General features: G+C 39.5%; 2 protein-coding genes across 2 annotated transcripts; both read left to right on the forward strand.

Moving 5' to 3' along the window:
• The first annotated feature begins 55,032 nt into the window (after positions 1–55,032).
• On the forward strand, positions 55,033–112,228 carry LOC131202067 (uncharacterized). Its single transcript, XM_058190618.1, has 3 exons — positions 55,033–55,345; positions 108,838–108,943; positions 111,626–112,228. The coding sequence occupies exons 1-3, from the start codon at positions 55,188–55,190 to the stop codon at positions 112,016–112,018; spliced, it is 657 nt and encodes a 218-aa protein (XP_058046601.1). The 5' UTR covers positions 55,033–55,187; the 3' UTR covers positions 112,019–112,228.
• Positions 112,229–143,550: 31,322 nt separating this feature from the next.
• Positions 143,551–144,002, forward strand: LOC131202121 (small ribosomal subunit protein eS12-like). The gene is given in 2 exon segments (XM_058190746.1): positions 143,551–143,583; positions 143,585–144,002. Coding segments are annotated over 2 exon segments (399 nt in total). The 5' UTR covers positions 143,551–143,565; the 3' UTR covers positions 143,966–144,002.
• Positions 144,003–144,179: the final 177 nt, after the last annotated feature.

Genomic DNA, 144,179 nt, shown 5'->3' on the forward strand with positions numbered 1-144,179 from the left:
AGAAAGACTGGGCCATCCTATCTACAAGACAAAAGGCTGGGCCAGCTTATCTACAATACAAAAGACCTTCATCATCAGGACATAATAGGATTAGCCCTCTACCCATCTCACCACATGGCACCTGGGAAGATTACATCACTCAGCAAGATTCAAGCTTGGGACTCAAGACACCCTACAAAGTTACCCCTGCATGGCCACATGAGAATCTGATAACCAATCAGAATACATTTCTTTCACAGGAACAGGAAGCAAGTTCAAAGCCTAAAAGAGGGTATAAATATATCTCACTCTCCACTCAATGTGGTCAGCTACCCAGGACTTCAAACCATGTGGTCCTGCCCACCATTAAACCATCTTTCCAAACAGTCTCCATGTTTCCAGTGTCTTTCTCCCCACTTGGAACTGAACCCAGATGGACATTTCTTCCAACACCTTTAAACGTGTTGAGTAGCTCTAAAGCTTTCAGGTAAGGCTGAAATTGTTATTGTATTATTATTTTCTAAATAATTCTTGTTAAAGATTTTCAACAGAATCAAAACCTATAAGTTTTGAGTTGGGGAAGAGTAATGAAAAATAATAATAAAGTTTAAAAAACAGAAAAGATGGGAAGGGAGAAGAAAGGAGGTAAAGGAAGAGAAGGTCAGGGGAGGAGAGGAGAGGACAGAGCAGAAGAGAACAGAGGATTGGGGAGGGAAAGGAGAAGGGGAAGGGGAAGGGAGGAGAGGACAGAGCAGAAGAGAACAGAGGATTGGGGAGGGAAAGGAGAAGGGGAAGGGGAAGGGAGGAGAGGAGAGGCTCTGAAGAAGTGGCTTCTGATCTTCTTGAGAGCAGTTAAGGTACATTTATATCAGGGGTGTCCAAACTTGGTCCCTTAAAGAGTGGTGGACTCCAACTCCCAGAATTACCCAGCCAGCATGACCTATAAATATGACCAAGTTGCTGGCTGGGGAATTCTGGAAGTTGAAGTCCACCACTCCAACTAGGCCTCCATATCATATGCTTCAGACTTTCTATATAAGGAGATAGGGGGGAAAAAGGATTTAATTTTATTAAACATTTCCAGTGACTAAGACACTGAGCTTGTAGATCAGAAAGGTTGGCAGTTCGGCAGTTCAAATACCTAGTACAGGTCTGCTATGTGACTAGATGACCTCCAAGGTCCCTTCCAACTCTGTTACTATTACAACCAAATCTATTGTTGGAGAGCAATGCAAATTACAGCACTATTTCTTCTGGTAAAATCTACAGTGGCATCTTCAGTGGGCAATGGGAATGATATTCTTATTTTCAATAAGAATTCCATTTATTTTGGTCCATATTAGACTACTATCCTTTGCTATGAAGTGAAACTTTTAAAAAAAGTGTTATCGAAAATGTTCTACTACATAAGTAACACGGACATACAGTACATTAATCTGAGATACTATTTCAGACAATAATGAGAGAGAGAGATTATCAGATTATAATTGAGAGTTTCAAATAATAAAAGCACATTGTGCATAAGGGTCTGCTCTTTTGTAAGTATATTGTGATACTGAACACAGGCACGAAGGGGGAAGAACTGGAATTATAACAAGCTCCTCAAATTACTGGGGAGGGAAATGATGAAAGAGAACTGATAGGCTTATTAACAAGCAACAAAATAGCATCAGGGTAGAAAAGTAGCTCAGGAAAAAAAAGAATAGCAAAATAAACACATTCTGCTAGTTTTCACAGCGAGGATATTCTGCATGTAAAGGAGCTGTTATAACCATGATGCTTATAAGCAAGACCCACTGTCATACAGCCTGCAGTAGACGGCAAAGTCAAAGCAAAATAAAGTGCCGTGAGAAGCTGAGCCTGTCACTGCAAAGAAAGCAATCGCAGTAAGGGCGGGTTCATAGGAGAGTAAAACACAGCAGCCGTATGAGACAGCTGCAGTTGAGTCAACAGAATCTGGCAAACAACATGTTGAAAATGGAAAAATGGAAATACACCTAGTAGTCACATTTATATTGGGCAATGAGTAAGTCCAAGTGATTCCTGACCTCCAAAAATGGTTGGTGGCCTGTACTAGCACAATGGGGGTGCACAATGGGGATACCCTTATGACTTCCTCATCATTCGCATGTCATCATTTTGGAATCATCATAGTTTGCAGCAACACTGTGGGGTTCATTGAACAAGACATCGAATGGTGTAGCTGTGTGTTAGAGGTCTGACCACATCCAAACCAAAGAAGACGCTGGATTGAATTTATCTGTAGCTTGATGCCCTACAGCCATTCATTATGAAAAGAATCAAGGAGCCTTAAAAGCTGCAAAGATACTCCTATTTGGGCTGCCATGGCAACAAGTCTTTGTATTAAAGCATAGAGTCGTGTGGTTTGGTTTCCTAAGGCTAATTAATTTTACTAATTATTGTGTGATACCACGCACTGTATGCTTTGGTGACCTAGTGAAGTCAGCAGTGGAGAATTCCTTGTTATTCTCCTATAGTTTTCTGATCCTACTGTGTAGTAATATTAAAATCATAATTAGCAATTCATAAGGCATGTAAAAAGCAAATATTATTGAATAAGATGCAGGAGGTGGAGTCCAAAATATCTTAATCCACACATTTAAATCTTTATTGCATTTTCTACTGGTTATCATTATAATAAAAAGGTTCTAAAAAGATCAGCAGTGAACCTTTAAAAAGTGTAGCTTTTAATTGGCCAGATGTACGAAAGATTTTTGAAAAACCAGGAGCAACATCCATGCAGTTACAAACATAAATGGACATGAAATCCTAGCACAGAAAAAATAATCCATAATTCTGCCATCCCTAAAATAATATCTGAATTAACACTGAAAATTAGAAATATTGTATTATGTTGCATCTCAAGGTAGTAAATATAGAGAGAGATATGGATACAGATTACATTACTTACACTGCAGAAATTATTCTGAATGTGTTGTGGGCTTAATTAACAAGAACAACCACTGGTAGTGATAAATAAATAAAGAACAATTCATTATGTATCAAAACCACATCTTGGTGGCAAAACTAACTGCAGTAAATAAATAAGATGTTTTCCATCATCTAAGACAAAGACGCAGGGGAAGGAGGAAAGGGGATTTGGGGAAGAAAAAAAACTGTTGTGACAAATTATCAGCCAAAGCACAGATGGCCTTTGCTATGGTGACTGCAGAGAATGAAAAATTAATGATATCTCAGTGGTCTGTTAGAAGAAATTGCTTACTCAACAGGGTAGAATTCGAGTAAGTGTGTGCTCATAATGCTAAATACAATGAAATTCACATAAGTAGCAATTGACTATAAATACACAGAGGCCATTTTCACACGTGTAGAAGGAATTTAACTTTATCCAGCATTCAGGAGTAAAGCTGAATTCTACGATAACGTGTGTGGTTGCAATTAAGCAAAATTGCCATACATGAAACTGTTTGGTTCGGTTATGTAACCAATATTTTACACAAGAATGTTATTCTGGAACCTGGAGGTCCACATCTCTAAGTTCTTCTTTACTCATTTCTTGCTGTGGCTAAATACAGAAGAATGCAGGAGAGAGAGAGACACAGTAGTTGCTATTGCTTATTTGCTGAATGACTATCAGGCTGCTGAAGATACACACTACCTCTCCTACCTTCAGGTATCTGAGCAAAAAAAGGCAATGTCTGAAGAAGGTTCTTACTTTCTATGGAAAATAACTTTTTATTTTTTTAAAAAAGGCAACCATATGATAAATCTGGTCGTGCCCTGGAAAAATGTTGTCACATTTATTAAGTTATTTTTATGCCATGCAACCAAGTATCTATGTTTATTTAAAGTTTAATTTAGCTAATAGATAATGGCTCACTAACATGCCATGAAGATAAGTCATCATTCGTTTGTATAAAACAGTATTAATAGAAGCCGTGTCTTCCAGATTTTTGGAATAAGCAAAGTTCATGTCCTGATAAGACATTTTTCCATTACAACTTAAGTGAAAACTCTTGAAGACAATGTTTTTCATATCTTTTTTATTTCTCTTTATGTCATCAAAATGCTATCAAAGCCAGTTTAACATTGCAATTAAGCCCTAGGAAGGAGACAATGGCAAAGCACTTCCAAAATTTTGCCAAGAAAAATACAGAACCTTGTCCAGATTATTGCCTGGAGTCAACACTGAGTTAAGCAACCCTCATCCCTCCCCTCTCGAAAACAAAAAGGGGGGGAAGCTACGCATTCCACCGATGCAACATAGATTCACAATACTAATATGATATGTAATAGAATTGCTTGGGTTCAAATGACGGGCACAATTAGAGTGACATGTTACTACAACTTGAGGACTCCTTGGCTAGTAATAGCTCCCACACCACAAACAAATGAAATTTCGGTTTAGTGCCACATTGAAAGAAAAACAAAGGACTTTCCCTCTAGTCAATTATTAAATATATTGAGGTTATGTTGGTACAAGTGATGTCTGTTTTTAATTTGTCTACCTAATTAATTCATTTGCACTGAGGACAAAGAAAACTGGTTATTTTTAAAGGTTTATAACTAAAGACCTACCCAAAATGATTATGCTCACCAGTGGCAAATGTAGCAGTTGTACCAATAAATGCTGAAGAACCAGCTCTACCAGGTCCATTACTACTGACACACTGTGCAGTAGCAGATGATCAGCACAATGGGTGTTGAAGCTGAACTGTTCTCAACTGACTCACAAACATTTAACAACGGACTCTCACAAACCAGTACAAACTGGCTCCAATGTATTATTGAGCTATAGAAGAGCAGTGCAATATAAAGATTACTGCCTGTACCACCGAATAAAATGGACCGTCTTTCTTATTTCTTGTAGAGAAGCTTGGTGGAATTATTGAAAAATAATTCAGCTTCTAGCATTAATTAGATTTGGCATTTGCTTTTTACAAAAGTTGAAGGAACAGCTTTTATGGCAGTTGCCTTCCTAAAGAATGAAGGGTTGAAAAGATATTAACATTGCTCTTAAGCATTCATTTGCCCCACTCTGTTGAAAAGTACAGTTAATCGTGTTCAGTCCTATGCAGTATTTTCTATAAATCATAATTTCAACCTCTTCGCTAAAAAAGGACAGAGTCTGGAATTCAAACCTTTCATTAGAGTTAAAAAGAGATATTGCTATTTTTGGAACTGGCTATTACCATTTGTGCTTTCCATTCAGAACTTTATTGATAATAAAGTGTTACTGTGTTCTAAATACATTTACATGTCGTATAAACAGCAATCCAATACTTATTTGCTTCTGAAGAATTCCCATCAGTCCAATGGAATTTACTTCTGAGTAAATGAATGCACTGTTGAACTGCAAAGATATCTCATAAGCAACAATCTTTCACTCTATCACTAAGCTGCCCATTCCATTAATAGAATTTATTAGTATGGTTTTACTCTTTAGGCTAAAGTTCTAAAATGACTTGTATTTTCTATGTTCTGGTGGAATTAATCATGCCTGGACTGATCTTTTAACTGATTTGAAGTCGTGTTTCTTTTTAAATTCTTTTTGTTTTATTTTGCTAGTATATTTTTGTTAGGAAACCATTTAGCAACTACTATCACTCAATAATTTCAGTTCAGGTTTCCATGGAGGGAAGGGCACAGTTTAGTTTTAAAATTCTTGAAAACAATCTGCTTATAGTAGGTACTTAGGTGCCACCTGCTGTTCAGGTCAAACTTTTGGAAGGTGGGACAGATAACTGAGTCGAAAGACACATTAGCCATTTATCAGAACATACGTTTAGCAGTTAAGATTGTATTAGTGCTACTGCTGACAAATTAATTCCCACAGTGTTCTAGCTTTGCTGCTAACCACAGTTAGATCCCTGCCATCTCTGTTTTATCAGATTATAGATTGCTGTAATTGTATTGCTTTAAAAAGTGTTAGTAACAGAAAATCTTTACTCATGTAGTAGTTTCCAGTTTCAAACTATACAAGTGCATCTACTTTTCATTCTGAAAGTTGTTAAAAAGTTTTTTTTAAAAAAACAAATTTCCTCTAAAATCTCTGTACAGAATGTAGCAGAATGTCTCAAAGTTATAATTTCAACATCTTCACTCTTTGTTACTGATTCCCATTTATTTAAAAAGGCATATGTATAGTTTGAAATTCATTATATGAATGAATCAGGTTGGTTCTTCTGACCATACAAAAAATCTCAAGCTTAGCAATTTGGCAAATAAGATAAAATAAGAAAGGCAAAACAAACAAACAAACAAACAAACAGTCCCAAAGAATTAAAGAATAGTAGATGAATGATGTTAAAAAGTTGAAGCTGAAAATCAGTATTCATCAGTTGTAGTAAAATAGAAATGACTCTTGGTTTCCAATCCACAGTTTTCTTTTTATAAAATGTGAAACTGTTCTAGGATTTTAACCTCAGAATTAAAGAATCTGTGAAGACTTTAGATCTTTCAAAATTTCTTGAAAGTAATGAGGGGTCTTTGGATGGGGAGATGGGTTCAGAGCCAGCTGCAGGGAAGGGTCAAAAACTTAAGAAGTGTGTGTGTTGTGTGTGTGTTGTGTCCCACATAAGAATGAATGTGGCTGTAATTGCCAAGTTGTAGACATTTTGACTCACCCCGCAAATGTATGTGTGTATCGTTTCTGGATAAATATATCAAATAGTTTACTGTCCATTTGTATGAAAAATTGGAGTTAACTGTCTACAGCCACCCCACTGTGGCTCTGCATCCCGTATTATGGATTGGAACATAAAAGCTATATTTTTACTGTAATTGTTTTTATTTCTTTACGTTGTGATATAGCAGAAATGTTTCCAAAGTTACTCTAATATATTCAGATGCCAAATTTTCTCTTTCAGCAATACAATTTCAAGTATGATGCAGGATCTTAAACATTCAGAATTTACAATGCAGAGAGGCTGAGATTGAAACTTAACATGGTGCAGAGGCAAGAGACTCACATCCAGAACGATTGAAAGACAAAATGGGAGGTTTGAAACTTAATCTGGACATACCCTGATCAGGTTAACCAAAATTACTCCACAGCATTGATTTCATAATAGTAATAGTAAGGCAGTGATGAAATCCATTTTTTTTTACTACCGGTTCTGTGGGCATGGCTTGGTGGGCGTGGTGTGGCTTGGTGGGTGTGGCATGGTGGGTGTGGCAGGAGAAGGATATTGCAAAATCTCCATTCCCACCGTACTCTGGGGCCAACCAGAGGTGGTATTTGCCGGTTCTCCCAACTGCTCAAAATATCTGCTACCGGCTCTCCAGAATCTGTCAGAACCTGCTGAATAGCACCCCTGCAGTAAGGTAAAGGTAAAGGTTCCCCTTGGACATATGTGCTAGTCGTTCCCGACTCTAGGGGGCAGTACTCATCTCCGTTTCAAAGCCGAAGAGCCAGCGCTGTCCAAAGACGTCTCCGTGGTCATGTGGCTGGCATGACTAAATGCCAAAGGCGCACGGAACGCTGTTACCTTCCCATCAAAGGTGGTCCCTACTTTTCTACTTGCATTTTTTTACGTGCTTTCAAACTGCTAGTTTGGCAGAAGCTGGGACAAGTAATGGGAGCATAACCTGTTATGTGGTACTAGGGATTCAAACCATTGAACTGCAGACCTTTCAATCGACAAGCTCAGCATCTTAGCCACTGAGCCACCACATCCCATTGATAATAACAGTAGAAATATCCAAAATAGTTCGGTTGAGATTGGCATACGTGGAGTGATTGGGGTAGATTGTAGGGGTAATACTAAAATATAATTTTATCATATTTCATTTGTATATTAAATTATTGTATTTCATTCCAATTTCATTTTAAACTGTATTTTATTCCAATGTCATTTTAAATTGTTTTATCAGACTTGGTAATAATTTGTGTCTGGAAGTCTGCACTTTGATAATCAATAAAGTAAAGTGAAGAAATATCCAACCAAAATATGCTTGATTTTATTGCAGGAAACACTCAAAACATTGCCTAGATGATTCTTAGCTAGATCATCTGCAGAATGTATGGGTATCGCTCTGTCAATAACAGTTGAGATGGCAGCTGCAATGCATGTAAAAATGGGGCTTGTATTGGATGGATGCCTTCTTGACTTTTTCACCCTTACCTGTGGATGCCCCTGTTCTGAGTCCTCTCTGAAATGAAACACTTCAGTAGTCCTCACTTACCGACTGTTACTGATTGTTCAAAGTTACAACCGGTTCTTGAACTTGCAATCATCACAGCATTCCACGATCATGTGATTGCCAGTTGTGACCTTCACGGACAGCTGCTGATAAGCAAAGGCAGTGGGGAAGCCAGTGCAGTCCAGCCGTGATCATGTGACAGCATGTTTAACAACTGCAGATAATTCACTTAACTGCAGATTTCCCAGTCCAAATTGCAGTCAATAAGTGATGATTACCCCTGCCATAGAGAGGAATTGGTCAAGTTATTTTCCAAGGCACCTGAAGGCCAGACAAGGAATAATGGATGGAAACTGATCAAGGAGAGATTCAACCTGGAAACAAGGAGAAATTTTCTGACAGTGAGAACAATCAACCAATGGAACAGAAGTTGCCTTCAGAAGTTGTGGGAGCTTTCAAGAAGAGACTGGACTGCCATCTGTCAAAAATGGTGTAGTGTCTCCTGCTTGGGTAGGGGAGGATGTTGGACTAGATCAGGGGTCTCCAACCTTGGCAACTTGAAGACTTGTGGACTCCAACTCCCAGAATTCCTTAGCCAGCTTTTCTGGCTGAGGAATTCTGGGAGTTGAAGTCCACAAGTCTTCAAGTTGCCAAGGTTGGAGACCCCTGGATTAGATGACCTACAAGGTCCCTTCCAACTCTGTTAATCTGTTAAATCTGATAAAACTATATTTTAATACAATTACAGGTAGTCCTCAACTTACGACCACAATTGAACCCAAAATATATGTTGCTAAGTGAGAAATTTGTTAAGTGAGCTTTGCCCCATTTTACGATTTTTCTTGCCATATTTGTTAAGGGAGTCACTGCAGTTCTTAAGCCAGTAACATGGTTGTTAAGTGAAACTGGCTTCCCAATTGACTTTGCCTGTCAGAAAGCTGCAAAAGGGGATCAAATGACCTCGGGACACTGCAGCCGTCATAAGTATGAGTCGGTGGCCAAAGGTTTGAGTCAGCTGCCAAGCATCTGAATTTTGATCATGTGACCATGGAGATGCTGCAATGGCCATAAGTGTGAAAAACGGTCATAAGTCACTTTTTTCAGTGTTGTCGTAACTTTGAATAGTCACTAAATGAACTGTTGTAAGTCGAGGACTGCCTGAACTGTGTTTAATATATGCAGAGTTGGAAAAAGAACAGTAATTCTTACCAGGAATAATTTGCAGATATAATTGTATCAAATAAATTTCAATAATAAATATTAATGGGCATTATATGACAAATTAAATATATTTGTATTCACTTATTTAAATCATCAAAGTTAATCCTGTTAGATTTATAGAGTAGGAAGCCATTAAATCAACTGTAGATATTTTGCCACCTACAGTATTCCTTTAAAGCTCTTTTTATTCATTTTATTTACGGTATTTATTTAAGATTTATTAGCTGCCTTCTAGCTAACTGTTATCAGGACAATGCTTAACAAAAGCAGCTTAAGTAGTGTATCTATCAATTAAAATGTAAGTAGAAATTAATAGAAATTAAAAACAGCAGACAATTAAGCTGCAGAGATTAAAATATGCATCATATGTCACCCCACAGCACAGAAAATTAAAATTCCTGATACAGATATCTGACGGATGTCTTAGAATCTATTTCTTTCATATAACAGTTTACACTGATTTGTAAAATAGCCACTTTCCATTTCTGTTACTTCCCTGTTGTCCCCAAGCTCTTAAAAGCCACACAAGATTTCCTTAGGTCTTTCCCTCTTATTTCCTATCTAATTAGAGATGCAATACTTTCTACAGGGATCAAAATACAGCACTTTAGCTAGAAATATTGCTGTTAAAGCAGAGATTTAAAAAAGAAAAACTTTCATTGACCAATTCATTTATGGTAAAGACCACCTGGTCCTGCATCAGGGGTGAAATCTCCCGATTCTGACCGGATCTCACAATCCGGTAGCGATTGTGGCTGGTGGTTCGGCGATCCGGCAGCAATCACTGAACCACCAGTGACACCTGCCACCTGGGTGTCATTACTTCCTGGTTTTAACACATGTGCAGAAGGTTTAGCGCATGCGCAGAAGGTCCGTGTGTGCATGTGATGTGCACGCACAAGCAAAGCAAGCATACGCGCGGGGCGTATGGACTTGCGAGCTGGTAAGGAAGGTAAGTCGATTTAACCCTCTCCTGCATGTTCCTAATAGGGTCAATGGTCTTTCAAAAGCAACAATGATTGTTTACATTTTTCTGGGCTTGAAAAATAAAATTAAAATTAAAAAGCCTGGTGCATTCTGCTAAGCAACAGAAAGAAAGCTGATTCACAGTGACTAAGAATATGAAAATGTTAGGGCCAGGAGAAAGGGCCAGGAGAACTAACACAGAGAGAAACAAACACACGCATACACAATGTGTCTTATTTGGATAGAGAAAAATCTGTTCCAGTGTGTTGAACTTCTCAGAAATGAAAATGAATCATATTTTCCCCAGCAGCTTCAAATCACACTTTCACATTCTTTCTCTCTCCTCGGGTGGGAGAAATTTTGTGGCCGAGCTAAATTCTCACCACTGGGCTGGTCAGAAAGAATATGCAGATGATCGTATGTGAAGATTAGGAGATACGTCCTTCCATGACTAACCCTGTTGTACCATTCAAGAGATGAAGTGAAAACTTGTGAATGAATACAACTGCGGGAATTGTCTGTCTGGGGACTGCTCTTCCTCTTTTTAATATCTTTAGAGGGTGAGGAGCTTAGAAGAGGTAAAAGAAGATTGCCCTTCCCTCCCCACTGGTGGTCACCAAGAAAATTTTGGTAGTCTGCAGAAAAGTTATTTTGGGCAAAGGCTGGAGGGAAGCCCTGCTGGTGGCAAAGATTGGTCTTGTTCCAGTGGGGACTGTATCATGGCCTAGAAATGGCTGTCCATCTCAGCCCACTGAGCCTCCAGGCGCCGGTACCTGGCCTTGTGCTCCCACAGGTCTTCCTTCTGTTTGGAAAGCCTATGCTCATAGTCCTCAGTGAGGTGCTTCTGCTGAGCCTCCTTCTCGGTCAGATCCAATTTGAACCAATTTTGCCAACTCAGCTATTTTTTGCCAACTCTTTTTCATGGTGGCTGCTTAGCTCCAACAACTGCTTCCTATTGGGGCCCTAAGGAGCCTGGGCAGGCAGTGAGGAGTGGTTCAGAGCAGAGGGGCGAGTAGAGACTACCAAGGCACCCCTTGAGATAAGTGACATCAAGTTGGCCACGCCCACCCAGTCACATGACCACCTAGCCACACCCACCCAGCCAGTCATTAGACAGATCATATTAGTAGTCCGCGGGATTTAAAATTATGAATTTAATGGTTCCTGAGGTCCAAAAGTTTGGGGACCTCTTCTCTAAAGGTTGAATTCAGAGATGAAGATGGGAGTTTTGAGTGGCCATGCTGAGCTGTGCAATTTCTCTGCTAGAGTGAATTCCTAATGATGGCTTGTGTCATGTTTTTAACTACATTTTCATTAAACCACGTGAAATAATAAAAGGGAAGAATCTGTTGTTTCCTACTGGAATGCCTATTTTAACCACCAGCTATGTTTCCTACAGAATTAAAATGTGCAAGGTTGTGAAGAGGCTGCAACTGTAAAGTAAGGAGTGTTAAACACAAACAACCAAGAGACAGGAGAAACGTCCTTAAATGGTAACTTGGCCTAGCTAGCAAGAAAGCAGGAGAAACTGTTCTAAATGTTCTGAGAGGGTCTGCCTTAATATTAACCCACTAATATTGAAGGTTAGAAATTCCTCTTCCAATTTCCAAGGTTATTTATTTACTTATTTGATTTCTATCCCTTTTGTATAGGAGCACCAGGTGGCTGACATAGTGCTCTCTCCTCCCAATTTTTTGCCAATACAAAATCCCCGTAGATTGGTCTGGAAGCAAATAACAGCCCCAAATAATCCTGTGTGGTTTGCCTAATGGCCAAACATGATGGCTGGGGAATTTAAAGTTGCCACAATTGAAATAACCATGTTTACTTATTCAAGAAGTGGCCCAATTCATTTCAGACTGATTTGGATCCTTCCCTATATTTAACTTGACAAAAACTGAAATTTCAGTTTAGAAATGTGAATGCACCATAGACTTTAGTGAAAATTTATAAGCTTTAGTTATTATTTTGGTTTGATATAATCAGGTATGTTACTATAATTATTAAGGGATGAAAACTAACAATTTTGGAAAAACATCTGAGGATAAAGTGACCAGATTTCAGCGATGGCAAAGCGGGACACCATTGACGGGGGGTGGGGGTGTGCGCATGCACGCTGAGTCTTGCCACCTGCCTGAAGAAGGAGGAGCGGCTGCTGCTTCTCCACTCTTCCAGGCAGGCTCGGCTCTCCTCGGCTCTCCTCTCCGCTCTCCTCTTCCTCTCGGGTGAAGTCAAGCGGCGTCTCTCCTCCCTCTCGCTCCCCCTTCTCCGCCATTCCCCCTTCTCTGCCTCCTCCTCTTGCATTGCCGCCTCCTATTTTCAGAATGGGAGTGAAACAAAAAAAAATCGGGACTTTTGGGAATTGCCGCGGGACGCAGGACAAATTATTAAAAAGCGGGACTGTCTCGCCAAAAGCGGGACGTCTGGTCACTATATCTGAGGAACATCTGGAATGAAGGCCTAATTAGTCTTAGGAGGCCTCTGGCCCATAATAACCTCCTTCCCCAAAAAACTTGCAGTATTTCAAAATTTGTGCGGTGCACTGTCCCTTGTAAAACTTCCCTTTTTCAGGATATGTTGAAGAAAACAATCATGAATGTTAAATGTTAATTTATTTCCAGCACAGTTCTGACCTAGGCTTCCCAAGAAAATGAGGCAGACTCCTTGTCCCGAAAAAAATCCCTTTTTATTAATTATTGTGAATTCCTCTCATTCACATCCAGCAAAGTCTTTCGAGGGAGAATTTACAGTCACAGACCTTATCTGGCTTGGAGAGCTGCCAGGCTGATATCTTCAAAACTTGGCAAGAAGTCTCTAAGAATCATGAACCAATTAAGCAAACTAATTGTCTTCTGCAAACTCCCCTCCACTTTCACTCCTCTTTATTCCCTATGGGAGGGGCCATTCACCGTCCACCTGTGGCTTTACTCCTGAGTCCTGTTCCTTAACTGTTCCTTTCTCCTGGCAGCTCTGCGCATGCACACACTGGGAACAGGCTACAGCTGTTCTTCTGCTCCAACTCCAAAGGCAGCTGACAACTGTCAGGTGGCCCTGGCCCCATCTCTGCCTCTGACACAGAGCACTCATCTGAGCCTTCCCCAGACTCCAGGACTGGCCCATGTTCCTTCCCAACCTCCTCACTCTCTGAGTCTGCCACCAGCTCCGCTGACCACTGGAGGACCACAACAAGTACACCCTTCTTTGAACCCATATCTATTGTCGAAAAATGCTTATAATTCCTACTAAAGAACCAAAATAAACAACATGTTGCTTTCTGATGCAACATATCCAAATTATGCAGTGGAAACAGTGGTGTGTTGCTACTGGTTCGCATCAGTTCGAGAGAACCAGTAGTGATAATTTGTCATTGTTTGCCAAACTTGTAGCGATGGCTGGCTGGCCATGCCCCTGAACAAGTCCCTTGGTAGCTGCTCACTCGCCCTGGCCGCCATGTTTGTCGCTGCCATGTTCTTTGTACATGTGCATCCCATTGCCTTGCAAGTCCAATGGAATGTGCATGCATGAAGAACACGGCAGCGACAGCAGCAGTTTTTCCAGCGGTACTTTTCAGCTGCCTGCAGCTTCTTTGCCAGCCGCTTTCCAGCAATGGTGGCTGGTTGGGGGCTGCTGAAAACTCAGGTCAGCTTGCCTTCTGGACTCTGGACCAGCCACCATGGAAGGTAAGCAGCCCGAACAAAGAGGCGGTGGTGGGGGAGGAAGTGGGGCTATGGCCAGGGCAGCTAAAGGAGGGGAAATGGGGGTGACTGGTGAAGGGAGAGTGGAGGTAGATAGGTGTAAATTCCAAAATTTTCCCTACCATTTCCTATGTGCGTGGCTAGGTGGGGTGTGTGTGACTGAGTGGGTGTGGGAATGAGTGATGTCAAGTTGCCTATGCCCACTCAGTCCCATGGCCTCCATCCAGCCACGCCAACCAAACTGGTAGCGAAAATTTTTGAAACCTACCACTGAGTGGAAATATATCAAAGGTACAGATATTTGATACTTCAGACATTATATTTAAGAAAATATTTTGGTAGGTATCAATATCGTCACCAGAAAAAAAACAAACGAATGAACAATACAAATGCCTTTCAACCTTGCTTGAAAACTATTCTTTCCTTGCAAAAAAAGCCCTTTTTGCACAAGCCAACATTTTATAAATCTGTTGTGTGTGTTTTATATATACAAAGTAATGTCATTTTTATATCATTTTGCCAAGAATTGAGAGATGAGCTACCTTTGGCAGGCTGTCAAGCAATCTCAGATCACTAACTGAAGCTTAATTGCTCCCTAGCAGAAATTATTACAAAGAGTAGGGTCAGCACTGAAGGTCAGGGTTTCATGTATTCATATTAAATATATCTGCAAAAATAATGAAATTTGCTTTCTAGCTTTTCAGCAGAGACCAACTTCTATGGGGGTGTCCTCAGTTTGGATGATGGATGATTGGACCATGTGATGAACATGAGGTTGATGGACAGGGACTTGAATTTTCACTTGGGTGGGGAAAACCTGGAAACTTTCAGATTTGTGCCAATGTCAGGGATCCAAGTAACACCCTCAATGAAAGAAAACTCCAAGGATTGGATTTCCTCAAAGTTACTCTTTATTAAAGATGTCATATTGGCACATCTGGGAAAACCTGAATCTGAAAGTTTCCAGGTTTTCCCCACCCAAGTGAAAGTTCAAGTCCAAATTCAGGTGCCAGAGCAATGCGTCCCTGACCTTCTGAGAAAAGAATGTTATTTTGACTACAATTATCTACACTCCATGCAATCCCCCCTCCCATTTTCCACAGAAGAATATGTGGCAGGCCTGAAGGCCTAAATGTAAAAGATGGCTTCCAGGTCTGACACCTACCTTCCTTCCTTCCTTCCTTCCTTCCTTCCTTCCTTCCTTCCTTCCTTCCTTCCTTCCTTCTCATATTTGTGTCTGCCCCAGTTTTTTTATGGAACTGCATGAAATGTATATTTGTTCTACTGTTTCTGTGCACTTTACCCTTATGCATACTTTTTTTTTTTGCATACAAGTTTGTGTATATAGACCTCATTGAAATGCAGCTCTGCTCTCTGACACTTTTGGCCAATTTGCCCAAATATATCCTGATTTGTATGCAAATGTTCCAAATGCAGACTTATTTTTAGGAACTTTCTAGCTAAAAATAACAGATAACTGAGATTTTATTTGCTGTTGTTAAATCATACAATCACATTGCAATATAGATTGGAAATAATAAAGCACAGGACTGGAAGAAGATTGATTCACTGAAGAAGATTAATGTATAAGAGATAAAGACAATATAAATACATCATCTAATTTTTCCCACAACTACCTTGGGGGATATAGGTTGGTACAGAGATAAAGAAATCCTAGGAGAAGTTGGTTGTCAGTACTGAAGGTACTCTTAGAAGTGAATTTCCCTTGTTAATAACTGTTACTTACAATTTTAAGTTGTAGTGGCACATGCTTCTGAGCAAGCTCCTTCACGTTGCTGGTGACATTACGTAGTTAGAGATTCCTTTTAATCAAAAGGTTTTGGAGAAATCAATAAAATCTTCCAGTAATATTTGGCAATCCTTGTTAGTGGTGTATTATTCAGTTTTCCTAAAGCACACACATTGACATAAAAAATTTGGTTCTACTTCTATTATTAGCTGCTAAATTTCATCTCACAAAACTAAGGACATCTAAATGTCTACAAATATTGGAAATAAGCAGAAGTATAAAATGGCGGGGTCAGAAACCCAATTTATCTTTTTTATTTTTATTTTCCCTTTCTGCTTTTCTTTCTTTCTTTCTTTCTTTCTTTTTCTTCCTTTCTCCCTCTTTATTTGTTTATTTATTTATTTTAGTTCTTGCTAAATTTGCTCCATTTATCTATTTTTTCTTTTATTCACATGTAAAAATGTATATATCTAAATCTATCTATCTATCTATCTTTTTTTTAATTTGCATTTATATCCCGCCCTTCTCCGAAGACTCAGGGCGGCTTACACTATGTCAAGCAATAGTCTTCATCCATTTGTATATTATATAAAAAATCAACTTATTGCCCCCAACAATCTGGGTCCTCATTTTACCTACCTTATAAAGGATGGAAGGCTGAGTCAACCTTGGGCCTGGTGGGGCTTGAACCTGCAGTAATTGCAAGCAGCTGCTGTTAATAACAGACTGTCTTACCAGTCTGAGCCACAGAGGCCCCTATCTATCTATCTATCTATCTATCTATCTATCTATCTATCTATCTATCTATCTATCTATCTACACACAGATACATATATGCACACATACACACTCACAAATGTATATATATGAAGTAACAATAGAATGGAGTCTTTAATATTAAATAATTGGCATAAGATCAAAATGTCTCTAGCACAACAAAATTCTTTGTTATGAGATATAGTGATTCTTTTTTCAGTATTATTATTCTTTTTTCAGTATTCAGTATTTTCAGTATTATATATAACTGGATTAAAAAAAGCTGAAATAATTTTATGCTTGTGATATTGACATCCTAATTTGCAATTAATATTAATAAATGTTTCTTTTCACTTCTCTATTCTTAGTACACTAAACTATCTGAATAACCAAATATTAATAATATTTAATCGTAGGATATAAACCATGGTACTGGATTGAAACAATATATTTAATGAATAATTTATATAATAAATATAATGTATCTTTATAGAATAATAAAAAAGGTTTAAAAAATGTCTGTATTCTTGTTGTTAGCTGCTAAATTTGATTTCACAAAGCATTATATAACCAACCGAACAAAAATCAATGCTGCATTTTGGGGGAAGAAGGAGGCAGTGGTATTTAAAAGTATGGGGAATTTCTCTGACTGAAAAATTAAATGGTGTTTCTAGTTTGTCCTCATAGTCTCTGCGATCAGGATATCCAGGAAGGGTCGCGAGTTGTTGTTTTCTTTTTCCCTGGTGAGTTGAATTTCTTTGAAGATAGTGTTGACGGTTTGTGAGTGTTCACTAATTGCTCCTTTTTTTATTATGGTGAAAGTGTCATCTGCATATCTGATCCATATTTGGGGTTATATCTGCAAGAATGCTACTGCTTTCCGATTTTCCATTACAACCTCCACTATGGGTCCTGGAAGCGTTGATCCCATAAGTACACCTTTGATTTGTTGAAAGCTTTGTCGAATTAAAAGTATGTGGTTTGGCAGAGGCTGCTAAGATTCATGGAAACACAAGGGTACCAAAACAACAATCCACACCAATCAAATGCTCCACTACTAAACTACCATATTTTTTGGAGTATAAGATGCACCTTTCCCCCCCAAAAAAGAGGGTGAAAATCTGGGTGCATCTTATAATCCGAATGTAGTCCTGCCCAGCTTCTCAAACGGAGGTTTCAGAGGCTCTAAAGAAGGTTCAGAAAAAAAGCCCCCAAACGGAGCTTCAGAAAAAAAGCTCCCAAACAGAGCTTTAGAGGCTTTTTTTATGAAGTTCTGTTTTGGAGGCTTTCAGAGGCAGAAAAAAGTTTTTTCTGAAACAGAGTTTCAGAGGCAGAAAAAAAAAGCAAAAAAAAAGCAATGCACAGAGCTCACAACAAGGAACCTGTTGCTAAAATTTACCTCTGGGAACAGCTGATTGGGGATATTCTGGGAGGCTAATCCACCTGCCAATCAGCTTTTTTCTTATTTTCCTGCCCAAAAACTAAGGTGCGTCTTATACTCCGGTGCGTCTTATACTCTGAAAAATATGGTAATAACCAAACCTTCCATAAGAGAAGCTAGGTAAGAAAGCTATTTAGATGAGCACAAACACACTGCAGCAACTCTGAACATCAGAAAAAGGAAACAGGTTATCTATACGTATTCCAACAAAATAGATACACAACTTCATCAAAAAGCGCCTGATCACTCAACCCAATATAGCACCAATCAACAGGAGCCATAAAAAAAGACTGCCATGCATCAAAAACGTCTCAGAAACCATCAACAGGCTATTACAACCATACGCAATCAGTGTGGCACATAAATCAATTAAATACCTCAAAAACATTCTAAGTAAACCAAAAGATCCATCAGAAAAAAACAGGAATCATCTACAACCTACAGTGTAAAGACTGCAACAGCTACTACATAGGACAAAAGGCAGAAGATTAGCAAACTATATTCATGAACACCAACTAGGAGTCAGAAGACAACATGGATAGACTTAACCATAGTATAAACTGGAAAAATGTGGCAATCCTTGGCCAAGCCAAGTTCATAAACACTAGAGAATTCCTGGAAGCCTGACACGCTGACAAATTGTCCATCAATAGAGACATAGACATAAACAGCATCCACATATGGTACAAAAGAAACAACCAGCAAGCCAAAAAGGGAGCAAAAAGACCAAAACACCCCCACTATTAACCAATATGCAACTGAGCATAGATTAACACCAAGATTAGCATCAGATCAACAGATCAGTCAAGAAGTAAACAATACTCCATATTACTTACACTAAATAGCCCAGCCAAAGAACCTTCAAGACTATTCCCACCAACACTGCCAAAACAAGAATATAAATTGAGAGCATATAGCTGCCCATCTCATGAGTGTGATTCTGGGGAGTAAATAACAAACAGTTAAAACAAATATAAACAACTATTACAAACAACTAAACACAAACAAGACCAGAAGAACCACAGTTCAACCAACTCATAAGATCCCTCTTCCTGGTTACCAAGATTGATTTAAAAAAAACCTGTTTTAAGGTCTTTCTGGAAGGCTGGTAGGAATAGGACTAACCTTATCTGGGGGAATGATGTTCTAGGAAGTGAGAGCCAAGGAAGAAGATGTTGATCTCCTGGGTCCCATCAGATGGAACCCTTTAACAGACCAACCCATCCCCCCAAACTATAGTCCAGTAATAGCTAACCTTCTACATCATCGTGTGCCGGCCTGTATGACAGAAATGGCATGCAAAACCATTCCATGAGGTGTTGTGTCTTGCCCGCCCTCAGAGCAGCCGGGGCCTTCTTATCTGCTCCCGAACATGGAGGAATGTATGCCTCCCGGCTCCAGCCCTGACTCCATGCCCAGGCAAATGGAGCAGCTAGACCCCTCCCCCTCCTCCACAGCATGTGACCTGAGGAGGGTTTATTACCAACAGCTGATTGGAGTGACCCTCGCATCAGAAGATTGGATAGGCGGAGGCAACAGAAGGAAGGGAGGGGCAGGCCTTAATGAGTGCTGAGTCATGGAGCCACACCCCATGGCCTATATAAAGGATCTGCTTTCTGGCAGTCTCTGAGCCAGGCAAAGTCGAACTTATCTTGCTGAAGTCACTTTCTGGTCTCCTGCCTGCTCTGAGGACTTTGCTAGGACTTTGGGCAGAGCTGCAGAGGCAAGCCTGATTCGGATTTCCCTGACCCGGCCGTCAGCGGAGGAGTGGGACACGACATGAGGAATGTGCGGCCCCGCTGACCTGCGTGCATGCGGGAGCACCAAAACCTGGAAGAGCGGTGTTCTGTCACACATGCACGAGCCGGCACCTAAACTTCCGGTTTCCGACAGAGATGCGTGCCCGATGAACAGCTGGCCATTGCACATGCATGCGACATAAACCCGGAAGTTTGGGTGCCGGCCTGTGCATGCATGACAAAACACAGTTCTTCCAGGTTTCGGTGCTCCTGCATGCACGACGGCCAGCTGACCGGCGCACGTGTGTGCACAGGAACACGGAAGAGGAGTCAGTGAGGCCACACATTCTTTGCGGGATGGTTTCGCATGCCGCTTCTGGCATGCATTCCATAGGTTCGCCAACACTGCTATAGTCTATAAATGAAACAATAAAGAGCACATAACAGATTCTTTCTGAGTGTTTTTAGTTAACTGTAAAGATTTCTTAGCTACAGTCATGTAGTTTTTCACAGATTAATTTAATTTGAACAAATTAATGTTTTAAAAAGAAATATTAAAAGTGAGTGTTTTAAAAATTTGTAATTTTTCCTTTAGAAAAACACCTCATTATTTCCCTAGGCCCTTTTCCTGCACACTTTAGATTAGGCCATAGTTGTGCTTCAGCAATTAAACATCCTTCATTATTATTTAATTTGTTCCTGAATGTTGCTAAATAAACTGTACAGTAGCCTTGCTGTTCTGAATTCTTTCAGGGAAATTGATCTTGAAAAGAATGCCACGAAATTTCCATACTAATTTTTCATTATGACAGACCAACACCTGAGCATTGGTTTTTTCCGCCTCTTCATGTAAGTCTTGTAAACTAATAAAGTGAAGGAGGACTGCAAAATTCACAGCATATTGATACAAAATTAGCTTTCCAAAACATGGCATCAAGAACTGTTTTTGATTTTGATCATTGTGATTTGAGCTATAACTGTGCTTTTATTTAATAAAAGGCTAGCAAAGTGACTGAATCAGAATATAATGTATGGAAAGGAAGCAGCTATCAGAGTTTGAAGAACATCTTACATTTGAATGGTCAATGTAGTACAAGGTCACCCGATTTACTGCTAGGTGTGCAATGCCTACTTGCTTCCATTTGTAAATAAATCAAATCTTACACATTTTCAACTGCTTTTCATCTTTTCTTCACAGTCCAAGAAGGCTCAAGTGCTTACTAATTGCCACTCAGGAAAACAAAACAAACATAAGAGTTTAAAGTTTCCAGTTGGCAATTTTCCAACATTTGAAAAAATATATATCAAAAGAACATTCTTGTATTTCCTACATTTATTTTTCTCCTATTATCCATATCTAAATGATATTTGCTCATCTTCTTAGGGAATGGATTAACCTGCTCCATTTAGCTCTTTTGCTCAGTGGTAAATGTTCATTACTAAGATAAAGGCATTCATTTATTCATTGACATAATTAGGAACTAGTGAACATTGAAGCTGGACATAAATAATCACCATCTTTAGATCAGAAAGTTATTCCCTCAAGTGAGATTATCTTCATTTTTACTTCTTTGGCTGATGCTTTCATAATAAAGCTCCCCACATGTACACAATGTTATTCATTAAATGCAGTAACCTAAATGCATTCATTTCCCAGTCCATTTTACTGAATGGCCTTTCTCTCCAAATCTGCAGCCAAGTGCCTGAATATCCAGTTATTAACATCAACGTATACAGTTGTAGAGTTTTTACATAAGAAAACTTTTCTACATGGGTGGAAAAAGCAGTATATTGTGGGTTGTTAACCTGGGCTTAAAAGAAATACAACATCAATACCATTAAACCAACACCAGCAATCAGCATAGAATACAGGGAGACACACACACACACAAACATGCAGGAACTGTAAATAAAATATTCCAACATTATAGTGGTCTAAACTTTTTCTGGCATTCTATGCTGATGTTTCTTATCCTTGACAATTTTAAACTCTGGGAACCAAAACTCCCAGAATTCCCCAGCTAATATGTAGGCTGGGGAATTCTGGAAGTTGAAGTCCATACGCCTTAAAGTTGCCAAGACTGAGAAACACTGTTCTACTGTATGCAATGAAGATATAAAATCTAAAATCTCTGAGACAGTGGAATGCCTGCACATGATATGGGACAACTATTTAGTGCTAGAGATTTTCAGAATTAATGTTTATAAGAGCATTCAAACAATATAGCACCCTTATATAGCTTTTTAATGTAAACTTATCTATGATCAGTTAATTGGTATTAGAATCAATTTGTTCCCTCAGCATATATCAAGGATTGTTTTCCCCCTGTTCATACCATTGCTACCATTTATCTAAATATGATGTGTATGCTTTTCTTTCCCCCAGGGGACTTAACTTGCACGAGTATTGCTATTTTTATCCTTTCTGAATAGAATGCCCACAGATGGATGTTTATACAAAAGGGTAATAATAAATAGTTATATTCAGTTCTTCTGATTAGAGCCAGAGATCAAGAATAGTGCAATAGGCATGAATTAAATGCCATCTTTGGTCTCTTATAAATAAACCTTTCTTAGAGAACATCTAGTTGTTACTGAGCTGTACTGGGAACTGTAGCTCTTTATCTAGCTACACACTGGAAACTAAGTATGGTACAGCTGGAGAAGATTCCCATATCTCCCTTATTCCCCCCACTCCACAAATTCTCCTAATTTTGGAGAAACTCAGCTCCCTCTTCATGTTTTTAGACTCATGTTTTTAGTTTGTTAGTCAATTCAGATGGTATTTTTGCTCCAGTGAATCCTATTGAATATATAATGATTCTGGGTATTCATGGATGGCCCATGCCCTAGACATTTCACAACCTGTATTCCTTTAGGATATGATCAAGTTTCAAGACTCCTTAAGCATGCTATACCTCCATCCTGAACAAAATAGAGACATCTTTTTAATATTCTTAAAGTGTTGCTTTAAATACCATGTCTTAACATTTCAATGTAATTTTCAAGGCAACACTGATCTTCCTTTCCATTTTTCATCCATCTATGTATAATCTCATCCGATATTTCACATTTACAAGACTAGGTGATAGAAAAATCCTTTTGTTTCCCTAGTTGCTAAAAAGCTAGGAAATGGGTATCTTATTTTTTTCCCCCTCATTCCTCAACCAGCTTTAAAGGGCTCAGTGAACTGCGGTTGTCAGGAATCATTGGTGCCGGTAAGTACGTAACATCACATCAGTAAGTCCTGCAATGATTTCTGTGGTACACAGAAACAGACATTCAAAAATGCCTGCAAGAAAAGGTCAGAAGTTTGGAGACTAGGAAATAAATTATTAGCTGTCAAAATAGGGTAGTTTTTATTTATTTCGTTTATGTTAAAAGTAAGATTGTTGCCTGATCCTGGGGCTGTGCCAGGAATTTGACATATGGATAGCAGGTAAGGTTGGAAGTTAAGTCATGAGTGCCTGGATTTACATCTCAATTTGACTGACCCTGAACTGTTCGATTCTCATAAGAATGGTATGGTTGGGGGATATCACTAAACTCTTGAAACTGGGAAAATGTAATGCCAAGATACAAGACTTCCAAATTTGTATATTGTATATTGGTGCAGTCATTCCACTGAATTAACTGCCATTGTAAAATATCTCATCTGTTTTTCACATGGTCACCTTTGTTTTGTTTGCTAGTAACTTGGACAATATCACTACAGCATTAGGGCCAGACAAAATACTGTTTCTTTCTAACTTCCACACAATCCACAACAGGAAACAGTTTCATTCATTCCATATCTCATTTACGATTATTTTTGTATAGTGTACATATTTACTATGTACACCAGTACTCAAGTTCAGCATAGCATTCAAATTTCCACATCTGTATATATGATTTGCCCATATGTGTGATTTTCCCACGAAGGAAGGAAGGAAGGAAGGAAGGAAGGAAGGAAGGAAGGAAGGAAGGAAGGAAGGAAGGAAGGAAGGAAGGAAGGAAGGAAGGAAGGCACAGTGATGCAGTGGTTAGAGTGCAGTACTGCAGGCTATTTCTGCTGATCACTGGCTGCCAGCAGTTTACCCATCCTTCCAAGGATTGATTATTTTCATAAATAACTCAAGGTGGAAATGCACATAATACTCCTTCCTCCTCCTCCTCTTCTCCCCACAACAAGAATCTTGTGAGGTGAATTGGGCTGAGACAGATGGCTGGCCCAAAGTCAATGAGCCCGCTTTCATGCCTAAGGTGGCACTGGAATTCACAGTCTCCTTTTTTTTGTGCAATTTTTAATCTTGGAAGAGAAACACATAAAGAGAGCTAATGAGCTGTGGTGATGCAGTGATTAGAATGCAGTATTGCAGGCTAATCATGCTGACTGCTGTTCAATTCTCAACAGGCTCAAGGTTGACTCAGCCTTCCATCTTTCTGAGGTGAGTAAAATGAGGACCCAGATTGTTGGGGGCAATAGGCTGACTCTGTAAACTGCTTAGAGAAGGGTGTAAAAGCACTGTGAAGCAGTATATAAATCTAAGTGCTATTGCTATTGCTATTGCTATTGCTATTGCTATTGCTATTGCTATTGCGAAGGGAGGGAGGGAGGGAGAGGAAGGAAGGAAGGAAGGAAGGAAGGAGGAAGGAAGGAAGGAAGGAAGGAAGGAAGGAAGGAAGGAAGGAAGGAAGGAAGGAAGGAAGAAGGAAGGAAGGAAGGAAGGAAGGAAGGAAGGAAGGAAGGAAGGAAGGCACAGTGATGCAGTGGTTAGAGTGCAGTACTGCAGGCTATTTCTGCTGATCACTGGCTGCCAGCAGTTTACCCATCCTTCCAAGGATTGATTATTTTCATAAATAACTCAAGGTGGAAATGCACATAATACTCCTTCCTCCTCCTCCTCTTCTCCCCACAACAAGAATCTTGTGAGGTGAATTGGGCTGAGACAGATGGCTGGCCCAAAGTCAATGAGCCCGCTTTCATGCCTAAGGTGGCACTGGAATTCACAGTCTCCTTTTTTTTGTGCAATTTTTAATCTTGGAAGAGAAACACATAAAGAGAGCTAATGAGCTGTGGTGATGCAGTGATTAGAATGCAGTATTGCAGGCTAATCATGCTGACTGCTGTTCAATTCTCAACAGGCTCAAGGTTGACTCAGCCTTCCATCTTTCTGAGGTGAGTAAAATGAGGACCCAGATTGTTGGGGGCAATAGGCTGACTCTGTAAACTGCTTAGAGAAGGGTGTAAAAGCACTGTGAAGCAGTATATAAATCTAAGTGCTATTGCTATTGCTATTGCTATTGCTACTGCTATTGCTATTGCTATTGCTATTGCTATTGCGAAGGGAGGGAGGGAGGGAGAGAGGAAGGAAGGAAGGAAGGAAGGAAGGAGGGAAGGAAGGAAGGAAGGAAGGAAGGAAGGAAGGAAGGAAGGAAGGAAGGAAGGAAGGAAGTTGTATAAATCCAGTATACAGTTTTAATGGGTTTTTAATGTTTTTATAATTAATAATGATAAGTGCTTTTAAGCATTTATTCACTGTTCTTACCTTTTTTGTACACTAGCCTAAGCTCTTTTAGTGAGAGGGGTGACTATATAAACTAGATAAATAAATGTTCCTACTAAGTCCATGCAGGAAACATGTGTTTGCATTTCTACCATCTGAGGTGGGATATCTGAACCAGTTCTGCATTTATCAGAAGCAATTTCATTAATGTTTATGAGGATATGCATAGTTAATATGAATCAATGAGGCATCCTTACATTGAATGGGTATGATCTAACTCCGTCTAATTTCTCAGAGTGAAAGTGGCGTTACAAAGTTTACCAGTTATTTTCAATTTGTTAATCACTTTTTTTCATTGATACTGTCAGTATGATTACCACTTTGTTCAATTCGCAATCTCAGATTTCAGAAACATTACTATAAATGCATGACCCCATCGTTAAATCAGATGTAGCAACAATCTGTCATAAAAGAGCATTCCCAGTAATAAACTAACAGTGTCATTCTGGTGAAATCACAGTCTTCTTGTGGAATCACACTAGCCCATTATAAAATTAGAGGTTAATGTCTCTCTTTTTAAAGCTGTTAGTGACTAGATGAGCTTCCATTTGTTTCAGTTACAAAAAAAATGTAAAAATGAATCTAACCTTGAGAACCTCATTTCTGCCAAGTAGAATAATTGGGACTGGATATATTGATGACCAAACAAATATAGTTCTGTCATAAATAATACCTCTGACAACCCTGAAGTTGGCTGAACTGTGGCCATTTTCTCTAGGGAGGATTCTATTCTCACTGCTTCAGGGCTGACACAGCCTGGAGCAAAGGGGTCAGGGAGGGGGGTGTAGAGATAGCTGGGGTGTTGTAGCCGTGGTGAAATCTGAACCGGTTTACTACTGATTCTCTGGTTGCGCATGCGCGCTGCATGCGTGCATGAACAGTACGCAGCACACACCAAATGCGAGGTGCGTGCACAGTGCGTGCCAAAAGGAGGCATGGGGTAACTAGAACAGCACGTGGGAGGGGGGATGATCAGCTGTGGCACGCAATTTTTTTTTTTTTTACTTTTAAAAGCATTTTTTTACAACCTATTCGGCCAAATAGATTGTGAAAAAATGCTTTTAAAAGTTAAAAAAAAAAGAGGCTCTGACGATTGCGCGGGTCAGCTGTGATCATCAGAGCCTTTTTTTTAACCTTTTAAAAGCATTTTTTAAAAGAAGCGGCAAGCGGGCGACCAGGCAATTGGGTGCGCATGGGCGTGGGAGGGGGGTAGGAATTTTTGCTACCAGTTCTCCGAACCACCCGCCACCATCCCTATAGGATCAGCCAATTTGGTCCAAACTGGGAGAATTTCAACCCTGTGTTGTAGCCTAAATAAAATTTATTTCTCCTGGGAATCAAGGATGTTAGTGCAGGTGTTCAAAAGGTGGAGACTGAGGTCACCTAGCAACTGGACTGTATGATGATTGGAGCATATGACTGGAGACTCTGGTGGGAAGTGACAAAGTTTTACTTTTAATTGAGTGTAAAATCAGCGGGGACTTAGAGCCGTTTTTTCACCAGAAATGTGCCAATTTGATATGTCCCAATAAAATGTTGTTTGAGGAAATTGCCTGCCTCAGAGTTCCTATTGAATGGGATGTATTACTTGGAACCTTGACAACCGCAAGAAATATAATGAAGAACACTTATGTAACCAAGTTTGCCAAAAGAAATTATTCTAAGTGGTTGTAAGGATAGACCAGGGCTGTTAAACTCGCAGCCCGCGGATCAGATGCGTCATACACTGGCCACCCCCACACCCAGTTTAGCAAAGGGGAACAAAGTCCCAATACATCATGTGACGCTGCCATGACAGCACGAGTTTGACATCCCTGGGAGAGACAGACAGACAGACAACTATCATAAAGGATGTCAAATGAAGGTGTCAAATCAAAAGCATTGTAATTTATGACCAAAATAATCTATATACAGGCGAGAAAGTCCATTCACCTTTTGTCATCTCTGTCTCTCTCCCCCCACATTATACACTCCTCTAGAGAGTTAGGTGCCCAAAATAAGACATTCTGTGAGATTTTTGGATTGATTTGCTCTAAGATCCTTTTCCCCGCTTTCCATGGCTATTCATGATATTTTTCAGGAGCCTTCTCCAACATCAAGTATATGTATGGTAACCATACAGTAATTATCTATGTAATTGTTCACACTTTTGCATGGTGTTTTTAATTCTCTCATTCTCTTCTGTTCATAAATCAGTTCTAGAAATTTGAAACCCGGGATGTTCTTTTTGGAAGGCAAGGCAAAGTAAGAAGAACAAAACTGCTAAATTATTGCAGAATATTAATTTTTGGGAAAGCATTATCTATGTGATGAAATAAACTGATTTCAGTATGGCCTAGAAGACGGTTTAGTTTTTTTTTATTGTTAACTGCAGCAGTATTTAAAGAACGCCAACTTGCCCCCAAGCAACTGACTAAGGGAATAATGCAGTTTGTAGGTGGAAAGAAATAAGAGTGAATCATAAACATTTATAGGTGATGACTTGTTAGAATATTTGGAATATTTCACATTTCAGACATCAATACAATTGAACGTGTCGAGAAATATTTTACAAGAAGAGTTCTCCACTCCTCCGAATACAACAAAATACCTTATGCCACCAGACTTGAAATCCTGGGTTTAGAAAACTTAGAACTCTGCCGCCTCTGACAGGACCTGTGTTTAACTCATAGAATAATCTATTGCAATGTCCTTCCTGTTGAAGACTGCTTCAGCTTCAATCACAACAATACAAGAGTAAACAATAGATTTAAACTTAATGTTAACCACTCCAATCTTGATTGCAGAAAATATGACTTCAGTAACAGAGTTGTTAATGCTTGGAATACACTACCTGACTCTGTGGTCTCTTCTCAAAGTCCCCAAAGCTTCAACCAAAAACTGTCTACTATTGACCTCACCCCTTTCCTAAGAGGTCTATAAGGGGCGTGCATAAGAGCACAAACGTGCCTACCGTTCCTGTCCTACAGTTGCTTCATGCTTATGCTTATGTATGATATTGTGACAAATAAATAAAATAAAAATAAAATGAATTTAAAAAGGCAAAAAAAATAAATATAAATATGTTAGTGCAAAACGTACTATGGAGGATGAACTGGAAAAAAAAACAGAAAAAAAACTAAACAAACACTTTTATAGTGGAATTTATTTACCTTGATTGGAGTGGCTTATTTGTCTGATTTCTGTAACTCATTCTTTTTTTTTTTAAGACATTACTATACGGTGGTCTCTTAACTAAACTGTAATGGGGGAGAAGAGAATGGAAGGCAGAGGACTGATGTACAATAACAGAAAAAAAATATTGCTGCATTGCCACATTGCCTTCAAAAGATGTAAAATGATAACAGCTTGGGGACGGAGGGGGGAGAATATGGAATTAATCAGGCTTCCTGCTTTCAACATTTTGCAAAGATCTAAAGGGAAAAGTTGACATAACTCCCCTAATTCAAAAAAAGCAAGTTTTTTTCCCCCCAATTCAGATACACTGAAGAAATGTAAAGGTGAAAGTTCCAATTCAAATGTTACTGTATATGGAAGGTTACAAAACAACGAGTATGAGTGAGCCAAAGGGGTGAGTGATGTCTGCTTCCTCTTCCTCCTATAGTGTGTAGGTCATTGTAAATAAAGAAGCAGTAAATCTCTAGCAAAACAGGCAGTCTGCCTCTCCAAAGGTTTGGGCTTCTAAAGTAAGAATAACACTTGCTAACAATTAATTTGCTGCCATCTCGACTCTTGAAACTCAGCTAAAAAAATAGTACTGAAGGTTAAATAAAAAGAGATTGTGATATATTTAGAAGGGGAAGAGTTAACACTATAATTGTTAACTCTTCCTCTTCTAAATAAAGCTTTTTCCATTTGAACTTTGTCCCATTTTGTCTTGCCAGTAAGTGATTTGAAGCTACATAAATATACACCAGCAACTTCAAGGAACTATTTTTAAACCTTTGGAGACAGGAACAATTATTTGGTTTTGTTTTGCAGGGTTTTGTTTTGTTTTTCTCCTCCCTGAACCATTTTCATGTACAACAACAATGCAGTCAGTTTCCGGGATGACTTATTTCATGCTGAGGAAAACATCAGGCTCCAGCAGTCGTTCCTGTCAAACTGAAAAACAGGAAAGGGATTCACATTCCTGATATGCTAACAATTTATTTTAATTCACAGGCATGCCCCAGTGACCAGCTCATTTAGAAAAATCAGTTTCGGTCAGAGAACTGTACATTTAATAATCACATTAAGGTGCTGAAAGCAACTCTGCCGAGAGAGTCAGTCTGGCTCTGCCTTCCTCAACGTGGTGTCCTTCATAAGCATAAAACTACAATTCCCATTGTACCTAGACCAGAGTTGAACCGAGTTGCAAGAAATAAGCTTGTTAGTACGTTAGGGAAAATGTGTTTAGGCTTACACTGCATTTGTATAATCAATTAAAACTCTGACTTATAGAAGTCAGACTATTCCCTGCTTCCCAAGTCCCAGATGATTGGGAGGGAATGGGGATTTTGTAGTAATCTTCCCCTGGAGTGGGGTGGGAATGGAAATTTTACAGTATCCTTCCCCTGCCACGCCCACCAAGCCATGCCACATCCACCAAGCCAAGCTCACAGAACCAGTAGTAAAAAATTTTGAAACCCACCACTGAACCACAGGTTTCAACTCTTATGAAAACTGTGGTGTCATGCCTTCATCTCAAGCATCCAAAGGCAAGTAGATAAATAGGTATCACTTCAGTGAGAAGGTATCAGCGTTCCATGCACCTCAGCATATAGTCATTCTGGCCACATGACCATGGAAATGTCTTTGGATAATGCTGGCTTTCCCAGTTAAGAAACAGAGATGAGCACTGGCCCCTAAAGTCAGACACAACTGAACAAGGAAAATCTTTTCACCTATCTGTCGAAAAGTATCCTGATGGCAAAGCAACTCTCCATCATACTAGCAATTTTTTGCCAAGCACAAAGCAGGTATTGCAAAGGCAGGAAAGAGTTTGACCTAGTTCTAGTTCTGCACGGAGGACTGGGATATCATCTGCACCTCTATAACTGCCTGGTTTGGTTCTGCAACCCAATAAGAAAGACACAGACTTCAGAGGATAATTAGAACTGCAGAAAAAATAATTGCTACCAACCTGCCTTCCATTGAGGACCTGTATACTGCACGAATCAAGAAGAGGGTCGTGAAAATATTTACAGACCCCTCGCATCCTGGACATAAACTGTTTCAACCACTACCCTCAAAACGACGCTATAGAGCACTGCACAACAGAACAACTAGACACAAGAACAGTTTTTTCCCGAAGGCCATCACTCTGCTAAACAAATAATTCCCTCAACACTGTCAAACTATTTACTAAATCTGCACCACTATTAATCTTCTCATCGTTCCCATCAACCATCTCCTTCCACTTATGACAGTAGGACTGTAACTTTGTTGCTTGTATCCTTATGATTTATATTTATATTAATTGTTTCCTGATTGCTTATTTGTACCCTATGACTATCATTAAGTATTGTACCTTATGATTCTTGACGAATATATCTTTTCTTTTATTTACACTGAGAACATATGCACCAAGACAAATTCCTTGTGTGTCCAATCACACTTGGCCAATAAAAAATTCTATTCTATTCTATTCTATTCTATTCTATTCTATTCTATTCTATTCTATTCTATTCTATTTGTCTGTAGCTCAGATAACAGGGCTTTTTTTCTCGTTTTTTTTATTGGTCAATGGACAGAGTTCCGATTCTCTCTTAATGTTCCCAGCATGTGTACAGCATTCCAGCAAGGAAGAAGATTGCACATCTGGCCACAAACCACTTTAAAGGTATTAGGGCAAGACGATGGGAGGTACCCTTTCTCCCCAGTACATTATGTGTAAGATTACCTTGAAAAGCTGCTTTCTGTGGAAGTAAATCCCATTCAATTCAAGGAACTGCTTTATATTGAAATAGCCATTATACTGATATAATGTCATATTGTCTAGACTGACTGGCAATGGCCCTCTAGATTTTCAGACAGCAGTTTTTCCTAGCTCAAGCCGGAAATGCCATGGATGGGACCTAAGTACTTTTCTACTGAGATATAATCCTTTTCTGTGTGCAGAAAAAACCAAGCAAGAATTATTTCTGACTAAAAAGGCAGAGGATCAAGCTGTAATTCTATGTCATTTGTGGGAATGGGTTCTACTTTGCTCTACACACACACATGCATATAAATACACCCGTTTAATTCATTTTTACAAAATAGCATTGGAATTGAACATAAAGAAGTAAGCAACTTATCTCTAGCTTTGCAAAAGTTGAAAATGTTTTAGTTATATAGGGCCTTTAATAGTTACATTTCCTGGGCATCCCAATCCTATGATTGCTCTGATTCTATTTAGAGTGAGTTTTTTTGATAATTAGTCTGGTTGATACTTTTGTACTGAACTTTATTGGATGCCATGATTTTTATTGCGTGACAGTTTGATGCATCATCTGGTCCTAAGATAGAGGCAGTACTTCCCAATATTTGTAAAATGCCCTAATTACATACATTGGCATCAGTGGTGGGTTTCTACCAGTTCACCCCAATTCGGGCAAACCTGTAGCAGTGGCATCAGGAGGCTCCGCCCACCCGCCCGGATGTCATTACAGATGCTCTATGCCTGTGCAGAAGGTTCTGCACATGCACAGAAGAGCCGCACGCGAGCGAAGTGCACACTCACAGTTCCAAACCAGCAGCAAAGGTGAGTGAAACCCACTACTGATTGGCATGGTACACAGCAAGGAAATCTGCATCAAAGACAACAAATAAAAAGCAGTATTTATTACATTAAAGATGCACAGACAACAATAAGCTATAATATAGTAACTGATCATCACTAAAATGATAAAGGTTCCCCTCACACATACGTGCTAGTCGTTGCTGACTCTAGGCGGCGGTGCTCATCTTCATTTCAAAGCCGAAGAGCCAGCACTGTCCGAAGATGTCTCTGTGGTCACGTGGCCAGCATGACTCAATGCCAAAGGCGCACAGAACGCTGTTACTTTCCCACCAAGGTGGTCCCTATTTTTTCTACTTGCATTTTTACGTGCTTTCGAAACTGCTAGATTGGGGGAAACTGGGACAAGTAACGGGAGCTCACCCCGATACACGGCAGCACTAGGGATTCGAACCGCTGAGCTGCCAACTTTTCGATCGACAAGCTCAACGTCCTAGCCCCTGAGCCACCGCGTCCCTCTGATCATCACTAGAGGCACTAATTAGTCCATTTCAGGGGAATGGAGGCACTTAGTAGTCCATTTCGGGGGAATGAAAGCACTAATAAGTCCATTTCAGGGGAAGAGAGATCTTTAGGTTTTTGGTGATCCCTTCATCCATTGTGGCTGCCTGTACCTGGGACATTGTGGTTAGACCCTTAGCCTCAATTTGGTGGTGGTTAATGAGGTCTGTCTGCAATAAGTTCCCTTCCATCCAAAATCTGTGGTGGACGAATACAGAGACCTAATGTATATTACTGATCTCTCTGAGAGGCCTACCCAGTTGGAAATCAGGTTCTACCCCAACCTGGATGCTTGGAATTACTGGTATAGTTGGATTCAGGAGATAAGAGTGTTTTGTGGAGGAATTCTTTATTTTATCAAGCAACTTAAATAGGCATTTAAACATTACAGGATAGATAAAATAAGAAACAAGTTGACTATATGTAATAAAAATCGGAATATGAAAAAATATTCCGGTCTAGTCAGCATGAACATTTTTTGGTGCAAAGTGTGGAAAAAATAGATATGGCAGCAAAGTTGACCCAGAGAAAATAGAGAGAGAATATAAAACCAGTAAAAGCAATATTATTATTATTCTTTTATTCATTAAACATGAAACTCAGTCAACTGAACATTTAAAATGTATCATAAATACTATTGATTGGTGCTAATGGTTGATACGGGTTGCTGCCAGCGTCCTAGGTATCAACCAAGAATCTTCTTAAAATATATGATGTTTCAAGTAGCGCAGTTTTTTGCAGTTCTGCTGGTGTTATTGCAGGAAGCTGCAATTTCTTGGTGTGTTTTGTAAAATTCTTGGACATGGTACCAAGTGCCCCGATGACAATGGGTATCACTGTTACATGTGTCATCCATAGCCGTGTAGTTTCAATGGCCAGGTTGTGATATTTCATGATTTTTTCCAGTTCCTTTTCTTTGACTCTAGCACAGCAATATCAATTAACTGTATGTTTTGGCCCTCAGCAACCGTGATATCTGGTGTGCTATGTTCCAAATGTTGATATTTGGGAACAAATTTATATTAAATGATGCTGTACCCCTAGTAGCCATATCCCTAGTAACTTATGAAATGTGGAATTTCATATGGAATGTGGAATTATGAAATGTAATTGAGGAAGCTTCAGAATAAAGTCCCAAGGGTGCTTTTTCAGGAGTCAACTGGACTTTCTTGTTTTTCTTTGAAGACATTTCACTTCTTATCTAAGAAGCTTCTTCAGTTCTGACCAGTTCCATTCCCCACCATCCAGTCAGAGCTGAAGAAGTTTTTTGGATGAGAAGTGAAATGTCTTCAAAGAAAAAGAAGAAAGTCCAGTTGCCTCCTGAAAAAACATCTTTGGGACAACCATGACCTTGATGACTGAGATCTCCATAGACCTTTAGAATGAAGGGATTTAGCCTTTAAAGAATATGAAACAATGGATTTTTCTCATTGATACAGTGGCAATATAAATATACAATGACCTTGATTACTGGCATTCAGTTATAATATAAGAGCCATTCATTGAAATGGAATGTAATAATTAGTTATAATAAAACTAGTACAATAAAAGCAATTTCTTCTACAAACTATAGAAAGTCCCCAAACAGGATAGTTGGGTTATCAGAAGATGATCTGTCCTGGCATTAAGTTGGAACTGATCATCCCATAATTCGATTCAATGATTCACAATGAAAAGTGTCGATTTTTAACTTCCTTGAGCCAGAATTAATTTCAGTGAGCATATTTTCTTATCCATTGTGCCCAACACTATGTGAGGATTATGAACGGAGTGTTACATAGGACTACACCCTCATGAGACATAGAAAAAGATAATCTAGTCAAATATGAGTATTATAGCAATGCAAACTTGACCTTCTCATCAGGAAATTACATCCTAAATGTCATCAATGAGCCTGCTACAGCGATTTCTGTAAAAAGATGGTATTGTTATCCCAGTACTTGACATCTTGGAGTGTTTACAGCTGCCAAACATAGCCACAGAATTGGATCTGCTGCCTCCTTTCTCTCACCTGTCTTGTAAAAGAAATTGTTCACTGAAAAATGAAATGATTGGAAGTCTCTAAGATTTCACAGACACCAAATGATATAGATGTTGGCTTAGAGGCAGTATTGGGCCTAGTAAATAGTTGGCTTTTTCATTCTTTGTTAGCATGTGTATAATTTAAATACATTGTTCATTTGCGTTTATGCCTTTGTACTACTTTTTATTCCGTTGTTCTGACCTAGGCCTCCCAAGATCATGAAGCAGACTCCTCGTCCCGATAAAACCTCTTTTATTTAAGTTAAAGGGAATTCCTCTCCAGCAAAGTCCCGGAAAATAGTCTATGATGAGATTTCACAACTACAGACCTTTATTAGGCTTGGAGAGTGGCCAGGCAGATATCTTCCAAATGCAGCAATTATTTGACAAGAAGTCAGGAACAGATCTTCACCCTAACGAATTGAACTAATTGTCTCCTGCAAACTCCCTTCCCCTTCGCTCCTCTTTATTCCATATGGGAAGGGCCATTTACCGTCCACCTGGCCCTTGTTCCTTAGATGTTCCCTTCTCCTGGCAGCTCTGCGCATGCACACATTGGGAACAGGCTCCAGCTGTTTTTCTGCCCCACTGATATCTGACTCCAAAGGCAGTTGACAACTGTCGGACGGGCCTGGCCGCATCTCTGCCTCCGATGCAGAGCACTCATCAGAGCCTTCCCCAGACTCCAGGTCTGGCCCATGTTCCTCCCCAACCGCCTCACTGTCTGAGTCTGCCACCAGCACCGCTGGCCGCTGGCAGGCTACAACATCCATTCAGTCATGTTTGAGTCTCAGTGACTGCCTGGACAAGTCCCTGCAGTTTTCTTGACAAGGTTTTTCAGAAATGGTTTTGCCATTGCTTCCTCCATAGTGCTGGGAGAAAGTGAGTGGCTCAAGGTCTTTGTGCTTAAAAGAGTAAATTAAACATGCTACCATCACATTGTCAGTTTTGCTACTCTCTTCTGGTTATGGAATGGCTCCTTGTAGTACTGAGCATACTTGGAGCAGGTTGTTGTCGTATCATACATTGGACCGTCAGTGCTGAAAAAGAAAGAAAAAGAAGAGATGTCATACCTCTATTTATTTATTTATTTATTTTATTAAATTTCTATACCGCCCTTCTCCCGAAGGACTCAGGGCGGTTTACAGCCAAATATAAAACAATAAAACCATATTAATAATACAATTAAAACTACTATAAAAATCTAATTAAATTTTGGCTCCCATTAAAACTGTTAAAACGATAATAAAATCCCAATTAAAAACCATAATAAAATTAGGCCAACCCTGCGCGATGAAACAAGAGGGTCTTGAGCTCGCGTCGGAAGGCCCGGAGGTCGGGGAGTGATCGTAACCCCGGAGGAAGGTTGTTCCAGAGGGTAGGAGCCCCCACAGAGAAAGCTCTCTCCCTGGGGGTCGCCAGCTGACATTGTTTGGCTGACGGCACCCTAAGGGGACCCTCCCTGTGGGAGCGCACAGGTCGATGGGAGGCTATCGGTGGCAGCAGGCAGTCCCGTAAGTAACCCAGTCCTAAGCCATGGAGCGCTTTCAAGGTGGTCACCAGCACCTTGAATTGCACCCGGAAGACCACCGGCAACCAGTGCAGCCTGCGCAGGAGAGGTGTTATATGGGAGCCACGAGTTTCTGTAGCAACCCTATTTTTTATGCTTCATTTGGTTCCTGGGACATGATTAAATGCAACTTTCTCCCTAATGGAAGTCAGAACAGAATGACCTGTTGAACTACATGAACTGCCCATTGCCTACAGTCCATAACAATAACAATTATTTCTATGCCTCCTTGAAAGCTCACAACATCTTATACCAACATTCCAAAGGACAAGAAAATATCTACTGTGAAGAAAAAAACATGATGCATATTCATAAACAATGCCAGAAGCAGAGGTGGGTTTCAGCAGGTTCTGACCACTTCTGGAGAACTGGTAGCGGAAATTTTGAGTAGTTCGGAGAATCGGTAAATACCACCTCTGACTGGCCCCTCCCCCATCTATTCTCTGCCTGCCGAGTCCCAGCTGATCGGGACGAAATGGGGATTTTGCAGTAAGCTTCCCCTGGAGTGGGGAGGGAATGGAGATTTTACAGTATCCTTCCCCTGCCATGCCCACCAAGCCACGCCCACCAAACCATGTCATGCCCACCAAGCCACATCCACAGAACCGGCATGAAAAAAAATTTGAATCCCACCACTGGCCAGAAGCAACCATTAATATATCACTAGTAAGGAAATAAATGAGCAGGTAAATGTTTATAGCTAAGTTTGGTCTTTGGTAACTTCCAGAAGGCCATTGTTGAGGATGCTAGCTAATTTGTAAAAGCAACTGTTTTGGAGCATTGGTGCCAAAATGGAAAAACACTCTCTCATCTCAGTCTCCTACGAAATTAGATGTAGAAGCCTTTTCTTGGCTGCTCTCCCAGGTATGAGGATTGGGAAAGTCTGAATTATGGACAGACATATATAATGAATGAATGAATGAATGAACCGCTCTTCTCCAAAGGACCTACTAGGATGATCATATCAGATTAAAAGTAATACTGGAGAATGTTGTCTATGAGATATAATGAACTATTACTTTTTGTCCCCTTAATGCCCCCCCCAATACTGGGGGCTGAAAAAAGGAGTGCTGCAAGTTGACTAGGGGTTGCCCATCCTGCTTTTCAAGATGATTGAACAAAGTAATGAAGGGTAAGTCAATCAATAGCTATTAATCATTACAGTTCCATGTAATCTTCAAGTTCAGAATTCATATACTTCTAAATACTGCTATCCACAATATCTATTTATGAGGCATATTGACTATGTAAGGCTATAGAAGGAGGGAATTTCCAGCTCATAGCTCAAAGGTGATCCCAAAGGTTATTTAGATAATAAAAACAGAAATAGCTTCATCTCAATGTTCTGTTTGGAAATGTATATGAAGAAAAGAAGGTAGGTAGGCAGGCAGTAGGTAGGTAGAGGCAGGCAGGCAGGCAGGCAGGCAGGCAGGCAGGCAGGCAGGCAGGAAGGAAGGAAGGAAGGAAGGAAGGAAGGAAGGAAGGGTTAACCAGAAGTGGTAGATATCTAGACAACTAGAAGGCATTGTAAGGGGCAACTTCAACAGTTTGCCTTTTGGTATATTGTTGTTTTGTAGCTTGCACCATCAGTAAAGGGAGCCATTTTGTGACAGCATCCTCAACATATTTTCAAAATTTCATTTGCAGCCTCCAAGTTCATCTTTTCTTTAATTTCTGAAATCAAAGAAGTCACATTATAAACATCTTACGCTTTTCTGTTATTACAAAAGCAAGCCATAAATAAGCTTCTAATCCAATGAGTCCTACATATTCTATAGTTTCTCAACAATCAGCTGAAATCAGAATTTAGCTGTAAAATTGCATTACAAAGGATTAGCTTTTCCCAATGATAACACACTCTTTTAATTAGTTAACAATTAGATAACAAACTGTTGCGCTCATAACTAGAGTTGAGGCTCAATGCCTAAATAGACATGTTCTTCTGATACTTCATTTATCTGCTCTATTTTTGCCCCATTGCAAAACCTTTACTTTAATATCATTTAATTTCTTCCCGACCATCTGCTTTATTAGGAACAATTCATAGCATAGTTTGGTTTGTTGCAAAAAAAACATGCCCATGCTGTTGTTATACTGCTGAGAAAGTAATAAGCTTATGGCTCATTAAAGTTTATTCCATGCAGGAATTATCTGTGTTCTCCAGTAAATATTTATTGATTTTTAAAAGTTGGTATTAACCTGGTACAATCATGTGGAATCCTTTTAGTTCAGAATAAATCAGCATCAAGAAGGAAAAGATGGGCACAATGAGAATATATATATATATTTGCTGAACAAAACTCTGCACTGGTGACAGGAAGGGCATCCGGCCAGTAAATACTCTGCTAGCTCCATTTAGTTGTCCAGACTCCACCCTGCAAGGGATTATAGGGTCCTTAAAAGAAGATGATGCAAAAAGAAAAGATCGGTGATGCTGGAAAAAAAAACTCTTGACAAAAGTTATAAGAAGATATATAATGTTGCTAGGATACCTAGACCCAAATACAGGAAAAAAGGAGATTTTAAAAAATTGGCATAAATATCTGTCTGCCTCTCCTCACATGCCTGCATAGCCTGCTAGTATGTATGCTTAGCAATGGCACACACAGAACATCTGGCAGGGATTTGTGTGATGGGCAAAATGCAGCTTCATGATTTAAAGATCAGAGGAACTATGGAAGAAAAACTGCAGGCACCTGTGCCTCTGTGCTCCCCTCCTATTTGAGCTGTCTCCCCAGGTCAGCATTGCAGTTGCCATGAGGCTGCAAATTTGAAACCAGTGGGAAGGAGGCGTGTGCTTTGGAAGTGCCACAGCCACCAGTAAACAGAATAAAGCAGCCAAATAAAAGACGGCATTTTTATCCCCTTCAAGGGGCGTGTTTGGTCTAAAGGAAAAGAGGCAGAGCAAAAGCAGGGCTACAGCAAGAAATAGTGAAAATATACAAAGACGGCATGGAAAATTGCAAGTACCCTACATTGTGAGTGTCAAACTGGATTTCACTGAGGGCTGCATCAGAGTTGTGTTTGACCTCGGGGTGGGAGGCTGGGGTGGGTGTGGCTAGGGTGGGAATGGCCAGTGTTAGATTCGGGCAATAACGAGGCAGGAGACCAGATGAGTAACAGCTCTTTAGTTTATAGTGAACCCAGCAGCAAACAACGGTAAAACCCCTCCTTATATACAGTTCAGCTGGAGGCTTCAGCCAATTAGCATCGTGCTATTTCCCGCTCTTATTTTCCCTCCAAAACCCTTAAAGATACATTACACTCCTCCCCTTCCAGAAAACATTTTACCCCCATTTACATAAAATTAACATTTACTTTTCTACGTAATCACGTAAATACGCAGGGCGTCTCCTGACTCTTTCGGACCTGCGCAGTTCATTATCTGGGAGTGAGTCGAGCTGGCTGGAGGGACTGTTCGTTCCTCTCAGCTCCTCCTCCAGGCCATCCGGCCTTGGATTACTTGCAGACTCGTTCCTGCTTTCCACAGGAGGGACCGGTTGGTGTCGCTGGACTTCATCGAACTCAGATAAGTCCCGCGTTTTTCCCGGGTTTGAGTTAGCTGTGGATTCAATAATTGAGTAGTCAGGGCCTGTTTCGTCTATTTCTGGTCTTGTGATTATTCTTTTTCTTAACTGGTCTATGTGGCGTTTCCAAACCCGGCCATCCTCTATCTCTACGAGATACGATTTGGGCCCGGTTATTTCTAGGATTGTTCCCTTTTTCCAGTTTGGGCCGTCACCATAATTGTGTGCCCATACGGAACTCCTGACTGTCAATTCCCTTGTTTTGCCTGGTGTTGTTTTGTACCCGTCTGGTGTGTAGTTCGGGTTTAAACGGTCTAACGGGCATCTAAGCTTTCTCCCCATCAATAGCTCTGCTGGGCTGCGGCCAGTCGCTACGCAAGGGGTTCTGTGTTGTACCGCTAAGAAAGTGTCAATTTTTAATTGCCAATCGCCTGGCCTGAGTCTGGACAATGCCTCTTTCGCACTCCGGATGAAACGCTCTGCAAGGCCATTCGTCGCAGAGCGTTTTTCCGCAATTTCCCTGGAAAGGCACCGAGAGGACATGCCGGATGCCCTCTTCCGCCAAGTACCCCTCAAATAGGGTTGCAGTGAACTGCGGACCGTTGTCTGAAACTAGGGTGTCTGGTAACCCGTGTGTTACAAAAAGGTGTCTCAGTACTGAAATGACAGCCTCGGCGGTCATGGATTTCATTAGAATGATTTCCAGCCATTTGGAAAATGCGTCTACCACTATTAGGAATGTTTGGCCGTGGAAGGGGCCGGCAAAATCGATATGGATTCGGGACCATGGGCCCTGGGGTTTTTCTCACTCTCGGATTGGGGCCGTTGGTGGTAGTGGTCTGGATTCCTGGCATGCTTGGCATTTCCCAACCCTATCGCTAATCTCCATGTCCATCAAGGGCCACCACACATAGCTTCTGGCTAAACCCTTCATTCTCACGATCCCAGGATGGCCTTCGTGCAGAAGTTCCAGAACTTTTTTCCGCAATTTCCCTGGGACCACCACTCTATCCCCCCAGAGCAAACACCCCCCTAGCACCGATAATTCCCTGCGCTTTTTAACATATTCCTTAAAACGCTCGCCCGGCGCAGCGGGCCATTCTCTTTGAACCCAACCAATTACAGTTCGCAATGTAATGTCCTTGTAAGAAGCCCGAGCCACCTCCTTGGAAGTGACTGGGCTCGAGTCCAAAGAGTCAATTAACAAGACGGGTATGCCCGGAGTGGGGTCTTCGATAGTCGCTGGTAGTGGGCATCTGCTCAAAGCGTCTGCATGCCCTAACTCCTTTCCTGGCCGATGAAGCAGTTTGTACGAATAGGCAGCCAGGAAGATAGTCCATCGGGTCAACCTGGGCTAAAGTGGCACGGGCGTAGGGCGGTCGCCAGCCAGCAACCCCAGTAAGGGTCTATGGTCTGTGACGATTTCGAAGTCACGACCAAAAACATATTCATGGAACTTCCTTACCCCGGAAACTATGGCCAGGGCTTCCCTATCCAACTGACTATAGTTCCTTTCAGCCGAGGACATTGTTCGGGAGTAAAACGCTATGGGTGCTTCTGTGCCATTTGGTAGCCTGTGGCTGAGCACAGCCCCCACCCCGTAGGGGGATGCATCACAGACTAGCACCAATGGCAGTGTGCTATTATATTGGATCAATAGGCTATCACTGGACAGGAGGTTCTTTACTGCTTCGAATGCTCTAGCTTCCACCTTTCCCCAAGACCATGCAGCATTTTTTCCTAGTAATTTGTGTAGCGGTTTGGCTATAGTAGCCTTATGTTTTAAAAAAACCGCGTAAAAATTTACCAGACCCAAAAACGCCTGCAACTCTGTTTTGTTTTGGGGTGCTGGGGCCTTTCTGATTGCCCTAACCTTGCTCTCAGTGGGGTGGATCCCCTCCCTGTCTATCCGGTAGCCCAGGAATTCTACGGATCCTACCCCGATCTGGCACTTGTTTAATTTGACTTTTAGACCGGCGGACCGGAAAATACTCAAAACTTTCCTCAGTCGCACCCCTAGTTCTTCCATATTGTCGGCAGATACCAGTACGTCATCAAAGTACGGTACCACCCCGGGGAGCCCCTGCAGAAGCCGCTCCATTAAATTTTGAAATAATCCTGGTGCCACACTGACCCCAAACTGTAACCTGGTGCATTTGAAAGCACCCCTGTGCGTTATGATTGTTTGTGCTTCGGCCGTGCTGCTATCTACGGGCAACTGCTGATAGGCTTGGGCCAAATCTAGTTTGGCAAAAACCTGCCCCTGCCCTAACGAGTGCAGCAAGTGTTGCACCACTGGGATGGGGTAAGCGCTTTTTTGCAAAGCTTTGTTTAGCGTCGCCTTGTAATCGGCGCAAATCCTGACTGACCCGTCTGATTTCACTGGGGTGACTATTGGCGTCTCCCACTTCGCATGGTCGACTGGCACTAGTATCCCTTGGCTTACTAGTTTGTCCAGTTCCCGGTCAATCTTGGGCTTCAGGGCGAAGGGAACCCTCCTAGCCTTTAAACGGATAGGGGCAACTTGAGGGTCTAGGTTGAAGGAGATAGGGGTCCCCTTGTACTTGCCCAGGCAGTCTTTGAAAACGTCCTCGAACTCCTTCATGAGTTCGTCCTTGAGGTCGACTTCATTTCGGAAGACTCCTGTCACTCCCATGTCCAATGCCCGGAACCAGTCCAGTCCCAACAAACTCGGTAGAGTCCCATCGACGATGGTGATGGGCAGAGTTTTTTCGAACTGTCCATACTTGACGTGGACGGTCGTCACCCCTCGAACAGGGATCCTGTTCCCTTGATAGTCCTGCACTCTTAGCTTCTGCGGCTGCAGTTTGCGTTTCGCGATGGCAGGGAAGTTTTTTTCTAAGTTGTTCCAGGACATGATCGTAATTGAAGATCCAGTGTCCACTTCCATTCGGCACGGCACTCCTTCGATGAGTGTTTTAATAAAGATTTTTTTTTCTAGGTGCGTTGATGCCTGGCCCATTCTTACACCAGTCTGGTTCAGCTTCGCGCCTTTTTAAAATTGACCAATCCCGGGCCGTTTCGCGGTTCCCGTGCTTTGATTGGTCAGTTTGAATTTTTGGCGGGAAGGTTGGGGCGCTCGGCAGGCCTTCGCGATGTGCCCTTTTTTTTCACATCGCCGACACATGGCATCCTTAAATTTGCACTGTTGCCGTTGGTGTTGGCCACCGCAACTAGCGCATTCGCCCCGGTCTTCCCTCTCCGGCCTCCCGGTATGGAAGACTTCTTCCTCTTCCTTCTCTTCCGACTCGGCCTGGACTTTCTCGTTGTGGACCGGGGTTGTTTTCGCTGCCGCCCCTGGCGCGACCGGCTTTTGTAGGGTTTCTGCCGCTTGGGTAGACATCTCGTGAGCCCTTGCCTCATCCAGGGCGATTGCGAGCGTCAGGTTGCTTCTAGACAGCAGCCGCCGTCGAAAACAGATGTCCCTGACCCCGCAAATTAGCTGGTCGAGCAGCACGTCTTCCAAGTCTCGGTACTCGCAATGGTTCGCGGCTTTCCTCAGTGCTGCCATGTATACACTGATGGACTCGCCCTCTCGCTGCATGCGCTGCCTTAATTCGAACCGTTGAACAAACTTGGAAGGCGTTGGTGCATAATGGGCTTTCAACGCAGTCTGCAGAGTTTGCCACGGTACCGACTGTACCGGCGTTGGCTCAGACAGCGATTCTGCGGTGTCGAAGACCTCGGGACCGCAGTGACTCAGGAAATATGCCCGTTTCCTGTTGTCCGAGACTCCTTGGAGCTCATTGGCTTCGAGGAAGCACTCGAAGCAAGCCATGTATGACCCCCATTTTTCCTTTGCTGGGTCGAATGGCGCTGGCGGTGTATAGCTAGACATCGCTATTTACCGCCTCTTACTTGCTGGGTTCGTAATTCCTGGCGCTCTTTTGCCTCGAGATCCCACCTTCGTCGCCAGTGTTAGATTCGGGCAATAACGAGGCAGGAGACCAGATGAGTAACAACAGCTCTTTAGTTTATAGTGAACCCAGCAGCAAACAACGGTAAAACCCCTCCTTATATACAGTTCAGCTGGAGGCTTCAGCCAATTAGCATCGTGCTATTTCCCGCTCTTATTTTCCCTCCAAAACCCTTAAAGATACATTACAGCCAGCTTGATGTCACTTGTGTCGGGGCACCTGTGGTAGCCTGAGAGCTCTGTCAGCGAAAACAGACTCCCGAGCTCCGCTTCATCTGCGATGGCCTCCTGCAACTCTCTGCCAGTGAAAATGGAGCTCAGGAAGGCTGCGCATGGCCCTCGCAAGCTCCGTTTTCAGCTGTGACAGCCTCTTGTAACCCTGTACCAGTGAAAATGGAGCTCTGGAGGACCACACATTTTGGCTGGGAGAGGCACCACGGGCCGGTCCTTCACTGTTCCCAGGACGGTCCCACAGGCCAGATCTAACCACCTCACAGGCCAGATCAAGCCCACGGGCCTTGAGTTTGACACCCCTGTTCTACATGCTAGATGGTAACAGAGAAGGAAAAAAGCAGAAGAGAGAGGAAATAAGGTAAGGGCAGTGTTTGGATGAAGAAAACAGTACGAATGAAGGCAAATATAAGTGTCCCAGGATCATGACCCAAAATCTCTGGGACCAGAGATTTACTCTTCCAAAATTTCGGACATTATGTTTGAGCCCACCTTCATGGAATTCCTATATACAACCCAAAACACATATTCCAGTAGAGAAATTCACTGAAGACGGGTTCCAGGATGAGTCCGAAAGCTCGGAAGAGTAAATCGCTGGTTCCAATGACTGAGCCGAATTTGAAGAAAACATTGTTATATAATAATATTACTGTAGAGCACGGGTGTCAAACTCAATTTCTTTGAGGGCCGCATCAGGACTGTATTTGACCTTGGGGTATGGGGGGGGGGGGCAGGGTCTGGTTGGGCGCGGCCAGCTCAATGTCACTTGTGTCAGGAGCACCTGTGGTTGCCCAAACGCTCTGCCAGAGGGTTGAAGGAGGCTGGCAGAGGGTTGCAGGAGGCCGCCGCAGCTGAAAACAGCTGCCTACTGAGCTCCATTTTTGTTGCCAGAGGCACCATGGGCTGGTCCTTTGCTATTTCCACATCTAAGCACCCAGCGGGCCGGATCCAGCTCGCGGGCCTTGAATTTGACACCCCTGCTATAGAGTGTAGTATTGTTACAGTTGAGTAGGATAGAATATATACTAGAGGCAATAGAGAAACCTATATGCAGATCTATTAATTTTATATTTCACTTTTATATCTTGTTTAGTTTTTCAAAATAAAATATCTCAACCCTTATAGGAAGATATAAAAAATAAAATACCTGTCCAGAGTCCAGGTTTTTTGTGGTTCTTGTGGGTCAATCTATTTGGGTATAGTTTTTTTAAAAAAACAACACATGATACTCTATTGAAAGATGCTTTTTAGTGCAGAGTTTTATTTGGAAATATGTTTCTTTGAATCTAAATCTATTTTCCCTAAAGAGGAAAATACCTAGAGATGCTTGGGAAATTCTGGAAAAAAATGAGATTACAAAAGCACAATCTAACACAATACCACAGAGAAAGAAAAACGTGAGATCTCAGATGAAAACAGCATGGTTGCATAAAGAACTCTGATGAACTGAGGAGGAAAAAGGACAAGTACAAAAAAAATGTAAAGAGGGACATATAACTAGAACAGAATCCCAGCAAATAGCATGAATCTGCAAGGATGGAGTCAGGAAAGCCAAAGTTCAGAATGAGCTAAGACTTTCAACAAATGCCAAAAATAACAAAATTCAGTTGGGAGAGTCCTACACTTAGGCTATAAAACTTAATGCACAGGTACAGAATAGGTGGTACCTAGCTCAACAGTACTAACTGAAGAGAGGGATCTAGGAGTCATAACAGACAATCACTTAAGAATGAACCAGCAATGTGCTGCAGCTGCCAAAAAAAGCCAATGCAGTCCTACACGGCATCGACAGAGTGATAGTATCAAGGTTTAGTACCATTATACATTGTACTGGTGAGGCCATACTTGCAATACTGCATCCGGTTCTGTCACCATAATACAAAGAAGATCCTGGGACCCTAAAAAGGATACATATCATTGAAGAGAGATCCAAGCTAGAGCTAAGAAGAAATTTCCTGACACTGAGAACAGATACTTCTATCTATCTATCTTTTTTTTTTTTTTGCATTTATATCCCGCCCTTCTCCGAAGACTCAGGATGGCTTACACTATGTTAAGCAATAGTCTTCATCCATTTGTATATTATATACAAAGTCAACTTATTGCCCCCAACAATCTGGGTCCTCATTTTACCTACCTTATAAAGGATGGAAGGCTGAGTCAACCTTGGGCCTGGTGGGACTTGAACCTGCAGTAATTGCAGGCAGCTGTGTTAATAACAGACTGTCTTAGCAGTCTGAGCCACCAGAGGCCCCTACTGAAATGGCTTAACTTTAGAATTTGTGGCCATTCCATCATGTCAGAGTTTTTTGCAAAAATCAAATCCAGAAGCACTATACAAATAACTGATTCAGCTGGATTAATCAACTTTATATGCATAATGATATATGAAGTAAATTTACAGTACCAACAGCAGTTTCACAGGTTCAATTTCAGCTCAGATCAGCAGACAAGTTTGCACACGCTGGTTTCAGTTTCTCTTTACAGAATTAGAAGCTGCAGACTAAGATATGCCCCGGCTCCAATGTGTCTCAGCTCCCAATTGGCTGACTTAGTTGCTATGCCTATTCATTGGCTGACTTTGTTATCATGTCTTCCCAGTCATGAATCACCAGGCGTTTTCAACAAGAGACTAGACAACCAGAGGTGGTATTTAGCCGGTTCGGACCGGCTCGGGTGAGCCGGTTGCTATGTTATGTGAATCCCACCTCTGTGGACAACCATTGTCCAGAATCATATAAAGCCTCCCGCTTGAGCAGGGTTTAGACTGGAAGACCTCCAAGGTCACTTGCAACCGTTATGTTCTATATGCTATAGATTTCCAGTTTTATACAGAAGATTGGACTTGCTAGACAACAATCTTCAGGGAGGAAAATCTAAGGATGTAGAGACCCTATGAAAAGGATTGCAAGCTCAGAAGTCATCCTGAGTGGGGGCAGGGCAGAAGTGTCCCTCCCTTGTTCTTGGTTCTTACAATAAGAAAACTTCTATTCTTTTTATAAGGGATTCTGCAACCAAAGGAGGAAATCAGAAGCTCTCCCTTCATTCCTTCCTTGCTCATTAAATGCTGTACTCAGAACACGAGAGTTGAGAATGACTTCATGACATTAGGTACTGTGATCTACCTTTTCTTAATTGGAAAGAGCCAATATGGGGCTCTCCTCTAAAATAGCTTAAATAATTCAGCCATACAATTTTCCAGATGGCCTGGAAAGTGATGAATAATTTCAAAACCCCAGGAAATAACAATTGCCATCTATAGTGCTGCATGTGGAAATAGATTAACAGACATTACTAGGGGACAGCAATCTAGTCCAAAAAATTCTAACTCTTTGCTCCCCTCTGGTGGTGCTGGGAATATTTGCAGCCCCAATCTGTTAGTGTTAATAAAGAACTGATCATTATTTCGCTTAGCCTAACTTTGCTTTCTTTATTAAATTCAGCTGCAATTACCTTTATATGAGGGACCTTTTCTGCATCTGGCTTCTCATAAGTACCTTATTGGGGGGTATTTTGCTACTGCTAAATAGATAACAGAGTCTTTGATAAAACTGAGAAGGGCAGCAAATTTTCTCCTTCAAGAAATTTGGAATAATAATAAAGATCTGCTCTCTTTCGAAATAGAACATTCTCCCAATTCTTCTGATAATTAAGCTGCTCAGACCCTTGTTTGAATTGATCAGCCTTTAAATTGCAGGCACATTCAATCAATTCATCCATTGATCCCCTGATCCCTTCATCTATCATGGTCAAATGTAAGCACATAATTAATATGTATATGTTCAGCATTATGTAAATATAGTTTGAGATATAAACACAGCTTTTTCCATAATATATTAACCACAAAAGAAAAAAAGGAGAATCTAGGGCACATGTCATTTTCTTTATGTCATGCAATCAAATCAGCAATGCTGATTTAGCATCATCAACACTGATAAAATCAAAGCTTTGGCAAATTTTCAAAGTAATGGAATGCTTGGATTAATTGGAAATCACTGAAAATATTATTCTGGATTGTTCCAGTTTGACATGACACAAGCACATATAACTTAACACTTTTCTCTCGTATCCCAGCTCCTAAAGAGCATAAAAAACTCAAATGTTACGATAAATAATTCTTACAAGGCCACAGATATTTCCAACTTTAATGTATTGAATCTACACTAGTGTTAAAAGGACATCATGCAAAAAATTGTTGCAAATATTGACATAGTTATCAGTATTGATAGATAGTATTGTTCCACTTTATAGCTAACAATTGTAGGGTTTATCCCATGAAAAAGTATGATTTGATTTTCAGGGCACAAAAAGGAACAACAACATATGGAGCATGGATCTATAATATTCTTTGTTTTTAACAGAAGCAAGGTTTACATTGGAGGAGGAAATCGGAATGGCAAATCTTGACCAGTGGAGGTTTAACAACAAAACTCAATATATAACAGAATGTTGGAAGGGACCTTGGAGGCCTTCTAGTCTAACCCCTTCAGGCAGGAAGTTCTATACCACGGGTGTCAAATGCGTGGCGCCACGTTGCCATCTCGTAACGTTCTGCGATGTTTTTTCCATTCGTGGAGCTGAAGTGGACATGACCTGCACGTGACTCATCCAGTCTGCGGGCTTCCAGTTTGACACCCCTGCTCTATATCATTTCAGAAAAATGGTTGTCCAATCTCTTCTTAAAAATATCCAATGTTGGAACATCCACAACTCTTGGAGGCCAGTCGTTCCACTGATTAATTGTTCTATCAGGAAATTTCTCCTTAGTTCTAGGTTACTTCTCTCCTTGATTAGTTTCCACCCATTGTTTCTTGTCCTGACTTCAGGTGCTTTGAAGAATAGCTTGACTCCCTCTTCTCTGTGAAACTCTTGAGATATTGGAACATTGCTATCATGTCACCTCTAGTTCTTCTTTTCATTAAACTAGACATATCCAATTCCTGCAACCATTCTTTATATGTTTTATATTGTTGGCAAGTACCTCAGGAGGCCTGTACAAAACAACGGGTGTACTGCATTTCATCAACCCAGAGGAAAATGTCCACAGTGTAACTGATTTTAATGGAAACCATTTCTACTATAGACAGATGTTTTTGTATGTGTGTGAGTGTGTGTGTCTCATATGACTGCTGCCAAAATCATGCATTTGGCAAAATAGCCTGCAAAATGAAGGTGTCATTTAAAATTCAAGAGAGAAAACCAAACCTTTTTTAAAAAATCTTAGCTATATATTTCTTGCATTAAAAAAAAAAAGCTTAGCGTTATCCTAAAATCAGGAAATTAAACAAAAACTCTAGGTGTCCTTGAAATGTGTAAAAAATTAATTCAGTTCTCATTTCAGTGTGAAATTAGCCTATTCACAATTCCCCATATGCAACAATATATTGAAATTTACACTTTTCTGTAGTTCACTAAAATGCATATATTTAGAAACATGCAAAAACAAAAAAATGCATGTTTTAGAGGAAAGCACTTAGAAATCCTAATTATATGGTGTGTGGAGGAAATTAATTGAAAAAACATGCTTAGAAGCCAAATGTACAAAGGAAAATATTTACAAATTTATATAGAAAATTAAAAAGCTTCTCAATCCTGGAACATAATTAAATAAATACAATGATAGACACCATAAAAAATATAACAGTCTCAAAATCTATGATTTGAATAGTACGTTTGAAGCCCTTTGTATTTCACCATATAAGCCTATCCCACCTCAAAAATAATTTATTGTCATGTCACACAAATACTTGGTAAGTTCAGCAAAACATATGCTAAGAATGCCTTAAGACACGAGATGACATGTAGAGTAGCTAGTGACAATGAGTGCAAGTTGGACCTTTGTTGTATGATGTGTTAAACACATTTAATTAAATTCACAGGTGGCTTCTTAAGTAAGGGCTTCATCCCTGTTTCCTTTTAGGTGGAAGGAAATGCTTTTAAAAATGTGTGTCTTTGGAGTGCCTTCTATAATAAATCAGATAAGAATCCAATATAATGAATTTATTAGGTGGATTGCTGGCAGATTAAAATCAAGCGTAACTGAAAGTAGAAGTTTCTTCAATAATCATAAGCATAATTTTTACTTTACATCAATGACCTTTGTGATCAAATTATAAGCAGCTGTGTCATCTTTGCTGATGATGTGAAACTAGTCAACACCACAGACAACTTTGCTACCCTTCAAAATGACCTTGACATTGTATCTGAATGGTCTAACGATTGGCAACTCCAAATCTCTGCTAACAAATGCTCAGTCCTGCACATTGGCAATAGAAATAAGAACATCAAATATCTGCTGGCTGGAAATGATCTAAAAGTAGACCCACACTCTGTCAAGGACCTAGGAGTACTCATTTCAAAAGTTCTACGTCCCAGAGCTCATGGTAACATCATTGCAAAAAAAGGCATTAAGGCATTAAGAGTTGTAAATCTTATTTTACGAAGTTTTCTCGTAAAATAAGTAACACTGGTAACACTATACTCCAATCTAGGGCATATAAAACCTTTGCCAGACCTATACTTGAATACTGCTCACTTGCCTGGAACCCTCACTGTATTTCAGATATCATTGCATTAGAGAGGGTCCAGAGATATTTAAGTAGAAAAGTACTGAAAACTTCTGCTCGAAATAAAATTCCCTATACCACCAGGCTTGAAATCTTAGGTCTAGATAGCCTCGAACTATGTCCTCTACATTCCAACCTATGCTTAGTTCATAAGATTATTTACCAAAACGTTCTACCTGTAAATGAGTACTTTAATTTCAACCATAATAACACAAGGGCTATCAGTAGATTTAAACTCAATGTAATTTGCTCTAATCTTAATTGTAGGAAATATGACTTCTGCAATAGAGTAGTAAATGTCTGGAACACTTTACCTGATCCTGTTGTTAGTCTCTCTAATCCCCATACCTTTTATCTTAAACTGTCTACCGTGGACCTTTCATGTTTCTTAAGAGGTCCCTAAGGGGGCGTGCATAAGCACACCAGTGTGCCTACCATCCCCGTCCTACTGTTCCCAATCATACGTGTTTATGGCTACGTTTTGCCTATTTATATTCCTTTTTTTTTTTTGCCAATTTTTTTTCATGTATCCATGTCTATGTCTATACTATTACTTGTTCCCTTGTTCTTGTTGACAAATAAATAAATAAAATAATAAAATAATAAAATAATAAAATAATGCTGAACAACTAAAGATGGTGTCAATCACTTAACTGCATTGAAAAGCTCCATTGCTGACTCTTTATAGATGTAACCAGGTATAAAATCCATTCATTTTTTTCCCCTTTCCGAACATCACACAATATCATTCACATTTGATCATGCTATGTCAGTTTTAATTCTAGACCTACACTAGTCACTCAAGCCTATTTCCATGCCTCATTGCCTATAGCTTTTTGGTATATTACGGAATACCACGGACCTAAGACAGAGAATGCTTGGCTACCACTGTAACATGCATAAGAGAATTCTTACTTTACATTTCAACCAGATCTCTGATGAGATCAGTAACCAGTTTGAGCCACCTGGATACTACAGTAACTGATCCACTGGCCTGCGGGGTCTTCCTAGGTTAATTCAGTCCATCTTCTATAAACAAGAACATGCTTGTGATAGCCAGGTTTCTCTGGGTGATAATCTGTTTTTGGCAAGAGCAGTATTTCTGGAATCCTAGTTAGCTGATCCCTCCAGAAGAATAACAACTCTGGGGTAAATTCCAAAGCAATTTAGGTGAAACTATTAAGCAATTTGGGTGAAAGCCACAAAGTCATGAGATCTTGATCTGTATATGTAAAGTTGCCTTGGTGGTTGTAAAAGAATGTAGAACTGGCTAGGGAAAGGTACAGTCAAGTCATTAAATAAGGCAGAAAGGAACGCGCAAACTGTTAATGACAGATTGGAGAAACAATTACATAGCCCAGAGATTGAAGCAAATACCGTATGAGAAAGAAATTCAACATGACCTTGATTTTGTTTAGTATAATCAGTGACAAGGAGACACATGGCTTTCAAGCTTCCATTATTCCATATTTCCCTGGAATTCTGTAGAGTCTGTTTCTTGCCTAGCCTACCTCAAAGAACTGACATTAATCTCGAAATGCTTTCAATCATATACCATATAGTTTAGGGGAAGAAAAATAATAATTATTAAAATGGTGGTCTGTTGGCAACCTTCTATTTAGAAAGAAAGTGTTCTAATTATTTTGCTGTTACAACTGACAGCCCATGGGCCGGATGCGTCATCTGCAGGCCACGCCCATCCTAGCTCAGCGAAGGGAAAAAATGTCACGATACATCATGTGACGGCAACATGACACAGTGAGTTTGACACCTGTGTGTTACAGCATTCATGGTGATCATAGCTCTAAAAGTCATTAGACATTCATAGAGTACGAAATAGGAAATGAAATTTTATTTTAAAGCTGATTGTTGTGCATGAACGTTATATCTGTATTTTGAGGCTTTAATTTTGTATATATCAATTAAAGTAACTTTGTAGATAAAAGAGAGAGAGAGAGAGATGTTTAAGGTGTTGGAATAGTTTTAGATGTACGGAGACTGATTTTCTAATCTTGTCTTAGACAGAGACGGCTGTTGGGTGACTTTGGGTCAATTATTCTCAGTCTAGTTTGACAAACTTAAAAATATCTATTTGCTTGCCCACACTAGACAGGTTTAGTAAATTATGGGCCATAAACTTAAATGAAGAGGTCTATTTCATGCAGTTTGAGGCTAATAATAATTATATAATATACTGTACAAAAACTTATAAAAGTATGTCTGTCCAGAAAGATTCCTTCTATAATAAGTAAAGTGATGGACAATTATTTTCATGGAATATAAAGTTAGGAAGTCATAGCAGATTTGGAAATATCTAATAGGAAGACAAGGTAGCCTGCTATCCAGATTGAATGTGTTATTAATGTGTCTCAGTTGGATAGGATATTCTTAAATTGTCTGACAGTCAATTAGCATGCAAATGGGACAGCAGCAGCTTAAGGGGACCGTACAGATATCCAGAAACAGAAGGAGTAAAAAAATGAAGCTAGCAATGCAAGAACACAAATTGAAGTTTTATGCTAACAACATTATACTTACAGTTACTCAAAAAAATGACTTCAATAGGGTTAATAGAGTGTATATAGCAAATGGTTTTAGTTCAGGTTATTGGGAGAAATAAAGAAAGATATGGTGCTGATATTGAATTTGGTAGAAGAAAAAAGATCTGCACTTAATTAAAAAAAAGTTTAGCATTACTGTAAAAAGGTTAAATATTTAAGAGTCTATATGACAAAAAGAAAACATTTTTATTTTAAAGCAATTATTGAGCTAGAAAAGCAGATATTTCTAGTTAGGGAAAAAAAGTAAATTGTCATGAGATATTTAAAGTAGAGCAGAGTCTCAGTTTTGAGTGGCTTCCATTTTTATTACATCATAATTAAACCATAATTATTTATTATCAGTTGCATTCTATATTGATAAATTGAAGCATAAAATATTAACATTATGGTGGTATGCATATGGAGTGAATGGAGAATGTTAATTAGTTAGTTAGTTAGTTGGTTGGTTGGTTGATTAGATGGTTAGTTAGTTATCTATATAATTTATATAGTCACTTATCTCACATAACAAGCCACTCTGGGCAGCTTACAGCAAGTTAAAAGTCAATAAAACCTTCACATCCTTTAAAAAGCATGCTGAAAACATTCATTTTTGGCAGGAATTCTCCATTTTAGGAGCAACAAGGAACCAGATTTAAAAATTAGTCTCTCTGGACATACGCAAGGATAATTCAGATGTATGGAACAGTGGTGGGATTCAAAATTTTCTACTGGCGGTTATGTGGGTGTGACTTGATGGGTGTGGCATGGCTTGGTGGGCGTGGCAGGGGAAGGATAGTGTAAAATCTCCACTCCCACCCCACTCCAGGGGAAGGTTACTGTAAAATCTCCATTTCCTTCTGATCAACAGGGACTCAGGAGGCAGAGAATAGATGGGGTGGGGCCAGTCAGAGGTGGCATTTATCGGTTCTCCAAACTACTCAAAATTTCTGCTACTGGTCCTCCAGAACTGGTCAGAACCTGCTGAATAGCACCTCTGGTATGGAACAGGAACAACCTTGGCTATGGAAACCCCCCCAAAAATAGTTAGACAGTCAGCAATAGGAGCTTGTGGCTTTCTTATATGCAGTAGTCTAATGGAATAAAAATTAGGATATGCATCAGGGGTGTAATGTATATAAATATATGCAAGGGAGAATGAATGGGAGTTTTGCGTTTCAGAGGAGAAGTGCTGAGAATGTTTTACAATGGAGTCTAATTGGAGGTGTTAATGCTATTCTTTGTTAATTTAAAAGTCAAATTCAGATGTTTAACACCACTTTGCATGAATCTGCATATTTAACTCAGAGATGTTATGTTTGAGTTAACAATTTGTGAACTCCAGGGAGAGAGATAAGAACATGAAGAAAAGTGTTTATATGCAGCTTTGCTAGTTTTTATTCATATTTCAAGAAAAGCTTCAGGATGAGGCAAGGGAGATTTTTAAACAGTTGTGTGTACAGCCTTTGTTTTTATTTATTATTTTGCCCATGAATAACTATGATTCCCCCTCCTGTGCGATTCCAATAATAGCCAAAGCAGACAGTTGCTGAATAATACTGAATTCTTCAATTTCTATCTATTGTTGTCTTTGTAACCAAGTCATGGCTGCATATTTTTCACGGATGTCCAACATCCTGAATTCTCTTTTGTTTTTCTCTGACTCATGCCTATAGGAAAGGCACACACATGCTTTTGGTGTGTTTTCCTTCTTTCAGCTCCGTTTATTGGCATTTTCCTACTGAAAAAATAAAACAACAGGAAAGACGTTTCCGCTTCTTATCAATAACAGCTGCAACAGATGACCGGGGGGGGGGGGGAAACTCATCCCAAATAAGATCTGAGCTATATTCCAGTCAGGTGATCTCATAATAATAATATTTTTTTAAAAAAAACAGGAAATTTCCAGTTTTGTATGTTTGTTTTACAGACTTGTTTGCCCTCAGTGGCTCTAGTGGATTGACAGGAAGTTAGGGACGGATCCAGCATTGTCTGGTACTATTGTTTTTCTTTCAGAGAGCATGAGGGTTTGTTTCCACTACGCTGTTTTGCAGTCAAAATGCTTAGGAGCTGGTTCACATTGTAGAGCCTTAAAATAATCTGCTATCTGTTTTTTTTCCCTCCAGGAGGAGAAGAAAGCCTTAACTCACCCTTATCCCTATTTTCGATAATGTAGTGTGTAAATAGATATAAGCACCCATCAGAGGTGCTATTCCAGTTCGGGCGAACCCATAGCGGCAATTGCAGGTGGCTGCCCATCTGCCCGGATGTAATGCTGCCCTATTTAGCCACATTTTCGAAGCCAGGCACATGTGTGGAAGCTGTGCACAGGAGCAAAGTGCATGCGTGGAAGGAGGGGCGAGCGAAGCGAGCATGCAGGCAGGTGGCGAACCGGTGGCAGCAATATGTGAAACCCACCCCTGGCACCCATACTTGAACACACACAGACATATCCCGGGTGATGTGAGGTAAGACTTTGAGAAAAAGAATAATGAAAAAATGAAATATTTTACTTCTGTATTTCTAGAAATCAGCCAATTATATGAAACAATTGAAAACACATCTAGGCTATTTAGGATGATGATCAGAGTAAACCAAATATCTCATCTGTGTTCAAGAAACATGAACTGATTCTCCATCTAAGTCTGCCAATTTCTGTATTCATAATGAACTTCCTTTTTAATTTAATCAACAGACCCCTTGCTTCAGGCCATATGCCTCTCAGACCATGGAAAGGTGTGTTATGGAGAAAAGCACATAACCAAGAAAGAACCTGCAAAAGCTCTTAGCCCTGAATTTTTTACAGGGAATATCTGAAAGGGTGTCCAATAATAGCATAAAACAATGACCTCATGTAGCATTCTAGGCAGGTTCTTATATTAGGATAGCCACTGACTGAAGAATGTTTTCAGCTCTCTGCAAAGCAAAGGGCATTGTTTTCCTCTCATTGTAACAATAACAAACAACAAAAAAGTGGTACATTAAAGCATGAGGTGGGCAAACTAATATCCTAGAGCAGGGGTGTCAAACTCGAATTCATTGAGGGCAGCATCAGGGTTGTGTTTGACCTTGGGGGGCCAGGGTGGGCATGGCCAGTTCGACGTCACTTGTGTCGGTGGCACCTGAGGTGACCTGACTGCTCTGCCAGCGAAAACGGGCTCCCAAGCTCCATTTTTGGCTGCCATAGCTTCCTGCAATCCTCTGCCAGTGAAAATGGAGCTCGAGAGGGCTGCCCGCAGCCCTACTGAGCTCCATTTTTGCTGGCTGAGGCACTGCAGATCAGTCCTTTGCTGTTTCCAGGGCAGCTTCGCGGGCCAGATCTAAGCATCCCGCAGGCCAGATCTAGGCCCTGGGCCCTGAGTTTGACAGCCCTGTCCTAGAGCCATAGGGTCCTCAGTTTAATGTTAAACTATCCTGGATTAATTTCAGAAGCTCTGTGTACCCATTGAAGCAACTTGATAAGACCTCCTCTGATTTTTCCCTGGCATCTTGTCTCTTGGGAGACAAAAATAAAAATTAAAAAAAAATGTAATTTTAAAGAGAGAGAAAATGAAGGAGCCTGTCCACATTTGAATTTAAAACAATCCACCTCTTGTTTTATCTCTACATACACTGACTCTTCTCTGTTGAGGAGTGGTATCCCTGAAATAATGCAAATGCAATTTAGACTGAAGAAAAAAAAAATTCTCATGCTACTTTCAGCAGCTTCTACTCAGCCTCTTGTCAGTTTTAAATCAGCCGATCAAGCTGGTTCACGTAATATATTTTTATCCCTCCTTATGAACAGTGCCTGCTCTTTTAAAAGGCCTAAGCTGATGAAGAGACAGTGGTGTGACAGTTACAAATGGCATTTCCTTCCCCTGGCAGTGCTACTTGAAAAGAAAGTGGAATTAATGGGAGTCTAGGAAAATTGAGACACCAGAGTACAATGTTATAAGAAGCCAGGCTGTTCTGAGTCAAGCATGTGTCGCTTGCATTCTTCAGCTTGCTTTCTCCGAGTCTAGACTTATTTAATTAAGCTAAACAATGCAAACAGGAATGAAGTTTTGTCATCGGCCTTCACCACAGGAAGCCATTCAGATTGCTTTTAAAATAAGAGTCTTCTCAGTCCACCAGATACTCAATAATGAAATTATTCTGAAAGGCACTACCCTAAGAAAAAAGACATTTCTCCATGGAGAAATAGATAATATATATATTTTAATGCTTGTGTTATTGTTCACTTATTTTGCTAAGTGCATTTGCTATGCAGCTTTAATTATGCTACCTATAATTTCTTGCATTTTCTTCAGCAGAGTCTTCTTCTTCAAGATAATTATCTCAAAATAGCCCTCCTTAGGAAGAGAAAAATGTGCCCTACCAGAATGAAGTTCTGAAAAAAGGAATGCCACATTTTCCACAATAAAATATGTTATATAGCTGTCATATTAATAATCAGTATAACACTTTTATTCCCTCCACCAAGGCAAATTTGGACAGCTAAGTGTATAAATAGAGTAGAGTAGAGTAGAGTAGAGTAGAGTAGAGTAGAGTAGAGTAGAGTAGAATAGAATAGAATAGAATAGAATAGAATAGAATAGAATAGAATAGAATAGAATAGAATAGAATAGAATAGAATAGAATAACAGAGTTGGAAGGGATCTTGGAGGTCTTCTAGTCCTAGGGAGGAAATCCTACTCACTTCAGACAAATCGTTGTCCAATATCTTCTTAAAAACTTCAAGTGTTGGAGCATTCACAACTTCTGGAGGCAAGTTGTTCCACTGATTAATTGTTCTAACTGTTAGGAAATTTCTCCTTAGTTTTAAGTTGCTTCTCTCCTTGATTAGTTTCCACCCATTGCTTCTTGTCCTGCCCTTAGGTGCTCTGGAGAATAGCTTGACTTCCTCTTCTTTGTGACAGCCCCTGAGATATTGGAACACTGCTATCATGTCACCCCTAGTCCTTCTTTTCATCAAACTAGACATACCCAGTTCCAGCAACCATTCTTGATAAGTTTTAGCATCCAGTATTATTGTGTATAATGAATACATATTATGATATTAGAGTAAAATGGACATGTTGCACTGATTTTTGTATATATTTTTTTCACTTTTTATTTGTTCAGCATTGTATTTAAGTACAACAATTCTATGACATATAGGTTGGGCTGAGAGAAAGAATACTGTAGCTAAAGATTGCCCAATGAGCTCCCATGATTGATAGAGAACTGGAATCTGGATTCTGCTCACTCCTACTACAATGTTACTTCTCTCCCCAATTACACCTGCCTGGCCCATCAGATCTAACAGAAAAGGGATGCTATGGTTCCATTGTTTAGGGAGCTACATTTGGTAGGTCCTAGACCAGAGGTCTCCAACCTTGGCAACTTCAAGACTTGTGGACTTCAGCACCCAGAATTCTTCAGGCAGCTTTGCTGGCTGAGGAATTCTGGGAGTTGAAGTCCACAAGTCTTAAAGTTGCCAAAGTTGGAGACCCCTGTCCTAGGCAGTGGCCTTTTCCTCTTGTGATGCCTACTTGACCTCCACTTGAAATGTGGCTGGGTCCATCCCTATTGACTTTTTGGAAGTCTCTCAAAACCTGGTTATGCTATCAGGCACTGGGATCCCAAGGGACTGGTAAGGTAATAAGGTGGCTACTGTTACCATCTACTTCTCTCTTAATATTTGTTCTTTTTTAGCCTTGTGTTTTTAGTTTTAATAAGTATTTAAATCATAACAATGTCTTAATGGGATTATTTTAGCCTTGTACTCCACCCAGAATCGTAGTTTGTGAGATAGGTAATCACATAAATGTGATAAATAATAAGTAAGTAAGTAAACTCCTTAACCAGTATGCTGAATTGACTATAACATCCTCCCTCCCCCACAGACAGTGGTGGGTTGCTACCAGTAGTGGTGACAGCGGGAGGCCCTGGCCATCTGCCCAGACACTTTTGCACATACATAGAAGCATCGCGCACATGCACAAGTGCCTACAAGCAAACAGGTAGCGATGGGTTTTGAAACCCATCCCTTCCCCCAGATATTGGAATGCAGAATTATAGTTTAAAATTAAATGCCATTCCTACTAACTTGGGGGGAGGGTGAATAGTCCCCTGAGCAGAGTAGAGCTTTTTCCTGAGTAGAGATGCAGCATACAACATTGTGTAGCAATCCCATATATTTCTTTGGGAATAGACTCAATAAAAAATATCCAAGTAAATATGCATGACTGGAAGCATAGCTACTCCCAAAGTAGACCACTACGGAAATTGAACTCTTTGAAGTTGTGAATGTTTCAATTGGTTTGAGTATAAATAACAATCTGGAGAATATCATCTCCCTTGTGCATACTGAATGGAGGCATTGGAAAGTGACATTTTGTGATCAGTCTAGTGGACATGCACACAAAAATATGCCTGATTGTATACTTCTGGCAATTCACTGAGCTACACCTGTTAAAAACGATGTTTTCCTTCCACTTTCAAAAAGAAAGCCACATAAAGTTTTATTTCTCCCAAATGAAGGCAATATTTTACAAGCACTTGAGAGTATGCTACCTTCTGTATAATGTATATATATGTTGAGGAACCAAATGATGTACTCTAAATGAAAGACTGGATACAAACATTTTTAATGGCTCCATTAATGACATGTTGAGAAATAGCCAAAAACATTTTTCATTGACTAGATGCCAAGACAGCCTCCTCTACTAAAAGAAAGATAATAGCATTTGATTTTTTAAAAAATAAATAAAAAAGTAGTTTCCCATCAAAAAGGAGTTCTTTTCACAAATCTTCACCATAGTGGATAATTGACCCAGAGAATCAAAGGTATTTGTCCCTTGGCAGTGATTCACAGGCCTATTCTGTAATGGAAGAATGGATTCAAAGCCATCAAATAAAAAAAAATGTGGTGTATGGTGCACAGAAAGCAGGATAATTTTCAAATTTGGGAAAAGCTGAATTTTCAGAGCACCTACATAGAGTGAATATTGCAAAATAATGTTGATGTATTTTTAAATCGTTAACACTTTTACACAAAGCTTCTTCTAATATGTCTAAATACAAACCAATTTTCTACAATAAAATAAAAATCTACAGAATAGTTTAACACATGCTTAAGGTTGTATCCCCATTTCTTTAACATAGTAAAAGGAAAACTCTTGATTTTTCTGTTGTAATTATGTATAGGATCTCTTGCTTCTTCCAAGATAACTTGAAATAAGCTGTCTCCCAAGGTAGTTCCTGAAGCTTGAATACTTTAGATGTGCATTGAGCTAGGTAGATTTTGCTCTTAAGGAATAGATAATACATAGATGGGAAATTACTCAGTTTTTCAGATTGATGCAAGATTGGAGTGTCTTCGATATCTCAGAGCTTGACTTTATTTATTTATTTATTTATTTATTTATTTTGTCGAGTACATATTAGATAATATATATAAGTATAAGCATGAATTGAATACATAAAATGAATACAATTGAAGGGAACATTAGAACAGGGACGGTAGGCACGCTGGTGCTCTTATGCATGCCCCTTACAGACCTCTTAGGAATGGGGTGAGGTCAACAGTAGACAGTCTTAGGTTAAAGTTTTGGGGATTTTGGGATGAGACCACAGAGTCTGGTAGTGCATTTCAGGCATTAACAACTCTGTTACTGAAGTCATATTTTCTGCAATCAAGTTTGGAGCAATTCACTTTAAGTTTGTAGCTATTGTGTGCTCATTTATTGTTGTGGTTGAAGCTGAAGTAAACTTGAGATCTCAAGATCCAACACAGTCAAGATACTGATAACTTGTTAATGCCATTGCTCCTGATGCTGCATCTAAGAGAAGCAAATTTGTTCTGGCGATAACTGCAACAATAGTTAAATTTGTCCAATAAATATCTAGTAAAATGACTTTATAGAGAAAGAATAATCTTTGTATTACTTCCTTTGCAGTAAATATTCCTTGTATTTTCAAGCTCTTGAAAGCAGGGTGCTTGTTCTATATTATACCGTTTCTAGTACATGCTCATTTTATAAATGTTATCCTCAGTATGTGCTGTTGTGTCATCTTGCCAGAGTAAGGTATAAGGCTACCAGTTGTAATTCCATGAAAGGAGATATGTTGACATCACAAACCCTGGGAGAAGTTTGAGATGTTTATTAATAGAACACTGTCACAGATGCAAAGACTGTCTTCTATTTACTCACAGAGGATAGTTTGTTTTACAGTGTCTGGCAGAGAAAATAGAACATTGGTTTGTAGGGGAAAAAATAATGTATACCTATGTATGGAAAAATCCTGCTTGGAGATACTCTACAGTTTTGACCATTTCTATCATATAGTGGACAAAAATATATGGTAGGCGGTTTCCAACTACAGTGTCTGCTCCAGAACAGTTTGGGAGATCTTTCCCTTAATTCAGTATTTTTATTTTGTTTGGCTGTAATTGCATTTCATTAAAATAACAAATTATTTTAAATTAAATGCCTCTTGATCTAAGTATAAGAATATAGATTATTATTAACTCACCCTAAACTGAAAAACATTTCAAGTGTTACATTTTGCAGTTTATGACATTGTCACAACAGCAGTAAAATAAATTATGGATGTTCTCATTTATTCTAACTCTTTCATCACGTCTAATAACCATTCCACTTAGCACTTATTTTAACTTCTATAAAATCTGAAAGACAATGCATATCAATGAATATACACTTCAGCAAGAGCTATCAAGTAATGAGCAACCTCAAAAACAAAATAAAAAGATAGTATATAATTATGCTAAGATTGCAGTTGAGATGCCTTTTTCAACCAGTCTTGTGCATCGTTGGTAAGAAAATGAACACACGGATTTTAATCCTTTGCAGATTTTTTTTAAATAAAAAGAGAGCTCATATATGAGTCTGATCTCCACAAGACTGATTTTGGGGGAATCAACATTTTGGAAATGTTGCACTTCCTGCTTCTTTGGTCTAATTTAGTATCTGAATCTCATAAGAAGATATCACGATTCCTTGTAATGTCTGCAGTCTTGGCAAGATTAATTTGAGATGTATTCCTTGACTCTTGAGGAGCTGCATTCAGCTGCTCCTGTGAGGTATTTCCGGTTCCTATCATATGTAGATATATACCCATAATGATGGCTTGTTGAGGGCTCTTTTACTTATGATTAAAACTACCTGAAACAAGAGAATATACGGGAAATATTAATGATTGTACTTTTTTCAGCAGAATTGGAAACATTTATAGGCAACCTAGAATGTTGTGATACGATCAGTCTTTTTTAAAGCTTACACAAACCAGCCTAAAATGGTTTGATCTAGGTCTTGTTCAAGTGACATTTTCCCACATACAGTATACTTCAGGGTACAACGGCAATGAATAGCTAAACAAAGAACCAGGTCCATCAGCTAATTTATGGTTGTCTGAAGCTAACAAAGATACACATGTGTGAATGCTTCCACATTAGTTGGATCCCTAATAATCTTCTTTAAAATTTAAATTAATGTTCAGGGACAAATATTTGATAAAGCTGAAGAGTTGAGCTGTGCAACAAGAAGATGAGTCAATAATGACTTCCTGAATCTACTGAATCCCGAGCACAAAGACATATAACAGCACAATTTAATTAGAATTGTTCAGCTATTGGAAGTGGATAGTTAGGAAATAAATACTATGTAGCACACAGAAAAGTTTAAAACTAATAGTGAAATAGAATTTCCCCTTCTTTTTCCATTGTTGCATTTCTCCAAAGCTCCAAAGATGCAGATAATCATTTGCACATAAATGTTTCCTGTCCAGTCACTGAAAGAAAGGTGAGTGGATGGAATAATATATACTTATAGAAAGCTTCTTTTTTAGAGCTCTGAAAAGCATTCAAGAGATGTTTCATAAAATGCGAAAGCGGACATGTCTTCCCGGAAGGTATGGCTGTTTTGAAAGCTTTCTCTGGCTGTGTATAGGAGTGTGAGCACACACAAAGTCAGGCACAGCGAATGTATGTGAGACTTCGGAGGACAACTAGTGAATCAGCCGTATTAGGCTGCCAAAAGATGGGCCTACTGTAATATTTTAAGAAGATGTATTTGCTCATATTAACATGCTGTGTGAAATATTTCCAAATGCTTTGCAGAGTTTTAATGCTTTTCTTGGATGAATAATATTAATGATGTGATGATTTTCAAGTAAATAATAGGATGTGTTTTTTCTTTTATATTTTCATATTTTTCTTCCTCTAAGTCCAAATAGGACAGCACTGTGTAAAAAGCAAATACCGTATCTATGAAATAGTGATAGGAAAAAAATGGAATATCAATACATTATATTTGAGGTAATGACAACAAATGATTTTGGAAGCTCTCTGGAGTGAAAGCCAGAAAACCAAGACTTCACACACCAAACTCATTAATCGTGTCCTAATCCAAAATTTAGATTGTTTTAGGGCATAGATTTTTATTTATATTAATTTCATTGATGAGGTTTTGATACTGTTATTAATATTCTGAGAACTAGATGTTAATATGGATAAAGGCACACTCATATTTAGTGTAGATTTTAGTAGGTTTTTCTATGGATACAGCCATAGTTTGTCCTTGCATATATGATATTAAAAAAAAATCCACCCCTACACAAAATTTCTGGTCTTCGCAACAACAGTAGATTTTCATGAATTTTAAAACCTTTTACGGCTTGGTGAGATTATGACTGCTCACTGTGATTTGCCCACTCTGCCCACATGTATATACACATCTGAACAAAATAATCATGGGAGCTGTAAATAAGAAAAACAAAACAAGGACTTCCGGGTGGCTCCACCTCTTCGCTGAGCCCTAATTAAAGGGGCTCCGCACTGAACATTGTAAAAGCCAGGAAAAGCCGGCTTTAATCTTTTTCTCTGGATGAAAGAGGAAAGATAAGAGCGCAGGAATGTTGGTAGACCTCCCCAGAGGCTTTGTTTTAATTAAGCAGAGCTTCGAAGGGTCGATGGGTCCCATAAATATTTCTGCCATCTCCGACTTCAGTGCGTGTCTGCAAAAGCAGGAAAAGAAGAAGGTGTCCATCTCTGCTAATTGTCTTATCTTTATGGATCTCTTTAAGCAGACGGAATGAGTGCAAGCGGACGATTATTGGATTGCAAGTATTTTTGATTTCCTGACTTCTACTTTCTAAAAAAGAGAATTTTTTTTTTCCTTTGTTCTAATTGACTCTAAGATGGCGCTTGAACGGGAGTGAAAATGACGAATGGAATTTTAAACAGTCTGTGCAACTAAGAAGATAAGAAATGTTATGTGTGGATTTTAATGAAGTGAACTGAGCTCTCCTATACTTAAAGGGGAGAAGAGAAGTTTCTAGACTTATATTTTGTGAATTTTAAAACTGAAATGGCTACTAAACCACCTAAGACTGGGGGCAGAAGGGTTCTGAACCAGCTTTAGAAGATCTGATTAAAGAGCAAGGAAAGTGTCTGAAGAAAGGTTTAAGGAGATTATGGATAATAATGAGAAAATAAGAGAAGAAATAAAAGAGAATAATAAAAAAATAAGAGAAGATATCTTAATGGCTTTTCAAGGTTTGGCAAAAAGACTGGAGGTGGTGGAGGAGGAGGTGCAAGAAATTGTTCAGTCAAATCAACAAATAGAAAATAGAATGGGGAATCCAAATCAAATTGGATAAAAATGAAGATCAAGTGGTGGTGATGCAGTATAGAATGATGGAAGGAGCTCTGAGAATTAGAGGTTTGAATGAAGACAAAGGGGAAGATTTAAAAAAAATTTTATCAGAAGCTCTGGCTGAATTTATTGAACTTGATCCACAAGAGGTTGCTTATCAAATTGACAAAATTTATAGAGTTAATTCTTGGATTGCTAGGCAAAAGAAACTTCCTAGAGACATTGTGGTTTATTTTTTGAAAAGAACAGTGAGGAATCAAATTTTGCAAGTTGCTTTTCAGAAAAACTTGAAAATAGGGAACAGGAGTTGAAGGTTTTGAAAGAGATCCTCCCAAGATGTTAAGGGATAGAAAAGACTTTACATTTTTACACAAGAACTTAAGAAATACCAGATTCAATTTAGATGGGAGGTTCCAGTTGGCTTGACAGTGTATTATCAGGAAGAAGATATCGTATTGACACAGTGCTTAAGGCCAAAGATTTTCTTTCTACAGTGCTGAAATTTGAAATAGAAATAATAGAAAAAGAATTCAAGAGACTCAAATGGGTGTGGAAGCTGAGGTGATTCCAGTGATGTTACCATCAGAGGAACAACCACAAGAACAAAGACTGACGAGGGGAGCCCTTAAGCGTAAAGAAAAGGAGCAACAAACTCAAAGTAAAGTTCAGGACTCTGCTACAGAAGCGGTGGGAGGAGCACGGCCAAAGATACGGGAGGACGATCTTCAGTTGGTTGCCCAAAGGCTTCAGCAGCCCAGTAATGGCAAATAAAATCCTGACTTGGAATGTCAATGGTTTGAACTCAGCTCAGAAGAGAAGAAAAATATTTCATTATTTGAAACAATTTAAAATGATGTTATTTGCTTACAAGAAACGCATATTAAATTATCAGATCAAAAGTACCTAATAAACTCAAAGTTAGGTAAACATTTTGTTGCTTCAGCTTTGGAGAAAAAACATGGCATAGTGGTTTATTTGAGAAAAGATATACCAGCCAAGTTAATAGAGGCAGATATTTATGGAAGATATATTGCTATTGAACTTACAATAGAAACAAAAAGGACTCTCTTGCTTGGTATATATGCACCCAACCAGCAACAAGAAAAATTTTATAGAATGTTATATGATAAGTTGATCTATGGGAATATAAATCGTGTATTATATTGGGAGATTGGAATGGAGTAATAGATACACGAAAGGACAAGAGAACTTCTTCCAAGAAGATACCTGCACATGCAAAGCTGCCTAAATCCTTTTTTGATATGATAGAAGATTTTGAGTTAAGAGATGTATGGAGACTGCGGAATCTGGAGGAAAGAGACTATACTTTTTTCTCTGATAGGCATCAATCCTTCTCACGTATTGATTTTATTTTAATTTCTAATGATTTGCTTTTTAGGGTGAAGAAAACTAAGATATTTCCAAGATGTTTGTCTGATCATAGTCCTGTTTGGATGGAATTGCAATATGGAAAAGAGGGTAGAAGAACTTGGAGATTAAATGAAAATTTGTTTAGATATCAGGATAATGTAAATCAATGTAAAAAGCAGATGAAAGAATTTTTTGATTATAATTTGAATAATGAAACATCGATAGAAATGGTTTGGGACTGCAGTAAAGCTTTTATGAGAGGTGTATTAATATATCTTAATAATAGACAGAGAAATAAGCAACAAAGACAGCGAGGTATTTAGAAGAGGAAATCTATAAGAAACAACAATTATTAATACATAACCACATGATCAAAAACTTAAAGATGCAATAAAGTTACTACAGAATCAATTTAATATGATAATGGCTGATCAGGTGGCAACAAATATACAATATGCCAAACATAATACTTTTGTAACGCAAATAGACCTGGTAGGTGGTTAGCATACACTTTAAGGAAAAGACAAAACAACGTACTATAGAAAAATAGAATACAAAGGTAAGAGAGATATCAACAGGATAAAATTAAAAAGCTTTTTTAGAATATTATACAAATTTATATCTTAAAGATAATATATTGAATAGGGATATTGATAAATATTTGAAGGAATATAAGGTTAAAAATTTAACTTTAGAACAAACGGATGAATTGAATCGGCCTATAACTTCGGAAGAAATTATTTTGGTAATTAAACAATTAAAATGGGAAAACTCCTGGTACGGATGGGCTTACAGTTAGTTATTATAGGAATTTACAGGATGAGATGTTAGGTCCACTTAAGGAATTATTTAATCAGATACAACTAGGAGAATTCCCCTCATGGAGAACCTCTTTATTTCATTGATACCAAAAGAGGAACAGGATTGTTCTAAACCTGGGAATTATAGGCCAATCTCACTTTTAAATAATGATTATAAGATTTTTGTTAAAATAATAGCTAATAGATTAATGTTGATTCTGCAGCGAAGAATTCATAATGATCAATCTGGATTTATAAAAGGGAGACAGATGAGGAATAATGTTAGGCAGATTATTAATTTACTGGAGTACTTAGAAAAGAAAAATTTTATTCCAGCAGCATTTATTTTTCTCGATGCAGAGAAAGCTTTTGATCGATTGCATTGGGATTTTTTATTTAAATTAATAGAAAAGATGCAATTTGGAGATGGTTTTTTAAGAATAATTAGGGCAATTTATGGAGAGCAAACAGCACAGATTATAATCAATGGTAGCTTAACAGAACCTTTTAAGATTGCGAAAGGAACAAGACAGGGATGTCCTTTATCACCATTATTGTTTATTTTAACTCTAGAACCATTATTGGATAAAATACGAGAAGTAAAGGAGATAGAGGTAATTAGAGTTAGACAGTATGAATATAAGTTAAGAGCTTTTGCAGATGATTTGGTGATTACTTTAACAAACCCTATAAATTCTAGTAAATCTTTGTTGGAAATAATTGATCAATATGGGAATGTCTCAGGGTTTAAGGTAAATCAGAAAAGACAAAAGTGATAATAAAAATATGGCCAGACAACAGAAAGAAAAACTAGAGGAAGTAACAGGATTTGAAATTGTAAAGAAGGTTAAGTATTTAGGGTTTATATTACGTCATCAAATGTGAAATTGTATAAGAATAACTATGAGGTTTTATGGCAAAAGTTCAGAAGGAGTTGATTGTTTGGAAAAATTGCAATTATCTTTGCTGGGGAGAATTGCTGCTATTAAAATGAATGTTTTACCTAGATTTTTATTCCTCTTTCAGATGATACCAATAATTAAGAAAGATAAGAATCTTGAGGAATGGCAGAAGGAATTAACAAATTTATATGGGAAGGTAAAAAGCTAGGGTTAAAATGAAAATAATTCAAGATTCTCGGAAAGGGAGGTTTAAAATGCCTAATTTTAAATTATATTATGAAGCAGCTGCTCTCTCTGCAATAAGTGATTGGTTTAATTTAACAGAGGACAGAATTTTGAATATAGAAGGTTATGATTTGTTATATGGATGGCATGCATATTTAATTTATGACAAAAAGTGGATAAGGCCTTTAAAAATCATGTGCTAAGAAATGCCCTTCTGCGTGTTTGGAAAAATACTCTTATAAACTAAATTATAAGGTTCCTATATGGGCATGTCCTAGACATACAGTAGAAAATATAAACATAGAACAGAAGCAGGAAATGATTACATATAAAGATCTTTTGTATACTGAAAGAGGTAATTTGCAGTTAAAATCTCTGCAAGTATTAAGAGAGGAAGGGAAAAATTATACTTGGTTTCAATATGAGCAATTACATGCTAGATGGAAGGGAGATCAAAAAATTGGTATAGAGCAGAACGAGGGAAATTTGGTAAAGCAAATTAGAAATCAGTCTCAGGAGCACATAAAGAGATTGTATAATGTGTTACTTGAAATAGATTCTGAAAGGGACTTGGTAAAGGACTGTATGATAAAGTGGGCACAAAATTTTCAGGAGCCAATATTATTGGAAACGTGGGAAAGAATTTGGGTTAGAAATGTTAAATTCACGAGGCACAGAATCTGAGGGAAAACTTTTATAAAATGTTTTATAGATGGCATCTAGATCCTAAAAAATTATCGTGTATGTATCCAGAAATGCAAGCAAAATGTTGGAGATGTAATTGTGATGACGCTACATATTTTCACATTTGGTGGACTTGTAAGGACATAAAGGCCTTTTGGATAAAAATTTGGTGGATTTTACAAAATGTTCTGAAAAAGAAGATAAAGTTCCTGCCGCAATTTTTCTTGTTGGGAATTATTACGGATTGTACAGTAATTGAGACTAAATTGATTTTAAATCTAATAACTGCAGCAAGATTACTAATAGGACAATATTGGAAGAAAAAAGAAGTACCAACAATACAAGAATGGATATTGAAAGTTGCCAATTTGGCTGAGATGGCGAAGATATCAGCCTTTTTGAAAGACAATACGCAAGAAAGATACTTAAAGGAATGGAAAAAATGGATTGACTATATTCAACGAGATATCAGACTAAGAGTTATCAGACTGTTTTTGAATGATTATGATGTATTATTTTGATTGCTTTTGGGGAAGTTAGGAATTGATGATTGTAGGGTATAATTGTTGGGACGAAAACTTTTTAGCATATGTTTGTTTTACTTTTAACTATACCTTGTGCTCGTTCCGGGAAGTCGGGGGGGGAGGGGGGTTGCGAAGGGAGGGGGGAGGAGGGGGGGAAAGGGGGGAAAAAAAATTTTGTAAAACTTTTTGAATAAAAAAAAAAAAAAAAAAAAAGAAAAACAAAACAAAACAAAGAAAGAACTCTTCAAAATGACCTGTTTAAAATTTCATAAAGTACTCGTAGCAGGGTGCGGAAAAAATAAAACTATTTGTTTGACTCCTCTTTAGAAGCTGAACTTCATTTAACACTTGGTGTTAATATCTGTTGCCAGACTTAATAATGTTTATACTGAAGTGACACAAGTGCCCTTAATTTGCAAATTAAAGAGAGGGTAGGATGAGATTTTGCCACAGAATTTTTACAGATGACCTATATAAGAACGTAAGAGCACTAGCACTGCTGGAGCAGACCAACTATCTTTATAATCCAGCATTCTCTGTCATATCATGGCCAATCAGATATGGAATAAACTTTTTCTTCCTGCTGCTCCCTGTTATTAAATGTTTATTGCTTGTAATTCTACATATATTAAACACTTAGAAGTCTCACACATATTTGAAACTCAGATCCTCCATTCATATATGAGCCACGGTGACGTAGTGCTAGAGTGCAGTACTGCAGGCTACTTTTGCTAACTGCTGGCTGCCTGCAATTTGGCAATTCGAATTTCACCAGGCTCAAGGTAGACTCAGCCTTCCGTTCTTCCGAGGTGGGTAAAATGAGGACCCAGATTATTGTGGGCAATAGTCTGCCTCTGTAAACCGCTTAGAGAGGGCTGTAAAGCACTGTACAGTAGTATATAAGTCTAAATGCTATTGCTATTTGTCCAGTCCTCTTTAAAGATATCTAAATTGCTAGAATTCCAAAGTTCAATTATAAGCTATGTACAAAAAGCACTTTTAAAAAATTGGTGCCAAATCTTGGAGAGTCAGAAATCAGGAGGCTGTATTCTAAACTTGCTTTAGGCATGAAAGCCAGCTGGGTGACTTTGGGACAGTCACTCTCTTTCTCAATGTGTGATTTTGGGTGTATGTGTATATTTCAGTGTGAAGTGCAATGGACTTGTCCGAAACTTCAGCAAAGATGGTTGTATGGAAATTTTATCCATTCTATCCAAGGTCTAATCAACCAAGATTCCAAGATATAACCATTATTTCATCAGCTTCCAGTTTGCTGTGTTTGGGAGATGCAACACTGCATATTGTCTCAGAGACAATGCACCAGATCTTTACCTCCCTGTCAATTAAAGGAGGCATTTTCAAGCAATGTCATATAAAGGGGGGAAAATATCCAGTTTTCATCTAGAATTCTAGATTACTAAATGCTGGTATATGGGAAAGATGTTCAGGACAATTTTTGGCTGATTTTTCCATGGTGGAAGCACATGTTCTTCGCTTCGCCCATTCTGGTAAAACAAAAGAACAAATATATTTATTTATTAATTTTTTCATGCTGCTCATCTCACTATCAAATATGTTTTGATAGAAATTATTAGTCAATAACTAATCTCTTTGGGGGCAAGTAATGTGAAGGGTAGTCAACAATTCAGTTTCTTATCCTTTTCAGTCTGTATTCTGGGTCTGTTGTGTTTATGGGATGGAATTTTGATTTGAGAGAGCGACAGTCAGTTTGACTGATCTTCAGTATCTGAAGCCAGTGGGTATGATATATTTCTTGAATGGTTCCATGTATTAAAATGGTAGTACTATCTTGCAATGATTCTGCTCCTATATGTGTCACAGTGATGGATTGACTAACAACTCCTTGAGTCAGAAGGATCTTTATATGATTTAGACCAGGGGTGGGTTCTACTTACCTTTATTACCAGTTTGCATCATGCCCACTTCTGCACACGCACAGAAGAGTTTTGATGATGTTTGGGTCAGTGGATGGAGCCTTCCACCAGTTTTACTACCGGTTCTATAGAACCGGTCCGAAACGGGGGCAACCCATCACTGATCTAGACCAGGGTCAGGCCTAATTGGAACCTGGATGACAGACCACCAGATATTTTTCTAAAAGTATACCCCTCTTTCTTTGCTTCACTATAGTAAACTTCTTTAGAGACTGTAAAATAACAATATGCATCTGTCTGTCTCTATTCATTGTCCTGACTTTCTAACTTCAATACTAAATGGATTTTAAGCAATCATTCAGATAAACATTTCTCACAGTTTAAAGTTTGTTTGTTTATTTTTTAAGTCTGCAATTCCTATTCTGTTTTGGCTTGGAAATTTAGAAAGAAAAAGCATATTGTTTAACACTCCTGAAGATGTACTGTGTCAGAATGTAGATGCAGAATTATATAATTTAGTGATTTCCTTCTTATAAATTCTATGGTTGTGATAATTAGACTATTGAAGGATAATAATATATAAATAAATATTAATGTTGATATCATGTAATTTCCCCTTTCATATGTTAGTTTTCTTGTGCAAGTAGTTGGACTGGGATCACAGAACCTAGCTTCAACCCTCATTAACAAACACCATTTGTTAATCCAACCTACCCTGTACGTTTGCTGCTATAAGCATAAATTCAGGGGAGATTCTCAGCTAAGACTAAAGATAACTAAACATGTAATCACTAAGCTGCGATTCCAGGAGATTGTGTAAATATGAGGATCCAGGGCTTCAGAAAGCTACGCCATGTGCTTTCACCAATTACTTGCTGTGACAGAACAATTAAACCAGGGGTGAAATGCTACCGGTTTGCACCAGTTCAGGTGACCCAGTAGCAATAAAAGCTACCAGTTCAGGTGAACTGGTAGTAAAAAAAAGCTACCGATTTGTCTGAACCAGTATTTCCAACGATCAGCTGTGCCGTGCAATTTACATTCACACAAGAAATCCTGCTTTCTAGCGAATCTAAATCGCGCAGCACAGCTGTTCCCCCCTCACTGTTCTGCTTACCTTCTTATGACTCCTTTTTCCATGCAACGTGTGCATTTGGCGCGCACTGTGCATGCATGGGCAGCAAACTGGTGGCAAACCATGGAGGATTTCACCACTGAATTAAACTCATACCTGGGCAAATAAGCCAGTTGTGTCTTTTCTTCAGCTACCCAGCTTGAAGAAATGTAACACAACCCATGTGGGTGGGTGACCGCGAAGCCAAATTCAGGGACATATGTGAGGCTCATGCTTTCCTGTGAAATAATTTGCATTTCACAGCTCATCTGTTGGGCGCTTTAGTGGTACCAACAGCTGCAGAGGGGAAATAAGGCCACAAGTCTACTTGGGGACAGGGGATAGTTGTCACAAAGGGACTCAGATGGGCAAATGCCTGTGTAAATGAGCTTTCTTCCCCTCCCACCCCTATGCCCTTTCCTAAATGTTGTCTGCTAGGAAGAAGACCTGCAAAAAGGAAGCCCACTTTGTAATGAAACAAAGGATGCATGGAATTAGGAAGCGATAACATGATTTATTGCAGGGAAATCAAGGCACAGCTAAAACACAGAAGCGTAAATATCCGTTCGGTGCTGTGAAAAGGTGATCAATGGATATTCCGTACATTTAAGCCACGCTATTAGGTAGAAATGAACTTTACTGTTTAAAAACAGAGTAAGCAGTTTGCAAGTGAAGCAAAAAAAAAAAATCAGTAAAAGGTGGGAAAGTAAGCGAAGTGTGAAAGGGCTTATTAGGATACGCATTACTTAGAAGCTTCACCCCATGTATCTTGTTCACTTTTCCTAGTTTTATTTATTTATTTATTTATTTTATTAAATTTTTATACCGCCCTTCTCCCGAAGGACTCAGGGCGGTGTACAGCCGGAATAAAATACAGAATATATACAATTAAAAGAAATTAAAATAAACTATTACTAAACGGCCGGTAATTTAAAAGATTTAAAAATTTAAAATATTACTAAAACCCCAATTTAAAATCCACTATTTATGCCAGTCCTGCTTGAGTGAATAAATATGTTTTTAGCTCACGATGAAAGGTCCGAAGATCAGGCACTTGACGTAAGCCAGGGGGGAGTTCGTTCCAGAGCGTCGGTGCTCCCACAGAGAAGGCCCTACTCCTGGGGGCCGCCAGCCGACATTGTTTGGCGGACGGCACCCTGAGAAGGCCCTCTCTGTGAGAGCGTACGGGTCGATGGGAGGCATAAGGTAACAGCAGGCGGTCTCGTAAGTACCCGGGTCCTAAGCCATGGAGCGCTTTAAAGGTGGTAACCAGGATCTTGAAGCACACCCGAAAGACTACAGGAAGCCAGTGCAGACTACGGAGCAGTGGTGTTACATGGGAGCCACGAGCGGCTCCCATTACCACGCGCGCAGCTGCGTTCTGGACTAACTACAGCCTCCGGGTGCACCTCAAGGGCAGCCCCATGTAGAGAGCATTGCAATAATCCAGCCGAGACGTAACCAGAGCGTGAGTGACTGTGCATAAGGCATCCCGGTCAAGGAAGGGGCGCAACTGGCGAACCAAGCAAACTTGGTAAAAGGCCCTCCTGGTGACGGCCGCCAGATGTTCATCAAAGGACAGTCGACCATCCAGGAGGACGCCCAAGTTGCGAACCACCTCCTTTGGGGCCACTAACTCGCCCCCAACAGTCAGCTGCTCCCGCAGCTGACTGTACCGGGGTGCCGGCATCCACAGCCACTCCGTCTTGGAGGGATTGAGCTTGAGCCTGTTTCTCCCCATCCAGACCCATACGGCTTCCAGGCACCGGGACAGCACTTCGACCGCTTTGTTGGGGTGGTCCGGGGTGGAAAAGTACAGCTGAGTATCATCAGCGTACAGATGATAACTCACCCCGAAACCACTGATGACCTCACCCAGCGGCTTCATATAGATGTTGAACAGGGTAGGCGAGAGAATCGACCCCTGAGGTACCCCACAAGTGAGGCCCCTCGAGGACGACCTCTGCCCCCCTGTCAACACCGTCTGCGACCGGTCGGAGAGATAGGAAGAAAACCACCGATAAACGGTGCCTCCCACTCCCAATCCCTCCAACCGGCGCAGCAGGATACCATGGTCGATGGTATCAAAAGCCGCTGAGAGATCTAATAGGACCAAGGCAGAGGAACAGCCCCTGTCCCTGGCCCTCCAGAGGTCATCCACCAACGCGACCAAAGCCGTCTCCGTGCTGTAACCGGGTCGGAAGCCGGACTGGAACGGGTCTAGATAGACAGCTTCCTCCAGGTGCCGGGGAAGCTGCCACGCAACCACATTCTCTACAACCTTCGCTAAAAAGCGAAGGTTGGAGACTGGACGATAATTTCCCAAAATAGCTGGGTCCAGGGAAGGTTTTACCACCGCCTCCTTCAAGGCGGCGGGGAAAACCCCTTCAACCAAAGAAGCATTTATAATCCCCTGGAGCCAGCCTCGTGTCACTTCCTGAGCAGCCAGTACTAACCAGGAAGGACACGGGTCCAGTAAACACATAGTTGCATGCAACCTCCCCAGCAATATTATTCACTTTAATATATTTGGCTTTTGTACATATTATTCCCTGATGTGTGAATTCTGTGTATGTTTATCTTAAAGCAGGGGTCTCCGACCTTGGCAACTTTAAGCCTGGAGGACTTCAACTCCCAAATTCCCCAGCCAACTTCCCAGCTGGGAGTTGAAGTCCTCCAGGCTTTAAGACCCGTGTCTTAAAGTACAGGTAGTCCTTGACTTATAACCACAATTGACCCCAGAATTTCTGTTGCTAAGTGAGAAATTTGTTAAGTTAGTGTTGCCCCATTTTATGACTTTTCTTGCCACATTTGTTAAGGGAATCACTGCAGTTCTTAAATTAATCACAGGGTTGTTAAGTGAATCTGGCTTCCCCATTGACTTTGCTTGTCAGAGTCGCAAAAGAGGATCACATGACTCCGGGATACTGCAACCGTCATAAATATGTCAAGCATCTGAATGTAAATCATATGACTACGGGGGTGCTGCAATCATCATAAGTGTGGAAAATGGCCATAAGTCACTTTTTTACAGTGCTGTTGTAACTTCAAATAGTCACTAAATGAACTTTTTGCAAGTCTAGGATCACCTGTACACAATTTTCTTTCATTTTAATTTAGAAAAATATGGTTTCTGTACATATCTCTATGTTAGTTTGTACATAGGTTTGGGAAGTGCAAACTGTATAAGCAATTAGATAAATTTTTACAGTACTCCTGTTGTTAAGTGCTACTCCCTATATAATATGGAAGCAGTAGATAGGTTCTACTGCTATAAGGTCAGTTTCTAAAAGTATTTGAATTCCTAGAATATTTCAACAAGTTCACAATAGACTGTATAAGCTATCAGAATGGTATATCCAGTTCGTCTTCACCCAAGATGTCCCAGGATAGAAATGTGGATGCTGTATCATGCCACGCATTCATATATGGGGCTTTGTGTGACTTGTACCCCTCTCGCTTTTCTTGAAATCCTCTTCAAAATTACATAAACACACAGTGAGTCTAATTCCCTTGGAGAATGCAATATAACATAATACGGAAGTTTTGTCATTCATATCTGTAAGTCACAGAGCTTGGTTGTAGTCTTAAAATGGTTGTAGTCTTAAAATGATAAACACATTTTATCTGACTTGTTCCCTTCCCTTAACTGGCTTGATCACTGCCCTGTTGCTGGGTGGGCATGGCCGTGGTGGGCATGGCTGCTTTACCTGGAGACTTGGCGGGGTACAGATGGAGACCAGGCTGGTTGCATTCAACAACAACCTTTATTAACAGTGCAACAGAATGCTAACAGTAGGAGGCTAACTCCCATAAGCAACAACATCAACTAATTCCCCCTGACAGCTCCTTATATACCGAGCTGTCAGATGGCTGCACCAATGACAGGACCTGGAGTTCCCGCTTTTTCTTAGCCTGCATCTCAGCCAATCAGGAATGCCTGGCTGTTGGTAAGGCTATAGATGTGTCGTAGCCCCAAGGATTTAACAGTGGCCTAGTTGGCTGCCTGAATCACAGCAGTGGGGCATTTTTCACCCTCCCCAGGCTCCAGAGGCTTTCCTTGAGCCTCTGGGAGGGCAAAAACAGCTTCCCCCAGGGTCTAGAGGCTCTCTGGAGGCCAGAAACAAGCCTGTTTCTGAACTTCCAGAACTTCTGGTAGGCCCATTTTCTGCCCTCCCAGATCCTCCATGCGGCCCCTGCACTTACCTGGAATGATGAATGGGATGCATGGAGACTCCTGGGAGAGGCGGGGTAGGCGTGGCCAGCCAGGGTGGCATTTGGGGTTTGCCAAACCCCAGCAATCCTTGGCTAGGGGATTGCCCAAACTCTGCCAAACCCCCAGGAGCCCACCCATGCCACTCCTCCTTCCAACTTACCAAAATTCCAGCAGAAATAGGGCCAAAAAAATGACATTAAAGGCTGAATTTTACAGGAAAAAATGGCTGTTAAATATGACAATTGTCTTGATGGCCTTTATGTAGCCTCCCCCCCACCCCCCAGTAACCTAAGAAAGGAGCAATCTATATGAGCTCCTTTAATAACCAAACCAACAACTTAACTTGCATCTCCTACCATATGACCTTTTAATTTAGGTTTCACTTCATCCATTATGAGATTGGCACTGCAAAAGGATTTATCATTCTTCCCTTTTCTTTCAAGGCAACCCAGGATTACGGGTGACTACACCACTGACTGCTTTCAACAATATGACAAAAGAAGCATTGCGTCACTTGGACCACAAGTCCTTTTCTCGCTGATGTTGTACACAACATCACAGCATAGGTAGAAAAGCCAAAAACCTAGCATCACGACAATGCAATGCTGCTTTTGTAAAACTATGTAGTTTCACACAAACAGCCACACCCACACACCCACACCCACACACGCTGCAGAGCCTGTCACTCTCTATATCAGATATCGCTTGTGAGTTTCTCTCTCTCTGCCCTTGAAATATTTATTTACAGCAAGAGCTGTTTAAATTAGCTAAGGGCAGTGTTAAACTTGTCAGATGACTAGTCTGTCATATTTTGGCAAAAGTTTAAAGAATTGCTGTTTTTTTCATCTTCTCCAGTGGACCCTAACAGAACCTGACCTTTAGCCAGAGGTGGGTTTAGCAAGTTCTGACCAGTTCTGGAGAACCAGTAGCAGAAATTTTGAGTAGTTCAGAAAATCAGTAGTAAAAATTCTGACTGGCCCCACCCCCATCTATTCTCTGCCTCCTGAGTCCCAGCTGATCGGGAGGGAATGGAGATTTTACAGTAACCTTCCCCTGTCACACCCACCAAGCCACACCACGCCCACCAAACCATGCCACGCCCACCAAACCACACCCACAGAACTGGTAGTAAAAAATTTCGAAACCTACCACTGCCTTTAGCATGGCATTTAACTCCATGATAATGTTGGCCCTGGAAGGTATCGTAGGAGGAGGAAGAGGTGAGGTGATTGGCAGCTACCCTGCACATATCACTGCAGAATGCCGAGAGAAAGAATTGCTCGAAAGCTCAAGCAGATTTTGATAAAAGCAGCTTGCAGCTGAAAAGAGAGGCTCCATCCTGGCTTGGCGAAGGCCCACAGAATGCTCTCCAACACTAAATTTCAGGCAGGGTGTGTGCCAAGAAATGTCCTCAGCTTCTGTAAGTAGCCCCGGTGAATGCTAGTCATCTTCCTATTGATTCCTCTGTTAATCCTGATGAAATTACAGACAGTGGCTGAGGACAAAAACCACAGAAATATTCAACAAGCAACAGCTTTGCTGATTTGCATCTCCTTATTTAAGCAAGAAGTGAAAGTTAGGGTACACACTGCTTGTGTACAGTATGTACACACATGCATACACACACTCAGAGAGACATACTCTTCTTACTGTTCAGATACTAAATATGAAAGAAACATCTAAACAACCTGTCCTTCCACCGCTCAAGTTGTTATGTCCTACTGCTGTTGTTAAATCCGATTATTTCAGATTTATGGTTAGGGAAATTATTGGCAAAGTCCTGCCTATCATTATGCTGAAGAACTCCTCATTCTTTCTCTTCCATCTTAGCCCAAGGAGCAGAGGTGGGTTTCAGCAGGTTCTGACCAGTTCTGGAGAACTGGTAGCGGAAATTTTGAGTAGTTTGGAGAACCGGTAGTAAAAATTCTGACTGGCCCTACCCCCATCTATTCAGCTGATCAGGAAAAAATAGGGATTTTGCATTATCCTTCCCCTGGAGTGGGGTGGGGATGGAGATTTTACAGTATCCTTCCCCTGCCACGTCCACCAAGCCATGCCACACCCAACAAGCCATGCCCACAGAACCGGTAGTAAAATTTTTTGAAACCCATCACTGCTAAAGAGTAGATAGAAAAAAATGAGAAAAATATATTCTTTCTCTTTGACAACTTATTCATCAACTATTATTCTGTCTGGCGACTCCTGGCTCTCTCTTCCTTTCTCACTTTTTAAGTTTTTCTTCATCTAAAAGAAACTACAGCAGCTTCCATCACATGCCACACAATGAAATCAAGGTAACAGTTTTCTTTTCCAAACCAAGATTTCTTTCTGTGTGTCCTATCTTAAGTTTTCTGCATGGATTCAACTTCTGCCACACAACCTTATATGCTATATAGTTCAAAAGTGCACTCCCATTTTTAACAATCTTAGTTTTTAACCCCTTCAGTTCCTAGAATTAGATTTCTTTTCATTTTTATTCTTTGTTTTTTCTCAGAAAACTTTAGCAAGTCTCTTTTGCAAATCCAGTATATGTAAAAAAAAACTATCCAGTCACTTTTCTGGTTTGTTATTTGTAAGTTCATTTTAATTATTGAAACATTAACTGGTTTTATTTGTATATTGAATATATCATACATTATATATATGTATATATAAGGTAAAGGTTCCTGTCGCACATACATGCTAGTCGTTGCCGACTCTAGGGGGCGGTGCTCATCTCCGTTTCAAAGCCGAAGAGCCAGTGCTGTCCAAAGACGTCTCCATGGTCATGTGGTCACGTGGTCATGACTCAACACCAAAGGCGCACGGAATGCTGTTACCTTCCCACCAAAGGTGATCCCTATTTTTTCTACTTGCATTTTTACATGCTTTCGAAACTGCTAGGTTGGCAGAAGCTGGGACAAGTAACGAGAGCTCACCCTGTTACACGGCAGTACTAGGGATTCAAACCGCCGAGCTGACAACCTTTCGATCGACAAGCTCAACGTCCTAGCCCCTGAGCCACCGCATATATATATATATATATATATATATATATATATATATATATATATATATATATATATATATATATGTTTTCTGAGGTTTTCACGGGTGTTTGTATATAGGTCTTTGGTTGTTCGGGTTTTCTCCCGTGTAAAATTGGAAGTGTCTTGGCGACGTTTCGACGAAGTCTCATTCGTCATCTTCAGGCTTCAGCTGCGTGCTTCTGGGACCAATGTGTGATCGCAGCTGTTTCTTCTTTTTATCTGCTAGTGGGGGTGTGAACTGATTGGGTGGGAGCTTGGCTGTGCTCTGATTGGCTGGGGGTGTGCCCTGTGTTGGTGGGGGCTTGGTTGTGCTCAGTCTAGTAAAAATTCTGACTGGCCCTACCCCATCTATTCAGCTGATCAGGAAAAATAGGATTTTGCATTATCCTTCCCTGGAGTGGGGTGGGATGGAGATTTTACAGTATCCTTCCCTGCCACGTCCACCAAGCCATGCCACACCCAACAAGCCATGCCCACAGAACCGGTAGTAAAATTTTTGAAACCCATCACTGCTAAAGAGTAGATAGAAAAATGAGAAAATATATTCTTTCTCTTCCATCTTAGCCCAAGGAGCAGAGGTGGGTTTAGCAAGTTCTGACCAGTTCTGGAGAACTGGTAGTAAAAATTCTGACTGGCCCTACCCCATCTATTCAGCTGATCAGGAAAAATAGGATTTTGCATTATCCTTCCCTGGAGTGGGGTGGGATGGAGATTTTACAGTATCCTTCCCTGGAGTGGGGTGGGATGGAGATTTTACAGTATCCTTCCCTGCCACGTCCACCAAGCCACACCACGCCCACCAAACCACACCCACACACGCTGCAGAGCCTGTCACTCTCTATATCAGATATCGCTTGTGAGTTTCTCTCTCTGCCCTTGAAATATTTATTTACAGCAAGAGCTGTTTAAATTAGCTAAGGGCAGTGTTAAACTTGTCAGATGACTAGTCTGTCATATTTTGGCAAAAGTTTAAAGAATTGCTCGAAAGCTCAAGCAGATTTTGATAAAAGCAGCTTGCAGCTGAAAAGAGAGGCTCCATCCTGGCTTGGCGAAGGCCCACAGAATGCTCTCCAACACTAAATTTCAGGCAGGGTGTGTGCCAAGAAATGTCCTCAGCTTCTGTAAGTAGCCCCGGTGAATGCTAGTCATCTTCCTATTGATTCCTCTGTTAATCCTGATGAAATTACAGACAGTGGCTGAGGACAAAAACCACAGAAATATTCAACAAGCAACAGCTTTGCTGATTTGCATCTCCTTATTTAAGCAAGAAGTGAAAGTTAGGGTACACACTGCTTGTGTACAGTATGTACACACATGCATACACACACTCAGAGAGACATACTCTTCTTACTGTTCAGATACTAAATATGAAAGAAACATCTAAACAACCTGTCCTTCCACCGCTCAAGTTGTTATGTCCTACTGCTGTTGTTAAATCCGATTATTTCAGATTTATGGTTAGGGAAATTATTGGCAAAGTCCTGCCTATCATTATGCTGAAGAACTCCTCATTCTTTCTCTTCCATCTTAGCCCAAGGAGCAGAGGTGGGTTTCAGCAGGTTCTGACCAGTTCTGGAGAACTGGTAGTAAAAAATTTCGAAACCTACCACTGCCTTTAGCATGGCATTTAACTCCATGATAATGTTGGCCCTGGAAGGTATCGTAGGAGGAGGAAGAGGTGAGGTGATTGGCAGCTACCCTGCACATATCACTGCAGAATGCCGAGAGAAAGAATTGCTCGAAAGCTCAAGCAGATTTTGATAAAAGCAGCTTGCAGCTGAAAAGAGAGGCTCCATCCTGGCTTGGCGAAGGCCCACAGAATGCTCTCCAACACTAAATTTCAGGCAGGGTGTGTGCCAAGAAATGTCCTCAGCTTCTGTAAGTAGCCCCGGTGAATGCTAGTCATCTTCCTATTGATTCCTCTGTTAATCCTGATGAAATTACAGACAGTGGCTGAGGACAAAAACCACAGAAATATTCAACAAGCAACAGCTTTGCTGATTTGCATCTCCTTATTTAAGCAAGAAGTGAAAGTTAGGGTACACACTGCTTGTGTACAGTATGTACACACATGCATACACACACTCAGAGAGACATACTCTTCTTACTGTTCAGATACTAAATATGAAAGAAACATCTAAACAACCTGTCCTTCCACCGCTCAAGTTGTTATGTCCTACTGCTGTTGTTTGGCTTTGTGATCGTGCTACATCTTCATAGTGGGTGTCAGTCTGCTGCATGAATGGATTGGAGGGGTTTGAAATGGCTAATGTTGCAGCTGCGGTCTGGCTTCTGGTCCTTGGTCGTGCTTTATGATCAGTGAGGGTTTGGGTCTGCTTTCTGGGTGGATGTGCGGTGGTGATATCCTGTGTGGACCTTGTGAGTGTGGGTCTGGTGTCATTCCTCTGTTAATCCTGATGAAATTACAGACAGTGGCTGAGGACAAAACCACAGAAATATTCAACAAGCAACAGCTTTGCTGATTTGCATCTCCTACCATATGACCTTTTAATTTAGGTTTCACTTCATCCATTATGAGATTGGCACTGCAAAAGGATTTATCATTCTTCCTTTTCTTTCAAGGCAACCCAGGATTACGGGTGACTACACCACTGACTGCTTTCAACAATATGACAAAAGAAGCATTGCGTCACTTCGACCACAAGTCCTTTTCTAGCTGATGTTGTACACAACATCACAGCATAGGTAGAAAAGCCAAAAACCTAGCATCACGACAATGCAATGCTGCATTTGTAAAACTATGTAGTTTCACACAAACAGCCACACCCACACACGCTGCAGAGCCTGTCACTCTCTATATCAGATATCGCTTGTGAGTTTCTCTCTCTCTGCCCTTGAAATATTTATTTACAGCAAGAGCTGTTTAAATTAGCTAAGGGCAGTGTTAAACTTGTCAGATGACTAGTCTGTCATATTTTGGCAAAAGTTTAAAGAATTGCTCGAAAGCTCAAGCAGATTTTGATAAAAGCAGCTTGCAGCTGAAAGAGAGGCTCCATCCTGGCTTGGCGAAGGCCCACAGAATGCTCTCCAACACTAAATTTCAGGCAGGGTGTGTGCCAAGAAATGTCCTCAGCTTCTGTAAGTAGCCCCGGTGAATGCTAGTCATCTTCCTATTGATTCCTCTGTTAATCCTGATGAAATTACAGACAGTGGCTGAGGACAAAACCACAGAAATATTCAACAAGCAACAGCTTTGCTGATTTGCATCTCCTACCATATGACCTTTTAATTTAGGTTTCACTTCATCCATTATGAGATTGGCACTGCAAAAGGATTTATCATTCTTCCTTTTCTTTCAAGGCAACCCAGGATTACGGGTGACTACACCACTGACTGCTTTCAACAATATGACAAAAGAAGCATTGCGTCACTTGGACCACAAGTCCTTTTCTCGCTGATGTTGTACACAACATCACAGCATAGGTAGAAAAGCCAAAAACCTAGCATCACGACAATGCAATGCTGCTTTTGTAAAACTATGTAGTTTCACACAAACAGCCACACCCACACACGCTGCAGAGCCTGTCACTCTCTATATCAGATATCGCTTGTGAGTTTCTCTCTCTGCCCTTGAAATATTTATTTACAGCAAGAGCTGTTTAAATTAGCTAAGGGCAGTGTTAAACTTGTCAGATGACTAGTCTGTCATATTTTGGCAAAAGTTTAAAGAATTGCTCGAAAGCTCAAGCAGATTTTGATAAAAGCAGCTTGCAGCTGAAAAGAGAGGCTCCATCCTGGCTTGGCGAAGGCCCACAGAATGCTCTCCAACACTAAATTTCAGGCAGGGTGTGTGCCAAGAAATGTCCTCAGCTTCTGTAAGTAGCCCCGGTGAATGCTAGTCATCTTCCTATTGATTCCTCTGTTAATCCTGATGAAATTACAGACAGTGGCTGAGGACAAAAACCACAGAAATATTCAACAAGCAACAGCTTTGCTGATTTGCATCTCCTTATTTAAGCAAGAAGTGAAAGTTAGGGTACACACTGCTTGTGTACAGTATGTACACACATGCATACACACACTCAGAGAGACATACTCTTCTTACTGTTCAGATACTAAATATGAAAGAAACATCTAAACAACCTGTCCTTCCACCGCTCAAGTTGTTATGTCCTACTGCTGTTGTTAAATCCGATTATTTCAGATTTATGGTTAGGGAAATTATTGGCAAAGTCCTGCCTATCATTATGCTGAAGAACTCCTCATTCTTTCTCTTCCATCTTAGCCCAAGGAGCAGAGGTGGGTTTCAGCAGGTTCTGACCAGTTCTGGAGAACTGGTAGTAAAAATTCTGACTGGCCCTACCCCATCTATTCAGCTGATCAGGAAAAATAGGATTTTGCATTATCCTTCCCTGCCACGTCCACCAAGCCATGCCACACCCAACAAGCCATGCCACACCCAACAAGCCATGCCCACAGAACCGGTAGTAAAATTTTTGAAACCCATCACTGCTAAAGAGTAGATAGAAAAATGAGAAAATATATTCTTTCTCTTCCATCTTAGCCCAAGGAGCAGAGGTGGGTTTCAGCAGGTTCTGACCAGTTCTGGAGAACTGGTAGCGGAAATTTTGAGTAGTTTGGAGAACCGGTAGTAAAAATTCTGACTGGCCCTACCCCCATCTATTCAGCTGATCAGGAAAAAATAGGGATTTTGCATTATCCTTCCCCTGGAGTGGGGTGGGGATGGAGATTTTACAGTATCCTTCCCCTGCCACGTCCACCAAGCCATGCCACACCCAACAAGCCATGCCCACAGAACCGGTAGTAAAATTTTTTGAAACCCATCACTGCTAAAGAGTAGATAGAAAAAAATGAGAAAAATATATTCTTTCTCTTTGACAACTTATTCATCAACTATTATTCTGTCTGGCGACTCCTGGCTCTCTCTTCCTTTCTCACTTTTTAAGTTTTTCTTCATCTAAAAGAAACTACAGCAGCTTCCATCACATGCCACACAATGAAATCAAGGTAACAGTTTTCTTTTCCAAACCAAGATTTCTTTCTGTGTGTCCTATCTTAAGTTTTCTGCATGGATTCAACTTCTGCCACACAACCTTATATGCTATATAGTTCAAAAGTGCACTCCCATTTTTAACAATCTTAGTTTTTAACCCCTTCAGTTCCTAGAATTAGATTTCTTTTCATTTTTATTCTTTGTTTTTTCTCAGAAAACTTTAGCAAGTCTCTTTTGCAAATCCAGTATATGTAAAAAAAAACTATCCAGTCACTTTTCTGGTTTGTTATTTGTAAGTTCATTTTAATTATTGAAACATTAACTGGTTTTATTTGTATATTGAATATATCATACATTATATATATATATATATATATATATATATATATATATATATATATATATATATATTTGTTTTCTGAGGTTTTCACGGTGTTTGTATATAGGTCTTTGGTTGTTCGGGTTTTCTCCGTGTAAAATTGGAAGTGTCTTGGCGACGTTTCGAAGTCTCATTCGTCATCTTCAGGCTTCAGCTTCGTGCTTCTGGGAGCAATGTGTGATCGCAGCTGTTTCTTCCTTTTAACTGCTAGTGGGGGTTTGAACTGATTGGGTGGGAGCTTGGCTGTGCTCTGATTGGATGGGGTTTTTTCTGTGCTCTGATTGGATGGGGGTGTGTCCTGTGTTGGTGGGGGCTTGGTTGTGCTCAGTCTAGTCTGTGCTGCAGGGGGATTTGAGCTGGTGACCTGCATAGCTGTTGTTTGGCTTTGTGATCGTGCTACATCTTCATAGTGGGTGTCAGTCTGCTGCATGAATGGATTGGAGGGGTTTGAAATGGCTAATGTTGCAGCTGCGGTCTGGCTTCTGGTCCTTGGTCGTGCTTTATGATCAGTGTGGGTTTGGGTCTGCTTTCTGGGTGGATGTGCGGTGGTGATATCCTGTGTGGACCTTGTGAGTGTGGGTCTGGTGTCATTCCTCATGTTAGGGACTCGTTTGTCAATAAGGGCGGGTTTCCAAATGGCTGGTAGGCGGGAGGTGTCATCTCGTTTGTTCATGCTGTGTGGGCGTTTTTCTATCTCGATGGCTTCTCTGATTATTCTGTTGTTAAAGTGTTCTGTTTTGGCGATAGTTCTGGTCTTTTTAAAGTCAATATCATGTCCTGTGACTTTAAAGTGTTGGACCAGGGAAGAAGTTGGTTCCTCTTTTTTGAATGAGTTCTTGTGTTCTTCAATGCGTGCACTTATTCTTCTGTTGGTTTGTCCAATGTATGTGGTGGGGCAGGCGGTACATGGGATTTCATATACTCCTTGATTTTCTAACTCAATTTTGTCTTTGGGGTTTCTTAGGATGGTGGATATTTTTCTGTTTGTGCAGAATGCTGTCTTGATGTTGTGTTTGTGGAGGATCTTGCTGATTCTGTCTGTGGTGCCTTTTATATATGGGAGGAGGGCTGTGCCGTTTTCTTGTTCTCTGTCTTGGATTTTAGTGGGGGGTTCTTTATATATGTTATGTTTTAATATATATATGTTTTCTGAGGTTTTCACGGGTGTTTGTATGTAGGTCTTTGGTTGTTCGGGTTTTCTCCCGTGTAAAATTGGAAATGTCTTGGCAACGTTTCGACGAAGTCTCATTCGTCATCTTCAGGCTTCAGCTTCGTGCTTCTGGGAGCAATATATATATAAAAAATATACATAATATATCTACATTCAATTGGTCTCATCCAATAGAGCTTGTTCCTCTTCTATAATATTATTTATACATTTATGATGACATCCTTAAACTAACTTCTGAATTCATTATTCACAAATACAGATAGACCTTGACTTACAACAGTTCATTTAGTGACTGTTCAAAGTTACAACAGCACTAAAAAAAGTTACTTATGACTGTTTTTCACACTTACAGCCTTTGCAGCATTCCCGTAGTCACATGATCAAAATTCAAACACTTGGCAACTGGTTTTACGATGGTTGCTGTATGCTGCGGTCATGTGATCACCTTTTGCAATCTTCTGACAAGGAACTTAATTCACTTAATAACTTTGTTTCTAACTTAATAACTGCAGTGATTCACTTAACAACTGTGGTAAGAAAGATCGTAAATTTTGACTAAATTCATTTAACAAATGTCTCACTTATCAACAGAAATTTTAGTCTTAATTGTGATCATTAGTTGAAAATGACCTGTCTTCTTCAAAATATCCAATGTGGTACTTTGCTCCATTCTGCATTAATGAGTTTTTAAGTGTTCTGCTCCTTTAATTGTGATCTTCAGTTTCTTCTAGTTCTGTCTGCTGTCCAACATTCAAAATCCCATCCTATCATTTTCCCCCTCTCAAGGGATTAAAACAACAACAATTTCCCACGGGAAGGATTCTTTTAATTAATTTCAAAGTCTCATTTCAAATCCATCTGGACCCTTAAACTGTTTTTAACTTCCAAAATCAACATTCTAAACAGTTTTTAGTGCATATTCCCTTAGGTTTTTTTTTCCTAAGTCCTTCTTAAAGTCCTTCTTAAAACTTATTTCACTAGAGAGGAAACTTACCCAGTGAATGCAATAAAAATGCCATTTTGAAGGTGCTTAATATTTGAAAAGCAGAAAAAAAGAGTAATTCCAAAAGAGATTAAGAAATGAGGCTCGGTTGAACTTGTGTCCATATAGGCTATGTTACAACTGCCTACTCAGATAGAATCCCATCTATTCAACTTATAAATTGACTACAAAACCCTTGCTTCCTGTAGTCTATATATGAAGATCAGCTATTTGTGGGCAATTTCACAATTTCTCCTTTCTCTGGAGAAGTTTCACCAACCACAACCAAGTACCTGGCTGCCAATCTCCACCATAAACTCCCTCCCCATTCCTTCAGGGCCATCTAGTTTGATAGGTGCTTATGACCAATGTCACCCATATATGTTGAGCAGCTACATAAACTTGTTTTTAAAAAAGGTACCAAAGAGTAATGCACCACAAGTAGTAATGGGTGGAAGATTGTTTAGGAGAGATCTAACCTAGAAGAAGAAATTTTCTGACAGTGAGACCAATTAATCAATGGAATAGCTTACCTCCTGGGGTTGTGAATGCTCCATCACTGGAGGTTTTCAAAAACAAACTGGAGAACATTTGACTGGGATGGTATAAGTCTCCTGCCTTGAGCAGGAGAGTTTGACTAGAGCAGGGGTCTCCAACCTTAGCAACTTTAAGACTTGTGGACTTCAACTTCTAGAGTTCCTCAGCCAGCTTTGTTGGCTGAGCAACTCTGGGAGTTGAAGTCCACAAGTCTTAAAGTTGCCAAGGTTGGAGACCCCTGGACTAGAGGACCTCTGAGCTTCTTCCAGCCCTATGATTCTATGAATCTTTGACATTCAATCCTGTATAATTGGCTGCATGGGAGAGTTCTAGTTCATAACATGAAATGAATTAACTCTTCCTGATGTACAGTGCTAATGTAGGCTAGAATTCCATCCAAGATATCACAGAAAGAAAAAGAGATCCAAGTGGAGAGAGGGAGGCAGATCAATCCTCTCTAAAGATAAATTGGCAGTATAAATAAATTTTGGTTTGAAAAGTAGTTGCAACTAATGGTCTTATTAGAAAAGGTTGGCCAAATTGCCAAACAGTTACAGGTCTTCAAATATTTTAATTCTTGCATCAGTAGCAGGTTGCTGTGAATCCCCAAAGTCCAGCACTGAAGGGTTTATTGGATTAAAACAATATCGTATTCTATTATTAAGTCCAATAATGTCTACTACAGAAGCATTCAGAGTAACTGCCTATCCAATACAAGCCAATACCCAATAAAAGGAAAGATAAAAGCAAGATGATATAGACTGGGATGGGATTTTAAAGCATCAAATCCCTTATCTATCTATCTATCTATCTATCTATCTATCTATCTATCTATCTATCTATCTATCATCATCTATCTATCTATCATCTATCTATCTTCTATCTAGCTATCTAGCTATCTAGCTATCTAGCTATCTAGCTATCTAGCTATCTAGCTATCTATCTAGCTATCTATCAGATGACACAACAGTGATTGGTCTCATTCGAGACAATGAAGAATCCGCATATAGACGAGAGGTCGAACGACTAGCCTTGTGGTGCAACCAAAACAATCTGGAACTGAACACACTCAAAACTGTAGAAATGGTGGTAGAGTTTAGGAGAAACCCTTCCATACTTCCACCTCTCACAATACTAGACAACACAGTATCAACAGTAGAAACCTTTAAATTTCTAGGTTCTATCATATCGCAAGATCTAAAATGGACAGCTAACATCAAAAACATCATCAAAAAAGGACAACAAAGAATGTTTTTTCTGCGCCAACTCAGTAAGCTCAAACTGCCCAAGGAGCTGCTGATTCAGTTCTACAGAGGAATTATTGAGTCTGTCATTTGCACCTCTATAATTGTCTGGTTCGGTTCTGCAACCCAACAAGACAGACACAGACTTCAGAGGATAATTAGAACTGCAGAAAAAATAATAATAACCTGCCTTCCATTGAGGACCTGTATACTGCACGAATCAAGAAGAGGGTCATGAAAATATTTACAGATCCCTCACATCCAGGACATAAACTGTTTCAACTCCTACCCTCAAAACGACGCTATAGAGCACTGCACACCAGAACAACTAGACACAAGAACAGTTTTTTCTCGAAGGCCATCACTCTGCTAAACAAATAATTCCCTCAACACTGTCAAACTATTTACTAAATCTGCACTACTATTAATTTTCTCATCGTTCCCATCACCAATCTCTTTCCACTTATGATTGTATGACTGTAACTTTGTTGCTACCAATCCTTATGATTTATATTGATACATTGACCATCATTTGTGTTGTAAATGTTGTACTTTGATGAACGTATCTTTTCTTTTATGCACCCCGAGAGCATATGCACCAAGACAAATTCCTTGTGTGTGCAATCACACTTGGCCAATAAAAAATTCTATTCTATTCTATTCTATTCTATTCTAATCTATTCTATCTATCTATCTATCTATCTATCTATCTATCTATCTATCTATCTATCTATCTATCTATTATTCCCATACCAGTCAATATCATCTTGCTTTTATTCTTTCTTTCTTTTGTTGAGTATTGGCCTGTATTTTTCTTTAATGAAGTCCTGCCAAGCCCATCAAGAAAAGGTAGAGAAGTATTAGCAGATATATCAATACTCTTGGGAGCAGAACTAATTGTGAGCAAAATGCAGAATTACTAACTAGGTGTCTGCCAAGGCCAAGTTAGGGAGAAGCTTTTTTTATCACAAACATTCCCTAGGTGGAGACTATTAATTATTTTTTCCAGCTTAGGTTCCAAGAAAAATAAACTGAGGAAAGAAAAAAAAACTGAGGAAAGAAAAGTCAGGAGGATTTCCAGTTAAAATAAAATATAGATAAATAAAGGGTTGCATATATGATCAGCTACTACCATTCTTGTCTTACAAATGTCCTTTACCCAGCATTGAAGTATCTGAGCAAAAGCAGAAAGTTTAACCATTACAACTCATAACCTCTCCAACAATCAAATTTCTAATCGTTGCTTTTCAACCATCTGTAATAAATCAGAATGATATTAAAATAATTTCAGGTATGGACCATGTGGTTGGCTTGACATTTTATTTTATCATCACATTTGCTTAATTGTTATAGTGTTCAAATTTTTTCCATAATCCAGAGTAAGCAATAACTAACTCATCTCATTTTTTTAAATAACCCCCAATCTTTAGGCAGCCATTAAAATATTAGAAAAAATGTAACTGTTTATAGAAAGTAGCCCTTTCATTGTGAGCTCAAGACTATTTCCTATGATGATTTAAACTTGAGTGGGCAGGAGAGTGGGCATTTTCTATACACAGTGGGCCATTGTATGTAGAGGTTCATTTTATGGCATTTTTGCATTTATATTTATCCTTTTGCATCACAATCTCACGAGGTTGGTTGGGCAACAGAATGAATTGTTCAAAATTATCATATTTTTTGGTGGAGAGGACCTGACCTGGGTTTCCCCAGTCCAAGCCTAACAACTCTGTGATTATATCAGCATGCAGTATATCAGTGGTGGGTTTCTATCGGTTCACCCCGGTTTGGGAGAACCAGTAGCAGCAGCGGTGGGAGGCTCCACCCACCCACCCAGACATCGTCACGGATGCTCTGCGCATGCACAGAAGTGATCCAAGTGAGCAAAGCAAGCAAGTGCGTGCGCATGCTCACAGTTCCAAACCACTAGCAGAGGTAAATGAAACCCACTACTGTAGTATATGATTACAGATATATAGCATGTGATACACAGATATACAGTATCCTTTAGTGTCAACTATCTACTCAAAATGAGTACACAAAGAATGCATAGAAAATGCAGTAAATGGGTTTAGGCTTTTCACACATAATAAATGTACATATGGATTTCTCTCTTATTCTCCTGCACTATGATGTACAAAATGTTCAGGGCAGTAGAATATTTTAGAAACAAGGTTAGATGATGCCCTTCCCTTATGTATCTTGATGGAATATTTATGGACCTTTTGGGAGCCCTTTCCCTTTTTCAAGTGTCTAAACACAATCTTATCAATGGTACATTGTCTAGACAGTGAGAAAAAGAAAGCTGGGAAGGTTTTCTGTTTCTAAGGACAATTTAATATGTAACCAAAGCAAACCTGGAACGAGCTTCCCCCAGGACTTCGCCAACTTCCTGACCTTCAAACCTTCCGCCGTGAGCTTAAGACACATCTATTTATCTCCGCAGGACTGGACTAGAATTTTAAATTTTTAAATGTTTAAATTTTAAATTTGGTTTTAAATGGAGTCTTATTATTTATATCTCTATTTTAAATATTCGGCCTATGTAATAAGTTTTTTAAATTAATGTTTTATCTTGTATATATATATGTTTTTAAGTGGCTGTAAACCGCCCTGAGTCCCTAGGGAGATAGGGCGGTATAAAAGTACAAAAAATAAATAAATAAATAAATAAATAAATAAATAAATAAATAAATAAATAAATAAATAAATAAAAGAGTGGGGGGAAAAAGCAGAAAGATTCAAGACAGCCCCATTCTGTCACTGCACAATATAAAATACTCATCACAATTTAAAAAGATGGTAGAGGACAAGGAACACAAGAAAACACAGGCATCAAGCCTTCAATGGTAATTCTCATAATGACTGGCTCTAATGGAAACGTTTTAGAGAAAAGAAGCCGAATCATACAGCAGGCTATCAAGGAATCAGGATTGATTGTGCTTATTTTTCAATTCTCATTCTGCAGCTTGATAGAGTGCTGCTATTAGCTAATATTTTAGAGAAAAGAGCCCAAACAAGCTAACCTATAGCAAGTAACAGGTGGCATTCTAGCTGTGGATGAATTTTAATTTCCAGAAGCCCTAGGAAACATGGCCAAAGATAAAGGATTCTGGGAGTTATAGTTCAGCAATACTTGCCTAAAGGTAAAGATTTCCCTCGCACATATGTGCTTGTCATTTCCGACAATAGGGGGCAGTGCTCATCTCTGTTTCAAAGCTGAAGAGCCAGCGCTGTCGGAAGACGTCTCAGTGGTCATGTGGCCGGCATGACTAAATGCCAAAGGCGCACGGAATGCTGTTACTTTCCCACCAAAATTGGTCCCTATTTTTCTACTTGCATATTTTTTACTGCTAAATTGGCAGAAGCTGGGGCAAGTAACGGGAGCTCACCCTGTTACTTGGCACTAGGGATTCGAACTGCTGAACTGCCAACCTTTCGATCAACAAGCTCAGCGTCTTAGCCACTGAGCCACCGTGTCCCATACTTGCCTACCCTGAGGTAAATTTTAGCACAACTGATAGTTTTATCAAAATTCTGAGCTCTCCTTCTACTGCAGATAGATGGAATTCTCAGATTATTTTTAAAAAAAATGTCTTTGGCTCTTTTCTTCCTTCCTCCAACAGACAAGATATGAGTAAGCAAACAGAACTGTTTTAAAAACAGCTCCTGTTGAGGAGTTGTGTATTCTGATACCGCTGCTGATAATGAAAATAATCTTATCCCTTTTTGTCATGCATTTATTGCTCACTACAGCATGACTATTTTTTTTCCCCTTTGTGATCACAGGATGCTGGTGGCATTTTCAAGTGCAAGTAGGCAAAACTGACACACAAGGACACATTCTGAGCTGATTTACAAAGCTGTAGGAGACAAGAAAAAAATATGCTGCCTCTGATTCAAAGCAATAGAGCCATCTTTACCCCAAGGAACCTCTCTCTCTTTTCTTTAAAACTATCCTATTGTCTCCTAGACTCAGTTCTTCAAACAGCAATAACTGTAGGAGGAAAGAAAAACACATTAGAAAGGGGGATGCCATTTACTTTATATGAAGAGGTGTTTTTATTTTATTTTATTTTTGAGACTTAAAACAGAACGAAAGCCAAAATGTAATCCGATAGATTAACAAAGCTTTAGAATTTGAACTTCGTTTGCCAGAACTGATTTCAGCTCAAGTTGTTTTCATTAAACGATGCTTCCTTCAATCTCTTTCAATAGCAGATACCCACACTACCATATGGGTGACATTAGTCTTAGGTGAGAAAGAACATGCTCAGAAGACAAAAATATCAAATCATTCAAGATATTAAAAAAAAAATAGCCTGTTTACATTAATAATCAGCTAATCTTGAGATTTGATGTTAATTGTTAAATGAGCTGATGTGAGGAAACTGGATGTACAATTTTCACAGCTAACTTCAGTGAGTGGTTTCGAATGGGAGAAAAATCCAGATTCTTTTCTCAGTGTTCAGTCAGATCTGTATGATATGGAGGCACTATCATAAGAACAATCCTCTTATTGCTTCATACCCACCCAAACACTATATATCATCTTTGAATATTCCATTCAAAGATGGTGATGAAATAGGAAACATGTTCAGGATGAGTCTGGAAATAGAACTACTCCAAATTAGTTATTAAGTCTGCATTACTATTAATCTTCTCAACGATCCTATCACCCATCTCCTACCACTTATGACTGTATAACTGTAACCTTGTTGCTGATATCCTTACGATTAATATTGACTGTTTCCTAATATGATTTGATAGCTTGTTTGTTCCCTATGACTATCATTAAGTGTTGTACCTTATGATTCTTGACGAATGTATTTTTTTTTCTTTTATGTACACGGAGAGCGTATGCGCCAACACAAATTCCTTGTGTGTCCAATCACACTTGGTCAATAAAGAATTCTATTCTATTCTATTTATGCTTTGCAGTGAAACTGCATCTATGATGGGATCTCAACTGACGTGACACTCTTTATAGAATTAGAGAATCAATATTCTTAATAAATAGAAAATTCAAGAGATTTGGATTGGATTAGGATCTTAATAGGAAGGTGGAAAAGGCTTTATGTTTTGCTGTTCTCCATACTGTATTTTGGTACAGTCCTAATTCAGATTTGGACTTCCAGTGGACCAGCCAAGAATGCCAAGGAATTGTCTACCGGGGATGGCAACTAGGGGAGTCATTAAGTTACTGGCAGAACACATTAATCTGTGGACAACTTGACATGGTTTTTAAAAATGTGAACCCCAAACATTTCCAGTGTCATTAAAAAGCAATGTCATCAGTGCAAGAACACATGAAATATAACATCCATTGCATGTGCAGGAACACATGTAATAACACATGTAATATCAGTGCAAGAACACAACTTCTTGATCTTTTTGAGTGCATTGGGCTTAGATTCAGCCTTAACCAGTCTGTTTCAAGGAACAGCGCCAAAAATGTAATGTCTTTACAAAAAGTCTGTATGTAACTCTTTGTGTCTCTATCATTTAATTTTGTTTATAACATGACCAAATATATGCTTACTGCAGCTTCTCATCTTTCAAGAACAAGACTTTTAGCTGTCACTAGCAAATTGCAAAATATGCTTCAGTCCCTTTAGGTGAATAAAAGATAACATGAATTTCAATTTAAAACAGCAAATCCTCTCTTTCCGGCTATATTATATAACCAATGTATTTTCCAAGATTTGAAAAATCCAATGCAGATAAAACTGTTTATGATTCCTGGATTCTTTTTGTTCTTTTAAAGCCAGGAATAATTGATAAAATCTAGTATATAAAAATTTCTAATCTAGTATTTCTTAGTATAAGAATATATGATATTTCTCAATACCACCTTGGGTTAACAAAGGATTTTAAAAAAAGGAATACACTATCACAAAGACTATTATGTACTAAATCTGAGGGTCACTGAATGCTAAATACTTGAAAATGCCTACAATCCTGTCCCTAAGAATTATTTGATGGGATAAGTTGTTCAAAAGTAGAACATGATGTTTCAGAAAGTGATAGAATTTCCTTTGTTAGGAGTTTTAAACAGTGATTGGGTAGATATTTATCAAGCATGCTACAACAGAGGTAACACAAATGGGGCAGATGTTGTAAAAGGGATGTTAACCAAAGATTGTACTACATTAGCCTTTTCAAATACCTTTCACTTCTTTGATTTAATGAAAATTGCATGGTCTGGGTACATCCAAGTTCAAACCCCAGTCATCTATGAAAATCGTTGAGTGATTGTGGGCTGTCATTATCACTCAGCCTAACAACCTTACTGCTCACAAAGATAAAATAGTACAATATAGCACCATATACAATGCAATACAAACTATAATATTCACAGTGGAAGCAGAATTATTCAGAAGATATACCTGAACTTATTGCTTTTAAAAACAGTAAAGGTACGCCAAGATAGTTAACTAGAGAATGGTCACATCTTATAATCATTCTTTCATCCAATTCTTTCATCTCTCTCCCTCCCTCCCTCCCTCCCTCCCTCCCTCTCCAGAACAGAACAACAGAGTTGGAAGGGACTTTGGAGGTCTTCTAGTCCAATCCCCTGCACAGGCAGGAAACCTTATACCATTTCCAACAAATGGTTGTCCAATCTCCTCTTAAAAACTTCTAGTGTTGGAGCATTTACAACTTCTGGAGGCAAGTTGTTCCACTGATTAATTATTCTGTCAGAAAATTTCTCCTTAGTTCTAGGTTGCTTCTCTCTCCTTGATTAGTTTCCATCCATTGCTTCCTATCCTGCCTTCAGGTGCTTGACACTCTCTTCTTTATGGTAGCCTCTGAGATATTGGAACGCTGCTATCATGTCTCCCCTAGTCCTTCTTTTCATTAAACTAAACATACCCAATTCCAGCAACTGTTCTCTATGTTTAGCCTCCTGTCCCCTAATCATCTTTGTTGCTCTTCTCTGCACTCTTTCTAAAGTCTCAACATCTTTCCTACATTGTTGCAACCAAAACTGGATGCAGTGTTCCAAGTGTGGCCTTACCAAAATGCTATTAACATTTCATGTGATCTTGAGTCTATCCCTCTGTTAATGCAGCCTAGAACTGTATTGGGGTTTTTTTTGGCAGATGTAGCACATGGTTGGCTCATATGTAAGTGATTGTCCACTGGAACTCCCTCTAGAAGATCCCTTTCACAATTACCAGGTACCACCGATACTATACCTGTGCATTTGGTTTTTATTGCTTAAATGTAGAGCCTTACTTTTTTCACCACTGAATTTTATTTTGTTAGATAGGGCCCAATGGAAAAAAAATGCAGATTTTGATAAGTTATTTGAAAGAACATGAAGGGAATGAAATTTTCATCCACTCTGTGAGAGAGGTCTTACAGTTCAAGCTCCAGAAGAAACTTCAAAGCTGTAAAAATCTGCTTCAAATGAACGATAATTCCTTCCTTCCTTCCTTCCTTCCTTCCTTCCTTCCTTCCTTCCTTCCTTCCTTCCTTCCTTTCTTTCTTATGAACTTACATATATTTTTATGATTTAATATAGAGAAAAAGGAAGAAAAATTAAAAAGGCAAAATAACATACACAGAAAGAAAACAAAACAAAAAAATCAACATATATTTCATATAGAAAAACTCAGCTCAGTTAACATCCAATTAGCCAAATAGAATTATATTGATCAGCTTTATGTTGTATTGATGCAGAATGAGTTTATAAACAAAAAGTGAATATATATTATAGAACCAAGATAGCAACCAAGGAATTTCACTGTTTTTCCAACACACTCTCACCCCACCCCCAATGTATGTATGTATGTATGTATGTATGTATGTATGTATTTGCTGTATAACAAGTCAGTTCTTCATACAGTAATACATTCCAAATTTTTGCTATGTAATTCAAAAGTGCAATCACATTTTAAAACATTATTGAACTTTCTAATATCATATTAACAAGCTTCATTATTGAGCCAAAACAGAGCACCGTAACTGTACAATACTTATCCACACACTACATTTAATTACCTTAACCCTTATTCCAACCCCTACTTCACTCTAATACCAATAAGCTTATTAACTATAATTCTAACCCAGCAATAAATCTGTATTTTAACATAGCTGTAAGGCAAACACTGACCACTGACCACAAAAATGCATCCTAAATCTAACACTCTATGTTGATTCGAATAAGAATTTAGTTTACGTTAATTATACTATTATGTAACCATTCTTGCTTCTGTGCTTTTTCTTTTCTGATGATCCCTTTAAGTAAAGAATCCTTGTTAGGACAAAATTTGTATCTGGACAATAGATTCAAGGATGTACATTGCTTTGCTTTCTTAACACTCTCTCCTTCCTCAGTAAAGTATAGGATCAGCTTGTTAAAATATTAGAGCTTTGATAACTCTTTTATATCGAACCTTGCTATGCTGCATTCCCAAAAAAATGTGCCTAATGTTTTCACACCATTGGGGTCGCCTATTAGTGTAGACACATGATCAATTTTTGTTTTCTGAGGTTTTCGCGGGTGTTTGTATGTAGGTCTTTGGTTATTCAGGTTTTCTCCCGCGTAAAATTGGAAGTGTCTTGGCGACGTTTCGACGAAGTCTCATTCGTCATCTTCAGGCTTCAGCTTCGTGCTTTGCTCCCAGAAGCACGAAGCTGAAGCCTGAAGATGACGAATGAGACTTCGTCAAAACGTCGCCAAGACACTTCCAATTTTACGCGGGAGAAAACCCGAATAACCAAAGACCTACATGATCAATTTTTTATCAACATTTATTTGAACCAGATGCTTAAATTGTGCACACAGCTAAACCAAATCTCTATTTCTTCCTACTTATTTGAATAGAATAGAAGGACAATCTGGAATGTGTCTTACAAGGAACTGGTTTTGCATACATAGGCAAAGTTACAGCCTCAGAAAACTGGATTCCATCTTTTCTAGAAAACCAATTTGTTCAGGCAGAGTGGGATAAATGTGAGTTTCTAACTTGGCTCTAATTGTATTGAAAATGCTGAAAATCAAGCACATAACTTCTATTTCTTTCTTTTTCATAAGAACGTGATTTATAGATGAAACATTCTCCTGCAGTAGGTTTCTGGGACCCAACTATATTGTTTCAATCCAACCCTAAGCAGAAAGTAAGCAGTGAGTTTAAAATTGCAGCTGATACCTCTTCACTAATAAAGTATTTACAGATGTGTTAACTGTGCATCATATCATAAATATTAGTAAGGGACAGTGAAACTAAAAAACCTTCATTGTCTTTGAATATAGAAGGTTATGACTTGCTATATGGATGGCATGCATATTTAATTTATGACAAAAAAGTGGATAAGGCCTTTAAAAATCATGTGTTAAGAATTGCTCTTCTGCGTGTTTGGAAAAAATACTTTTACAAACTAAATTATAAGGTTCCTATATGAGCAAGTCCTAGACATACAATAGAGAATATAAATATAGAACAGAATCAGGAAATGATTACGTATAAAAATCTTTTGTATACTGAAAGAGGTAATTTGCAATTAAAATCGCTGCACGTACTAAAAGAAGAAGGGAAAAATTATACTTGGTTTCAATATGAGCAACTACGTGCTAGATGGAAGGAAGATCAGAAAATTGGTATAGAGCAGAACGAGGGAAATTTGGTAAAGCAAATTAGAAATCAGTCTCAGGAGCATATAAAGAGATTGTATAATGTGTTACTTGAAATAGATTCTGAAAGGGACTTGGTAAAGGACTGTATGATAAAGTGGGCACAAAATTTTCAGGAGCCAATATTATTGGAAACTTGGGAAAAAATTTGGGTTAGAAATGTTAAATTCATGAGCACAGAATCTGAGGGAAAATTTTTATAAAATGTTTTATAGATGGCACTTAGATCCTAAGAAATTATCGTGTATGTACCCAGATATGCAAGCAAAATGTTGGAGATGTAATTGTGATGATGCTACATATTTTCATATTTGGTGGACTTGTAAGGATATAAAGGCCTTTTGGATAAAAATTTGGTGGATTTTACAAAATGTTTTGAAAAAGAAGATAAAGTTCCTGCCGCAATTTTTTTTGTTGAGAATTATTACGGATTGTACAGTAATTGAGACTAAATTGATTTTAAATTTAATAACAGCAGCAAGATTACTAATAGGACAATACTGGAAGAAAAAAGAAGTACCTACAATAGAAGAATGGATATTGAAAGTTGCCAATTTGGCTGAGATGGCGAAGATATCAGCCTTTTTGAAAGATAATACGCAAGAAATAAAAGGAATGAAAAAAATGGATTGACTATATTCAAAGTAGATATCAGATTAAGAGTTATCAGACTGTTTTTTAATGATTATGATGTATTATTTTTTATTGTTTTCGGGGGAAGTTAGGAATTGATGATTGTAGGGGTATAATTAAGTTGGGACAAAATTTTTTTAGCATATGTTTGTTTTATTTTTAACTATACCTTGTGCTTGTTCTGGGAAGTCGGGGGGGGGTGTGTGAAGGGAGGGGGGAGGGGAGGTGGGGGAAAGGGGGGGGAAATTTTCTGTAAAACTTTTTGAATTAAAAAAAAAAACCTTCATTGTCTATGTTCAAAGAGCATATGAAGCACCTTCTCTTATCTCTTCTCTTTTCTTATTCTTCTTACAACTGTATTTCTATCTTTCTAAAGCAACAAGAATGAAATATTCTGTCAAACAATGCATCCTGCCTATAAAGAGAATTCTTCATGTTCTTCACATGGAATTCATATAATTCATATGGAAGGTTAACCATGTTATTTATTTCTTAGTTTGTGATATCAAGGTCTGAGAAAGACCAGTTTTCCTATGTGAAAATTTAGCACAAAACTCAACAATACTTTGTGTTGTATTATTGTGACTCATTGGGTGGCGGTGGCTGTTTTAATTTTTTGGGAAATAATACAGTTGTTTTCAAGATGAATTAATATATCATTACCGGTACTTTGATATTCCTCATTTTGAACAGATACTATGTCAAATTACATTGAGAACCAGTTCATACAACACCTTTGGGAGCATAAAGTATTTGCTATGAGGTTGGCTTGTTTCTTTCTTTTTAACAAACAAAAATACCTCTTTCATTTCTCTTAAATGGAATAATGAAATAAGAAAATAAGAGCATTCTTCTACATCCTTTCACTGAATCATCTTCCTCCTGAAAACAAAGTAAGAGATTGCAATTGCTTCCTCAAAAGCACATAATTTTTGCCTCCACTCTCAGTTTCTTGTAGTCTACGCATTTTAAAACAATGACTGAAATTTATATCCAACTCACATGATCTCCCTGACTGTATGATACTTCCCTTTAAATTCTACATTTGCTTCCTATCTCCTCCCAGAGCCCACTCATGCTGCTCCTTACCTTAATAATATGTCTGTGACTCTGCTATTATTTCTAATTCTATTATCTTGATTGGGGATTAGGAACTTCATTCCGGACTCTGCTAGGAGCAAATTGATCTCTGATTGGATGAACATAAGCAAAAAAATTGATCTTACTAGGAGAAACCATAGCAGCAGCACCAACAAAATACAGTATGTACAAAGTAGCCATGAAGACTGTCCTGTCTTTATCTGGCTTTTAAAAAACCAGAGCTCGGATCTTTACAAAGTGGTATCCACTCTTGTTTTCTTTATATTAAATTTTAGATGGCAAGCTCCTTTTTCCTCTAAAACATTCCCCAGGCTGCACTTTCCTTCACATTAATAGAATTATATAAATCATCATCATCATTTGATGGACATTACCTTATAGATGACCCCCATCCTGTTAAAGAGTTTTAATATCAAATGATCTAAGTGCCAAAACCCACTGCAACTACATCACAAAAAAGGCTCTAAGAGTTCTAAATCTAATCTTACGTAGCTTCTTCTCCAAAAACACTACACTACTAACCAGAGCATATAAAACATTTGTAATTCTTGAATACAGCTCGCCTGTTTGGAACCCATACCACATTTCTGATATCAATGCAATTGAACATGTCCAGAAATATTTTACAAGAAGAATTCTCCACTCCTCCAAATACAACAAAATATCTTATGCCATCAGACTTGAAATCCTGGGTTTAGAAAATTTAGAACTCTGCCGCCTTCGACATGATCTGTGTTTAACTCATAGAATCATCTATTGCAATGTTCTTCCTGTTGAAAACTTCTTCAGCTTCAATCACAACAATACAAGAGCGAACAATAGATTTAAGCTTAATGTTAACCGCTTCAATCTTGATTGCAGAAAATATGACTTCTGTAACAGAGTTATTAATGCTTGGAACACATTATCTGACTCTGTAGTCTCTTCTCAAAATCCCAAAATCTTTAACCAAAAACTATCTACTATTGACCTCACCCCATTCCTAAGAGGTCTATAAGGGGCGTGCATAAAAGCACAAACGTGCCTACTGTTCCCTGTCCTATTGTTCCTCCTCATTATATCCAATTAATATAGTTATTACATACTTATGCTCATATATATGCTTATATATTATATACTTATTTCATGTTAATGCTTATATATACTGTTATAACAAAATAAATAAATAAATAAAATAAATAAAAAATAAATCATCATCATCTTAATATGAAGAAGAAAGTGAGTCCTTTCTCTAAAGAACTCTGTTGGTTAAAGCTAACATTTAAAAAAAGTCTTTGCATACCATCCCATCTTCATCTATTCTCCCACATCTTGTGATACCTATATTAGTGTCCCTTATGTTATCTTCCAATATCATTGCTGGTAGGAGAGGGATACGAGAGCACCTCAAAGGCATCTGGTTGGACACAGTGAGAAATAGGATGCTGGACTAATTTGGTTCTAGACTTGATTCCCCCATGTCTATTTTTATGTTCTTATCTTCATGACTCAGCTCCAAAGTTAATCTCACAGAATTTACTTCAGCTTTCAAATTTATAGTGCTTTTCCAGAGAAAGTGTTTTATAGGTCTATGTAGATATGAGCTTGAAGATCTTTGGATCAAATCTCTGAATCAAGTTGACAGAACCTAACAGATGATTGAAATTCTCCAATCCAGGATCACTTTTAATCAGTTCAGAAAATCCAGGATGTCAGAATCATCAAATAAAACCAAACTGACAATCCAAACTGAATTGATGGTTTGGAGCCAATTCTTACTCCTGTGGCACTTTGATTATGATCTAATGAATAAGGGAAGCTAATATTACATGGCATATGATAAGCAAGGAATGTAATGCTGAAGGCAACTGGTCTATCTTTCTATTTGTATTAGCTGTGGCTTTAGTCTTTGCTCATTTTTCTTCTCTCCAATACATGAAAGAACCGGAAGAAACAAATAAATGTTGTACTCCAATAATTTTCTAATCCCTGAGAAATAAATGTTCATTTCTGCTCATGGCAAATAATTACCCCTGTTCTCCGACAGTTAAGTTGCTGAGCAATACCTGACTGAATTCCTTTTCATGCATTTAAATAGATCTTGATGCAGATATAATGGGTGCATATTCTCAGTGTTTAGTCATCCAAACCCTTATAGTGAGCAGAGAGACGCTTCTCAGAATGTCACTGCAATGTAAACCAGTGTGATATATTATAAGAGAATTTTTCATCTCTTGCATCTCTGCTTTCAGTTCATGGAGATAAATAGGATTTCCATAATCTAATATAGCTACTCTTCTTGGGATGGTTACATTAGCTAAGCTATGTTAAGACTATAAAATCTGACAAGAGACAGAAAACAAAAGGTTTTGTATGCTGTGTAATCATGCAGTTCTAATGGAGTATGGTCTTTATAATTTGATCATTAAAAAGCCACTTTCTGCTAGATATCACAGTCTTCAATCATAATTGACTTCCTATTGCCAGTGAATCATACTGATGCCAGTTGGACTCATTTTCATGAAAGCATGTTCCGCCTTTAAGACCTGTATCCCCAATATTTTAATGCATAATTTAATATTGCAACATATAATGCTATCGTGATGGCTGTCGTATTAAAAACACAATAGTAATCATATAGTAATAAAATAGGTCTTTACAGAGAAGAACCTTTTTATTCTTAAACTAGAAACAAGTTTAAGAATCAAGATAAGTAAAGAAATGGAATGGATCAGTGTGATTTGCTAAAACAGATTCCACTGCAGCAAAGGTCAGTAACAATGAATAGTGTCCATTTTACTTTATTTAAAAAGTCATAGGAGGAAAACATAGTGCATACAATAGTAGAAATGGAAAGGGACACTTACATTTTCAGCCATCTGCTCAGTTCAGGAATCCAATCAACAGATGGCTGTTAGCCTCTTCTTGAATATACCTAGGAAACGGGAACCCAACATGACTCTGGATAATTGCTTTTACTGCTGAATGATTCTTCCAATGGCTTTCTCCATCCATATCAATCAGAGACAGGCCACAGAAGCATCTGCAGGGCAGTATGTAAGGCAAATTCTAACTATCTGGTGAATAAAAGTTGTCAGACCTATGCCAAATTGGATTCTGACTGGGCAAATATCCTGGGGTCTAATTTCAAGGTATAATCTAGAATGAATTTTAACTGGTGAGGCTGTGAACAGGGTTGTCTCTATTTTAGTTCAGCCATTCAAAGTATCTCCTGGGTTGTGAAGACAGCCAGGAAACTGACCTGAGATTGGGCCCATGCTATGGCTAAGCCTCTGTAGGACAGGGAGTGATGCCTCCAGCCTTGAACAAGGTAGTAATTCACCCCTCCTCAAGAGGCCATTTTGAGAACCAATGATTTTATATAACTAACATTCCATTCTTGGAAAGGTATTGGAACTGTAGCTACTGAGACTTAAAGTAAGCAGATTATTTAGATCAGGGCTGTCAAATTTGTGGCCTGTGGGCTGGATGCGTCACGTGCTGGCCAAACCCACACCTGGTTTAGTGAAGGGGAAAAAAGTCACGATATGTCACATGAAGCCGTCATGACGACATGAGTTTGACACCCCTGGTCTAGAACTATTTCAGTCAAATTGTAGACCAGGATGAAGAGAACCATAGTCATGCTTGTAAATGATCTGTAGTGGAGCTGGAATGGAGATGGTACATCTATCGATTTGCTTCTTGGCCAACTCTGGAGCAGTTTCAGGGTTGACAATTGATTCTTTTCTTTCCTTCAGGATCAATTCTAGATGGTTAAGTTGGGAGGGCAGAGTCATTAAACCCCTCTTTTGCCACAGGACTTGATGTTCTCTACCCTCCTATTCAACTATTGTAAGAAAACAGTAGATAAAGTTATCCATTGGAGTTCAGTATCCTCAGTATGCTGTTAATGACCAAAACTGGACAAGTGAGGTTTTCTTCAGTCTCAGTACCTGGACACTATACAGGCATGGTCGAGAAACATGTATCTCCCCTCTTGTAGGCTGTGGGTATTAGGGTCACCTATATCTGGGTTATTCCATTTTTAACTGTGTATGGGGTTGCATTTCTCTGTTCAAGAATGGTGCACAACCACAACTGATGCATATTGTGGAACTAGAAAGATAAACAGCAATAACTACGAAAAGAAAACTGAATCCACTTATCTTACACATCATGAACTTCATATTGGCCATTTTTAGGTTAGGGTTAGCCTTAAAAAGAAGTGTTTTAAAGACTGGATCAAATGGTTAGGAAAATGTCCAATTAAGGGGGGGTCTCCAACCTTGGTCCTTTTAAGACTTGTGGGCTTCAATTCCTAGAGTTCCTCACCCAGTTTTGCTGGCTGAGGGACTCTGGGAGTTGAAGTCCTCATGTCTTAAAGGGACCAAGGTTGGAGACCCCTTTAATAAAGAGCAATTCTATGCTGAGAAATCATCACACAGACCTTTTCCTGTATCGCAGCTAATCTATACCAGTTTTACAAGTAGAGCCTGAATGTGGGGAGACAATTTCTTTTCTATTATATTTGTATTAATTTACATTAACTGTACCAAGTACTTGAAGCAGAGCCATTGTCCATTAAAAGTGCTATGTAAAGTATACTTAGTATACCACTGATTCTTACAAGAATACCTAACACTATGTCTGTAGGAGCTCCTGTAGATAAGATTCCCTAAGCAACCATACTATTCAGCATACTTTTCTCATCATATATCATATTACATGTGCTATGAAAGGGTTAGAGTTAGGCTTTTTGTTTTTGAAGGATTTTCAATATAAGGTTGATGGTATAAATATTGTTACAGGGCTTATAATAACAGTTACAACATAGGCCTCCTTTATATGTTTGAGTGAGAGAATGGGAGAAAAAAGGAGTCTACTTTACTGAACTATATTTTAAGAGTCCTTGCCATTATTTTGCAGACAAATTCAGAGAAGCTGAAAAGCTCCCTAACCCTATTCAACTCCTACAAAAAGAACTCTTCTTCTTTAGACTCTGAAGAAGACTTTTGATTTCATATTAAAGCACAAAACGTTGTACTTGGAATAAAAGCAGACCAGAAAGCAAGACTAAAATATTGATCTTGTCCTCTGCAAATTGTCTTGGGGTTGGAATGGTTCTGTTTCATTCCGATTGACATGTAAGCAACGTCATTCTTGTTTCATTCTTGTTGTCATTCTTGTTTCAAAATATTATGGTTAAAGCGTCTTAAAAATAAAAAAAAAGTAGACCTAAAAATAATTGTTTAAAGAAAACAGCTAGAGGAAGAACTGCAACTTCAATCTCCCTGCCCCCCCTCCTTTTTAAACTTGTTTTTACATTGAAAGTTTGTTATTTTGGTGGAAGGAAGCTTCCAACCTTCATAAATATCCATTAAACACAAATGTATTACATAATAAGTTATGATATTTGCATAATGACATCATTACACATAAAGCACTTTTCTGTTACTTCAATGGAATGGCCTGATTGCAATTTGGTCCATTATATTCCATCTTTAAGGATAAATGGGAATATGTGAAATGGAGGCTTCTTGTAAAATGAAAAGAACAACTCCTAGAAATAAAGAGAAAGATTTTGGGTAATCCCATTATTCTTAGACATTGTGGAACATCATTCCTTTAAAGTCATTGACACTGATGAATATTCCATTATGCAAGTAGAGATCTGAGAACGAGAAAGAAGTTTTTAAGGGATATTTAGTCCATCATGCTCTGTATTATTTACAGAAGGTTTCACAATTATTGAACCTTCCTAGGCTGAAAAATTCAATAAATAAGTAGAAGAAATATGGTAGGTTAATGAGAGAGAGGGGAGGGAGGGAGGGAGGGAGGGAGGGCAGGAGAAAGAGAGAAACAAAAAGTGTTCAGCCAGTTTTCTGTTCGGACCTGGTATAATATGTGAATCCAGCCATTTGGCCTGTAAATCACGATTTGTTCTTAGTATTACATACAGTATTTTTTGGAGTATAAGACGCACCTTAGTTTTTGGAGAGGAAAATAAGAAAAAAGCTGATTGACTTCCCGGAATACCCCCAATCAGCTGTTCCAGAGATGAATTTTAGCAACAGGTTCCTGGGTTGTGAGCTCTATGCCTTGCTTTTTTTTTTTGCTTTTTTTCTGCCTCTGAAACTCCGCTTCAGAAAAAACTTTTTTTATGCCTCTGAAAGCCTCTGAAACAGCTTCAAAAAAAAAAAAAGAAGAAGAAGAAGACTCTGAAGCTCTGTTTGGGGGCTTCTTTTCTGATGCTTTTTTCAGCCTCTGAAACCTCTGTTTGAGAAGCTCGGCGGGGCTACATTCGGAGTATAAGAGCACCTAGATTTTCACCCTCTTTTTTGGGGAAAAAAGAGGAGTGTTTTAATCTCTTCTTAAAAACCTCCAGTGATGGAGCAGTCATAACTTCTGGAGGCAAGCCGATCTTCATTGTTGCTCTTCCAAGGAAGCATAACTCTAGGCCAAAGGTCTTCCAACTTCGCAAGTTTAAGATTTGTGAATTTTAACTCCCAGAATTCTCCAGACAGGCTGGAGAATTCTGGGAGTTGAAGTCCACAAGTCTTAAAGCTGCCAAGTTGGAAGACCTTTGGTGAAGGTCTTCTGCTCTAGGCCAGGGGTCTCCAATCTTGGTCCCTTTAAGACTTGTGGACTTTAACTCCCAGAGTTCCTCAGCCAGCTTTGTTGACTGAGGGACTCTGGGAGTTGAAGTCCACAAGTCTTAGAGGGACCAAGATTGGAGACCCCTGCTCTAGGCAGTATCTCCTATTTTAGGCTTCCCCCATGATGCTCCTCTCAGCAATGGATTCTTTTTATTTTCCTATATTACCTCCTGCTGAAAGATGCTATGGACAGCTGAACTGAGCAATTCACTCATCATTTAATTATTCCCTTACGTCCTCCCTAAATACTGGAAAGGAGTTAAAATGGTAGTCAGTGCAGATCAGTGTTGATTCATAGTTCCTAATTTCCAATGTTGATGCTGTAGCATTACCAAGACTCCAAAACCACAAGATACTTTTATTCCAGACCTATACTTCACAGCCACAAACCACGCTATTAAAAATAAAATTTTCACACAAAAGCACATGGAATATGATGTTTGCTTTTTGATTATTTCCTATAGTGTTCCTTTCTCTGCACCAAGGCATTTGGCTTGTGCTGTATATCATCCATTAATGTTGCTGCTTCTGGGTCTGGTTCTTCTTATCTCAATGAATTTTTAATGAACAATTGGAGAGAGGAATAAATTATCAGCATTCTACCAAAACCGCCACCAGCTGACAGTTTCTAATTGAACATAATGATTTTATTAGTGTATTTGACTAGACTTTAATCAGACTTGTTATTGTTAAAATAATTTCCTGTGATTGTTCTGCTTTTCTTTTAACATTCTGTGTCTCTGAAAATGAATAACAAATTTAAAAAAAATTAAACTTACCTTACATGAGCTGTTCAGTTGCTTATTCTTGTCAATTCCAAATGCAATACACCAATTTGTCTCAACAGAGAGGTATGAGTAGAAATCTCATTCCGGCAAAAATAATGAAAAGATGTTTAATAAACATGTAGCAACTTATTGTAATGAGAACCTTCAGAAAATTGTTCTCAAATTTCCTTCAAAGAAGCATGTTTTAGTTTTTTAAAAGTATGCAACTTAAAAAAGACACACAATTTCCCAAAAATGTGAAAATCAAGTTTGCTGGATCAGATTGAATATCTGTGCGTGAGAATTGGTAAAACTCTTAACTATCTTTTAATGCAGCAGCCTTCCAATCTGACAGGGAAAAAAGTGTAATTGTTAAAGTAAATTTCCCATACATCTTTCTTTTATTCATTGACACATACATTTCGCTGATGGAGGTATTTTAAACACAATTTCCCCTAGTGTAGGCGCTTTTAAAATTTAAAAATGTCTGTACATAACTTTCAGAAGCATTTTTTTTTCAGAACTGGTTGTAGCTTATTTTTGATCAGAAAAAAAGGTAATGTATGCCAGACTTCACATCATTCTGAAGTTCATTGGGAACTGAATAACCACATCAAAGTTCAATGGAAACTGGCCTGCAATTCTTTTCCATCCTTTGTCAAAGATAATCTATTCTAGCACATTGTCTGCTATAAAGGCCAACCAAATACTTTAATCAAGCATACAAAGAGTTTCATTTCAAGTGTTAAGCCAACAAACAGAGAAGGAAAAATCAGAGTTGGTAGATACAGCGATGCAAGAAGAAGCAACTGTCAACATTCTCATCGTACCGAATGAACAGAGGTTTCATCTCTATAGTATATAAATCCTCATGTGAATACTGCATGAGCTTCTATTGTATGTATTATAGCATAAAGTCAAATCCTAATTCTGCTTTCCCATTCTCATTCGTTTTGATAGGAGAAAAAAATCAAGAATTTTTATACAGTTAAGAAGTTTTTGCACTTATCTGAGACATAAGGGTGTGGAAATGTCTTGTGTTTATTCTTTTGAGTCAACGTTGGGACACCAGTTAAGGATTTGGAATGCCATCAGGGAGTCCCAGGTTCTGTCCATCCTAAGCCATTGCTGAGTGTCTTTGGGCCAGTTGCTGCCTCTTAGCTCAACCTATGTCTTGGTTTATTGTTGTGGATTAAAACAAGAAATAAAATCATAGATATGCTTAGTTTTATACCATGTTTCCCCTAAAATAAGACCCTATCTTATATGTTTTTGAACCTGAAATAAGCGCTTGGCCTTATTGCCATGCGCTCAAAAGCCCGATTGGCCTTGTTATCAGGGGATGTCATATTTTGGGGGAAACAGGGTAACTCAACTTCTTCTTTGGATTATCCAGACCTGGCACCATATTTGTTAATTACAGCACTACTGTCTCTTTTTATCTTTATTAAAATTATTAATTTTAAATTAACTTTATTAAATTTAAAGGATGTGGAATCCTTCCCTTTGGCAACAGTTCAAGCGAAGCAATCCATTGAGGATGCCACGCGACTCTCTCACCTTGAAGAGTAAAAGCAAAACATCTCCCTCAAAGGTATGCTTAATCCATTGGTGAACTACTGGAACTGTTCAAAGAGGCTTTAGCACAAGCAAAACTTCAGCGTAAAATTTTCCTTGGATTTCATGAGTATGTTCTGACCTAACCTTCCTTGTAAAGTATACAGAACAATCTTTGTCCCGGCAAACCTCTTTTATTCAAACGGCTGTGAATTATTGTCATTCCCAGTCCGAAAGGCTTCTCAAACAGTCTCTCAGGGGAGTGTTTACAAATACCCACCTTATCTCCCTTGGAATGCTGCCAGAGAACTAACTGCCAAACACAGGGCAAGGCCAAACTTAGCACAGAGTCAGACTGGACTTTCCCAGAGCTTTTACCGACCAGATGAACTAATTTCTTCCTGCAAACGCTCACATCCCGTTCGCTTCTCTTTTATATCTTATGGGAGAGGCCAATCACCTCCAAGCCTTACTCCCAAGTCAACCCTGTTTTCTTAATTGTTCCTGTCTTCTGGCAGCTCTGTGCAGGCGCACACTGGGAACAGGCTGACGCTGTTCTTTTGCCTCACTGATGTCAGACTCCAGAGACTCCAGAGGCAGCAAAAAACTACCGGATGGCCACCTCTCTGCCTCTGGCTCAGAGCCTTCGTCTGAGCCTTCCCCAGACTCCAGGACTGGCCCACGTTCCTCCCCAACCTCCTCACTGTCCGAATCTCCTGCCAGCTCTGCTGGCTGCTGGTGGGCCACAACAGATTGTTGGTGGACATTGAGATGAGCCAAAGCATTTTGTGTAGGTAGCATGGAGTATCTCACTGAAACAAATCAGAGCCACCTAATAAAGACTGCATTAAAAACAAATTGTAACCACATTTTCCCCCCACAGCTCTTTACAGAAAATACTGGTAGTCCTCGACTTACAAGTTCATTTAGTGACCCTTTGAAATTACAACAGCACTGAAAAAGGGTGACTTGTGACCATTTTTCACACTTATGACTATTGTAGCATCCCCATGGTCATGTGATTTAGTCAATGACAATTGACTCATGTGCATGATGGTTGCAGGGTCCCGGAGGTCACGTGATTCCCTTTTGCGACTCTCTGACAAGCAAAGTCAATGGGAAAACCAGATCCCTTAACAACTAGGCTACCAATTTAACAATTGCAGTGAGTCACTTAACAAATGTGGCAAGAAAAGTTGTAAAATAGGGCAAAACTCACTTAACAAGTTTCTCAACAACATAAATTTTGGGCTCAACTGTGGTCGGAAGCTGAGGACTACCTGTATGTATGATTTGGCCTTGGGGAGAAGTTCCAGCCCTGTTACTGCTGTTGTTATTATTATCTGTATTTTCAAATATAAACTAAAGCAGTGGTCACCAATCGGTGGTCCATGGACCACTGGTGGTCGCCGAGAAAATTTTGGTGATCTGCAGAAAAAATATTTACATTTTTTATATTGCACTAAATGAGGGGTCTTCAAACTACGGCCCCTGAGCCGGATACGTGCAATGAATGTTTGTGTTGATGCAAACAACAGACCCCTTCGGGGTCTTTTTGTGTGGGTCAGAGGGGGACAGAAATTACAAGTTGGGATTTGCTTCAACCTTCTGGTGTGGGGCTTTGGGCAAAGGCCGGAGGGAAGAGCGGGAGTTCCAGTGGGACTGCATCATGGCCTTGTACTGGCTAACCATCTCAGCCCACTGAGCCTCCAGGTGCTGGTACCTGGTCTTGCACTCCTACTGGTCTTCCCTCTGCTTGGAAAGCCTTTGCTCCTAGTCCTGAATGTGGTGCTTCTGCTGAGCCTCCTTCTCAGTCAGATCCAATTTGAACTGAGCTGTTTTGCCAACTCTTTCTCGTGGTGGCTGCTTAGCTTCAACAACTGCTTCCTGTTGGGGCCCTAAGGAGCCTGGGCGGGCAGGTGAGGAGTGGCTGGGAGGGGAGAGTTAAGTAGAGGCCAGTGAAGTGCCCCTCAACATGAGTGACATCGAGTTGACCACACCCACCCAGTCACATGACTACCTAGCCAAGCCCACCCAGCTGGTCATTAGGCAGGTCATATTAGTGGTCCGCGGGATTTAAAATTACGAATTTAGTGGTCCCTGAGGTCCAAAAGGTTGGTGACCCCTGAACTAAAGAACTACTTTTTGAGTTAGATGTGTAGGGAAGAAAGTGGAATGTCAGTATACATATTTAGCCTCCTGAATTAACAAGAAATAATGTGCAACTATTTTAATGTGCTATTTATAGAAACATTCTTCCATCTGTGATTATTTCTCCCCCCCCCCCAGACTCAGTAAACACCTCTGAAAATTAATTAAAGTGTTAGGAATTTGGGGGAAAAACACTAAACTCCTTTACCGCCTCTACCTCACATCTCTCTCTCTCTCTCTCTCTCTCTCTCTCTCTCTCTCTCTCTCTCTCTCATATAATCCAGACATGTGTTGCAAGGGTAAAGCAATTTAATTAAAATGCATGCAGATTTCACAGCAAGGAGTATAGCGAAAGTGGAACAACCAGAAAAATGGTTTTTATTTATTTTCTTTCCCCTCTTCCTCTTTCCATATAAAGTCGGATGATATTTTAGCTGGCAAAGGCAATAATACTGCATGGGAAGAGAGAGAAGGACTGGTGAAATAGACTTAGACTTAGAATAACTTTATTGTCACTTTCAATGTACACTATTTGGCATACATTAAAATGAAATTTCATTGCATACAGCTCTCAAAGGGTCTCCAGCTTCAATATATAGTACCTAAGCTCAAACTGCCCAAGGAGCTGCTGATCCAATTCTACAGAGGAATTATTGAGTCTGTCATTTGCACCTCTATAACTGTCTGGTTCGGTTCTGCAACCCAACAAGAAAAACACAGACTTCAGAGGATAATTAGAACTGCAGAAGAAACAATTGCTACCAACCTGCCTTCCATTGAGGACCTGTATACTGCACGAATCAAGAAGAGGGCCGTGAAAATATTTACAGATCCCTCACATCCTGGACATAAACTGTTTCAACCCCTACCCTCAAAACGACGCTATAGAGCACTGCACACCAGAAAAACTAGACACAAGAACAGTTTTTTCCCGAAGGCCATCACTCTGCTAAACAAATAATTCCATCAACACTGTCAGACTATTTACTGAATCTGCACTACTATTAATCGTTTCATAGTTCCCATCACCAATCTCTTTCCACTTATGACTGTATGACTATAACTTTTTGCTGGCAATCCTTATGATTTATATTGATATATTGACCATCAATTGTGTTGTAAATGTCGTACCTTGATGAACGTATCTTTTCTTTTATGTACACTGAGAGCATATGCACCAAGACAAATTCCTTGTGTGTCCAATCACACTTGGCCAATAAAATTCTATTCTATTCTATTCTAAACATGACAAAATAAACAAATAAATAAATACAAATGTATGCATATACTCACATATATCATATGACACAGAGAAACAACACAGTCTAGTTCGGATGTATACATGTACATGCAGTGGTGAAATTCAATTTTTTTTACTACTGGTTCTGTGGGTGTGGCTTGGGGGGGGCTTGGTGGGCGTGGCAGGGGAAGGATACTGCAAAATCTCCATTCCCACCCCACTCTGGGACCAGCCAGAGGAAGTATTTTCCGGTTCTCTAAATGACTCAAAATTTCCGCTACCAGTTCTCCAGAACCTGCCAGAACCTGCTGGATTTCACCCTTGTGTATATAGCAAGAAAAATGAATCTTGCGAGTTTGCCAGATGGATGGTATAGGGAACAAAGCTGTTACAGAATCTGGTAGTCCTGCTAGAAATACTTCAAAACCTCCTCCTAGAGGGGAGCGACACAGACAGACCATTTAGTGAGTATGTGGGGCCTCTAAAAATGCTTTGATCTCTAAGCATATAGCGCTTATAAGCAGTATGGCAATAGTAATAGCGCTTAGACTTATATACCACTTTACAGTGCTTTACAGCCCATTCTAAGTGGTTTACAGAGTCAGCATATTGCCTCCAACAATTGTCCTTACCCCTCTCTGAATGGACTTTATAAATCATAAAATAAAAATATGTGTAAATAAAAAGTAAATTAAGATTTACTACTCTGGGTAGTGCCTCTAAAATGAGGCTGGCTTCTCCTTCATTTTTATTTTTATTTTTTGAATTATTTGTCAGGTATATTATATTTTATACATAAACACAGCCTGTAGTTCTAAGGCTACTTTTTGCAGCTCCTGGAATTCCCTGCAGAAGCTGTTATAGAAATTGACAATATGTTTGTCCACCATTTGGGAAACATGGAAAACACATAGAAAATTTTTATTTATAATCATAAAAGAATCTTTTCAAAAATGAAAGTAATATCCCCTCACATGAGCTCCCAATATGTGTGGAAACAAGTGGAAATTTAGTACTAATGCTATAGCTTCTTCCATAGATTGCTTCACTAACTTTGCATCATGGTCTTAGATCGTATCTTTTTTTACTTGGATGGTTTTATTAGGGAGTTTTTTCTTTTTGTAAATCAAGTTACTGCAGTATGTTTCTACTAATTTATACAATGTTCTTGTGAAGTTTCCCTGAACACCATTCTGAAGAACACAAACACACAGTAATAAACACAGTATTAATACATTGCCATGATGTAAAAAAGATGTTGAGATTCTAAAAAGAGTGCAGAGAAGAGCAACAGAGATGATTAGGGAACTGGAGGCTAAAACGTATGAAGAACAGTTGCAGGAACTGGGTATGTCTAGTTTAATGAAAAGAAGGACTAGGGGAGAAATGATAGCAATGTTCCAATATCTCAGGGGTTGCCACACAGAAGAGGGAGTCAAACTATTCTCCAAAGCACCTGAGGGTAGAACAAGAAACAATGGGTGGAAACTAATCAAGGAGAGAAGCAACTTAGAACTAAGGAGAAATTTCCTGACAGTCAGAACAATTAATGAGTGAAACAACTTGCCTGCAGAAGTTGTGAATGCGCCAACACTGAACATTTTTAAGAAGATGTTGGATAATCATTTGTCTGAAGTGGTGTAAGATTTCCTCCCTGGGCAGGGGGTTGGACTAGAAGACCTCCAAGGTCCCTTCCAACTCTGTTATTATTATAATTATAAACTAGAATATCCAAAAGAGGAAACAGACCATCTATACAACCTCCAAGATAACCAATGGACTACTACAACCACTTATTTTTTCACAACAGTATATATAAGCATAAGCATGAAAATAACTATATAATATATAAGCATCTATATAAGCATAAGTATGTAATAACTATATTAACTGGATATAATGAAAGGAAACAATAGGACAGGAATGGTAGGTACGTTTGTGCTCTTATGCACGCCCCTTACAGACCTCTTAGGAATGGGGTGAGGTCAATAGTAGACAGTTTTTGGTTAAAGCTTTGGGGATTTTGAGAAGATTTTCTCAAAACAGCAGCACACAAAGGAACAAAACATTTTAAGCAAATCAAAAGACCCAGTAATCAAAGAAGGAGAAAATGTATAGTCCTTACAAACAATGTAAGGATTGTAAGAGCCACTGTGCAGACAAGTAGAAGACTAGAAAACCACATCCATGAACAGCAAGTGATAATCGGAATACATGATAAAAACTCCTTAATCTCACAACACAGAGACAGATTCAACCACAGTTTCAACAGAGAAACTTTTATTAACATCGATAAGCATCAATAAACACTTATAAATCAATCACATTTATACAACTTCTAAAAGAAACAATCAAAAACCTGAGAAAGAAACAAATGGCTAGGAACACACCCCTTCAACAATCAACACCCAGATGATCAGCAAACAGCACCAGGTAACAGTTATAAAAGAAACATTACCTGGTTTAAGAACCATCAAGGAGAAAGTTACATCTCCACCAAAACTGGCAGGGCAAGCCACAATATATCAACAGCCTTTAATCAACTTTCTCCCTCACACTGAGGATATTATCAAGCTTAATAATGAAATATCTACAAGGAAACCACGGAGCTCATAAAGCATCAAGAGCTCAACAAACTGGAATTTCTTGTGCCATTAGTACAATCTCTGAAGGTAGAATCTGAGTGACTCAAGTAATATGTTCACAAGAGATAAGATGAGAAATACAAGCTTTAAACCCAGTAGGAGGATTATCAACATCTACTTCATGTGTTTTTAAGTATTAGTGACTGAAGAGATATTTTCTTGACTAAAAGCTGATGTTATTTACTTTCACTCACATATGCGTATACTACTTTTATGGACTTTTATAGCTTCTTCTCCAGAAAGATTACACTACTAACCAGAGCATACAAAACATTTGCTAGACCAATTCTCGAATACAGCTCGCCTGTCTGGAACCCACACCTCATTTCGGACATTAATACAATTGAGCGTGTCCAGAAATATTTTACAAGAAGATTTTTCCACTCCTCTGATCACAGCAAAATATCTATGCCACCAGACTTGAAATCCTGAGTTTAGAAAATTTAGAACACCGCCGCCGCCTTCGGCATGACCTGAGTATAATTCATAAAATCATCTGCTACAATGTCCTTCCTGTCGAAGACTACTTCAGCTTCAATCGCAACAATACACGAACACACAATAGATTTAAACTTAATGTGAACCACTCCAATCTTGATTGTAGAAAATATGACTTCAGTAACATAGTTGTTAATGCCTGGAATGCACTATCTGACTCTGTGGTCTCTTCCCCAAATCCCCAAAGCTTTAACCAAAGACTATCTACTATTGACCTCACCCCATTCCTAAGAGGACTGTAAGGGGCATGCATAAGAGCACCAGCGTGCCTACCGTTCCTGTCCTAATGTTCCCTTTGATTGTATCCAATTCATATGATTGTTTCATGCTTATACTTATATATACTGTTGTATTTGACAAATAAATAAATTGATTAAAAAATTATAAATAAATTTAAAAAAACAATGCTACATCTTCACACAGGAGATTCACATGAGGTTCAGTGGAAAAGGTAATGGGGATGAATAAGATATCAGGTGGGAACTCTTTCAAAATCTCCTTTTGTGGACTGCAGCTGGGGGTTGAGCTTCACTTATGGGATGCAGCTACTACAAGGAGTATAAGAAATGATGGGCATCATTTATCCTCAAATTTCATTCCTGCAGTTCTCTGAAAAAATTGTTTCAACATTTAGTCACCCACAAATGGGTAAATGAAATTAAAAATAAATTGCCTTATACCATAGTGCAGGAGTCTCCAACCTTGGTCCCTTAAAGACTTGTGGACTTCAACTCCCAGAGTCCCTCAGCCAGCAAAGCTGGCTGAGGAACTCTGGGAGTTGAAGTCCACAAGTCTTAAAGAGACCAAGGTTGGAGACCCCTGCCCTAGTGAACAAATGCATAATATTTGAGCATTCTTAACTCCTACACTTTCTGAAAGAAACAGCACACTGATTAATTAACCTAACTGGCACAGACATTGAGGTAGCTTCATCTATGAAAATGCTGATTAGCCAGACAGATTGCCATGGCTCCTTTCCTCTCTTGCAACATCTTAAGTTCTAAGAAAAAAGACTGAACTTTAAAGTAAAGCCTAATAAGTGTGAATGGTTATACATGTGCTGGCCTGAAGGAGAAAGAGGTTTTTAGACCCAAACACTGATCACAGTATGAGAAATGAGAATGAATTTAAGCCTTTAGAAACTGAATTAAATTTGTTACGGGGGAAGATTTTAAACAAGTTTTTAGTAAGTGGCATGGTGAAAGGAGTCCCATTCAGTTGTCTTTTTATATTTTCTGCATCTTTTTGTAACATTCTAGTCAATGGATTCAGTTGTCCTTTTATATTTTCTGCACTTTTTTGTAACATTCTAGTCAATGGTTCACAATTTATGTCCAACAGACAATAAAGTCAAAAATGTTTTTAAAAGTACTACACATACCAATACTAAGCACTATTTTGTAGTGGCTAAAGCATCATTAGATCACCAATCCTACAACTTACTGATGTTCTTCCCCAAATCTTATGAGATTTTTATTATTATTTAAAATATTATTTAAAATATTATGATATTTTGTTGATTTATGTTGATGCTTGTGTATACTGTTGTGACAAAAAAAAAGATTGTTGTTGTTAGTTGTGAAGTCGTGTCCGACCCATCGTGACCCCATGGACATTGTTCCTCCAGGCCTTCCTGTCCTCTACCATCCCCCAGAGTCCATTCAAGCTCACACTCACTGCTTCAGTGACTTCAGTATCTTATGAGATAGCAAGTGAGAAATTCTACAAGTTGATGATCATTTGAGACATAATACAAGGTATGTTTATCACTGGACTGGTAGCCCCATGTTTCCAATCCTCATAATGATTTGGGAAAGTTTTTGATGATGATATAAAGGTCCACATGAAAGAAAGAATGGGATCCAGTCTGGTAAGTAGAATTTGCATATTGGACAGCAAGCAAGCAAGCAAGCAAGAAAGTAAGCATGCTAAGAGCATTCCCCAATCATGGGGGAAAAAATATCACTTAAATTTGAAAATAATTTCAAGAAACTCTATAAACATGAGAACCAAGTGTGGATATTTTCACTGTAAATGTTAACCTTTGAGAAAATGATGAGAAACCAAGAAAACGAGCTACTGAAAAGCAGGCATTATGAGGTTCTTTCTATAATTATAATGGCTCCTTTGCCTGTCTGTCGCTTGAATTACCAAATTCTCATGTGTGGTTTGTGTGATATTGAAAACCACAAGTGAGCAGTTCTTGGAACTGTTCTGAAACTAAGCCGTATGTTTTTTCTACAAATGTTGTAAATATTTTCCTATATGTAGTGTATGTCTTAATTACACAGTGCACAAAAGACCAGAATGGCTGAGAAGGACTATTCAGAAATATCATGAAGAATTCTTAAAACATGCATCTATTAAAAAATTGCCCTAATTGCTATAACAGCTGCACACTTTCTGCAAGATACATTTCGCTTTCTTTCTATTTCAGTTTATTCCATATATTTTCATATTTTTTAAAAAAGAATCTGAGAAGCATTTTGGAATAAATGAAGGAATGAAAACAGATGTTTTGTCTAATCTAAAGATTCTTCCTCTTTCAATATCACAGATGATGGAGTGTAGCAATTTGAATTCTTGACTAAATTTGAAAAATCTAGTTCAAATCCACATTTATGGATTTCTAATCAAGAAAATTATTGGCCAAGATCCATCAGTTAACTCTACCTTTGGAAGGCTATTTTGAACTCAAACTCATGTCAACCTAAAAGTTTTGGGAGAAATTTTTAATATAATACAATAAATGATAATTCATAATATTGAAAGCCAACAGTATCAGTGGTATAGCTTCATTCTTTCTTTGCTTCCACCTCCAGATTAGAGAGCAATAGGTACTAATCTGTCATACTAGAAGCTAAAAGATCTCCCCTCCCAAGAGGTAGGGTTATACTCTATGTAGAACTTCACACCTGGTAATAGTTGCTACCCATTCATTTCCACTTTAAAAAAAAAACATTTTTTAAAAAATACTGGCAATGTATAAATGTCCAGAAATTTTTATTACATGGGAAGAATGCTAAAATGAGCAAGATGACAGATGGAGTATTATGATTGAAGTTCACAGCTAAAATAAAAAACAATAGAGATTGAAGGCAGGGGATAAAACAGGAGAAGGGACATTTAACTAAACACAGTTGATACTAAGACCATGCATATCTATAACATGTTAATCAAGGGTTCAGACATGATGAAAATAAAGATTGATTTAAGGAGTGAAACACATGGAAAGGTGTAGAGAACATATAGAGTAGAGTACGCTATAGGTAGTTCTCACTTAGTGACTGTCCTGTTTATGAACCACTCCAAGATGGTGCTGAAAAAGTCAACCTTACAAGCAGCTTACTTGCGCTTATGGCCATCACAGTGTCCCCATGTTAAATGTGATCAAGATTTGATTTGCAACGAATCGGTGTTTATGACACATGAAGCATCCTGCTGTCATGTGACCACCATTTGGAGATCTTTGAGAAGCAGATGGACAAGCCAATGGAGAAGCCAGCAGGAGTTGTAAGTCTGTCATAGTCACATGACCTGTATACTGCACGAATCAAGAAGAGGGCCGTGAAAATATTTGCAGATCCCTCGCATCCTGGACATAAACTGTTTCAACTCCTACCCTCAAAACGACGCTATAGAGCACTGCACACCAGACAACTAGACACAAGAACAGTTTTTTCCCGAAGGCCATCACTCTGCTAAACAAATAATTCCCTCAACACTGTCAGACTATTTACTGAATCTGCACTACTATTAATCATTTCATAGTTCCCATCACCAATCTCTTTCCACTTATGACTGTATGACTATAACTTGTTGCTGGCAATCCTTATGATTTATATTGATATATTGACCATCAATTGTGTTGTAAATGTTGTACCTTGATGAACGTATCTTTTCTTTTATGTACACTGAGAGCATATGCACCAAGACAAATTCCTTGTGTGTCCAATCACACTTGGCCAATAAAAAATTCTATTCTATTCTATTCTATTCTATTCTATTCTATTCTATTCTATTCTATTCTATTCTATTCTATTCTATTCTATTCTATTCTATTCTATTCTATGACATCCTGGTTAATGACCACATTGCCTAGAGATAGAGTTGTCTGTCCCAATTGTACTTGTTAGGCAAGGACTCCCTGTAGATCCAACAACGCTTCTACTTCTTGCCTATTTCCTGCACTTGGCATACTGTTCCTTAACTTGAAGAGAATTGCAGGTTGGGTATATATGCGTGCATGAATTTTAATAGCTTCTCAATTAGTGTATATATACTTTAATTGTTTATCAAAACTCAGTCTCTCTAAAAACAAAAGAAATACTGGAAATGAGATTTAAAAACCTTGGAGGGAAAAAAAAGACCCAAAATAAAGAGATTTGTCCATGCAGGCAGGATGCTTATCCTTTCAAAGAGAAAGTTAGAACATTTATTGTCATCAGGGCTGTTGCCCTGCTATAAGATTACAACAAGTTTGACTCCCCCACTCCAAACTCCTCCTTTACAACACCTCTGCAGCAGGTTCCTCATTAGAGTTCAGCTGAACTCAGGAAGTGGTTATGGCTGACGTTCATGTTTGGTTCAGTTTGGGGGACAGTACCATATTTTTCGGAGTATAAGACACACTTTTTTCCCTCCTAAAAGAGGCTGAAAATTTGGGTGTGTCTTATTCTCTGAATGTAACCCTGCATGGTGCCCAAAATAGCTACCAAGAACAGCTGCTGCCTTCTCTTACCCCTTCCGCGTTTTGCCTGCTTTAATCACTGGAGCTCCCTCCCAGGATCAGCTGCGCTTTTGAAGCTGTTTTTCAGCCCCAACACAAGCAAAGCGATCTTCCGTGCTTTGCCTGCTTTTCTAATTGCTGCTCCCTCTGACAATCAGCTGTGCTTTAGAAGCACAGCCCCAATCAGTCCCAACCTCAAAACCAGTGAGCGAACTAATGTGCTGGGACTAGCCAGATGAATACTTGGTAGGCAGAATTTTCCCCCCCCCATTTTCCTCTCCAAAAATTCAAGTGCGCCTTATACTCTGAAAAATATGGTATGTCACATTTGCATGCTTCTTTATGAATGAGATAAAGGAACCTTAGATTTATAGCCTATAAGTGTGGGAGGAATCCAAAGTATACCTGCTTGATACTAGATGAAAGTTGTCCCTCCCCAAAATGTGAGTCTTATACAAGATATTGCTGCCTATCCCATTTCTCTTCTAGAATAACATAACCTGCTTGAGTTTTTAAAATAAACATCACAACTCCAAAGCAGACAAAAATCATTATTTCAATAAATTTCAAATGCGTTACCACTTTCCATCAAAAAGCCTTAAAATTAACAGTAATGTGCAGACAGTTGCTTATATTAGAACAGGACTAGCCAGACAGATTTACACAGTTTGAATGACATCTTTTGAGCATCCCACCTAAAAGATGTAATTAGTTTTCTATGGCCAAGTTTTCAAACTGTTGTAATTCTGTGCTGGTGAAGTAGATCAACATAGTCCCATACACATGCATGCATACACACAAATTCACTCTGCTATGATCAGAAATGTAAATTTTTCACAGGATACAAATGGCATTTTATGTTATTTTTCTTGCATGTAAAGAACAGCAATCCAATGCATCTCTCAAAGGTCTGACTGAGTTCAAGAATGTTTATTCCTTAATTACTGTGCTTTGTTCATTTGCAGGCATATCTTAAACACTGCCTTTCACATTTCTTTTCCAACAAGTCATTCCTGTGCTTCAGTGGTGAAATTCAAAAATTTTCCCTACTGATTCTGTGGGCATGGCTTGGTGGGCATGTGACCGGAAAAACCAACTATCATACTTTACACAAAAATAACACAAAAGCTACACAACTGACTCACACACAATGCAAAAGCAGCTGGACTTCACATAAAATGGCCATTGCATTAAGCAGGAACCTCACAGAGTTACAGAGAGCTCAAAAACAAACTATCACACTTTACAAAAATACCGGTTCAGGCAATTAGTAATAAAAAAATGCTTTAAAAAGTAAAAAAAAAAAAGTTCCGATGATCGCGAGGCACAGCTGATTGTCGGAACCTTTTTTTTTTACTTTTTTAATGCATTTTTTTACTACCTATTCGCCTGAACCAGTAATTAAAAAATGCTTTAAAAAGATAAAAAAAAAGTTCCGACAATCAGCTGTGCTGCGCAATCTTCGGAACTTTTTTTTTACTTTTTAAAGCATTTTTTTACTACCGGTTTGGGTGAACTGGCCCGAACCAGTAGCATTTTATCCGTGCTGTGCTTAGTGTTTCAAGGTTTATTCTCTCTCTTACATTTTTTGCTACCCAACAAACTTCCTGTAATTATTACTTTTTTTTACATGGAATTTTGGTAATGCAGTGAATGGTTTTCTGAATATACAAATGAGAAATGGCTTATAAATGTTTCAATAACCAAACAATGGCCTGTCTCAGTTAAGCTCTGCAGATGTTGAGCAGAGATGGCTGACTCCACCACAGCCTATTTATTCTTCTCAAGAAAGCTTTATATAATTCAGAAGTTCTTACAAAACATAGTTATGAGATCCTTAGGCAAGAATAATCTCCTTCCTCAAATTTAAGATGACACATTTTCAGTTTCATGGTGCATGTAAAAAACCCATTAAGTTTTCCTATTGAATACAACATTTTAAAAAAATGGTTGCTGAGTGTTCCATGTTAGCCTACTAGTGTTAGTCTTCACATGTAATTTAGTTTGAGTGGACAAAAGGAATAGAGGGGAGCTATATGTTATATGACTTCTTCAGGTATTAGATCTCAACAAGGAATTTTATTATGTGTGTAGGATTGCACCATGCCTAATGTCTTCAGATCTACAACATTTTTAAAGGTCAACTGAATTGAAACATGAAATGGAAAACTGATTCTTTTTTTTATTTTTAAACAAACAATTCATTATTAATCAATCAGTATAACATCTAGGTAGAAAATTTTTGTACCATCATATTCAACATTTATCATCATTTTCTTAGTACATATTTATCTTTCGTCTTACACTTAAATTTAATGTATTGCAACATATTTTCCCCATGTTTCTTATTTTTACATTGTCTATTATCTATATTCAATCTCTATCCATTGATAAAATTGCCTTCATATATTGTAATACTCCAATTCTTCCTTCCCTCTAATTGCTAATGTTAATCTACTCACTTCTGCACATTCTAATATTTTCTTAATTAGTTCTCCCTTTGTAGGAATTTTTTCTGCTTTCCAATTTTGTGCAAATACTATTCTTGCTATTGTTATTACATGTATAATCAAATATGTATTTTCTTTACTGAATTTCTCCGATAAGATACCCAACAGGAACAGCTCCAGTTTAAGATCAATGTGGTTTTCTCTAGCCATATTTGAATTTTTGCCCAATAATTTCTCGCTTCTGGACATGTCCACCACATGTGATAGTAGGTTCCCAATGTCTGGTGGCATTTCCAAAATTTAGTTGATTTATCTTTGAACATTTTTGCTAATCTTTCTGCTGACATGTGCATCTATAAAACATTTTATATAGGTTCTCTTTATATGTTGTAACCATTGTTAATTTGTAATTTCTTTCCCATAATTGCTGCCATTTATCTAATTCTATTGTATATAAAGATTCAATTGCATCTTTTTCATATCTCAAAATGGAAAATTGATTCTGAACCCAACTTAATTGTATAGTCTTAGTTAGACAACTCCAGGCTCAAATAATCTATATGTTTAAGAAGGAGAAGCAACTAAAGAAATACACTGAATACAATTGAAAAAAGAGAGAGGGAAATATTGCAAATAGGCAGAATTCTGCTAGTGGCCTATGCAAGGACTTCTTTTTAACATTTCTGACATTTCTAGAGATTCCTAGACTCAAACCAAATAACTCAGTGGGACATAGATCAGGGGCAGGATACCATTATTTTTTTAAAATAATTTTTATTAAACATTTTTCAAAAAACAAAAAAGAATTTTTAAACAATAGTTTCTTTTCAACAATCTCACAATGGTTAATCATTTCTTTTTTCATTTTTTCTCCCTTATTTCAATACCATTTTATATGCCAAAATATGTTCCATGGTCAATTCCAAGGATTTTCAGATAAAAGATTTCTTGAGAAAGTAAAAAAGGACCATGCTGTAAATTGAAGCCGTATAGTATTTTTAAGCTCTGTGACTATGTTTCTTTTTATCTTCAATCCAAAGTGTTGCCTGGCCTGTTGAAGGTACTAGAATATAAACCCATCTAGGCCAATAATCTGAAGATGAAACTCTAATCTCCTGGCCAGATGAAGATGTTAAAAGGATGTTAAGAGATAGTCTTGGCCAAAGTTGCTTCTTCATCAGCTCATGGCTAAGTAAATTATAGGGACAGATGGAGGGCAAATTCCATATATCAAAGGCGAGGGAGTAATCCTTACCCACATCATCTGGAGCTTTTCTCAATTAGATTGTTTCCCTTGTAAGTATCATCTGTTCTGTGTTTCATTGCCCTGGTTTAACCCAAATATTGTGTAAGCTAATTTAAGCTCTTATAGAAATAGCATCAGTGTAACATGAAATCTGTGGCACTGTATTTCTGTGGAGAAATCCCAGCCTGGGTATACATTGAAGAATGCATCTTTCTTGCTGCTCTACATCAATGTTCTGCCACCTGGACATACGATATATCCCCCCACCAATCTTTTCAGGTTACCCCACGCATTGTGCTTATATCTTTAGAGCAAAATATCATTCCTACACCTAATAAACGTTGCCGTATATGCTCAAATGCTAATATAGCAGCTGCAAGAAAAAAACGGGTTCATTTCAACAGCCGCAATTCATAGTTCATAGTTTTGTTAGTTGAGAAAGATGCTGCCAAACTTCTCCTGGGTTTTTTGCTACTTATAGATTAACAGTTTCTTCTACATAAAAGGTCTACAGCGGGGGTGTCATACTCAAGGCCTGTGAGCCAGATCCGGCCCACCGGATGCTTAGACTTGGAAACAATGAAGGGCTGGCTCGGAAATAGTAAAGGACTGGCCCATGGTGCCTCTGCCAGCAAAAAGGGAGCTTGAGAGGGCCACGTGCAGCCCTTTCAAGCTCCATTTTCACTGGCAGAGGGTTGTGGGAAGCCATTGCAGCTGAAAATGGAGCTTGGAAGCCCATTTTCACTATCATTTATGTAAAGTATGAAGAGTGTTGGACCTAAAACACTGCTTTGGGGAACACCACTATTAACAGGTACAGGATTTGATAGAGCACTTGTGATCACTTCTTGTCTGTTTGACAACAAATGTTCAAGAATGGAACAGAAAAGATGGGGCTTAGTAGACAATATTTTGAGAAAGGAGAACAAAGCCATATCAGCCAAAGATTGAAGGCCAGAATAGTTCCCCAGGTGGGAGGCCCCCAATCAGCTATCTAATCTTGCATAAACTGAAAGCAATTCTGATAGCCTTATTCATTCCTCAACATCCTATTAATAAAACACACATACAGACTTTTCCCTTTACTGTTTTTCAATTGGCAAGCAATTCCATCTTTTATAGAATACCAAGGATGCTTGGGCCTATTTGAAGTATTCCACGCTAGAACAACTATTTGTGCTCTGAATCCCCCATAGCATCAGAATCCTTCCCTTCCCTTCTCTCAAGCGTCTCTTCTGGTTTTAACCCTGAATTCAGAATCAGAGAATGGTAAATTTTTAATTTTTAATTTTAATTTTTTTAATTGTTTTTTAATCTGTATTTATATGTATTTTAACTGCCTGTGAACTGCCCTGAGTCCTTAGGGAGATAGGGCGGTATATAAATTTGAAAAATAATAAATAATAATAAAATAAATATAAAACCCAGTTTCCACCATTTATATAACATTCTAATGTGATCAAAAATAGAACCTGGGATCACACTATAAAAATATTTGTCCTCTTTTTCATAACTGAATTGTGTGAGCCAAAATAAACAACAACAGAAGAACCATAGGACCTAGCGCTGAGAAGATAAATCAACATCTTGAGATCATCACTAAGATCAAAAGGACAAGAGAAAGAATGTAGAATTTCACAGTCAGCTACGATCAGAAGAATATGTTTAATATGCTGATATGTATATTTATTTAGCTTCATTAGGGTTTTTTTCTCCTAGTATTCATGAACTTGTTATCTAAAATATATACACAAGATGGAAGTGGGGAAAGAATGCCGAATTCAGAAAGCTTGATACTTAATACTCAAATTATATTTTTATGTTTGTATGTGGATCACAATTACTGAAGTAAAAAACAATTAATTTTTAAAACAAAGATTAAAAAAACATGGGGGAGGGGGAAGAGGCCCACACAACCACTAAACCCCCATCTTGGAACTTTTCCCCTTTTGAAATTTTAAAATGTTATTTTTATAATTTTAAATCTTTCTAATCTGAAATTAATTCTGATTTTAAGGATAAGTTTTATTGAATATATTGTACCCCTCCCAGAGTGCTCCTCTGAGGGAGATGGGCAGTTAAGAAATATAAAATATAATAAATAAATAAATAATAATAACATGCACATTTTATGGCAGCATAATAGGAAAAACAAACTCAGTAATATATTTTAATGACAATGGAGACTGAAGGTACATTCTTATTGGCATTTAAAAATACAGAAAGGCAGAATGATACAGAATTAAAAATTATCCCCGAAAGTGTATTTTTAACATCAACAAGTAATGCCTATAATTTTATTTTGAAACTTCTTCTGTAACCTCTCATTAATTGCTAAATTGCTCTTTCGGCAAAGTTTGGAAAATAAAGCCAAGCTAGAAGCGTTATTGCTTCATGCCAAGAACAAATTAATGGTGGCAATTACCAAGCTACAGTAGATTTCCATACAGTTAGCAATTAGGTGGGTAGGTCATAAGTTAAACACTGTATCAGATTTACATAATATAAGGGCATATAATATAAAGAAGTCCATTACAGTCTATCTCTCTGGTCTTCTTTATCAGCACAATTATCAGGATATCTCTGCACACTGGGACAAGGGGAGCAATAGAGGAATAAAATTCATAGCAAGATTCAAAGCTCTTTGATTAAAAAAATTTAAATAGGTAAAGGTAAAGGTTCCCCTCGCACATATGTGCTAGTCATTCCTGACTCTAGGGGGCAGTGCTCATCTCCGTTTCAAAGCCGAAGAGCCAGCGCTGTCCGAAGAAGTCTCCATGATCATGTGGCCGGCATGACTAAATGCCAAAGGCGCACAGAACACTGTTACCTTTCCACCAAAGGTGGTCCCTATTTTTCTACTTGTATTTTTTTTACGTGCTTTCGAACTGCTAGGTTGGCAGAAGCTGGGACAAGTAATGGGAACTCACCCCGTTACGTGGCACTAGGCATTCGAACCACTGAACTGCCGACCTTTCGATCAACAAGCTCAGCATCTTACTCACGAGCTTCAGGATTTAACTCACTTCAACCACCCCACAAATCAGCATATTAGGGCATTTAATGCAATTACTCTTCTCTATTTGGCAATAAAATGCATTCTTCAATTTCCCCAAAAGATTCATTCCCTTGCAAAAGAGATCTCTGTTTTGCTGCATCATTTCCAGGGTGGTTTCTAATCACCTTGAAAGGGTTTGGGAAAGGAATTTGCACTTGTATTTTAGCTGAAGTTAACAGAGGCTATCAATGTTATTGGTGTTTTCTGTTCCATGTCATCATCTCACACTCCCCTACTATATAATCTATGATCAAAAGTAATCCAAAGTCTGTCTTGACAATTGATGCGCTGAAATTATTGCTACCCTTTGGTTTGTACTGTTTTCCCATAGACTGAAATGTATTTCCAAGGTTTTGAATTGGATGATACAGGACCGGAAACAAGGTGGCTAACAGGATCTGACAGCTTCTTCAAACTGATGGAATTTCATGCTACCATGTTGCAAATTCCACCTCTTGTGCATACTGATGGCAGCAGCATGTGTATATGTCTGTTGACAGCACTGGTTGTCACCCTTAAAGCCCCACATGGCTTGGGATCAGGTTATTTGAAGGACAAGGACAATATTTTCTCAGTTACATGTATGTAACCCATCACAGCAGGCGGACAGAGGGGAGGAGTGGGCTTCAAAAATTTTAGAAAGGGGCTTTCTGCCCGGTTGCTGGGTGGGTGTGGCCATGGTGAGCATGGCCTAATCGGCCTCTTGCACCATGGCAGGGGAAGCGTTTTTGCCCTCCCTGAACTCTGGAGGCTTTCCTTGAGCCTCCCCAGGCTCCAGAGACCCTCTGGAGTTTCCAGCCTTCCCAAACTTCCAGTAGGCCTGTTTTTCACCCTCCCCGAGCTTCCGTGTGCATCCTGGACCTACCTGCATCCAAAACGGGCCACGTGGGAGGGGTGGGGCAGAGTGGATGGGGCCAGCCAGGAGTGGGATTTGGGGGTTCTCCAAACTGCACAGAATCTTAGCTAGAGGTTGTCCCAAACCCCTGCGAAGCCCCAGCAGCCCAGCTCTGGTTATGGGCCTCCATCATTACAGAAGTCCATCAAAAAGAAAGGCTTTCTCCGTGATAGCTTCCTCCCTGTGGAACATCATCACTGTAGAGAGATAACAGTATCCCTTTGATACTTTTTTGAAAGGATCTGAAGACATGGCGGGCCAATGGGTTTGGTGATCCCAGGGTGATACAAAGCACATCAAGTGGTTGGTCTTGAAAGTTTTCTTTATTCAGATTATTATACTAAGTTTAAATATCATATTACCTCTTTTTAATGTAAGATGTTCTGGACTAAATAAATAAATAAATCATTTATCTCGATTTCATTGAGGGCCACATCAGGTTTGTGTTTGTCCTTGGGGGGTTGGCAGGGGGCGGGGGCATTGCCAGGAGGGGAATGGCCAGCTCGACATCATTTGTGTTGGGGGCGCCTGTGGCGGCCTGAATGCTCTGCCAGTGAAAATGGGCCCCCAAGCTCCATTTTCAGCTGTGACGGCCTCCTGCAACTCTCTGCCAGCAAAAATGGAACTCAGAAGGGCCCTCCCAAGCTCCATTTTCGCTGGCAGAGGCACTGCAGGCGAGTCCTTTGCTGTTTCCAGAGTGGCCCCACGTGCCAGATCTAAGCACCCTGTGGGCCAGATCCGGCCCCCAGGCCTTCAGTTTGAAACCCGACTTACCTAATTGCTGTTGCCGGAGGGTTGAGAGTTTATTGGGTTTTATATATGTGGTTTTAGTTCTGTAAGTCCCCCATTTTCTGAATAAACAGGTAGTAAATATATGTGTGATATTTTGATGCTTGTACAAAAAAGTAGGAGGGTTTTACAATCTTTACAATCTCATTTGCTCACTCTAGAAATCCCCTCCAAGGATAATTTTTGATAGGAAATAAAGATTCAGACTCTTATATAGTTAAGGGGTAGACTGCAAGAGTTTAAAGCAAAATATTGTTCCATATTTCTTGGCAAACTCCAGCATTTTTCAAACTCAGTTAGACTACTACTATAGTAAAAATGCATAACTTAAAGCTCCATGGTTATATCTGACACCCTGCCCCCACTCAAAAAAAATCTTTGACATCCAGGAAACCATAAAAGTTATTATCATATCGTAGTATTTAAAGGGACAAAGGAGGAAAATGATTCCAAATGAGCAATTGTGAACTCATGTGAACATGAGCCACCTCAGTCTGAAAGAAATTCAAGATTGCATAGACCTTCCTGTGGGGAAAATCTAATTGCTTTAATGAAAAGCAGAAGGGCCTTGTAGTTAGACTTGTGAATAGTCTAAAGGATTTCTTCAAAATCATTCTCAAAGCAAGCGTTGCTTCAAAAATTTAGCAGTTGAACAAAGCATTTCTGTCATGGCCCGGTCAGAGCCTGGGTCCGAAGAGGAGGATGAGACAGACCTAGGGCCAATGAAGGAACGACCGGAGGAGCAGGATGAGGCAGTCTCGGGTCCCTTGGGCCTGGGAAAGGTTGCCAGTGAAGGAGAGATGGTGCAGGATGACCAAGCGAGGGAAAAGGAAAGGGCAGGCAGCAGAGCAGAGGACCATGGGCAATTACCTCCCCCCACCAATCCTTGAGCACAGAGAATGGAGAGGAGGCAAGATAAGTGTAGGGTGACCCAATAACCCAGAAGGAGGCCACCCCAACCCTCTTCACAAGGCTCACCTGGGGAATGAGATTTAGAGACATCGTTGGGAGGGGAGCTTGTCTGGAGCAAACCTTGCCTTTTTCCATCTCAAGTGCTGTTACCGATGTCTGGATATTTTGCTGTGCCTTGTCCTGCTTGCCTTGCCCTGTTTTTCTTGCCCTGCTTGCCTGGCCTAGCTATGTGCGAATTTGCAGCAACACAGTTTTACCCGGGTTGTGCTGCAGTTCCAGTGAACTCTTCCTATGACGAGGACTCCCTGGAACCAAATTTCCTGAACTGGGGCTGCTCTCACAACTGGGCTGCTCCTCTGGACTAAGAGCAGCCAGGAACTATTGGAGGTGCATGTTTAGAGCTTGGCTCCTGGACTTCCAGTGAATAGTGGGACTTTTGGGGGAAATTTGAAGCAATAAAGAGGAGTTGAGTCTTCGTTCCGGCTGTGTTGCTTCCATGCCCAGCCTTGGTTCATCACTATTTCTCTTGAGATCATTAAAGCAGCCCTGTCTTTTGCTGGGCTCATGTTGTGGCCCACCAGTGGTCAGTGGACCTGGCAGCAGAGTCGGACAGTGATGAGGTTGGGGAGGAATATGGGCCAGTCCTGGGGGCTGAGGAAAGCTCGGATGAAGGCTTTGCTTCGGAGGCAGAGATGGAGCTAGACAGCAGTGAGCCAGAGGAACAGCTGTAGCCTGTTCCCAGTGTGCGTATGCGCACAGCTGCCAGAAGACAAGAGCAACTCAGAAAGCAGGGTCGACTTGGGAGTAAAGCCACACCTTAGAGGTAATTGGCTCCTCCCATAGGAAACAAAAGAGGAGCAAACAGGGAGTAGGCTTTTGCAGGAAACAAATTGTTCGTTCCGTGACTCTGAGAGACTCTGAGCCAAGTTTTGCCTTGTACTGCATTTGGAAACAAATTACGTGGCAGCTTGCCAAGCGAGATAAGGTGTGTTGATAAATATTCCTCTGAAAGACTGTTTGGACAGGCTTTGCTGACTGTGAATGAAAGGAATTCACAGTCATGTAAATAAAAGAGGTTTTGCCGAGACCAAGACTCTGCTTCCTGCTTTTTAAGGGAGCCTAGGTCAGAAAAAGCTCATGAATATGTTGGGAAGCTATCCCGAGAGGGCTGTACTTACATGTGAATGCATATCGTTTTTACTGGTGTTCCCAGTAAATGTGTTGTTTACATGTAGGCAACTGGGGACAGAATTTAAAGAAATTCTTCAACCCTCACAAAGTATAATGGTATGTGGGAATGACTTGGGAGTCCTGGCAAAGATATGCTACCTAACGAAGGGTCAGATAAGAGGGAGCATAGACCACAGCTGCTTAGTGGGCAGAGCAATATTGAAGTCAGCCTTAACAGATGGAGCAGACAGGAAAAACAGCTGAATAAACTAATTCTACTTTATTATAAAGCTACATTAACAGAACCTTGCTAATCCGAAAATAGACTCTTACTGTCACCTTTAACTGAACCTTTACTCCTAAGCCTCTTGCTCTACGCGGCTGTAGTTTATGCTCCTCTTATCTGGCTGTTCTCCAGGCAATGTCTCTAAGCCTGCTCTCCCAAGATCATTCCCACATACAATTGCACACAGGTAAGTGGCTGCTTTTTTTTAATTATTTTTTTTATTTGCATTTATATCCCGCCCTTCTCCGAAGACTCAGGGAGGCTTACACTATGTTAGCAATAGTCTTCATTCTATTTGTATATTTATATACAAGTCAACTTATTGCCCCCAACAATCTGGGTCCTCATTTTACCTACCTTATAAAGGATGGAAGGCTGAGTCAACCTTGGGCCTGGTGGGACTAGAACCTGCAGTAATTGCAGGCAGCTGCTGTTAATAACAGACTGCATTAGCAGTCTGAGCCACAGAGGCCCCTTTAAAAAAAAAACTTTAGAGAAGCATTTGATTCATGCTAATGTCAGTTGCAAAACACCTTCTCAATGCTTTCTACAACCCTGCAATTATATACCTGACCAGAGAATAATTGCATTATATACAAGTTTAATTACATACAAATATAAATAAAATCAAAGTAAAATCGTGTTGCATTCTGGCTCCCAGCATACCACTTAAAAGCTGTGTGTGGCCCCTAGCCTGGAAAAATAGCACACTCTTACCCCAGGGACTAGACTAGAGGAAGAAAAGTAACATTATTATTTTCCACCCCATTGAAATTCCTGTTAGTGATTGCGATTCATGAAATATGGCATTGTTCCCTAGTGAAAGAACCATCAAGACTTTTTACCTTTCATTCATGAATCTTGAACATTTTTTTTTCTCCTTGAGAAAAGTTCCTCCATAAGTCCATATCTGGCTTTAAAGAAGAGAAACTCTGGAAGAGAAATCTTTTTTTTTTATTTGCTTATCAGTGGTTAGTACCTCTGGATTAATAAGAATTTCAGACTGTACCCAGTGATGGGATTCAAATAAATTTAACAACCGGTTCTCTGCCCTAGTGACTGGCTGGGTGGGTGTGGACATGTTGGGCGTGGTAAGGGGATGTGACAGGCAACACGCAGCCTCCTGCACCCCCTGGGAGCAAAAAAGGGCCGTGGGGGCATGACACACACACCCTGTGCCCCATTTTGGGCCTAGAAGGCCTCCCTGAAGCCTCCAGGGAGCAAAAACGGGCCATGGGGGGTACACCACACAACCACATACCCCATTTTGGAGCTAGGAGGCCTCCCTGCACTTACCTGGATGCTTACCTGGAAAGGCCGGGGTAGGGAGGGGCGGAGCCAGACAGCAATTTAACAATTGGTTTTCCCGAACCGGCCCCAACCAGCTGAATCCCACCACTGACTATAGCACAAAAGGAATTCCAGTAAAGTTTTCTTTATATTTACCTACTGCCATTATGGAATCAGCAGGGAACAGCACCATACAAAAAGCCTCTGCTCACCTTCACAACTGAATGTTCAAGCTGAGATTAAGAAAATTTCTCTCCTCAAAATTTATAGAATAGTCAAAATAATATGAAACCTGTCCTCAGTAGTGTTAGTCTAACACAGTGGATGGATGACTACAGAAGAATCTATTAAGGATCCTTACTCATTCCCACATGATAGAATGATTGAGACTCAGTTCGCTAAATATCTCCAATGCGTTGTAGATTTGCCATTTTTTGACCTTTGAAGAAAATCCCAAAAACATCAGCACCATTTAGGGCTGCCATATTCATCATGTCTCCATGAATGGTTAGATAAGAATAAAAATTAAGTCTTTCTGATAAGCCTGCTGCCACCAGTAGCCTCCCATTGACCTGTGCGCTCTCACAGGGAGGGCCTCCTTAGGGTGCCATCGGCCAAACAATGTCGGCTGGCAACCCCCAGAGGAAGAGCGTTCTCTGTGGGGGCTCCTGCCCTGTGGAATGAACTGCCCGTGGGGCTACGCTTACTGCCTGATCTTCGAACCTTTAAGCGCGAGCTTAAGACTTTTTTCTTTCATCAAGCAGGGCTGGCCTAATGATAAATTTTAATTGAGGGCTTTTAGTGCGGTTTTAGCGGGGTTATTTTATTTTATAATTTTATCTACTTATTTTAAATATTCAGCTCGTGGAATCAGATTTTTAAATATATATTGTATTTTAATCTTTTGTACATGTGTTTTATCTATGCTGTACACCGCCCTGAGTCTTCGGAGAAGGGCGGTATAAAAATGTGAACAATAAATAAATAAATAAAATAAATAAGGTACAGTTTACTGAAAATATGGCCTCTAAACAATACAGTTATTTGGTTGAGCAGGTTCAGGGTTTTTTTTATTATCTCTCCAATAAGTGAGCAGATCCATATGCAGCTATTTTCAAATACCACATTTGTCAATCCATTCTCCTCAAGCCACACTTTATTCTCAGATTTATCTGAATGATTAATAGGTTCCTTATCTAAGGAACCGTTTGCTTCTCCTCTACTGTAGAAGGAGGAGAACTTCATTTTCAGATAATCTCCTCTTATCCAGTTGAATTTGGGATCAAAAGTAAATCTTTCTAAACTAAAATTATGCTCTACACTTGCCACAGCGCAGGCATAATGATTTGATGATGGATTCATGGGTGAACAAATCTTTCCCTCTTTGCCTGATTCTAGTTGATGGCACAGGCCTGGGAATCACAGTCAGTGCTTCCATTCCAATACAATATATGCAGTGGTGGGATTCAGCTGGTTCGCACCGGTTCAATAGAACCGGTAGCTAAATTTTTTTGGAGTTCAGCAAACTGGCTGAGATGAAGGGAAGGAAGCCCTGCCATGCCCGTTGAGTGGAGAGAGAAGAGATGGCAAGAGGAGCCCCATCTCAGTCCATGCGCCACAATGAAAGGAAGCAGCAGCCTGGTTGCTTCCCTTCCCCACCCTCTCTGGCAGTGGAAGTCAACTGTCAGCCGTGTGCCCAGTCACCTATTCATGTGTGTGTGGGCTCACCTGGTGCGACAGTCCACCATGCAGGCTGGGAGCTGCCCTGCCATCCTCCATGGATTTGAGATGCCACTGAGGAAAGGTGCCAAGAACCTGAAAGCGAGCATGGGAGGGGTGCCGCGGAAAGAGGCAAAGCAAGTGCGTCAAACCAGAGGCCCTTAAGAGAAGCGCACTGTTTAGAGGCAGAAAAGAGATGTGGCAGATGCTGCTTTTGCATTCCTTCTTTCACTTTGTTGGGACTCGCTGCCTTGAGTCACCCTCCTCGCTTTATCCAGTGACAGATGGCATCTTAGGAAGCCATGGTTTAATTATGGCATTCAGCATGTGATGGAATCCTCTTTCTTTGACCACCTTTCTTAGGGGAAGTGAAGGCATCTGGGGAGTGGTGGGCGGGGCAAGCTCCATGCCACGATGCTGCAATAGAGAAACAGGCAACGGACCAGCCAGTGCAAGAGAAGGTGGAGGCTGTTTTCCCTTTTTCTTCTCTCTGCTCCTCGTCCTTCCCTCATGACAGCCACTCCCTTTCTCATTTCTCCATTGCCACGCAGCACCCAGGATCCACTTTGATAGTGGGGGGTGGGATTTAACAACCAGTTTGCCTAGGATCAGATTGGTCGTTGTGGCAGGCTCATCCTGCATGTGTAGCGGAGCTGGAGGATGGGGATGGGCTATGCCTCCCACAATGGCCAACCTGACTCTGGGCAAACCAGTTGTTAAATTACTGGAGTCCCATCACTGAATCAGGGGTGAAATCCAGCAGGTTCTGACAGGTTCTGGAGAACCGGTAGCGGAAATTTTGAGTAGTGCAGAGAACTGCTAAATACAACCAGGATTTGGCAGTATCCTTCCCCTGGAGTGGGGTGGGAATGGAGATTTTGCAGTATCCTTCCCCTGCCACGCCCACAAAGCCACGCCCGCCAAGCCACGCCCACAGAACTGGTAGTAAATAAATTGGATTTCACCACTGGCATGAATGTAATCCTCAAAATTCCTGTAAAGTAGACCTGTAAAGCTGGCTGGGGCATTCTGGGAGTTGAAGTCCTCCAGGCTTAAAGTTACCAAGGTTGGAGAACCCTGGAGTAGACTGTAATTTTATCATCAGTGGCCCATGCAAGAGGCAAATTCCAAGTTCTTTTAACTACAAAGTCTTTAACCTTCATTCATTTGGTACATCTTCTGCTATTATCCGGCTTTCCTCCCCTCCGCCACCTTCACATATACAACTCCACTCCTCCTTCTTTATTTCAACTCTTTCAAAACTCTTCCTCTCCAGAGCTTGAAGCACTTCTTTCAACTGCCTTTCTTTCACAGCATGTGATAGTAAAGCCTTGCAAGTCATTCTATAAGCTCACTGGAATCTCAGAAAAAGGTACATTCTCTAGGCTTAAAGCAACTATGATAGTTGCATTTCTGCAGATCTCACAAGGGTCATAAGAACGAAAAATCAAAGCACAAGGCAAAGTGAAACATTAGATTTCAATGCCTCTGTGGCTCAGACTGGTAAGACAGTCTGTTATTAACACAGCTGCCTGCAATTACTGCAGGTTCTAGTCCCACCAGGCCCAAGGTTGACTCAGCCTTCCATCCTTTATAAGGTAGGTAAAATGAGGACCCAGATTGTTGGGGGCAATAAGTTGACTTTATATATAAATATACAAATAGGATGAAGACTATTGCTAACATAGTGTAAGCCGCCCTGAGTCTTCGGAGAAGGGCGGGATATAAATGCAAATTTAAAAAAAATTATGAAGAAAAGAGATAGCCAGGTTCATGTGTGAGTTCAAAGGAGCAGGATCTTGTATGAGTTCAAAGGATCCAAACTATTTATTGCATCTGAATGCTGATTCAATAAATAGATACATTTAACTAACAAGCATAGATAGAAGTAGTGTCTGGCCTCCAGGTGGTAGGATAAAGGAGACACTCCAAACACCTCTAAGAAGTAAAAAAGGGATTAAACATGTCTTTGGCACTCAGAGGACAGGGACTACTTGTTCTTTTGACATCTTCTTTTAAAGGCAAGGGTGTGAGAATGGAAGATAAGCAAAACAAATTACAAGTGGGCCATTTGTTTGGACATTTTCCAATAGCCTTAAAAATTTATGTTTTTTCTAGAACCATAATAGATTATCTATTTTCTCCTGCAATTGTTTGTTATTCAGTCCCTTGTTAAATTAGTACAGCCTTGCTCTATATGGAACACTGATGGGGAAGTTCTCCAGATCTTATTGAAATCTTCATTCTTTTAAGCTATTTTAAATGTTTTAGAATTTTCACTGCAGTTTTCATTATTTTGAGTTCTAAAATCTGATAGCTAAAAATGGTTATTAAACTTTTGGTTTAATGGTTATTATGACTATTGACATAATCCTGCTACGAAAAAGGAAGAAACACATATTTGCTTGCCTTTCTATCAGTTCAATTCTAAGCAAAGATTCAGATCTTTTACTATAAAGTTCATAATAAACAATGTAGAAACATGTTAATAAAATATTAACATAAACCTATCATCATACGTAGGGACGTGGTGGCTCAGTGGCTAAGATGCTGAGCTTGTTGATCAGAAGGTTGGCAGTTCAGTGGCTCGAATCCCTAGCACCGCGTAATGGAGTGAGCTCCTGTTACTTGTCCCAGCTTCTGCCAACCTAGCAGTTCGAAAGCACGTAAAAAATGCAAGTAGAAAAATAGGGACCTCTTTGGTGGGAAGATAACAGCGCTCTAAGCACCTTCAGTGTTTAGTTATGCCAGCCACATGACCACGGAGACATCTTCGGACAATGCTAGCTCTTCATCTTAGAAATAGAGATGAGCACTGCCCCCTAGAACAGGAAACGACTAGCACGCATGTGCGGAGGAACCTTTACCTTTATCATCAAATGTGGGTGTATATTCTGATTATTTAAGGGTCAGCATGATGCCTCACATGGATTAACAAAACATTTAAGATGAATTTAGGTAAGCCATGGTACCTTGAATTCAAGTCTCATATGTGAGTTTGCCTGAATGATAAATTGACTGATCTAAGAAAATAAGTTTCTGTTATTCTGTATCCCATTGCCATTCTGTGAATTACTTTTCCGGTAAAATTGTGCCAGATCTGTTGTTTTCCCTAGGGCTTGAACTTTAAACTATAAGATCCCTGATACAGATCTATCTTATTTGCTTTTGAAACTCCCCTAAAAAGATGTATAGTAATTGTACTGGGAGCTGAAGCAGTAGGAACTGTAAAAATCACTAGTACTCATCGACATTTGCTAGGACAGAGACTGCATAGGAGGCTAATCTAATGGTTTCAATATGCAAATGATGTGATTTTCCTATTAGCATCAGACATCATGGCATCAAAGATGACCACACCTTTTGACTGATGATATCATTATATGCATGATGTCTTTTTTGATATCCCATGCACCAGTGCTATCTGCTATTATAAATAGCTGGCTGTACTTTGGATAAAATCATTCCATCTCTATTTTGTTTCATAATAGTCTGGAATGAACTCTTTTTGTATTTGAAAAATACAAATTCTCAGTGAGTGCTAAAGACTCCATAGCAGTGGTGGGTTTCAATTTTTTTTACTACTGGTTCTGTGGGTGTGGCTTGGTGGGTGTGGCATGGCGTGGCGTGGCTTGGTGGGCGTGGCTTTGTGGGCGTGGCATCCATTCCCACCCCAATCCAGGGGAATCCAGGGGAAGGTTACTGCAAAATCCCCATTTCCTCCCAATCAGCTGGCACTTGGGAGGCAGAGAATAGATGGGGGCGGGGCCAGTCAGAATTTTTACTACCGGTTCTCTGAACTACTCAAAATTTCCACTACCGGTTCTCCAGAACTGGTCAGAACCTGCTGAAACCCATCTCTGTTCCATAGTGTTACGGTTCCTGAGTATTTTAAACAAGACATATTTTCTTACAGATCCAGGGTGTCAAACCCGTGGTCCATGGGCCGGATGTTTCACATGCTGGCCCTCCCTCCGCCTGGTTTAGCGAAGGGGGGAAACGTCCCGATATATTACATGATGCTGCCGCGATGACACAAGTTTGACACCCTTGATATAGATGTATCGCACCGTTTTTCTAAGCATAGCTCAGAACAAACACAGGAAAAAAAATTATATTTGGCTGGAAAGTCAGAAATCAGTCCAACCTGACTGCAGGGCCAGTCTACTTAATGAAAGAGAAATTAGATGATGCTACAAGCAGATGAACAGATAATCCCAATGGTGCACCAAGGGGGATGGGAGGGCAGATCTCATGAACCAGTGGGAAGTGATTCATTCAAGGAGCATGACAAACCATGAATCACTGCTCAGCTTTGCATGTACCATATAAGCAAGCTAAATGTTGCTGTCATGGGGTCAGCCATTTTCATACTCGGAGCCAGTGAAAGTGGCATGCTCAATCTGTTGAGCATGACAGAATTAAATTGATTTAACCTCTATTCTTTTCGTAAAGCCCAGGAAAGTTATCCTGGGAAAGCCATTTAAGATCAGCTAGACATTACTTCTGATAAACCACTCGCAGGCGAAATAGCTGACTGTCATCTCTTTCATCCATTTATCTTGGAAAAATAATGTATGACTGGATTTCAGAATAAGCCTGCATTCTTTCTTTACCTCTGTTTTTTCCCTTACTTAAAAGCAAATCTGAGTTTTTAATTTTCCAAAAAAATGTATTTCTTTTTGATTACTCCATTGCAAAATGTTGTGCGCAGAGGTCTTCAAACTTGGCAGCTTTAAGACTTGTGGACTTCAACTCCCAGAATTCTCCAGCCAGCATAGCTATGACGTCTGGAGAATTCTGGGAGCTGAAGTCCACAAGTTTTAAAGTTGTCAAGTTTGAAGGCCTCTGCTTTAATGGCCCTCTTACTCAGGTAACATGGTCAGCCACTTTTGGTCAACGACTTGTGAGTTACATAATCAGGGTAGCACACTGTGCTTGAATCATGATTTCAAATTTGATAATCCAGTTGGCTCAATTGTGTGCAGAGGTCTGAATGCAACCTTCATTGTATTGTTCTTGCTTAATCACAGCAGTTCATGGATATGCTTTTGGTTTTGTTTATTGCACTGTTTTTTAACAGGTGTGAAGCAAAGATTTTCTAACAGCTTTTGTTAAACCCAAATTATCCTGGTGATTCAAATGTATAATCGTTCTTAAATCTATCTCCTCTTTGAGTCTGAGATCATGTCTTCTGCTCCTTATGAGAATTTACAAGTAAGTCATTCAGATGCGTTTACTTAGACAAAGAAAAATTAAACAACAATTCAGTAATGTAAACTTGTGCATTTCAGAATTAAAACCTGAAATTCAGATTTATTCAACAAGGATTATTCACCTATTGAATGGTGCAATTCATGCCTCAGATTTGTAGAAGAATTCCCCAAAATCTTGGAATCCAAAATAGGCTGTATGTACTAAATGTGAAATACCAGCAACTAATGCACAAAGGTAAGTTACAAATAAAGGAGCTTTACATTTAAAATAACACCATATTTTAGACAAAAGGTTTTTATTGTGCACTTTTTTTCACACAAAGATACACAAAGTTAGGTTCAGTGGAAATTGCTCCCATAATGAAAGGAAATTATAAAGATACTGACAATCAGAAGCCCTCAATACATCAACTGATTTCTTTCCCCCAGTGGGGACATTTAAAAAGTCCAATAAGACATTTTTTAAAGTAACACTTAGCAACTACAAAGATATATTTGAATGATTACCCTGCCTCACACCCATTATTCCCTCTAAAGGAATGTAATAGAAGAGGCCAAAAAAATTCAACTGTAGAAAGATAATTTTACATCTGACGAGCAGTAATCTTCTGTTCAAACCTGCTCTCTTATCTACTGACAGAGGGTGAAGGAGGACAATTTTGAAACAATATGGTAAAGCTTCCTTGATTTTATTTTTTTCTCAGTGATTATGGATTTCCATGAGATGCCTTTTTGTTATTTTCTTTTTTTCACATATGCCCATCACATATTCTAGTTGGAATGTTCCGGTGGTGGGTTGCCCCCAGTTCGGACCGGTTCTATAGAACTGGTAGTAAAACTGACGGGAGGCTGCGCCCACTGACCCAAACATCATCAAAACTCTTCTGCACATGCGCAGAAGCACGGGCACGATGCGAACCAGTAATAAAGGTAAGTAGAACCCACCCCTGGAATGTTCATACTGTCCATTCAGATCACTTGGCTCTATATTTGAAGTACCTTAAAACAGATTTTGTATGCTTATTGGTTTCTTTGTTAAAAAAGCAAAAACAACTACTGATTGGCCTTGACTTATGATGGGAAGTGGGATAGAAATTCCCATCGCTAAGTGACGCAATTGAGTGTGAGTGTGAGGTCATGTGATTGCATCGCTTAGTGATGGAAATGCAAGCAACCCCCATTGCCACTATTAACCAAATTTCAGGACTCATCCCAATCTACCATTTTGGGCTTGGATCCTCCAAGCTCCAAGCTTCAATAAGGTAAGTGATTGCCTCCATCTTCCCATCTCCCCCACCCCTTGCCGCCGTCTTTTTGACTGTCCTGTACCCTGCCTTGTGGGGCAGGAAACAATTCCAGAACTGCACAGTTCTGAGGCTGCTTGCCCTGATGGTCCTCAGGCTTCTTGGCTTTCAATGGCTCTGGGGCCATTAGCTGGATTATAGCACAAAGCTGCATTATAGCACAAAGCCATAGCTACCCTTGGAAGCCACAGCTGACCCAGCAATACAAGCAAAGCCACAATGCCCCAGAAAGTTCAAGCCACCAGCACTGGGAAGATGGTGTGGTGTAACAGTGAAGAAATGGCTTGGAAAGACAACACGCAGCCTTGGAAAGACAACCTTGTGATGCCAGCAGCTGCCTCTTGAAAAGTTGGAGCAGATATGTCTGGTCAGCAGTGGGTGTTGTGGTCTGCCAGTGACCTGCAGAGCTAGCAGCAGAGTTGGACAGTGAGGAAGTTGGGGAGGACCATGGGCCAGTCCTCGAGTCTGGGGAAGGCTTAGATGAGGGCTCTGTGTCAGAGGCAGAGAAAGGGCCATCTGGGAGGTACGTGCTGCCTCTAAAGACTCTAGAGTTGGACCACAGCAAGGCAGAGGAACAGGGGGAGCCTGTTCCCAGTGTGCGCATGTGCAGAGCTGCCAAAAGGCAAGAAGAGTTAAAACAAAAGGGACAACTTGAGAGAAAGGCTTGGAGGTGATTGGCCCCTCCCATAAGACTTAAAAGAGGAGCAAAGGCACGTGAGCCTTTGCAGGAAGCAACGTTGTTAATTCTGTTCAGTTTAAAGTCTGAATCTCTGTTTGATTTTGGACTCTCTGTGGCTTTGCCAATTAGGTCTTTGGCAGCATGTCAAGGGAGATAAAAGTGGGTGATTATCAGCCTTATCCCGAAGGACTCTTTACAACTATTTGGGACTCATCTGTGAATGAACAGAATTCACAGCTGTTTTTGGACTACTCCTGTGTTTTACTGACTCAGGAAGCCTAGGTCAGAACAGTGGGAGCAAGCAGAAGAGGAGGTCAGCTAGAACAGCATGGGTCATGGAGTGCAGAAGGGCAAAAAGGAATAGATGGGGTATAGATAGGCAGGCAAGGAGTCATATTTGGGGGCAGGTTCCTAAGGACCTGCATTTTGATCATGTGACCCTGTGGGCATTGCAATGATCATAACTTTTGAGGATGTTTGCTGAAATAATGGTTGTAATTTGAAGATTACCATCACTACCATTTCTCCAAGACATGCTGGTAATAATATCACAATATTGTATATTGGTTGGATAGAGAAGCAGCTGCTTCTCCAGACATTTGGGAAAAGGGCACTGAGAAGAGATTGAAATCACCCACTGAGGTAAAGAAGCAATTTGCTTTAGCTCAAGGATGTCCAACCTTGGCAACTTTAAAGCTAGTGAATTTCAACTCGCAAAATTCTGGAAGTTGAAGTCCACCAACTTGAAGTTCCCTTGCTTTAGCTCTATTCCATTAATTTTGATCGGTTGAGTATGCAGGTGATTGTAACCACTTTCAGTATAATGTGATTATATGTCTCGCACTGGATTGTCCACATTGACATAGGTAGACAGGAATTGAAAAAGTGCTTAGAAAGCAAATTTAAAAATTTAAACTATACCAGAAGCTTGATCAAGCTTTTTGATTCTTTTCTTTTTGAAGCCAAAAAAAAAAATCAACTACAAATTACACAGGTATGCATAATTCCAGCACTCCTTTTGCAGATTCCAGAGCCCCTCTAAACCTGGAGAGAGATAAAAAATGTCTGCATTTGAGGAAATGAAGAAGAATGTAAGAAACAAATTGGTGCCTAACACACACATAGACACAAGGCTCCCATTTCACTGTTAGAATTTAAAACAAAAAACACAATGCTGGAGCGTGTCCAAAAGTGGGTTTCAGCAGGTTCTGACTAGTTCTAGAGAACCGGTAGCGGAAATTTTGAGTAGTTCAGACAACCGGTAGTAAAAATTCTGACTGGCCCCGCCCCCATCTATTATCTGCCTCCCAAGTCCCAACTGATTGGGAGGAAATGGGGATTTTGCAGTAACCTTCCCCTGGATTGGGGTGGGAATGGAGATTTTATAGTATTCTTCCCCTGCCATGCCCACCAGGCCACACCCACAGAACCGGTAGTAAAAAAATTTGAAACCCATCACTGAGCGTGTCCTATGACCTGATGTTACAAAGCTTGATAGGGCTGTTATGCTGATAGAAATTACAGACATGGTGTTGGCAGGAATCAACACTGCAACACACACATGCTCTTTCTCTCTCACACACACACACAAACACACCACACACACACAAACAGAGTTTGCTGCTTCTCTCCTGAACAGAATTTGAATCCTAAGAGTCTGAATCTGAATTACCTTGGACTTATAACCCGGCACTTTCAACAAGTGATGTTGAAAATTCAAAGCACCTTGCAGCCAATTCTAATGATTTGCCCACCCTTAACACAGAACATAGAATAATAGAATTGGAAGGGAACTTGGAAGTCTTCTAGTCCAATGCCCAGCTCAAGCAGAAGACCCTATACCAGTGATGGTTAACCTTTTCGGCACTGAGTACCAAAACTGGAATGCACATGCATGCACCAGAGTACCAAAACCCGGAAGAGAGCAACTGGCCAGTGTGCATGCACGCGCTGCTCTTCTGGGTTCCGTCGTGCGCATGCGCACCAGCCAGCTGCCCTCTTCCAGGTTGCTCTCTTCACACAGAGCAGCTAACAGACACACATGCATGCACTGGAACCCAGAAGAGCAGCTGCTGATGGCGTGCATGCCCACAGAGAGGGCTCTATGGTACGTGTGTCATAGGTTCGCCGTCACAGCACTATACCATTTCAGATGGTTGTCCAGGCTCTTTTTGAAAGCCTCCAGTGGTGGAGCACTCACAGCTTCTGTAGGCAAGTCTTTCCACTGGGTGATTGCTCTCAGTGCCATCTCTCATCTCACAGATGTTGCAGATTTTTGAAATGTGCAGAGCCAGTAACCCAGCAGTATCAACAATAGTCTTTCACGATCGGCGACTCGTGGAATTTGTAAGGAACTCCAGGTGGGAGCATGTACCACCAACCATGACCGAGGAAGGCATAAACTTCTGGAGACATTATGGATGTCAACACCACCCTTCAAGGAATGCTGAAAACGGCACTTATCCACGATGGACTCGCTCGTGGAATTTGTGAAGCTGCCAAACCTTTGGACAAACATCAAGCCCATCTTTGCGTTCTTGCATCCAATTGTGATGAACCTATGTATGTAAAGCTGGTTGAAGCTCTTCGTGCTGAACATCAAATCAAGCTGATAAAGGTTGATGATAACAAGAAGCTTGGTGAGTGGGTAAGTCTCTGCAAGATCGACAGAGAAGGAAAAGTTCGTAAAGTTGTGGGTTGCAGTTGTGTGGTGGTTAAAGACTATGGCAAAGGATCTCAGGCCAAAGATGCCATCGAAGAATATTTCAAGTGCAAGAAATGAACAAATAAAATACATTTGAGCTGACAGTAAAAAAAAATATAGTCTTTCCCTAACAGTATTCTAAGGCAGGGATCTCCAACCTTGGCAACTTTAAGACTTGTGGACTTCAACTCTCAGAGCAAAGCTGGCTGAGGAACTCTGAGTGTTGAAGTCCACAAGTCTTTTTTTTTTTTTGTTTACATTTATACCCCGCCCTTCTCCGAAGACTCAGGGC

The sequence above is a fragment of the Ahaetulla prasina genome, chromosome 7 (assembly GCF_028640845.1).
Source record: "Ahaetulla prasina isolate Xishuangbanna chromosome 7, ASM2864084v1, whole genome shotgun sequence".
In the NCBI taxonomy this organism is placed as follows: domain Eukaryota; kingdom Metazoa; phylum Chordata; class Lepidosauria; order Squamata; family Colubridae; genus Ahaetulla; species Ahaetulla prasina.

Bases quoted from the DNA above. Each gene is read 5' to 3' on its own strand.
- LOC131202067 (XM_058190618.1), top strand. From the start codon at position 55,188: ATGTGTGGAAGCTGTGCACAGGAGCAAAGTGCATGCGTGGAAGGAGGG. The intron at 55,346-108,837 runs GTAAGACTTTGA...TTAAATTTAAAG, and splicing joins CATATCCCGGGTGATGTGAG to GATGTGGAATCCTTCCCTTT. The intron at 108,944-111,625 runs GTATGCTTAATC...CATTGCATACAG, and splicing joins GCAAAACATCTCCCTCAAAG to CTCTCAAAGGGTCTCCAGCT.